Consider the following 144,179-nt stretch of genomic DNA (forward strand, 5'->3'; position numbering starts at 1 on the left):
ACACAGTGGTTCACATGTGCAATCCTAGCACTCTAGGAGGCCAAGGCAAGAGGATCACCTGAGCTCAGGAGTTCAAGACCAGTCTGAGAAAGAGCAAGACACTGTCTCTACTAAAAATAGAAAAACAAAAATTATCTGGGCCTGATACTCCTACAAGATTCTGAGTGCCCTCCAGGCAGGGACTAAGTCTTATTGTCCTGTGATGACCATGTAGTATAGTCTAGACCAGTGGTTCTCAAACTTCCTAATGCCACGGCTCTTTAATACAGTTCCTATGGGGCGCGACCCACAGGTTGAAAACCTCTGGTCTAGACACTCAACACAACTAGACATCAAGAATCGTGCTAACGGATTGGTCTTTTTTTCCTGATGAACAACAGGCAACTTTTACAGCAAACTGCCTCAGACAACTGTTGTAAATTAAAAATGGCAATTAGAGAAATTTTGTCTCCCACTTCCCACTAGATTCTGTTCTTCACAATGAGATTGTGGACTCTGTTTTCTTTCCTTGTCTCAGAAACCACTATAATGCACTGACTATTGTTCATATTCTGAAAACATTGTGTTTCACATATTTTGTCTTCACTTTTGAAAGATGGTTTTGCTGAATTCTGAGTCTCCAGTTTTTTCTCTCTTCTAATGTTTTAAATATGATATTCTGTTGTCTTTTGGTTTGCCTGATTTCTAACAAGAAATCCTTTCATTTTTAATGTGGTTCCTCCACATTAAATGTAGCAGTTATCTCTTTTTCAGATCTTTCAGGCTTCAAATTTCTTTCTTTATCTTCGATTTCAATAATTTCACTATAAAATTTATAAGTGTGCTTTTCTTACTATATATCCTTCTTGGAGCTCTCTGAGCTTCTTGGATCTATGATGTGTACTTTTCATTAATTTTGAAAAATGTTTCCACTATTATCTCTTCAAATATTTCTTATGCTCCTCCTCATCCCCCCTTTTTGTCTCTCTTTGTTTCAGTTTGAATAAATCTATCCATCCTTTTTCAAGTTTACTCTTGATTAATTATTTCCTCAACTGTGTCCAAGCTACTAACCCATCAATTCTTATCTGATATTGTGGGATGATATGGCATTTCCATTTGAATTTTTTTAAGTTGTTTTGTTGTTGCTGTTGGTGTTCCTCATCTGTTCATGCATATTGTTCACGTATTCCTCTAGATCAGTGGTTTTCAACCTTCCTAATGCCGCAGCCGTTTAATACAGTTACTGTGGGTTGTGACCCACAGGTTGAGAACTGCTGCTCTAGATCTTTCTTTTTTTTTTTTTTTTAATTTTTTTATTAAATCATAACTGTATACAATGATATGATTATGGGGCATCATACACTCACTTCGTAAACCATTTGACACATTTTTATCACAGTGGTTAACATAGCCTTTCCGGCGTTATCTCAGTTACTGTGCCAAAACATTTACATTCTACATTTACCAAGTTTCGCAAATACCCCTGTAATATGCACCACAGGTGTGATCCCACCGATTCCCCTCCCTCTACCCACCCCCCCCTTTCCCACTTCCCCCTATTGTTAAGTTGTAGCTGGGTTATAGCTTTCATGTGAGAGCCCCAAATTAGTTTCATAGTAGGGCTGTGTACATTGGGTATTTTTTCTTCCATTCTTGGGATACTTTACTAAGAAGAATATGTTCCAGCTCCATCCATGTAAACATGAAAGAGGTAAAGTCTCCATCTTTCTTTAAGGCTGCATAGTATTCCATGGTATACATATACCACAATTTATTAATCCATTCGTGGATCGATGGGCACTTGGGCTTTTTCCATGACTTAGCTATTATGAATTGGGCTGCAATAAACATTCTGGTACAAATATCTTTGTTATGTTGTGATTTTTGGTCTTCTGGGTATATGCCCAGCAGAGGAATTACAGGATTGAATGGCAGATCTATTTTTAGATCTCTGAGTGTTCTCCATATATCTTTCCAAAAGGAATGTATTAATTTGCATTCCCACCAGCAGTTCAGAAGTGTTCCCTTTTCTCCGCATCCACGCCAACATCTCTGGTCTTGAGATTTTGTGATATAGGCTAGTCTCATTGGAGTTAGATGATATCTCAAAGTAGTTTTGATTTGCATTTCTCTGATGATTAAAGATGATGAGCATTTTTTCATATGTCTGAAGGCTGTGCGCCTGTCTTCTTCAGAGAAGTTTCTCTTCAAATCCCTTGCCCAGCCTGCGATGGGATCCCTTGTTTTTTTCTTGCTGATGCGTTTGAGTTCTCTGTGGATTCTGGTTATTAAACCTTTGTCAGAGTTATACCCTGCAAATATCTTCTCCCATTCCGAGGGCTGTCTGCTTGCTCTGCTTACTGTGTTCTTAGCTGTGCAGAAGCTTTTTAGTTTGATCAAGTCCCAGTAGTGTATTTTTGAAGCTGCTTCAATTGCCCGGGGGGTTCTCCTCATGAAATGCTCACCCAGACCAATTTCTTCAAGGGTTTTCCCTGCATTCTCCTCTAGTATTTTAATAGATTCATGTCTTAAGTTTAAATCTTTGATCCAGTGAGAGTCTATCTTAGTTAATGGTGAAAGGTGTGGGTCCAATTTCAGTCTTCTGCAGGTTGCCAGCCAGTTCACCCAGCACCATTTGTTAAATAGGGAATCTTTTCCCCACTGAATGTTTTTAATTGGCTTGTCAAAAATCAAATAGCGGTAAGCAGCTGGATTCATCTCTTGGTTCTCTATTCTATTCCAGATATCTACTTCTCTGTTTTTGTGCCAATACCATGCTGTTTTGATCACTATCGAGTTGTAGTCAAGTCTGAGGTCTGGTAGTGTGATTCCTCCTGTTTTGTTTTTATTTCTGAGTAATGTCTTGGCTATTCGAGGTTTTTTCTGATTCCATATAAAACGAAGTAATGTTTTTTCAAGATCTTTAAAATATGACAGTGGAGCTTTAATAGGGAGTGCGTTGAAATTATATATTGCTTTGGGTAGTATGGACATTTTGATAATGTTGATTCTTCCTAGCCATGAGCATGGTATGTTTTTCCATTTGTTAACATTTTCAGCTATTTCTTTTCTTAGAGTTTCATAGTTCTCTTTATAGAGATCTTTCACGTCTTTTGTTAGGTAAATTCCCAAATATTTCATCTTCTTTGGCACTACTGTGAATGGGATAGAGTCCTTAACTGTTTTTTCAATTTGACTGTTGTTGGTGTATATAAAGGCTACCGATTTATGAATGTTCATTTTGTAACCTGAGACACTGCTGTATTCCTTGATCACTTCTAGGAGTTTTGTAGTAGAGTCCCTAGTGTTTTCCAGATACACAATCATATCATCTGCGAAGAGCGAGAGTTTGATTTCTTCTGACCCTATATGGATACCCTTGATCGCCTTTTCTTCCCTAATTGCGGTGGCTAAAACTTCCATTACAATGTTGAAAAGCAATGGAGACAATGGGCAGCCTTGTCTGGTTCCTGATCTGAGTGGAAATGATTCCAATTTAACTCCATTCAATATGATATTGGCTGTGGGTTTGCTGTAGATAGCCTCTATCAGTTTAAGAAAAGTCCCTTCTAGACCAATTTTCTTGAGTGTTCTGATCATGAAGGGATGCTGGATATTATCAAAAGCTTTTTCTGCATCAATTGAGAGAATCATATGGTCTTTGTTTTTTAATTTGTTTATGTGCTGAATTACATTTATAGATTTACGTATATTGAACCAGCCTTGAGACCCTGGGATAAAACCAACTTGGTCATGATGTATAATTTGTTTGATGTGTTGCTGGATTCTGTTTGTTAGGATCTTGTTGAATATTTTTGCATCTATATTCATTAGTGATATTGGTCTATAATTTTCTTTTCTTGTTGGGTCTTTTCCTGGTTTGGGGATCAGGGTGATATTTGCTTCATAGAACGTGTTGGGTAGTCTTCCTTCTTTTTCTACATTTTGGAACAGGTTGAGTAATATAGGTACTAATTCCTCTTTAAAGGTTTGGTAGAATTCTGACGTGAAACCATCTGGTCCCGGGCTTTTCTTTTTAGGGAGGTTTTGTATAGTTGATGCTATTTCTGAACTTGATATGGGTCTGTTCAACATTTCCACTTGATTCTGGTTAAGTCTTGGAAGGTGGCGTGCTTCCAAGTATCGGTCTATTTCCTTCAGATTTTTATATTTCTGAGAATAAAGTTTCTTGTAATATTCATTAAGGATTTTTTGGATTTCTGATGAGTCTGTGGTTATTTCGTCTTTGTTGTTTCTGATTGATGATATTAGAGATTTTAGTCTTTTTTTCCTGATTAGGTTGGCCAGAGGTTTATCTATTTTATTGACCTTTTCAAAAAACCAGCTTTTTGATTTATTGATCTGTTGTATTATTCTTTTGTTTTCAATTTCATTTAATTCTGCTCTAATTTTGGTTATTTCTTTTCTTCTACTGGGTTTGGGGTTGGAATGTTCTTCCTTTTCCAGTTGCGTGAGATGTCCCATTAAGTTGTTAACTTCCTCTCTTTCCGTTCTCTTGAGGAAGGCTTGCAGTGCTATAAATTTCCCTCTTAGAACTGCCTTTGCAGTGTCCCAGAGGTTCTGATAGTTTGTGTCTTCATTGTCATTTTGTTCCAAAAAATTGGTGATTTCTTTCTTAATCTCATCTCTGACCCAGCTATCATTCAGCATAAGGTTATTTAACTTCCATGTTTTTGTATGGGTATGCAGATTCCTGTTGTTACTCAATTCAAGTTTTATTCCATGATGGTCCGAGAAGATGCATGGAATAATTTCTATTCCTTTAAATTTACTGAGGTTAGACTTGTGACCTAAAATGTGATCAATTTTGGAGTAAGTTCCGTGGGCTGATGAGAAGTATGTGTATTCAGTTTTGTTGGGATGAAATGTTCTGTAGATGTCTGCTAAATCTAAATATTGGATGGTTAGGTTTAAATCTAAGATTTCTTTGCTCAGCTTCTTTCTGGAGGATCGATCCAACACTGCCAAGGGAGTGTTGAAATCTCCAACGATTATGGAGCTGGAGGAAATCAAGTTACTCATGTCTGTTAGAGTTTCTCTTATAAATTGAGGTGCATTCTGGTTGGGTGCATAGATATTAATAATTGAGATCTCGTCATATTGAGTATTACCCTTAACAAATATGAAGTGACCATTCTTGTCCTTCCTTACTTTTGATGGTTTAAAGCCTACTGTATCTGCAAATAAAATTGCAACACCTGCTTTTTTCTGATTACCATTTGCCTGAAATATGGATGACCATCCTTTCACCCTGAGTCTGTATTTGTCTTTTAAGTTGAGATGTGACTCTTGTATGCAACAAATATCTGGCTTAAGTTTTTGTATCCAGTCAGCTAACCTATGCCTCTTTAGAGGACAGTTTAAGCCATTCACATTGATGGAGAGTATTGATAAGTCTGGTGGAATTTTGTGTATCGAGTTTTTCAAAGGTCCAGTGGACATTTTTAATCCTTTCGCCAGTGTGGAAGTTGGAGTTTGATCCGAAGTTTCTGAGTGAGTTTACTTTTGTGGTATAGGATTGGGTTGGTCATTGTGGAGGATAGGTCTGAGAACATCCTGAAGAGCTGGTTTACTTATGGCAAATTTTTTCAACATATGAATGTCATTGAAGTATTTAATTTCTCCATCATAGATGAAACTCAGTTTAGCTGGATACAAGATCCTGGGTTGAAAGTTTTTTTGCTTTAGGAGATTAAAAGTTGATGACCAGCCTCTTCTTGCTTGAAAAGTTTCAGCAGAGAGATCTGCAGTTATTCTAATATTCTTGCCTTTGTACGTTATAGTTTTCTTTCGCCGGGCTGCTTTGAGAATCTTCTCTTTCATGTTAACTTTAGTGAAGCTAATTATGATATGTCTGGGAGATGGCTTATTGGGGTTGAATCGTGCTGGGGTTCTGAAGCTGTCTGCTATCTGAATTTCAGATTCTCTAGGCATGTCTGGAAAATTTTCTTTCATAATTTCATGTAGAAGGGCCTCTGTGCCCTTGGCAGCCACTTCATCAGTCTCCGAAATTCCTATAACCCTTATGTTGTTTTTTTTCGAATTATCTGAGAGCTCTCTGAGTGAGTGATCCGTTTTTGCTCTCCATTTCTCTTCCTCTTTGAGAGATTGGGAGCGTTCGAAGACTTTATCTTCAATGTCAGAAATCCTTTCTTCTGCTTGCTCCATTCTGTTACTGAGGGATTCTACTGTATTTTTCATATCTTTGAGGGCTGTAAGTTCTTGTTTCAGTGTGTCTAAGTCTTTGGTGGTTTTGTCTTTAAATTCATTAAATTCTTGAGACAGTTTTTGAATTTCTCCTCGAATTCCTAATTCCATTTTATTAATCTTGTCTGCAAACCAAATTCTGAATTCGACTTCTGACATCTCAGCCAGTTGTTTATGAATGGGATCTTCAATCACATCTGCCGTATCTTTTCTTGGGGGGGTTGATCTATTCTGGTTATTCATGTTACCAGAGTTTTTCCGCTGATTCCGCCCCATGGTTTACTCACTTTGGTTTTTCCCCTGGGGTTTTATCGAGGGTCCGTACAGTGTTGTGGCCTGAGAAACTGTTGCCCTGTCTGGTGTGGTGGAGCAAAGTGGTTCTGTCTTGTTTTCAGCTGGTTTCTGTTCGATCCTATTGCAACTTCTACTCTGGCTTGAAGTCTCAGCTGTGTGGAAAAATCAGCAATTAAGTCACCCCGCCTGCCCACCTCTGGCCCCAGTTGGAAAAGGAGAATCAAACCTTCCTACAATCACACACCCAGGGCACCGCCTGAAAAGTCCTCAGTCTATTAGCCCAGTTCAAAAGGTCCGAATCAACTGTCTCAATCGGCACTTGTCTCGGGTGGAAGGGTTCAAGAGGTCTCTGGGAACTGGATCACAGGGGCCTGGTGACCCCTCTGACACAGCTCACCCCAGTGCAGCGTGGAGTCAGGAGGAGCCACCCAGCAAACAGAGCAGTCTGGGAAGGTTGACGTCTCCTTCCCCACTTTGCCCCTCCGTCGGACCCAGTCACTGGTATCTCTGCAGATGGCTAACCCAGTTGCCTGCAGTGAACAGACACTCCAGGGGTTTGCACCTGCCTGAATCGCAAGGAAGTCTGCCAGGCCCCCGCAGACTGCCGCTATCTAGCAGGAGGAGATGGGGCCTGACATCTTTGAGTGTTTGATGCAGGTGATGGGAAGGAGGTGTTCACTCAGGCTTAGCCCCGTCCCTGATGGATGCAGCTAACAGAACAGAACAGAACAGACAACTTTGTGAGGTTCTGTCTCTGTTCCTGTCGTCGCCTACAGGAGACGGGCTGTTTTGAGTTCAAACGTCTTTGCTGTTGGAGAATTGCGTCTGAACACCTCTCTGGGTCGGCCCCGCCCTGGAGGCTTCCGGGTTTGTGAGCCGTGTCACCCGTGGCCTCCTCTGGTTGCCCAGGGAGACAGGGGGTGTGGCCTCAGAATATCCAGAAGTGAGCGTTCTGCCGTTAAAGAAAAAACGGCTGGTGATCTACCTCCAGGGAACTGCTGCTCTGGTGTGGGCACTCAGGCGACCCTTTTCTCCTCTGTCCCGCCCCCAGAGTCAGCACTGAGCGGCCGCAGTTTGTGCTGGGTCCACACCCCTTAAGAGATCCCCCAAGAATCAGAACTCTTGGGGGATGGGCCCCCAGACCCCGATTGGGAGTGGGGCGGGGGGAAGCTAGAGTTTCATTCAGTTTTACGCAATACTATGGTCCGGGGATGGCTTCTGCACTGCACCGCAGGGAAGTGCCGCCAAGGCTTGATTTCCCCTCAGCAGAGTGCCCTCTCCTCGCTCATGTGTCCCGGAGTCAGCGCTGACCTGACGCAGCTCAGGCACTGTGCACTCCCCTCGAGAAATCACCCAAGGATCCGAACTCCGGGGGGATAGGCCCTCAGACCCCGAGTGAGAGTAGGGGTTCTCAGCTCTCAGCGGGGAGGCCAGAGTCTTATTCAGTCTTGGGCTCCCTATGCCCGGGGAGGGTTGGTGCACTGCACTGCAGGGAAGTGCCGCCAAGGCTTGATTTCCCCTCAGCAGAGTGCCCTCTCCTCGCTCACGTATCCCAGAGTCGGCGCTGATCTGACGCAGCTCAGGCACTGTGCACTCCCCTCGAGAAATCACCCAAGGAGCCGAACTCCTGGGGGAAAGGCCCTCAGACCCCGAGTGAGATTAGGGGCTCTCAGCTCTCAGTGGGGAGGCCAGAGTCTTATTCAGTCTTGGGCCCCGTATGCCCGGGGAGGGTTGGTGCACTGCACCGCAGGGAAGTGCCGCGAGGCGTGACTCCCCCTCAGCCCGGTGCCCTCTCCTCACTCGGCGTGCCTCAGAGTCAATGCTGACCAGTCGCAACTCGGGGACTGTCCACTTCCCTTGAGAAATCACCCACGGATCCGAAGTCCTGGGGGACAGGCCTCCAGACCTCAGTGGGCGGGAGGGGAGCGCCGGGGATTCAGGGTTGCCGACAAAGGATTCCCAAAGTTTTATTCAGCCCTATGTCCGGCAGGAGAACGCCACGGCACCCCAGTAGGGGAGGTAGGTCCAGTTTTTAGAAGGTCTCTCCCGTGGAGTGTAGTGGGAGGGCCTTTAATTTCTGCCCACTTGTTCAATTTTGGGGCTCTAGAGCCGGTCTCATGGGGGAGGGGGACTCCCGTCCGCTTGGTGGTGGATTTTGTACCTTTTGTTTGCGTCCTTCTGATCACAACTTGCCTCAACACGTGCGTTCTTCAGCCTTCTCTCTTGGTGAGGCTCAAGTCCTCCAGGATACTTACTAAATTCCTATCCCTTAACTCTCCTTCTGGACGGGAGCCTTTGTTGAAAGCTGGCTTCAGTCCGCCATCTTGTCCTAAATCCCTAGATCTTTCAATATACTAATGATAGTTATTTTGAAGTCTCTATCTTATAGTTCTTACATTTGGGACATTTCTTTGTCTCATTCTGTTGACTGCTTTATCTCTTGACAGTATATCAGAGGGGGGCTTTGCTTTGTTTTGTAAGTGTATGTGTGCTTCATAATTTTTTATTCAATGCCAAACATATTATAAAAGAATAGTAGAGACTTAGGTAATAGTATTTATACCCCAAATTAAACATGTCTTTTCTATCAGGCTATTAGTAGGTAGAGAGAACAGAGTTAAGTCAATTTGGTCAATAATTGAGCTGGATTTGGGTTTTGTTTTATTAGATTTACATATGATGCCCCACACACTTCCAATTCTTACAATGATGAGTTTCTGCTACCTTGTGCTTAGTGTAAGGCCTGGAGGGCTGGAGGGATTGTTTCTTGTTTCTTTCCTTCACTCAGCCTTCAACACATTTATATCAAAATGGGTGGTTCTCTCTTCATGCTCTCCAGTGGTAGAGCATACAGTAGCAAGCCATTGCTTGCTTTTGGCTGTGAGGTATATGATGGATATACAATTTCTAGGATCCCCCTACTCCAACCTCAATCTTATGCTGGCCCTATGGGGCTCGAGCCACAAAGGTGGGGATTTCTCAGCATTCCTATTCCACATGCCACCCAAATGCTTGACTGTGAGGGAGTCTTGGTCTGGAGGGAGTTTCCTGCCCCCCAGGCTCCTAGATGTAGCAATACTCTTCTTTGGTCCTGCTTCGGTTTTAGCCCCAGAGAAAAGCATCTTTTGTATCCACCCCTTCCTCAGTATCAGTGTAACAGTACCTGGAACAGGGGTGATTTTCATACCTTTCTCTTGCCAGTAGACTGCCAGTGCTTGTTACTTATCACAAGGCTCATGGCAGGAGCAGATGGATTGTCCCCCTCTCCCAGGGAGAAATAATTTTTGCTAACCCTTTTCTGGTTGTTTTCTTGCTTAATCCCCTCATCTAGAAGTAGGAGGCCTTCGTCTGGGCCCTGAGATATGGCGGCTTCCTACCCCTTTTATTTTATATAAGAGAAATGCCTGGAAGAGGGTGGGCTTTTGGAACTATGGACCACCAATGTCTCTTTCCTGGTCCTTTGATGTCCCCAGTCTCATAAGCTCCAAATGGAGGTTGGGGAAAAGACCCCTAAAGTAGACTAAGGTGACCAACTCATCCCAATTTTCTCAGGACTTTCCAAGTTTGAGCAGAAATCCCTTAGTCCAGGGCCTCTAGAAAGTGGGTCAACCAAATAGCTGATGCTCCTAGGGTTTTTAAACTCTCACACAAGGCCCCATCAAGCTATGGACAAGTCTTTAAAATTTCCTGTTGTTTTCTTCTTTACTGTTCTTATGGCTATCATCTCTTCCACCCATACTCTACCAAAAGGGAAACACAGCTTGTGTGTTCCAGCCCACCCTTTGGCATTGCTTTCAAGCCCAACCCTTCTGGTTGCTTTCCTATGTCAGTTCATTAAAAACCTCAGAAACATTTATAATACTATAGACTATCTGTTTTTTTCTCATTTTTAGGGTGATAATCTCTTGCAGAGGTGGTGAACCCTATGGCCTTAAGGAAAATTGTGGTCTTTCTGGTCCTTAAGCATGTCCTTTTGACTGAATCCAAATTTTATGTCACAAATCCTTTTATTAAATAGGGTGCAGCAAAGAAAAATGAAGCTTTCTTTCCTCCTTTGGTACTTAAAAAAGAACAATCTTGAAATCAGAAGGCCACAGGTTCCCAGCCCTGCTTGGGTCTTTCTTTTTTTTTTTTTTTTTTTCACCATACACTGGTTTTATAGACCATTTGACATATTTTCATCACACTGGTTAACATAGCCTTCCTGGCATTTTCTTAGTTATTGTGTTAAAACATTTATATTCTACATTTACTAAGTTTCACACGTACCCTTGTAAGATGCACCACAGGTGTAATCCCACCAATCACCCTCCCTCCACCCATCTTCCCCCCTCCCTCCTCTCCCTCTCCCGATTCCCCATATTCTTAGGTTATAACTGGGTTATAGCTTTCATATGAAAGCCATAAATTAGTTTCATAGTAGGGCTGAGTACATTGGATACTTTTTCTAAGAAGTAAAATTTGTCTCTTGTCTACTGGCAAGAGAAAAGTATGAAAATCACCCCTGTTCCAGGTAATGTTACACTGATACTGAGGAAGGGGTGGATGCAAAAGATGCTTTTCTCTGGGGCTAAAACCGAAGCAGGACCAAAGAAGAGATACTTTACTAAGAAGAATATGTTCCAGCTCCATCCATGTAAACATGAAAGAGGTAAAGTCTCCATCTTTCTTTAAGGCTGCATAATATTCCATGGTGTACATATACCACAATTTATTAATCCATTCGTGGATCAATGGGCACTTGGGCTTTTTCCATGACTTAGCAATTATGAATTGGGCTGCAATAAACGTTCTGGTACAAATATCTTTGTTATGATGTGATTTTTGGTCTTCTGGGTATATACCTAGTAGAGGAATTATAGGATTGAATGGCAGATCTATTTTTAGATCTCTAAGTATTCTCCAAATATCTTTCCAAAAGGAATGTATTAATTTGCATTCCCACCAGCTGCTTGGGTCTTTCTATCTGCTAAGTGGAAACAAAACTCCTGGGCCCCTTTGCTTTTGAAGAATTGAGCTGTGGCATTAGATTATAGCCCTCACAAGATGACATTACAAGAAGCTGCACAAAAGTGACCACCGCATTTATTAAAAAGATGTTCTCATGAATGTATCTCCCCACATCATGTAGTGAAGAAATTTATCATGAATCTCAGTACCAGTACCAGTTGTGTTCCCCTAGTTCACTGGCAGCTTTTTGGTTTACTTTTAGGTCTCATGGATACTGCAAATTTAGCAACTGATCACATCTTTCTTTACTTTGGAGATTTGACACAATTTGGGTCTAGGTGTAGACATAACCACTGTATGTAATCTTTTGGCATGTGTCTTTGTGTTTTATCTGTGGCTTTATTTCATTTTTTACACCTGTTTTTACTTACCTCCACTTATTTGTTGATAGTTTGTCCTATTATAAACTACCATGAAGAACTATTTTAACAAAGTATTACCCTAAAGGTAACTTTTAACGAATGAAAACATTAATGAATTGACAAAATTTAATTGATTTTATGGTATTTCTTTCCAGTCAAAACTGAAAAATGCATTCCTATAAGGAAGGATCCTTTGTGGGTGGTCTCTGGAGTAAAGGAAAACAAAGGCCATGAAAAGGGAAAACACTGGTGATTGCTTGTTCCTCCAGGGGCTCCCATCTCCCCATTGGCCACCCCAAACTTGGATGCTGCCACACACTTCTCAGAACAATTACTTCACCTCTGTCTCACAAGTGTCACTGCTATGCAGAACTAAAATCATCTTTACGAGGTGAGCCAACAGAAATACAATTAAATCATTTATTGTGAAGTACAACCATATGGTATATGTTTAAGGAAACTCAGCTATCTTATGAAATGGAGTTCTCTGCCTGGAAGGACAGAGAAGGGGGTAGGTTTGTTCATGCTGGATGCAGGAAAGGGAAGAAGTTGGGGGAGCACCCCCCCCACTCTTTCTGTTCTCTTCTTCCTCCTAGCCAGCCTACCATGTGGGATGGGATATTGGGAAGAAAAGGGGCATAATAAAATAAAATAAGACCATTTTAGGATCACAACTCAGTGGACTGACAGAGAGAATGAACAAATCCCTTATGTGGAAATTCAGTCCCCTCAATGGGCTATTAAACCACCCCAGAACCCACAGTGCCAGCTGGCTCCATGCTTCTTTCTTTCATCATGCAAGATAATGTAGAAGCCATAAAACAGTCAGCAGCCTTTTCTAAAAGGAGTCAATTTACATTCACTGTTCCCCTGCTCCTTTTCCCTGCCTTTTAGAGAACCAAAAGGCCAGGCAGGATAGGAAATAACTCTGAATTAGTCCATTCACACATCAAGAGCTTGCTACCCTGCTTCTTTGTGACACCATCATGAGGTAGACACAAAATATCAAGATGGCAATTGTAAACCTATAGTGCTGTAAAACTGTAGATTCATTTATTTGTTCCCAAATGGGCTTAAGCCACCTAAATTGGTGTTTAATTACATATTTTTCATGAAAGCTCTTTTTATCTTTTAGAACATACAACGAAGCCAATGTCGCTTCTTACAAAGGTAAGTGTGGGGATGCTCCATCCTTATGTGCGGGAAAGTTCTCAGTTCACAAATTCCCATAACCCTAATCTAAAACTTCACTTTGTCTCTACCCTGCCAAAGTGGGAAAAACCCCCTCTGCCAAGTAGGTTTATAAAAAGACCAGCCTGATGGTTCCATAGAGTGAGGGAAACAGATTACACATCAGCATGTCCAGGACAGCAGGCGAACATCTGAATTATGGAACAGTACTTAAGCTCCAGCTATTTTTCTCCTGCATGAGTTCTATAGAAATCCAAATGGCAACCCTGCAGGCTGTACCTTAAGTAGAAAAAACAGATTTCTGACCCACAATGGCTGCTCTGACCACCTGCTGTACCGTGGGGAGGCCTTTCAACTACATGGGTCCAGTGTCTCCACCTATGATATGAAGGGGTGGGACTTGCTGATGTCTTAAGTCTGCTTTAGCTCTATGAATCTAAATTCTGAAAAAGAAACAAAACTCAGCATTTTCTACAAGATCATCTGGAAAATATTCTTTTCATGAAAGCTTCAGCAAAAACAGAACAGAGTTCTGTTTCTGTTAGTGTTACCTAAGACGCTATTATTTTAACCAAAAACTAATCCATGGAAACCTCAATCACAGTCTTTGTTACAGTCTATTTTTAGAAGAAATTGGAAAAGATGTGTCTGGGTATGAGCACACATTCAGATCTTGTTTTCATCCACTTACATGTCCTAGCCCTAAACAAAGAAAACAGAAGTTGAGCAGTTGCCCTAGAACACTGACAATACCTCTACTATCAAGGGACGATGTAAGATTTCATGGTGTTCACTTAATCCGATGTTTAAATTAAGATTATTTGCAATCATACGAACTTGAAAGGGAAATAAGGTTGTAAGTCCCCCCACCTCCCTCCCACACACACACAATTACCTATTAAATCAGGGTTGGGCTAACTAAAAATTTTAGGAAACGCCCTCTTGTGGCAAACACTTGCAATTACCAAATAGTAGTTTTGTCCCCAGATTTTGAGAACTGAGCAAATGCATGTACTAATTGTCATTTATCGAGCAGGTTTTAGATTTCAAAGACTGGCCTGGATGTTTGCCATGGTAATTAGATAAAGAACTTTTGAAAAATCAGTTTTCATTGTCATGCAGTCTTTGGAAGACTCCAAATTCATGAAGAATTGGAAGTCTTTTATTTCTCAGAGCTCAAACTATACCTGAAGATTGACTTCACTGAGTAAGTTCATTCCCTTGTGTATTCCTGAGCATGGAGGGATGGGGGGCATCCAACATTAGCACATTTTCCTCCACCTTCATTATGTTTCCTTGGAGTTCTGAGTTGTGAGTGAGAAGCTCTATTAGTCATACTACTTCAATTCCAGTTCATGGCTCCTAATTTCACATTGGCAAAACGAAGAGAAAGAAGAAAGAAACACTAAAAAAAAAACAAAACAGGAAATACGTGGGGTGGGAGTGGAGAAGGGGGGCACGGGTGGGGAACACAGCTGCTCAGTACCTTGCAAAAATCTCCAGAAATCCCAGGATCTTTTAATTCAAACAAAATTATTTAACATCCATAATTTGAGAGACATTTATTGAACAGCAAAAACATTTATTTATGTTTTTGCAACTTGTATTTTTTACACCATCCTCAGACCTTTCAAGTTCCCTATGTGTCTTACACAGTGGTTTTCTGTACTTAGCACCACATCTGATGGGTTTACTAAATATTGCCAATGCTTTCCAAACATAGGCCTGAGGAGACACACATTTTCACATATGCTGATTATGAGTGTTCAGCCCCTTCCTTAAAGAGTCCAATATTTTAGCACCCACACAAGGTGACCCCTTTGAAACAGGTTACAAACTCAAATGCGTACTGGCTCCTGCAGTCCCAGTCTTTATGCAGGAATGCAGACTCTGTGTGCACAGATCCTCCAACTGTTTAAATGAAACTAGAAGTCCAGATTTTATGTAAGCAACCTTCTAATTTTTAAATTTTTGAAACTTTGAGTTTAAAAAAACAAAATTAAACCAGGCATCTGAGCCAAACAAATTAGGTTTTCTGCCCAGATGTGTCCTTTGTCGTTTCAGCCTCTGCCCTCAAGACTTTTGAGGGCTGATATTTAGACTGCCCCTAGGAGACACCTTCTTAAACAGGTCCTGAGGACTGTGGTGAAGAAATTCCAGGAGAGGAAAGTTGCTCTGTCTTCTTATGTCCTTTACACCATTGTGGACATCTTATCAAGGCAAGGACATCTTATCAAGGCAAGGACATCTTATCTTAATCATTACTTTTCCTTACTTCACATTTCTCATTATTTGGATATTTCTAAGTTTCTAATATTTCTAAGTTTTCTCATTATTTGGATATTTCTAAGTTTCTAAGAACATAAGAGTTTGCAACATCTATTGTAAACTACTTCATGATTTCAGCAGCCATCCAGGGTCATGTCTTTTTCTTTGTGGTTATTAAAACCTGGCCCTCAAGAAAACCCATACCAGTTTTCGGGGTTAGGCTATAATATCTCCAATGGGGATTGTGAATCTTCTGGAAGACAGAGATACTCACTAAGACACACCACAGATTAGAAATGGGGTCAGTGCATCATCAGTACATTTTAGCAATATGGAAAGGGGTCATCTATTAAAGGTCTTCTTAGTAATTTCATATCTTTCCCAATTAATTAAGAAAAAGGAGGATGTTAATGATTTTCCTTTAGAAGTAGGTTTGCTCTGGGTCTGTGTGGCTTCAAAGTTTAAATTTCTGCTTCTCTAAAGAGGTAAAAAATGTGTACCTTTAATAAGTTCTAGAAGCACTGCCTTTACTTTCAAACAGTCTTGTTTACAGAGCTGTCCCACATTGATAGAGAGTAGGTACAAAGTCATCTTTACTTGGATTAACCAAGGGGAAGTTTTGTACCTTCTAAGAGGAATAGCTAAGAAGCAAATGTCTCCATTTGGAAAAGCTCAATAGCATCAGGAAAGGGATCTCTGGAAAGGTGGGAGTAAACTCTACACAGGCACTACTCAGAATTCCCAGGCGAGCTGGCAGAACACAAGGACACATAATATATTCATATATGGGATATTTCATGGACTGTTACACCATGGAAGTTACAGTTTCGGCAGCTTGATAGTTTTCATCAGCATCATGAGAACTTTGCTCCATTTCTATTTGATTTCTTCAAAAGATGAATGGAATAAGTGCTTTCCGAGATTTAGGGTAGTCCTCAAACATCTTGAGGTAGTACCTTAAAAAGATGAGGAAGGAATAATTGTAAATTTCATGGAGCAGTGATCAACAGTTGAGGTTCGCTATGCCCAAAATTCTTATTACAAGTCTTCCTACAGTTATTCAAGTCCTGACTATTCCAGATGGTCATTTGGCCATTCTCTTTCTCCTTCCTGCAGCCCACCTCTTGTAAGTGTTGAAACTTCTTGTTTGGGGAAATAAAAAGTCATAGGCAGAGGGTAATGGCGATGACTAAGTGCAACATTATGCGTGTGTCTAATGCCACTGAATTTTATACTAAAAAACAGTTAAAGTGGTCAATTATGTGTTATGTATATTTAGTCAAAATAAAAAGAAAATGCAATATCCAGAAAGACATACCCATCTGGATTCAGCTGGGAAACATAGGAAACCAAAGACCCCAAAGAGGGTCATGAGCAAAGTTAACTCCAGATAACTAGCAGTGGTCCCAGGGAAATATCTCTTCATAAGGCCTGGGAATGCCAACAAAACATGACTTTGTATTATGGGTTGAATTTTGTCCCTAAAAGATGAGTTAAAGTCCTAATCCCCAGTACCTGAGAATGTGACCTTTTTGGGACTAGGAACATTCCAGATACACTTACTGAGTATTGGTTATACTGGGGTGGGATGGGCCCTTCATCCACAGTGAGTATGTCTTAAAAGAAAGGGAAACGAGACAAAGAGAGACCCATGGGAGAGAAGGTTGTATGAAGACAGAGGCAGAGATTAGAGCAACACAGCTGTAAGCCATGAACACCAAGGATTGCTGGCCACTCTCAGAAGCTAGAAGAGGGAAGGGAGAATTATTTCCTGGAGCCATCACCGAGAGCACGGCCATGCCTGCACCTTGATTTCCAACTTCTAGCCTCCAGAACTATAATGGACTAAATTTATGTTGTTCTAAGCCTCCAAGGTTTGGGTAATTTGTTACAGCAGGCCAAGGAGACTAATGCCTCTTGTATGAAGCCTTTCTCCTTAAGTTACCAGGCTGTCCTCTTAACTAATTGATGCTGGCAGCCCTCAAGGAGTAATCCAGATGATACACCTGCTAAAGTTTCTTAGTTTGAACTGGGGACAAATATGTTACAAGAAGTGGCTGATTTTCAGTGCTGTGACTTGGGAAGCCTGGTGATCTGCCTCTGCCTGTGTTATCTATTCTGTGAATACCTGATTTTGCTTTACAGGCACCTGTACAAAGCCCATAGCCCCATAGAAAAGATGCCCTTAGCCCCTCCTCTGGGCAGTCTGATATGACAGGGTGAGGTTTCAAGTTAGGTTTTGTTGTTGCACCAGCTGGAGACCTTTGGCGGAATTGCTGCCCCTCCCCTGTGGGTGGAGGTGTATAGTTCATGCTTCCCCAGGACCTTCCCAGTGCTGGTGATGCGCCCTCCTCTCCCAATCCCTCTCTGCCTCTGGCGGGCAAGAGACCCAGCCTGAGGTGTTGAGAACTGTGATGACTGTCTTCTGAGCTAGGAGCCCTCTGATGCCCTTCCCTGGCCAGGGAAGAAGGTTGAGCAGCTGTTTCATTCATTTCTGAACTGGTCTTCTAAATTCTGCTTAGAAAAAAAGAACCCATTCTTAGTCTAACCTTCAGAACTATGCAGTGAGTCACTAGCTAGATAAAACACAAACAAAAGCTCCAGGGGTTCCCGAGGTCCTGGTTCCAAGACCAGGCCTTCTTTCAGTATCCTACTCTCCTTCTCTGTCTCCAGGGATCACAGGCTCTTTTCATAAAAGCCCTTTTAGGGAAAGGATCTGAAATTTACACTCAGGTTTAAAGCCTGACAATGAGAATGTTACCCTTTCTCTTCTAGCGATACTTTTAGCTAATTCTCAAGAGACCTTCAGAGGGAAGGTCTCTAAATGCCTGCATTTCTGGACATTTCCCAGCAGAGGGGGCAGTCCTAAAATTCCACCATGGGCAAATATTTACCCCGCCTTCCCAGGAGCCTGGAGATTGCCTTAACCGTGGTTTATAGTGTGTGAGAGTAAGGGAGGGAGGGGAATACCCAAATAAGCTCTGGCATTACCCAGATTCCAGGGAAAAGTGTCATTCTGGAGTTTCCAGGAATCTGTGATTACCTGAACCCCTAGCACCAAATCTTGCAGCCAAAATTAGCAGCCACACAGGCCCAAGGCTAGGGTTTTTCCCCAGTGTCTCTCTGTCCTGCTGTAACTCAGAAATATCTGTGACATTCTGGCCCTGGTCCCACCCATTGAACACTCTTTGAGAAATGTGGTGGAAGTGAATGGAATTGAAGCGTGGAATGAATTGAAGCGTGACTTCAAAATAAGTTACTTATTTTGCCTCTTGACTCTTTACCTGGAACTTACTGCCTAACACTACCCCTCACCAGGTTGGCCTGCTGGGAAAGCAACCAGGCCTGGTTAACCAGGTCCTGAGGGTCAAGGCATTTCTCCCTGGGAAGCTCCTTCTGCCATCTGAACATTCTAGCTTCCCAGCTGTCGCCCTGGGTGCCTCTGTCTACGTGGGCTTATTTTTGGTCTTAGAACAAAATGTGCTATTGCTAATCTCATCCAGCTAAGTTCTAACTTCAGTAAAGACCCACAAAGTCAGAATATACCAATCCAATGATTATATCAACCTTCCCTTTTAAAAAATCAGTATCTTAGATATCTAAATCTGACTCCATGTGCTAAAAATCTGTTTGGAGAGAAAAAGCTATATGAATGCTGCTACCTTTATTGAAAAGTTTACCTGTGGTGGTGAAAAGCTCGCAGCCCAAGGAAACAAAATGAGAAAAATGCAAATGCAAGCGCTGGGAGGGACCACGTGGCCAGGGCATAACCGATCCATTCAACGATCTCACCAAAGAAATTGGCTCCAGAAACATATGTAAACAAGCCACCTGCATGTGGAAGAATCAAAAAATCAAGAATTAGAATGGAGTCATTGTGATATTAAACTCCTCTGTTTTGTTCCAAATACATAAAGGCAGCCAGAACAAATGTGCGATCCTCTTGGGGAAAAGGGAAAACAAAGTCACAGCATCCTGTTGTCCACAGTACATTCAGAAATGTACTTATCCTTGTGGGGCCTCCCTTCCTAATTTTTGATAAAGCGAATATGGCTCTCGACACACTTAGGAGTATACACAAGTGGCAGGAAATACACAAGTACTAACCTTAGCTACTCACTAGATAAGTCCAGATTCAATTAAAGGCGACAAAATTTGATGGTTATGCATGATTCAGCTTCATTTGCTAACCATCATGACACTCTGTCCATGATAATCTTACCTGCTGCAACTAGGGTGTAGCCTATTCCCATCCTACCCAACCTCCCACTGTCTCCCACCTTCAGGATATTGTGATCTCACCCTTCTCTGAGGGCTCTTGTAGCTCTCCTGAGCTACTGGACTTATATCAGAAGTGCTGCAGGTGGGACAGGGTGTAGATGGAAAGTCAACAGTAAGCCAGAATGTAGTACAGCATGTGGGGCTCTGTTGCTCCCACCAATTACTCCCTTTTATTGCTCCCTTCAATTACTCCTAGCATGGTCCTTGGCATGGGCTCCAAGAAGAGTGGGAATCTGGGTGGCATTACCTTGTGGAATCTTATAGGTGACTTCTCCAGGCTTCCTGAGCTGGCGCAATATATAGTCACTATGAATGTTGATTCCCATTCCCAAAATAAATAAGAAAACACCTAGGCAAAGAAGAGAGAGGGGAAAAGTCAAAAACAAAAATGTTCAGATTTTGGTGTTTTTCTCACAAGCTGTTTTTCCCCTAAAAATGAAGGGAAGGAATTTGATTTCTAAATCTAAGAATGGTATTAAGATATGGCCAAAGAAAAATAGTGAGGAGGGCTGGTCCTGGATGGAGAAGGAGTTGTGCTTTTTCCTAGACCAAAAGGCTAGAAGTCAACAGTGACAATGACGGAGACAGGTGGGAGGACAGAGTAGGCAGTGCCACCGTCATCCAACATTTAGGTGCCATGAACAAATGAATGACAGCAAGCTCTGGGCTCATTCACAATCCATCCTACTACCAACTCCCACCCCTTCTCCTTGGTCATCCCCCACTGTAAAAGCTGGAAAGTTGGAAGGTATCACATGACCTAATTCTACCAATAATATGGAAAGGGTTGTCTTGGGGGACTTCCTTGGAAATCTTGCTCATTTGAAGCAGGTGAGACAGGCACCTCTAATTCCTCCTTCTTCCAGCCTTGCTTGCCAGATGTAATGTCTTGAGCTTCCACCACCATCTTGAAACCATGACGTGAGTAATGAGGGGACCACAGGTAAACATGCTGAGCATAATAGAGACAGAGTTCTCAATGGTGCTGGTAAGCAACCACAGGCATGCAGAAGCCACCTACCTCTGTGCACGTCTTGTTATAGAAGAAATATTAATTCTGAATTGTTTCAGTCACTGTTGGCTGGTTTTGTGTGACTCCTCACTGAGAGCATTCCTGACTGATAACCTTGCTCCCAGGAAAGTAACGAGAGCCTGCCTGGAGGTGTCGTCAACTAACAAATAAACTCCTAACACCTCCCCCATACACACACATACACACACACACATTCTGACATCAAAAGTGATGTACCACATACACCACTCACACCTTTATTTATTTCACCACATATCCTGTGGGGGCCTCCACATGTACCATCCATCAGGTACAGAAAGGGCCCTGGGCTGAGGTGTGGAGAGACAGGACCAGAAATGTGAGGTCCTACGTCACAGTGGCCATTATTATTACAGCCCAGAAACACTCCCACATAGAGACCCAATCCCACTTCTCAAGAAAGTACCTCCGTGCTGATCAAAATACATCAGGCAAAAAGCAAAAACAGTTTAAAATAATCAGATCTACTCTAACCTTCTTCGACAGGATATAAAACAATGATTTTCCACCTTGTCTCATCAAAACATCATTGGCCAGGGGAAAAGGGTATCTTGGGAGGGGTAGAGGGAGGGGCTGGAGGAAGTGGGAACATGCACAGCAGTGGAGAAAAGCAGGGACGTTGGTCACTTCACCTCTCTCAGCCTCAGTTTTCTCATCTAAAAAATGTAGATCCTTACAATGCATATCTCATAAGGATGGTACAAAGATCATTCACGTATTCATTCATTCATTCATTCATTCATTCATTCATTCAACTAATGTTCATGGAAGGCTCACTGTGGGCCAAGTGCTGTACTAAACACCAGAGACACAGTAGGGAGAGAAACAGCCAAGGTGTTGGTAGTCACGGAGCTTGCATTTTAGTGGAGGAACCCAGAAACAAGTTGAAAAGAATTAAAAATTAAAGCAAAAAATCACATAATGGTGAATATACTACAGAAAATCAAAGTATAGTAATTAAATAGAGAATAAAGTGAGTGTATGTGAGATGAGGTAGCAAGGGGAAGTTTTTCTGAAGATTTGGCATTTTTTTCAGGGATTTCAATAATGAGAATGCAAAAATCCGAGAGAGTACAATCTGGTAGAGGGATGAACTGCAATTACGAAGGCCCTGAGCACCTGAAGCTTAAGGATGGAAAGGGGTCAGGACAGTGAGTAAAAAGTCACATCAAGCATTCTAGGCCTTGGAAGTCAGTGGTAGGTTTTAATCAGGGGAGAAATAGGATTTGATTTCTGTTTATTACTGCAAAAGGAATACATATGTTACACAGAATGGTAAATGCTCATTAGAAGAAATTAAAAAACCAAAGTACCTATTTCTACCACCGAGTGATTATCATGAAATACATTAGCTCATATCCTTCCAGATTTTTATCTTATCTAATTATCCAGGCCATATTATAATTTCTTCAGATGGTCCCCAAATGCCTCTTACAAGGGGTTTGTGCAAACCAAGATCTGATATAGGGTCACAGCTGACATCTTGTCTTTATGTCTTTATGTCCTTTAAAGCTATTTTAATTTACTCCAGACCCCTTCCATTATTTTTTTTAGGACACTGACTGAGGAAATCAGACGGTTGTCCTTTAGAACGTCCCTTTTTCCAGATATGACTAGCTTACTTACTTCCCCATTGAGGTGTTTAACTCTTTTCTCTATCTGCTATGTTTCCTGTTAACTGGCATAAATTATTTTCCTGTGTGGTTATATTACCAGTTTAATATACAGTTAGGTGCCTTCGTGTGATTTTTTTCAATTTTGGGGAACTTTTCTTCAATTTAGGGTTTTTTAATTAAATAATGAAATTTCATGATTCAAAGGACAAAACTATCTTGAAAGAAATGATCTGCCCACCCACCGAACTCTCTTTACCCTGAGAAGGGAAACTTTTTAATTTCTTTTTTAAAACCCAAATATTGCCTTTTCCTGCTGCACACACACAATTTTCCTTCTATCCTATTTCTACATAGAAAATACTCATACTATATGTTAGTTATACAAGCAGAGCACACAATCTACTTCATTTTTCTTCAACCATATATCCTAGATGTATCTCCATACAAGCACACAGAGATCTTGCTTTTTCTTTTTGTTACTTTCTTTCTTTCTTTGTTTTTGTGGTCACAGACTATTGTGTGCATGTACAGTATTCATACAGCTGATCCTTCGATCATGTGTATTTTCAGATGTTCTCTATGACTGCTCTGTGTGGAGAATGGGTTATTGAAAAATGGAAATGGAGATACAAAGTTCAGGTTGGAGCTTATTGTAGAAGTCCTGGCAAGAGGTGACTGGACTACAATGAAGTTAATGAAGTCAGGGAAAAGAGAGCCCAGTTGGCACATGTTTTGGAGCTCCAGCCAGAACTACTAAGCTAATAGATAGGATGTGATGTGTGATTCTAAGCGGAAATCAGAGTAATCCCTACCATCCTATTGTTGTTGGGTTTTTTTTTTTAATTTGTGCCAAAATAGTGTACAAAAAAATTGAGCCTTCCTGGACTTTAGCTCCTCTTACAAAAAAAAAAAAAAAATGGAAAAAATTCAGAGATCAGCCTCTGTAACTGTTCTAGAGAGGATGGTCAGGAAAACTCTCTTTGAAGAGGTCCAATCTGACAGACCTAAATAAAGGACGGACTGAGCTCCATGAATATATGGGGGCACAGCCTTCTAGGCAGAGGGAGTAGTGCCACAACAGAGCTCTGGGCGAGGACAAACTTGACCATTTCTGGCACAGAAGAAAGGCCGCTGGGACAAGAGCACAGGAAATGAGGTGGAGGGAGGCAGGAGAGGAGATTAGGAAATCAGAAAGATCAAGACCATTTCAGTTTTATGGGCAGTGGTAAGAAATTTGCATCTTATCTTAAGAGTGATAGAAATCCATTGGTGAGTGTTGAGATGGTAAAGGACATGATATATTGTTAAACAATCACTCTGGATGCCATGTGCATAAAAGTCGGAAGTAGGAGTAAGAGATGGGGAGATGGGATCATTAGGGGATCATTAGGAGGTTGTTGTAGTAAGGTGGGTAGAGTTGATGGTGGGCATTAGCTGGGGAGTGAGTGAGAAGGAGTAGAAGGGGTCAGATCTACTTACCCAAGCTAAACCGTATGTCAGTGTACCATTCATCAGGGTATTCTGCACAGTAAATCATGTAGTAGGCTTGGAGGAATCCATTTCCCATACAGAAGACAAAGCCTTTGAAAAGGACTAAAACTGGGAAGGGCCTCCCTCTGGTGAGCCATGAGTAAACAAATGTCCTGGGAGGTGTGGGGGGGAAAGATTAGGATCTATTGTTAAAAAAGAGAAATGTCAAACAATGAGAGGAAAAGGTTTCAAACCAATAACCACATCAAACATATATTCTAACACCGTTTTCACTTACATTCGTGGAATGAAAGAACATTACTATCTGGTTCTAGGGCAACTATTTATGCTATAATTTGTCTTGTTTCTTTAAAATCCATACTACCCACCATTTAGTACCTTGAAAGGTAAAGATCATCCCCATCTAGTACTTAATAAATTAAGTTTTGTGAGCCCAGGATTAGAGATCAGTTTTCTATAAATCTATAAGTGAAATATACTCTATATTCAGGGAAAAGTCAAGCCTGGTTTACTCCAAAACAGTGGAATGGCATTTTGATAGAAGCCACTTGATTACACAGCTTTCCATTATGTCTCTCTGATCTGATTAGTTATTGATATTATAGTATTCTCTAGAAAGTAGACTAGAGTCCCTTGAGAAAAGAGAGAGAAGAGACCTCTCTGACCATTAGGAATTATGAATCTAGAGGAATCGAAAATAAAGAGCTTAAAAAATATAAATACCCTCAAAAAATATTTAATGCTAAGTACTAAACCAACAACTAATGCTAAGTACTAAACCACAAACTACATCCTCTTTGTAATTGTTCTTCTGTTAAGGTATAATATAACAGTCATACCTATGTATCGTTTCCTTTTCTGGATCCTTGGTTCTGCTCCATTGATCTATTTATTGCCAGTATCATAGTTTTAATAATTATAGTTTTAAAATATGTCCTAATCCAGGGTGGGACTATTCCTACATCATTATACTTTTTGAGAGATTTTCAAGTTACTTTTGATTACTTATTCATGTGAACTTTAAAATTAACTTGTGGGACATCCAAAGAACCCCCTCCCCCCAAATTTTAGAAATATTCTTGAATTTAAAAATTAATTAAAGAGGGTAAAAATGTCAGAAAGAGGACCTCCAGAGTTCACCTTCCACAAAAAGAAAACAAAATGGCAAAAAACAAAATCATCAGAATCAACTTTTTCAAAACAGCTAAATCTCAGTAAGGGCTGAGTACAATGCATACACAAGGACAAAAGCAAGCTCCGTGACATTTTAGTTCATCCTTGTCCCATGTCCCACTCCCTAGCTCTGTTCAGCCTTGAAAAATAATAGCCCACATTCCCAGGACTGGAGGGCAGACACAGATGGCTCCTTTAAAGCTTTATTACCTCAGTATACAGTATATCCATGTAACAAAACTCCACTTGTACCCCCTGAATCTCCCAGAACTTTTAAAATATTTTTTTGAATTTCAGAATATTAGAGGGTATACTTGCTTTGTTTACATACTTTGTTTATTGTGCAGACTGAGTCAAAGTTACAAGTGTGTCCTTCCCCCAGATAGTGTGCACCATACCCAATAGGTGCCCCCCCAACTTGATCTTCATTGAGATTTACTTCTACATATGTGCTTAAGTGTTGATTAATTACTTTGAGTTTGATATTGAGTACATGTGTTTGTTTCTCCATTCTTGTCATGTTTCACTTAGAAAAATGGTCTCCAGTTCCATCCAGGTTGTCACAAAAGATACTAGATTACCATTTTTTTATGGATGAATAGTATTCCTTAGTACACATATATCACATTTTATTAATCCATTCATGTATCGGTGGGCACTTGGGTTGTTTCCATATCTTTGTGATTGTGAATTGTGCACTAGAAACATCAAGGGCAGGTGTCCTCTTTATAATATGACATTTTTTTTCCTTTGACTATATACCCAGCTTGATCAAATGGTAGGGCAGCTTTAAATTCTTTGGGGTATCTCCATATAATTTTCCATAGAGGTTGTACTAGATTGCAGTCCTACCAGCAGTGTATAAGAGTTACTTTCTCTCCAAATTCATGACAGCATCTGTTGTTGGGGACTTTTTGATACAAGCCATTCTTGTTGAAGTTAGGTGATATCTCACTGTGGTTTTGATTAGCATTTCCCTAATGATTAGAGACATTGAGCATTTTTTCATGAGTTTGTTGGCCCTTAGTCTATCTTCCTTTGAAAAGTTTCCATTCATGTCTTTTGCCTACTAAAAATAGGGTTGTTTAGTTGTTTCTTGCTAATTTTCTTGAGTTCTTTGTAGATTCTGGTTATCAGTCTTCATGAAATGTTTACCATTCAAATATTTTCTCCCATTCAGTGGGTTGCCTATTTGCTCTACTGACTGTATCCTTGGTGGTGCAGAAGCTTTTTAATTTGGTCAGGTCTGATTTATTTATTTTTATTGTTGCTGTGATTGCTTTGGGGTCTTCTTCAGGAAATCTTTGTCTAGGGCAATACCTATAAGAGTTTTTCCAATATTTTCTTTTATAATTCTTATAGTTTCCTGCCTTAGGTTTAAGCCTTTTATCCTTTGTGAGTGGTGAGAGGTGTTTCAGTCTTTTACATGTGGCTATCTGGTTTTCTTAGCACCTTTACTGATTCTTTAAGGATTCTTTTCCTTGGTGTATGTTTTTATCTGCTTTGTCGAAAATCAGTTGGGAATATGAGGATGGTTTCATCTCTGAGTTCCCAGTTGATCCATAGGTCTATGTCTCTATTTTTGTGTCAGTACCATACTGTTTTGGTTACTATAGCCTTATAGTATAGCTTAAATTCTGATAAAGTGATGCCTCCTGCTTTGTTCTTATTATATAAGGTTGCATTGGCTATTTGGAATATTTTCTGGTTCCATGTAGAGCACATAACTATCTTTTAATTCTTGTTACCAAAAAGAATTCATTACTTTACTTGTGTGATGGTTCCTTGCAAGATCCCACTCAGAAGCCTTATTTTTATTTCATTTCACTCAAATTTGCACAATTCTGAAAGTTTATAGGTAGGGGGAAGTTTTTTTATTGTTTTAACAGCATGGTGCTCTAAAGTGACAGATAGATGATAGAAGGATGGATGGAGATAGATAGATAGATAGATAGATATAACAGTATGACAGGGCAAACAAGAGACTAACCAAAAAACATGAAAAAAAACCTTGAAGAATGAGATGACCATAGGAGCTTTGAAATGCTCAGATATGTTCCTGGGAATCTACATGTATAGAGCCCTGCACATGGTCAGAAAAGATCCGAAATATCTTGCGAAAGAGTCCTAAGCTCTTACTTTTGACTGACTTTTGGCTCTTCACAAGTAGCAAGTGAGGCTAAAGCAGAGGTGTAAACTACCCGGATGTTGGTTTAATGAATGCCTTGACATGCACACAGAGGCTCTTGGCAAAGCCTGGAAGACATATTGATTTTGATTATTTAAAGAGTGGCCCAATCACTGACCACTAAAATAACTAAATAGGGACCTCAGGGGCCATAACAACAAAGATACAAACTTTTACAGAATGAGTGCAGAAAAGTCACTAAGCAAAACAACTATTACAATAAGTAGCAACAACAATAAGCCTGGGAAGATGATCTGATTTTCAGAATTATAACATTATATTATTTGAAATGTTTAGTTTTAAACTAAAATTTCAGGGCATGCAATGAGGCAAGAAAGTATAACCCATACACAGGGGGGAGAGCAATCAGTAGACAATGTCCCTGCGAAGCTCAAGTATTAGACTTGCTAGACAAAAAACTTTAAATAAGCAATTTTAAATATGTCCAAAGAACTTAAAGAAACTATGTTTAAAGAACTAGAAGTGTGAGAATGATGTCTTTTCAAATACAGAACATTAATAAACAGATATAAATTACAAAAACGAACCTACTAGTAATCTGGAGTTGAAAAATACAATGAAATAAAAAATCCATGAGATGGACTTCGTAGTGGATTTGACCAGGTATGAGAAATAATCAGTGAAATTAAAGTTAGGTGATTAAGAGTATTCATTTTTAGGATCAGTGAGAAAAAAGAATTAAGAAGAATGAACAAGATAGCAGAAGTCTATGGGACATAGAAGAAGAGATAAAGGGGCAATAAAGAATATTTGAAGATATAATGACCAAATGCTTCCCACATTTGATGAAAAACATTAACACACAAATGTGAGAAGCTCAGTGATCTCCGTATAGGATAGACTCATAGAATCCAGAAGACATAATAACCAAACTGACAAAAGACAAAGACAGAGAATCTTGAAAGCAGCAAGAAAGAAGCAACTCATCATATACAAGCAGCCTCAAAAGATAAACAGTTTTTAAAAAAAAAAAAGATAATCAGTTGATTTCTCATCAGAAATCATTGAGGCAAAAAGACAATGGAATAGCATATTCAATATGCATACAGGGAAAAAAAATGTGAAACAATTTAAAACACCTAGCAAAAGAATATTCAAAAATGAAAGAAAGAAAAAATAGATACACTGAACTTCATCAACATTAAACACCATGCATCAAAGAACAATATCAAGAAAATGAATAAGCAATGTACAGAATGGAATAAAATATTTTCAAATTATATATATAAAGGGTTTATAACCAGAATATACAAAGAACTCCTACAACTCAATAACAAAAAGACAACCTGATTAAAATAGCAAAATACTTGAATAAACATTTCTCAAGAAAAGAGATACACAAATGCCCAATAAGCACGTGAAATGATAATCACCATCATTAGACATTATTAAAATGTTGATTAAAACCACAATGAGATACTACTGCACAACTACTAGAGGGGCTATAATTTTTTAAAATAATCAAAAATAACATTATTCATTATATATATTCTTGTCAATAGTTAGCACTGTGTTGGACTACAGTTGGTATTCAGTGATCACTACTATGATCGTTGGGCTCACTTAGAACTTCATTTAAACTTTTTACGTAGTCATAATTCATGTAATGTTTTTAAGTTTGAACACCAATGTCTACGTTTCAAGCTGGTGGACAAATCTGCATGGCATACAGCCAGTCTACTGTAAACCCTGAGAAAGATATTAGGGTTAAACAGTGATGTGTTTTCTTTTGAAACTGGACATTTTCCGTTATGTTTTCTTAAGAATAAAGTAATTGGCTGTTGTAAAAATAATAATAATAATAATAAGTGTTCATGAGGATATGGAGAAATTGGAACACTTTATTGTTGCTGGAATGTAAAACAGTGCAACTGATTTAAAAAGTTTGGCAGTTCCTCAAAATTTTAAATACAGAGGTTACCATATGTCCCAGCAATTCCACTTCTATGTAGATAACCCCCCAAATGAGAACATATAAAGGGACTTCAAAAAGTTTGTGTGACATTGTAATTAAAATATAAAAATAAAAAAATTAAACTTTATCTCTCAGTATAAGCTCCATCAAGGGCAAGATACTTTTGTAAGTGATGTTGCTAGCCATTTAGTCCATCCCTAAAGAAGTGAAAGCCTAGGAATTTTAACCATGTCAATGAAGTCTTTTTCATATTATTAACTGAAGAGAAATGGGTACCCTTTACAAATTTTTTTAAGATTAGGAAATGAAATGAAGTCAAAAGGACCCAAGTCAGGACTGCAACGTGGAGGCCTAATGATTTCCCAGCAAAATTCTTGCCAAATTGCCTTTGTTTGATGAAAGGAATGAGCAAGAGCATTGCCATGGTGAACAACTCTCTGGTGAAACTTTCCTAGGCATTTATCTGCTGAACCTTTGACTAACTATCTCAAAACACTCTCATCATAAGCAGATGTTATTATTCATTGGCCCTCTAGAAAGTCAACAAGCAAAATGCCTAGAGAATCCCCCAAAAAAACTGTTGCAATGACCTTTGTTCTTGACTGGTCCACTTTTGCTTTGACTGGGTCATTTCCACAGCTTGGTAGCCCTTGCTTTGACTGTGCTTTGTGTCTTCAGGCTCATGCTGGTAAAGCTATGTTTTATCTCCTGTTACAATTCTTCAAGGTAATGCATCAGAAACTTGATCTCACTTGTTTAAAATTTCCATTGAAAGCTCTGCTCTTGTCTATAGCTAATCTGGGCACAATGGTTTGGGCACCCATGATGTGGAAAGTTTGCTCAACTTTAATTTTCCATTCAGAATTGTGTAAACTGAACCTATTGAGATGTCTATGGTGTTGGCTACTGTTCCTGCTGTAAATCATCAGTCCTCTTCAATTAGGACATGAACAAGATTAATTTTTCCCTTACAAATTGGTGTGGCTGGTCTGCTCCTGAGGGCTTCATCTTCAACGTTATCTTGTCTCTTCTTAAGCTGAGTTATCCATTTGTAAACTTCTGATTTCTTTGAGCCATTGCTCCCATAAATCTCTCATAAATATCAATTATGTCACTATTTTTGCATCCAAACATCATCATGAATTTGATGTTTGTTCTTGCTTCATTTTTAGCACAATTCATGTTGCTCTTATGGGAGTTCTCTTTAAACTGATGTCTTAACCTTCTTAGTGCCTCAGATTAAATGCTATTCAGACATAACAAGTTAGTATGAGTTTATTTTAGTACAAAAAAATTGAAATTCATGTTTTTTCATAATACGCATTTCCATGATCTTTTTGAAGACCTCTCTTATGTTCATACAAATTCAAACATTGTACACAATGTTCATAGCACCATTATTAATAGAGACCAAAAAGTGGAAACAAGTGTCCATCAATTGGTAAACAAACTATGGTATATCCAAACAATGAAATATTATTGAGTCATAAAAAGGAATGAACTATCAATCTATGCCACAACATGCATGAACCCTGAAAACATCATCTTAGGTGAAAATATCAATCACAAAAATCATACATCATATGAGTCTGTTTCTATGAAATTTCCAGAAAAAAAAGCACATCGTTAAAGACAGATAGTAGATTGGTGGTTGCCAGGGCTGAGGAGTGACTGCTACAGGATACACAATTTCTTTTGGAGGTGGTGAAAATGTTATGGAATTAGATAGTAGTAGTGAGTGCACAACATCTGGAACATATTAAAACCCACTGAGTCATACACTTTAAAATGGTAAACTGTATGATTAGAATTTTATCTTAATTTTTAAAGTTAATTATGAGAAAATTCAGGCAATGTTGTCTAAAGGTTAAAATGTGGGCCCTTTCTATTTCCTTTGTGACCTTGTCACTTAATCTCACTGTGTCTATTTCTTTATCTGCCCACCTCTTAAGAGTTTTGAGGATTAAATGAGTCAATATATGCAATGTGCTTAGAACAGGGCAAATAAGAGACCTCGCTATGTGTGTGTGTTGTTGGTGGTGTTAACGTTACCTTAATTAGGTTATGGTTAGCATTACCTTTCTGTTCAGGTAGAGATTGTACCTTTCTACTTATTCAAGGCTTTTGTGTTCCTCAGTAGGTTTTAAGTTCCTACCTATAGATTTTGGACATCTTTTGCTATTTTGAATCCTAGGTTTTTTCATCTTTTTGTGTGTATGTTACTGTAAATGAGATTTTCCATGTACATATTTTAACTAATTGCTTTCAAAAGAATCTCTTGGGGCGGAGACAAGATGGCGGACTGAAGCCAGCTTTCCACAGAGGCTCCTGTCCTGAAGGAGAGTTAAGGGATGAAAATTTAGCAAGTAACCTGATGGATTCAAGCAGCACCAAGAGAGAAAGATGAAGAACGCATATCAACCCCGCTGAGGAGAGGTGCAACCACAAGGACACAAACAAAAGGTACAAAACCCATCACCAAGTGGACAGGAGTCCCCCCTCCCCCATCTGATCGGTTTAAGAGCCCCACAAACAAATAGGCAGAAATCAAAGGCCCTCCCACTACACTTCACGGGAGAGACATACTAAAATCTGGACCTACCTCCCTTACTAGGTTGCCTAGACGTTCTTCTGCCAGGCATAAAACTGTATAAAACTGTAAATATCCTTTGTCAGCAACTCTGAGCTCCCAGCACTTCCCTCCACTCTCTCTGAGGTCTGAAAGCCTGTCCCCCAGGAGTTCAGATTCTTGGGTGACTTCTAGAGGGGAGAGAACAGTGCCCAAGCTGTGGCTGGTCAGTGCTGATTCTGGGGCATGGGAGAGAGGTGAGGACAGTCAGCTGAGGGCGACCCTCACCAGGGCGGTGCTTCCCTGAGGCATGGTGCAGCAGCCCTCCTTGGACAGCAATACAATGAGGCATAAAACTGAGTGGAACTATGTGACCTCACTACCAGCGGCTCTGGGCTCCCTATGGCTCTGGACTCCCAGTGGCTCTGGAATTTCGGCACTCCCCCCACCCTCAGTCTGTGGTCTGGAGACCTGAGCACCTTCCGTGTGGCCAGGCAAGGAACTGGGTGGAACTGAGTGTGTTCACTGCTGGTGGCTCTGGGCTCCCACTGCTCCCCCCACCCTGCCCTCACTCTGAAGCCTGAAGGCTTGAGCTGCGGTCGTGTGGCCAGGCAGGAGATTAGGAGGAACTGAGTGTGCTCACTGCCGGCGGCTCTAGGCTCCTAGCGCCCACCCCACCCTCACTCTGGGATCTGGAGGCCTGTTGCCCAGGAGTCCAGATGCTTGAGGGATTTGTCGGGGTGTGGACAGTGCCCGAACTGCGGCTGGTCAGTCCTGACTCTGGGACACAGGAGTGAGGCTGGGGGAGAACCACATCAGAGCAGCAGTTCCCTGAGGTGGCTGAAGCCACACCCCCTGTCTCCCTGGGCAACCAGAGGAGGCCACCCCTGAGTATAGGATTTGCCTGAGGCAACTCACAGACCCGGGAAACTTGCAGAGCAGGGCTGACTCAGAGAACTGAGACTTCAACCCAGAGCAAGTGCTTCACTGGGGTCAAACAGAAGCCAGCTGAAAATAACTCAAAACCACTTAGCCCCACCACACCAGACAGGGCCCCAGTCTCTCAGGCCACAACACTGAACGGGCCCTCCACAAAACCCCAGGGGAAAAATCAAAGGGAGTAAAACAACCATGGGGCAGAATCAGCGGAAAAACTCTGGTAACATGAATAACCAGAATAGGTCAACCCCCACCCCCGACCAAGGAAAGATATGGCGGATGTAATTGAAGATCCCATTCATAAACAACTTGCAGACATGTCAGAAATCGAATTCAGAATTTGGATTGCAGACAAGATTAACAAAGTGGAATTAGGAATTTGAGGAGAAATTCAAAACTTGTCTCAAGAATTTAACGAATTTAGGGGGGGAGGAGACAAGATGGCTGACTGAAGCCAGCTTTCCACAGAGGCTCCCATCCAGAAGGAGAGTTAAAGGACAAAAATTCAGCAAGTAACCTGGTGGATTTGAGCTGCACTAAGAGAGAAGGTTGTAGAATGCACGTCAACCCGCTGAGGCGAGCTGCGACCATAAGGATACAAACAAAAGGTACAAATCCATCACCAAGCGGACGGGAGTCCCCTCCCCCATGAGAATGGCTCAGAGTGCCCCACAAACAACTGGTCAGACTTCAAAGGTCCTCCCATTACACTCCATGGGAGAGACCCCCTAAAAACTGGACCTACCTCCCCTACTAGGGTGCCACAGCGTCCTCCTGCCAGGCATAAAACTGTATAAACTGTATATAGTCTCTACCTGGAATTCTGAGCTCCCAGCGCTCCCCTTCGCTCACACTGGGGTCTGGAGGCCAGTCCTGGTCGGTCGGCGGAGAGGGGACTGCACCGGAGTGGCAGTTCCCTGAGGCACAGTGTCACAGCCGTCTTTTGGTGACAATACGGCCAGGCATAAAACTGTGTAAAGCTCTGTGTGTTCTCTGCCCGCAACCCCAGGCTCCGAGCGCTCCCCGCACTCCTCTCTGCTGTCGCTCCAAGGTCTGGAGGCCTCTCCCCCAAGGGTCCAGACTCTTGGGCAACTGCTCGAGGGGTGTAGACAGTGCTGGGCTGCAGCCTGTCGGTGCAGACTTTGCGGTACGGGAGCGGAGAGAGGATGGTTGGCCGGAGGGGAGCTACACTGGAGCAGCTGTTGCCTGAGCAATAAAGCAGCGGCCCTCTTTTGCTAGCAATACAGCTCACTACTGAATATTCTGAAGCCACACCCCCTGTCTCCCTGGGCAACCAGAGACTCTGAGTTTGCCTGAGGCAACTCCAACTGGCAAACCAAGGAAACTCCCAGGGTGGGGCTGACCCAGAGGTCCGCTTTACTAAACTTAAGACACACCTGGCCCTCAGGGGATCGTCAGCCTATAGACAATACAAGAGCAAAGACAAGCTCATTTGGAGCTCTAATCAGCTTCTCTTCTGCAGGGGAACCGCAGAGTTGTTCTGTTCTGTTCTGTTCTGTTAGTAACATTAATCAGGGGTGAGACTGGACCTGAGTGAAAACCCCTCAACCTTCATCAAGCACCCAAGGTTGTCAGGCCTCACCTCCTCCTGCTGGAGAGAGGCAGAGTGCAGAGGCCTGGCAGACTTCCTTGTGATTCAGGCAGGTACAAACTCTTGGAGTACCAATTCACTACAGGCAACTGGGTCAGCCAACTGCAGGGCTATCAGTGACTGGATGTGAAGTGGTGCAAGGTGGGGAAGGAGGCAGCAACCTTCCCAAACTGATTTATTGGCTGGGTGCCTTCTCCTGACTCCATGCAGCACTGGAGCAAGCCACACCAGAGTAGTCACCAGACCCCTGTGATCCAGTTCCCAGAGACCTCTTAAACTCGCTCACCTGAGACAGGTGCAGACTGAGACAATTGATTTGGACCTTTTTGAACTGAACCAATCGCCTGAGGACAAATCAGGTGGTGCCCTGGGTGCACAGTGGTAGGAAGGTTTGATTTTTCTTTTCCAATTGTTTGCCGGTGGGGGGCGGGGTGACTTAATTGCTGATATTTCTCCACAGCTGAAACTTCAATCCAAAGTATCTGTTTCACTAGGGTGGAACAGAAACCAGCTGAAAACGAGACAGAACCACTGAGCCCAACCACACCAGACAGGGCCCCAGTTTCTCAGGCCACAACACTGTATGGGCCCTCGACAAAGACCCAGGGGAAAAAATCAGAGGGAGTAAAACAACCATGGGGCGGAATCAGCGGAAAAACTCTGGTAACATAAATAACCAGAATAGATCAACCCCCCCAAGGAAAGATATGGCAGATGCAATTGAAGATCCCATTCATAAACAACTGGCTGAGATTTCAGAAATCGAATTCAGAATTTGGATTGCAGACAAGATTAACAAAGTGGAATTAGGAATTCGAAGAGAAATTCAAAAGTTGTCTCAAGAATTTAACGAATTTAAAGACAAAACCACCAAAGACTTAGACACACTGAGCAAGAATTTGCAGCCCTCAAAGATATGAAAAATACAGTAGAATCCCTCAGCAACAGAATGGAGCAAGTAGAAGAAAGGATTTCTGACATCGAAGATAAAGCCTTTGAACGCTCCCAAACTCTCAAAGAGGAAGAGAAATGGAGAGCAAAAATGGATCATTCCCTCTGAGAGCTCTCGGATAATTCGAAGAAGGTGAATATCCAAATCATAGGGGTTCCAGAAACAGATGAAGTGGCCTCACTGGGCACCGAGGCCCTTCCGCATGAAATTATAAAAGAGAATTTTCCAGACATGCCTAGAGATTCTGAAATTCAGACACCGGACAGCTTCAGAACCCCAGCATGACTCAACCCCAATAAGACATCCCCGAGGCATATCATAGTTAACTTCACTAAAGTTAATATGAAGGAGAAAATCCTCAAAGCTGCCAGGAGAAACAAAACCATTACCTTCAAAGGCAAGAATATTAGAATGACTGCAGAACTCTATGCTGAAACTTTTCAAGCCAGAAGAGGGTGGTCATCGACTTTTAATCTCCTAAAGCAAAATAACTTTCAACTCCAGATCTTGTATCCACCTAAACTGAGTTTCATTTATGATGGAGAAATTAAATACTTTAATGACATTCATATGTTGAAGAAATTTGCCATAACCGAACCAGCTCTTCAGGATATTCTCAGACCTATCCTCCATAATGACCAACCCAATCCTTTACCACAAAAGTAAACTCACTCAGAAACTTCACATCAAACTCCAATTTCCAAACTGGCAAAAGGATTAAAAATGCCCACTGGATTTTGAAAAACTCAATACCCAAAACTTCACCAGACTTATCAATATTCTCCATTAATGTGAACGGCTTAAACTGTCCTCTAAAGAGGCATAGGTTAGCTGATTGGATACAAAAACTCAGGCCAGATATTTGTTGCATATAAGAGTCGCATCTTAACTTAAAAGACAAATACAGACTCAGGGTGAAAGGATGGTCGTCCATATTTCAGGCAAATGGTAATCAGAAAAAAGCAGGTGTTGCAATTTTATTTGCAGATACAATAGGCTTTAAACCAACAAAAGTAAGGAAGGACAAGAATGCTCACTTCATATTTGTTAAGGGTAATACTCAATATGATGAGATCTCAATTATTAATATCTATGCACCCAACCAGAATGCACCTCAATTTATAAGAGAAACTCTAACAGACATGAGCAACTTCATTTCCTCCAGCTCCATAATTGTCGGAGATTTCAACACTCCTTTGGCAGTGTTGGATCAATCCTCCAACAAGAAGCTGAGCAAAGACATCTTAGATTTAAACCTAACCATCCAACATTTGGATTTAGCAGACATCTACAGAACATTTCATCCCAACAAAACTGAATACACATACTTCTCATCAGCCCATGGAACTTACTCCAAAATCGATCACATCTTAGGTCACAAGTCTAACCTCAGTACATTTAAAGTAATAGAAATTATTCCATACATCTTCTCGGACCATCATGGAATAAAACTTGAACTGAGTAACAACAGGAATCTGCATACTCATACAAAAACATGGAAGTTAAATAACCTTATGCTAAATGATAGCTGGGTCAGAGATGAGATTAAGAAAGAAATTGCCAATTTTTTGGAACAAAACAACAATTAAGACACGAACTATCAGAACCTCTGGGACACCGCAAAGGCAGTTCTAAGAGAGAAATTTATAGAACTACACAACTTCCTCAAGAGAATGAAAAGAGAGGAAGTTAACAACTTAATGGGACATCTCAAGCAACTGGAAAAGGAAGAACATTCCAACCCCAAACCCAGTAGAAGAAAAGAAATAACCAAAATTAGAGCAGAATTAAATGAAACTGAAAACAAAAGAATAATACAACAGATCAATAAATGAAAAAGCTGGTTTTTCGAAAAGGTCAATAAAATCGATAAACTTTGGCCAACCTAATCAGGAAAAAAAGAGTAAAATCTCTAATCTCATCAATCAGAAACAACAAAGATGAAATAACAACAGACTCCTCAGAAATCAAAAAAATCCTTAATGAATATTACAAGAATCTTTATTCTCAGAAATATGAAAATCTGAAGGAAATTGACCAATACTTGGAAGCACGTCACCTTCCAAGACTTAGCCAGAATCAAGTGGAAATGTTGAACAGGTCCATATCAAGTTCGGAAATAGCATCAACCATACAAAACCTCCCTAAAAAGAAAAGCCCAGGACCAGACGGTTTCACATCTGAATTATACCAAACCTATAAAGAGGAATTAGTACCTATATTACTCAACCTGTTCCAAAAGGTAGAAAAACAAGGAAGACTACCCAACACGTTCTATGAAGCAAACATCACCCTGATCCCCAAACCAGGAAAAGACCCAACAAGAAAAGAAAATTATAGACTGATATCACTAATGAATATAGATGCAAAAATATTCAACAAGATCCTAACAAACAGAATCCAGCAAAACATCACACAAATTATACATCATGATCAAGTCGGTTTTATCCCAGGATATCAAGGCTGGTTCAATATACGTAAATCTATAAATGTAATCCAGCACATAAACAAATGAAAAAACAAAGACCGTATGATTCTCTCAATCGATGCAGAAAAAGCTTTTGATATTATCCAGCATCACTTCATGATCAGAACACTGAAGAAAATCGGTATAGAAGGGACATTTCTTAAAATGATAGAGGCCATCTACAGCAAACCCACAGCCAATATCATATTCAATGGAGTTAAATTGGAATCATTTCCACTCAGATCAGGAACCAGACAAGGCTGCCCATTGTCTCCATTGCTTTTTAACATTGTAATGGAAGTTTTAGCCACTGCAATTAGGGAAGAAAAGGCGATCAAGGGTATCCATATAGGGTCAGAAGAGATCAAACTTTCGCTCTTCGCAGATGATATGATAGTGTATCTGGAAAACACTAGGGACTCTACTACAAAACTTTTAGAAGTGATCAAGGAATACACCAGCGTCTCAGGTTACAAAATCAACATTCATAAATCAGTAGCCTTTATATATACCAAAAACAGTCAAGTTGAAAAAACAGTTAAGGACTCTATCCCATTCACAGTAGTGCCAAAGAAGATGAAATATTTGGGAATTTATCTAACAAAGGACGTGAAAGATCTCTATAAAGAGAACTATGTAACTCTAAGAAAAGAAATAGCTGAAAATATTAACAAATGGAAAAACATACCATGCTCATGGCTGGGAAGAATCAACATTGTTAAAATGTCCATACTACCCAAAGCAATATATAATTTCAATGCAATCCCTATTAAAGCTCCACTGTCATACTTTAAAGATCTTGAAAAAACAATACTTCGTTTTATATGGAATCAGAAAAATCCTCGAATACCCAAGACATTACTCAGAAATAAAAACAAAGCAGGAGGAATTACGCTACCAAACCTCAGACTATACTACACATCAATAGTGATCGAAACAGCATGGTATTGGCACAAAAACAGAGAAGTAGATGTCTGGAACAGAATAGAGAACCAAGAGATGAATCCAGCTACTTACCATTATTAAATCTTTGATAAGCCAATTAAAAACATTCAGTGGGGAAAAGATTCCCTATTTAACCAATGGTGCTGGGTGAAGTGGCTGGCAACCTGTAGAAGACTGAAATTGGACCCACACCTTTCACCATTAACTAAGATAGACTCTCACTGGATCAAAGATTTAAACTTAAGACATGAATCTATTAAAATACTAGAGGAGAGTGCAGGGAAAACCCTTGAAGAAATCGGGCTGGGCGAGTATTTTATGAGGAGGACTCCTGGGGCAATTGAAGCAGCTTCAAAAATACACTACTGGGACTTGATCAAACTAAAAAGCTTCTGCACAGCCAAGAACACAGTAAGTAAAGCAAGCAAACAGCCCTCAGAATGGGAGAAGATATTTGCAGGTTATGTCTCTGACAAAGGATTAATAACCAGAATCCACAGAGAACTCAAACACATTAGCAAGAATAGAACAAGGGATCCCATCGCAGGCTGGGCAAGGGATTTGAAGAGAAACTTCTCTGAAGAAGACAGGCGCGCGGTCTTCAGACATATGAAAAAATGCTCATCATCTTTAATCATCAGAGAAATGCAAATCAAAACTACTTTGAGATACCATCTAATTCCAGTGAGACTAGCCCATATCACAAAATCCCAAGACGAGAGATGTTGGCGCGGATGTGGAGAAAAGGGAACACTTTTGCACTGCTGGTGGGAATGCAAATTAATACATTCCTTTTGGAAAGAGATATGGAGAACACTTAGAGATCTAAAAATAGATCTGCCATTCAATCCTGTAATCCCTTTACTGGGCATATACCCAGAAGACCAAAAATCACATCATAACAAAGATATTTGTACTAGAATGTTTATTGCAGCTCAATTCATAATTGCTAAGTCATGGAAGAAGCCCAAGTGCCCACTGATCCATGAATGGAATAATAAATTGTGGTACATGTACACCATGGAATATTATGCAGCCTTAAAGAAAGATGGAGACTTTACCTCTTTCATGTTTACATGGATGGAGCTGGAACATATTCTTCTTAGTAAAGTATCTCAAAAATGGAAGAAAAAGTACCCAATGTACTCAACCCTACTATAAAACTAATTTAGGGTTTTCACATGAAAGCTATAACCCAGTTACAACCTAAGAATAGGGGGAAGGGGGAAAGGGAGGGGAGAGAGGGGGGAGGTGGGTAGAGGGAAGTGGATTGGTGGGATTATACCAGCGATGCATCTTACAAGGGTATATGTGAAACTTGGTAAACTCTCTGTAAAGCTAGTGAATGATGCCCCATGATCATATCAATATACACAGCTATGATTTAATTAAAAACAAAGAATTTAACAAATTTAAAGACAAAACCACCAAAGACTTAGACACACTGAAGCAAGAATTTGCAGCCCTCAAAGATATGAAAAATACAGTAGAATCCCTCCGCAACAGAATTGACCAAGTAGAAGAAAGGATTTCTGACATTGAAGATAAAGCCTTTGAACGCTCCCAAACTCTCAAAGAGGAAGAGAAATGGAGAGTAAAAATGGATCATTCTCTTAGAAAGCTCTGGGATAATTCGAAGAAGGGTAATATACAAATCATAGGAGTTCCAGAAAACGATGAAGTGGCATCGATGGGCACAGAGGCCCTCCTGCATGAAATTATGAAAGAGAATTTTCCAGACATGCCTAGAGATTCTGAAATTCAGATAGCAGACAGTTTCAGAACTCCAGCACAATTCAACCCCAATAAGTCATCCCCCAGACATATCATAATTAGCTTCACTAAAGTTAACAAGAAGGAAAAAATTCTCAAGGTTACAGGCGAAAGAAAGCCATTACCTACAAAGGAAAGAACATTAGAATGACTGCAGAACCCTATGCTGAAACTTTTCAAGCCAGAAGAGGGTGGTCATCGACTTTTAATCTCCTAAAGCAAAATAACTTTCAACCCTGGATCTTGTATCCAGCTAAGCTGAGTTTCATTTATGATGGAGAAATTCAAAACTTTAACAACATTCATATGTTGAAGAAATTTGCCACAACCAAACCAGCTCTTCAGGATATTCTCAGACCTATCCTCCATAATGACCAACCCAATCCTCTACTACAAACGTAAACTCACTCACAAACTTCTGATCAAACTCCAACTTCCACAATGGTGAAAAGATTAAAAATGTCCACTGGACTTTTGAAAAACTTGATACTCAAAATTTCACCAAACTTATCACAGTCTCCATTAATGCGAATGGCTTAAACTGTCCTCTAAAGAGACATAGGTTAGCTGACTGGATAAAAAAACTCAGACCAGATATCTCTTGCTTACAAGAGTCACACCTTAACTTAAAAGACAAATACAGACTCAGGGTGAAAGGATGGTCATCCATATTTCAGGCAAATAGTAATCAGAAAAAAGCAGGCATTGCAATTATATTTGCAGACACAATAGGTTTTAAACCAACAAAAGTAAGGAAGGACAACAATGGTCACTTCATATTTGTTAAGGGTAATACTCAATATGATGAGATTCAATTGTTAATATCTATGCACGCAACCAGAATGCACCTCCATTTATAAGAGAAACTCTAACAGACATGAGCAACTTGATTTCCTCCAGCTCCATAATAGTCAGAGATTTTAACATTCCTTTGGCAGTCATGGATCTATCATCCAACAAAACGCTGTGTAAAGTAATATTAGATTTAAATCTAACCATCCAGCATTTAGATTTAGCAGACATCTACAGAACATTTCATCCTAAAAAAAACTGAATACACATACTTCTAATCAGCCCATGAAACTTACTCCAAAATGAATCACATCTTAGGTCACAAGTCTAACCTCAGTAAATTTAAAGGAATAGAAGTTATTCCATGCATTTTCTCAGACCATCATGGAATAAAACTTGAGCTGAGTAACAACAGGAATCTGCATACTCATACAAAAACATGGAAGTTAAATAACCTCATGCTGAATGATAGCTGGGTCAGAGATGAGATTAAGAAGGAAATTGCCAAATTTTTGGAACAAAAAGACAATGAAGACACCAACTATCAGAACCTCTGGGACACTGCAAAGGCAGTTCTAAGAGGGAAATTTATAGCACTGCAAGCCTTCCTCAGGAGAATGGAAAGAGAGGAAGTTAGCAATTTAAGGGGACATCTCAAGCAACTGGAAAAGGCAGAACACTCCAACCCTAAACCCAGTAGAAGAAAAGAAATAACCAAAATCAGAGCAGAACTAAATGAAATTGAAAACAAAAGAATAATACAACAGATCGATCAATCAAAAAGCTAGTTTTTTGAAAAGGTCAACAAAATAGATAAACCAATGGCCAACCTAATCAGGAAAAAAAGAGTAAAATCTCTAATCTTATCAATCAGAAATGAAAAAGACGAAATAACAGCAGACTCCTCAGAAATCCAAAAAATGCTTAATGAATAGTACAAAGAAACTTTATTCTCAGAAATATGAAAATCTGAAGGAAATGGACTGATACTTGGAAGCTCATCACCTTCCAAGACGTAAGCAGAATCAAGTGGAAATGTTGAACAGGCCCATATCAACTTCGGAAATAACATCAACCGTACAAAACCTCCCCAAAAAGAAAAGCCCGGGACCAGATGGTTTCACATCAGAATCCTACCAAACCTTTAAAGAGGAACTAGTACCTATATTACTCAACCTGTTCCAAAAGGTAGAAAAACAAGGAAGACTACCCAACACGTTCTATGAAGCAAACATCACCCTGATCCCCAAACCAGGAAAAGACCCAACAAGAAAAGAAAATTATAGACTGATATCACTAATGAATATAGATGCAAAAATATTCAACAAAATCCTAACAAACAGAATCCAGCAACCCATCAAACAAATTATACATCATGATCAAGTTGGCTTTATCCCAGGATCTCAAGGCTGGTTCAATAAACATAAATCTATAAATGTAATTCAGCACATAAACAAAGTAAAAAACAAAGACCATATGATTCTCTCAATCGATGTAGAAAAAGCTTTTGATAATATCCAACATCCCTTCATGATCAGAACACTTAAGAAAATCGGTATAGAAGGGACATTTCTTAAACTGATAAAGACCATCTACAGCAAACCCACAGCCAATATCATATTGAACGGAGTTAAATTGGAATCATTTCCACTTAGATCAGGAACCAGACAAGGCTGCCCATTGTCTCCATTGCCTTTTAACATTGTAATGGAAGTTTTAGCCAATGCAATTAGGGAAGAAAAGGCGATCAATGGTATCCATATAGGGTCAGAAGAGATCAAACTTTCGCTCTTCGCAGATGATATGATTGTATATTTGGAAAACACCAGGGACTCTACTACAAAACTCTTAGAAGTGATCAAGAAATACAGCAACATCTCAGGTTACAAAATCAACATTCATAAATCGGTAGCCTTTATATATACCAACAATAGTCAAGCTGAAAAAAACAGTTAAGGACTCTGTTTCCTTTCACCGTAATGCCAAAGTGATGAAATATTTGGGAGTTTATCTAACAAAGGACGTGAAAGATCTATATAAAGAGAACTATGAAACTCTAAGAAAAGAGATAGTTGAGAATGTTAATAAATAGAAAAACATACCATGCTCATGGCTGGGAAGAATCAACATTGTTAAAATGTCCATACTACCCAAAGCAATATATAACTTCAATGCAATCCCTATTAAAGTTCCACTGTCATACTTTAAAGAGCTTGAAAAAACAATAGTTCATTTTATATGGAATCAGAAAAAATCTCAAATAACCAAGACATTACTCAGAAATAAAAACAAAGCAGGAGGAATTATGCTACCAGACCTCAGACTATACTGCAAATCAATAGTGATCAAAACTGCATGGTATTGGCACAAAAACAGAGAAGTAGATGTCTGGAACAGAATAGAGAACCAAGAGATGAATCCAGCTACTTACCATTATTTAATCTTTGATAAGCCAATTAAAAACATTCAGTGGGGAAAAGATTCCCTATTTAACAAATGGTGCTGGGTGAAGTGGCTGGCAACCTGTAGAAGACTGAAATTGGACCCACACCTTTCACCATTAACCAAGATAGACTCTTACTGGATTAAAGATTTAAACTTAAGACATGAAACTATAAAAATACTAGAAGAGAATGCAGGGAAAACCCTTGAAGAAATTGGGTTGGGCGAGTTTTTTATGAGAAGGACTCCCCGAGCAATTGAAGCAGCTTCAAAAATACACTACTGGGACTTGATCAAACTAAAAAGCTTCTGCACAGCCAAGAACACAGTAAGTAAAGCAAGCAAACAGCCCATAGAATGGGAGAAGATATTTGCAGGCTATGTCTCTGACAAAGGTTTAATAACCAGAATCCACAGAGAACTCAAACGCATTAGCAAGAATAGAACAAGGGATCCCATCGCAGGCTGGGCAAGAGACTTGAAAAGAAACTTCTCTGAAGAAGACAGGCGCGCAGCCTTCAGACATATGAAAAAATGCTCATCATCTTTAATCATCAGAGAAATGCAAATCAAAACTACTTTGAGATATCATCTAACTCCAGTGAGACTAGCCTATATCACAAAATCTCAAGACCAGAGATGTTGGCGCGGATGTGGAGAAAAGGGAACACTTTTGCACTGCTGGTGGGAATGCAAATTAATACATTCCTTTTGGAAAGATATATGGAGAACACTTAGAGATCTAAAAATAGATCTGCCATTCAATCCTGTAATCCCTCTACTGGGCATATACCCAGAAGACCAAAAATCATATCATAACAAAGATATTTGTACCAGAATGTTTGTTGCAACCCAATTCATAATTGCTAAGTCATGGAAGAAGCCCAAGTGCCCACCGATCCATGAATGGATCAATAAATTGTGGTATATGTACACCATGGAATACTATGCAGCCTTGAGAAAGATGGAGACTTTACCTCTTTCATGTTTACATGGATGGAGCTGGAACATATTCTTCTCAGTAAAGTGTCTTGAGAATGGAAGAAAAAGCATCCAATGTACTCACCCCTACTATGAAACTAATTTAGGACCTTCACATGAAAGCTATAACCCAGTTACAACCTAAGAGTAGGGGGAAGGGGGAAAGGGTGGGGAGGGAATTTGGAGGTGGTTAGAGAGAGGGGGATTGAAAGGATCACACCTGTGGTGCATCTTACAAGGGTATATGTGAAGCTTAGTAAATGTGGAATGTAAATGTCTTAGCAAAGTAACTAAGAAAATGCCAGGAGGGCTATGTCAACTAATGTGATGAAAATGTGTCAAACGGCCTATGAACCAAGTGTATGGTGCCCCATGATCATATTAATGTACACAGCTATGATTAAATAAAAAAATTAAATTAAATTAAGAATCATAAAAAAAAAAATCACTTAAAAAGAATCTCAAACCTTTCATCTTTTGACCATGCTCTGGAAGGACATAAATATCATTAGAGTTACCCAGTCTTTAAAGATTTGATAAAAGCCTTTTGTGAAATCAATCCAGGACTGTATTATTGAAAGGAGGGCTTATTAGTATTTATGATGGTTCGTTTTTGTGTCAACTTGACTAGGCTGAAGGGCACTAAGAAAGCTGGTAAAACATTATTTCTAGGTGTGTCTGTGAAGGTGTTTACAGAAGAGATTAGCATGTGAATCAGTAGACTGAGTAAAGATCTCCCCTCACCAATCTTGGCAAGCATCTCCCAATCTGTTGAGGGATCAGAGAGAAAAAAATAGTAGAGGAAGGGTGAATTTGCCCTCTCTGCTTGAGCTTAGTCATCCACCTTCTCCTGCCCTGGCACATCAGAGCTTCTGACTCTGCAACCTTTGGGTTCTGACATCTACATCTACATACCTTCCCTTACACATGCCCCCCTGTCCCACCTCTCTGATTCTCAGGCCTTCAGGATCAAATAGAATTACACCACTAACTTTCCAGATTCTCCAGCTTGCAGGCAGAATATCTTCAGACTTCTTTGCTTACATAATGGAATAAGCCAATTCTCACAATAAATCTCTTATATATCTATATACAGTAGAACCTCTGTAAATTGACCACCCAAGGGACTATAACAAACTGGTCAACATATACAGGTGGTCAACATAAGGAGCTAGGCCTACTGTACTGATATGTACATGTGGTGCATGTCTGGTCTGTGAAAATTAGATCAACTTAAGGAGATGGTCAATGTAGTCATGTGGTCAGCTGTTGAGGTTCTACTGTATATGTTTATCTTTTTAAGAAACTGCCAAACTGTTTGCAAAATAGTTACCTTTTACACTCCCATAAATGCTATATGAGAGTTCCAGTTCTCCACATACTCACTAATACTTGCTTTATATTCAGTCTTTCTAACTTTCACCATTGAAGCAGATACCTAGTGGTACTCCATTGTGGTTTAATTTGTATTTCTCTAATGGCTAATAATGATCATCATTTCATGTTTTTATTTGCCATTTATGTGTTTAGTTTGGCAAGACATATGTTCATATAATTTTCCCATTTTTAAATTTGTGGTTCATAAGCAATTCACTGGAGAAAAAATACTATAGCTATCTATATGGGAAAAAAAGGAAAAACAAACTTTGATCAATTTTTCTAAGCCTGTAAAAAAAAAAAAAAAAGAACTCAAAATCAATCATAGACCTAACTGTAAAACCTAAAACTGCAGGTATAGAGGTTCTACTTTATGTACTTTGGGTTCTGTTTCTCCGGAGAACTCTGACTAACACAATATTATTGGACAATATCTCTATTTGTTTCAGGCCATTGGTTTTTTCGATTATCTATGTCTTCTGGTGCATCTTTGTGGAAAATTTATATTTCCACAGAAATAGAAAGTCATCCATATCTTTCAAGTTTTTAAATGTATTTGTATAAGACTGGAAAGACAATATTTTTTGAAACCTCTAACCTCTTAGTATATTTACATATAAAATAACTGGCATTCTTTTAACGGTAATTTTCATGGGAGAAAAATGGGATATGAAGGGTCAGTTTTAGATGAAAAGAGACTCAAAAGCTGTAGCTGTTATTTATGATCTTTCAATGAATCCTGGTTTGAAAAATTAGCTATCAATGATATTTGGAAGAAATGACAGTTGAGGAAATTTGAAGACCAACTGGATACCAGATGTTATTAGGGAATTGTTATTTCTTCTGGGTATGTTGTTTTGCCAGAGAATGTCCTTAATCTTAAGGAAGGCATGCTGATGTGGTTCCAAATGAATCATCAAAAATAAAACTATTTTTATAAAAATTAAATAAACATGGGAAATACGAAGCAAAAATTTCAAAATGCTAATAATTGTGTCTATGTTGTTACATAGATGTATTATTCCTTCAATTTATCTGAAATTCTTCATTAAAAAAAATGTTGAGAGAAGGGGAGAGCAGTGAGAGAAAGAAGGAGGGAGGGGTAGGGAAAGGAAGAGCAGAGAGAGGGAAGGAGGGAGGGGGAGTGGAGCCTTGTTGTGTGCCACACCTTTTGCAGGCAAGACACGATTGCAAGAGGGACTTTGCCTAACAAATGCAATCAGTGTAACCTGGTTTATTGTACCCTCAATGAATCCCCAACAATAAAAAAAAAAAGTAAAAAAAAATGTTGAGAAAAGAAAACTATTTAACCAGGAATCAAGCCAAACAAACAGAAATCAAAAGCGAAAAGCTTAGGAATAGAAAAATTCAAGTAGTGAGACTTAAAGTAATTACATTTACTATACTGAAATATAGATCTAAGATGAAATAATTATAGAAATTGTGGTTACTTCACTGAATACAAATGTGAAAACCTTAACATGTAAAATTGTCACCAATAAAATTTACAGGGTTAGGAGAGGAGGTGAAAAGACACACAAAGGAAATTTTTCTATTCCTTTCATCGTAGCAGCAAATCAATAGATGTGTGTGTAGTTGAAGGAGCAGAAAGAAGAGGACTTGAAAAAATGTAGTGACTTTAACCTCTTTATATTTTCTGGTTTTTCTTATCTTTTCAGTATCTCTTGTGGTAAAAAAAAAAAAAAAGTTTTAGATATTCAGAAATTTTCTTTCTCTCTAGCTAAATTCAAATAAAACTATATTGCGTACACTCTATTAAGATGCCATGTGTTGTGAATTCTTGTTCTTCTGAGAGCTTGTCAATAAATCTCAATTCCTACCTGCACCTGCATATGGTGGGATGCCAGAAGAGCTACTTGCTAAATACTGGCAGCTCTTATTTCTAGAATGGAACTTTAAGATGTTTTTTATTTCTCTCTGTACTTTTCTATATTGCCTAAATTTTCATAATAACCATAGGCTCTTTTTTTCAAAAAAAAAAAAAAAGTCATTGTCACACAACAAAAAAAGTGAAAAGCTTTGATTTACAAACTGTTAACAGCAATTATCTGTTAAGGATGCTTATGGGTACTTTCTAATTTTCTCCTCATTGCTAATCTATACTTTCTAATTTTCCAAAAATGAATATATATGATGCATTTAAACTTTCTGATTTTCCTAAGCATTGGTATTGAAACCACCCCATAGTGGTCTCGCTGGCTAGCATCTTATAAAGTTTACATTTCCTTTGTTTCTCTCTCTCTTTCACTCTCCCTCCCTCCCATCTCTTTCTCCCCCCTTCCCCATCCACCCACTACATTCAGGTTTCACAGACGGTTCAGTCCTCTCTCTTCCTCCAGTACCCAGGACTGGTCTGTAATCTGCTCCTCATATCTGCCATTAACTGTAGATGACATTGCAACACTGCCCATACCTAGTCATCTTCTTTCAACAGGACTGAATTGTGCTGCCCAATGTGTCTGCATTATCCTGATAAGCCCCTGTGTTTCTTATCTTCTTAATAAAGTCTCTTACCTTACATATACTGAGGCTCATGGGTTCAAACCCAGCCTGGGCCAGCTAGACAACAATGACAACTGCAACAAAAAAATAGCCAGACATTGTGGCAGGTGCCTATAGTCCCAGCTACTTGGGAAGCTAAGGCAAGAAAATTACTTAAGCCCAAGATTTTGAGGTTGCTATGAGCTGTAACGTGACAGCACTCTACCAAGGACAACATACTGAGAGTCTATATAAAAAAAAACAAAAACAAAAAAATCAATAAGCCACAAATTTTAGTTTGAACTAATAACCTCAGCTCTCTCTCTCTCTCTGGAGTCTCTCCATCCAAAAACACCATCATCTCCTTAGGTTTCCTATATAATAACAACAAAATTTTCTTCAACTTTTTTTTTTATTAAATTATAAACACATAGAGATCTCAGAGGCAAGATGGCTGACTGGAACCAGCTTTCCACAGAGGCTCGCATCCGGAAGGAGAGTTACAGGACAGAAGTTTAGCAAGTAAGCCAATGATTTGGAGCTGATCCAAGAGAGAAGGTTGAAGAATGCACATCAACCCTGCTGAGGTGAGCGGTGACCCCAAGGATACAAACAAAAGGTAAAAAGTCCATGGCCAAGCAGAAGGGAGTCCCCTCCACCATGAGAATGGCTCGCAGTATACTCCATGCAAATAAACTAGCAGAGTTCAAACATCCTCTAATTTTATCCCATGGGAGAGACCCTCTAAAAAATGGACCTCCTTCCACTATTAGAGTGCAATGGCAATCTCCTGCCAGGCATAAAACTGAATAAAACTGTATATATTCTCTACCTGCAATTCTGAACTTCCAGTACTCCCCTCCACTCTCACCCCAAGGTCTTGAAGCTTGTCCCCCATAGAGTCCAGATTCTTGGGCATTTTCTCAAAAGGTGTGGACAGGGCATGGACTGTTGCTGGCCTGTGCTGATTCTACAGCCTGGGAGTAAGGAGAAGACGGTCAACTGAGAGGGAACAATACAGGAGCAGCTGTGCCCTGAGGCACAGAGCAACAGCCTCAACAGTGGGAACAATAGGGCTCACACTCCTGGGGATATTCTGGAGAGACACTCCCTGTCTCTCTGGGCAACCAGAGGAAGCTGGGCATCTCTGATGGCAGCCACTGGCAGAACAGATCTGGAATGGAAATACAGGCCCCATGAATAAAGGGTATGCCTGAGGCAGTACTGGCCTGGGCAGAGCGTGGCATGGACTAGAATATGTGCACACAGAGATGACAGACTCCCAGGGCGGGGCTGACCCAAAGGACTGCTTTAGTGAGCCTAAGAAACATCCGGCCCTCAGGGGATCATAGCTGAGACCAAGGCAGGCAGGCAGAGGCTGGTACTGACAGCTGAGTGTGAGCTCTACCCACTCCCGCCCCAACACAGACTGCAGCCAAGACTGGATAGAAGCACAGACTGGGTCTGAGTCACAGTTTCTGTGAACTCAAACAGCATCTGATCCACAGGGTAATATAGCTGGGACAGAAACAGATTCTGCAAACTTGTTTTGTTCTGTCAGCAACATCAATCAGGGGTGGAGCTGGAACTGAGTGAACTGCCCCACCATCCATTAAGCACCCGAGGTTGTCAGGCCTCACCTACCTTTGCCAGATAGTGGCAGAGAGCAGCAGGCTGGCTGAGGAGAAATAGATCTCCGATGACTCAGGCAGGTGCAAACCCCTGGACCATCTGCTCATTGGAGGGAACTGGGTCACAGTCCTGTGGGTTACCAGTGACTGGGTGTGACAGAGATGCAAGGTGAGGAAGGATGCATCAACCATCCCAGACTAATTTATTTGCTAGGTTGGTCCTTCTGACCTCGCAGAGCACAGGAGCAAGTCTTACTTGAGCTGCCAGCAGAACCCTGCTATCTAGTTGCCAAAGAACTTTTGAACTCTCCCACTTTAGACTGGTGCAGACTGGGACAATTGATTTGGACGTATGAACTGGGCCAATCACCCAAGGACTATGCAAAGTGGTACCCTGGGTGTGTGGTTGTGGGAAGGTTTGATTTACCTTTTCCAAATGTTGCCTGTGGGGGGCAGGGTAACTTAATCCTGGTATTTTTCCAGAGCTGAGACTTCAACCCAGAGTAACTGATTCACTAGAGTAGGACAGAGATGAGCTGAAAACAAGACAAAGCCACTTAGCCCCACCACACCAAGCAGTATACAGGTCCTTGGCAAAGCTCTAGGGGGAAATGTACAGATACCAGGCCCAGCTTTTGGGCAAAGGGCTGGTTAATCACTACTCCTGGAGCCCCCAACCCAACTTCTCCTTATCTGCTCATCTAGCCAAATGCTGCAAAATAATCATGGGGCAGAATGAGTGGAAAATCTCTGGTAACATGAATAACCAGAGTAGATCACCCCTCCCACAAAGGAACAAGATGGCAGACACAACTGAAGATCCCATTCATAAATAGATGGCTGAGATGTCTGAAATTGACTTCAGAATTTGGATTGCAAACAAGATTAATAGAATAGAGGTAAAGTTGGAAGTAGATCAGATCGGGAACCAGACAAGGCTGCACATTGTCTCCATCACTTTTTAACATTGTAATGGAAGTTTTAGCCACCGCAATTAGGGAAGAAAAGGTGATCAATGGTATCCATATAGGGTCAGAAGAGATCAAACTTTCGCTCTTCTCAGATGATATGATAGTATATCTGGAAAACACTAGGGACTCTCCTACAAAACTCTTAGAAGTGATCAAGGAATACAGCAACATCTCAGGTTACAAAATCAACATTCATAAATCGGTAGCCTTTATATATACCAACAATAGTCAAGTTGAAAAAACAGTTAAGGACTCTGTTTCCATTCACAGTAGTGCCAAAGAAGATGAAATATTTGGGAATTTATCTAACAGAGGATGTGAAAGATCTCTATAAAGAGATCTATGAAACTCTAAGAAAAGAAATAGCTGAAAATATTAACAAATGGAAAAATATACCATGCTCATGGCTGGGAAGAATCAACATTGTTAAAATGTCCATACTACCCAAAGCAATATATAATTTTAATGCAATCCCTATTAAAGCCGCACTGTCATACTTTAAAGATCTTGAAAAAAACAATACTTCGTTTTATATGGAATCAGAAAAAAACTCAAATAGCCAAGACATTACTCAGAAATAAAAACAAAGCAGGAGGAATTATGCTACCAGACCTCAGACTATACTACAAATTGATAGTGATCAAAACAGCATGGTATTGGCACAAAAACAGAGAAGTAAATGTCTGGAACAGAATAGAGAACCAAGAGATGAATCCACCTACTTACCGTTATTTAATCTTTGATAAGCCAATTAAAAACATTCAGTGGGGAAAAGATTCCCTATTTAACAAATGGTGCTGGGTGAACTGGCTGGCAACCTGTAGAAGACTGAAAGTGGACCCACACCTTTCACCATTAACCAAGATAGACTCTCACTGGATCAAAGATTTAAACTTAAGACATGAAACTATAAAAATACTAGAGGAGAGTGCAAGGAAAACTCTTGAAGAAATCGGTCTGGGTGAGTATTTTATGAGGAGACCCCCCGGGCAATTGAAGTAGCTTCAAAAATACACTACTGGACTTGATCAAACTGAAAAGCTTCTGCACAACCAAGAACACAGTAAGTAAAGGAAGCAAACAGCCCTCAGAATGGGAGAAGATATTTGCAGGTTATGTCTCTGACAAAGGTTTAATAACCAGAATCAACAGAGAACTCAAACGCATTAGCAAGAATAGAACAAGGGATCCCATCGCAGGCTGGGCAATAGATTTGAAGAGAAACTTCTCTGAAGAAGACAGGTGTGTGGCCTTCAGGCACATAAAAAATGCTCATCATCTTTAATCATCAGGTAAATGCAAATCAAAACTACTTTGAGATACCATCTAACTCCAGTGAGACTAGCCTATATCACAAAATCCCAAGACCAGAGATGTTGGCGCGGATGTGGAGAAAAGGGAACACTTTTGCACTGCTGGTGGGAATGCAAATTAATACATTCCTTTTGGAAAGAGATATGGAGAACATTTAGAGATCTAAAAATAGATCTGCCATTCAATCCTGTAATCCCTCTACTGGGCATATACCCAGAAGACCAAAAATCACATCATAACAAAGATATTTGTACCAGAATGTTTATTGCAGCCCAATTCATAATTGCTAAGTCATGGAAGAAGCCCAAGTGCCCATCGATCCATGAATGGATTAATAAATCATGGTATATGTACACCATGGAACATTATGCAGCCTTAAGGAAAGATGGAGACTTTACCTCTTTCATGTTTACATGGATGGAGCTGGAACATATTCTTCTTAGTAAAGTATCTCAAGAATGGAAGAAAAAGTACCCAATGTACTCAGCCCTACTATGAAACTAATTTAGGGTTTTCACATGAAAGCTATAACCCAGTTATAACCTAAGAATAGGGGGAAGGAGGACAGGGATGGGAGGGGGGGGAGGTGGGTAGAGGGAAGGGGATTGGTGGGATTATACCAACGGTGCATCTTACAAGGGTATATGTTAAACTTGGTAAATGATCTGTGAAGCTAGTGAAAGATGCCCCATGATTATATCAATGTACACAGCTATGATTTAATAAAAAAAAAAAAGTTGGAAGTAGAAATTCAAGGAGCATTTCAAAAGTTGTCTCAAGAATTCAATGAAATCAAAGACAAAATCACCAAAGATTTTGACATGTTGAAAGAAGAATTTGCAGCTCTCAAAGAACTAAGAAATATAGAAGAATCCCTCAGTAACAGAATGGAGCAAGCAGAAGAAAGGATTTCTGACCTCGAGGACAAAGCTTTGGAACATTCCCAAGTGCTCAAAGTGGAAGAGAATTGGAGAGCAAAAATGGATCATTCTCTCAGAGAGCTCTGGGATAATTTGAAGAAAACTAATATTCACCTTATAGGAATCCTTGAAGGCAACGAAGTTGCTTTGCAAGGCACAGAGGTCCTTCTTCATGAGATTATGATGGAGAACTTTCCAGACGTGCAAACAGATTCTGAAATTCAGATAGCAGACAGTTTCAGAGCCACATCATGACTCAACCCAAATAAGACATCCCATAGGCACATCCTAATTACCTTAAGTAAAGTTAATATGAAGGAGAAAATTCTGAAAGCAACTAGATGTAAGAAAACTATAACGTACAAGGGGAAGAATATTAGAATGACTGCAGATCTCTCTGCTGAAACCTTTCAAGCTAGAAGAGGATGGTATCAACTGTCAATCTCCTAAAACAAAATAACTTTCAAACCAGGACCCTGTATCCAGAGAAATGGAGTTTCATTTATGATGGAGAAATTAAATACTTTAATGACATTCACCTGTTGAAGAAATTTGCCATAACTAAACCAGTTTTCCAGGATATTCTCAGACTCATCCTCCATAATGACCAGCACAATCCTCCACCACAAAAGTAAACTCACTCAGAAACGTTTGATCAAATTTCAACTTCCACAGTGGCAAAAGGATTAAGAATGTCCATTGGACTTTCGAAAAACTTGTTGCCCAAAATTCTAACAGGCTTATCAATATTCTCAATTAATGTGAATGGCTAAAATTGTCCTCTAAAGAGGCACAGGTTGGCTGGCTGGATACAAAAACTCAGGCCAGATATCTGCTGCTGCATACAAGAATCTCATCTTACCGGGCGGCGCCTGTAGCTCAAGGAGTAGGGCGCCGGTCCCATATGCCGGAGGTGGGGGGTTCAAACCCAGCCCCGGCCAAAAACCACAAGAAAAAAAAAAGAATCTCATCTTACCTTAAAAGATAAATATAGACTCAGGGTGGGGACATGGTCATCTATATTCCTGGCAAATGGAAAGCAGAAAAAAGCAGGTGTTGCAATTTTATTCACAGATACAATAGGCTTTAAACAAATAAAATTGAGGAAGAATAAAAATGGTAACTTCATATTTGTTAAGTGTAATACTCAATATGATGAGATTTCAATTATTAATATTTATGCACCCAACCAAAATACACATCGATTTATAAGATAGACTCTAACAGACATGAGCAACTTGATTTCCTCCAGAACCATAATAGTCAGAGATTTTAACACTCCTTTGGCAGTGTTGGAGAGATCCTGCAATAAGAAGCTGAACAAAGAAATTTTAGATTTAAACTTCACCATTCAACATTTGGATTTAACAGACATCTATAGAACATTTCATCCTAACAAAACTGAATACACATTCTTCTCATCATCCCATGAAACATACTCCAAAATCGATCACATCTTAGGTCACAAGTCCAACCTCAGCAAATTTAAAAGAATAGAAATTATTCCTTGCATCTTCTCGGACCATCATGGAATAAAAGTTGAACTCAGTAACAACAAGAATCTGCATAATCATACAAAAACATGGAAGTTAAATAACCTTATGCTGAATGATAGCTGGGTCAGAGATGAGATTAAGGAGGAAATTACCAAATTTTTGGAACAAAATGATAATGAAGACACAAATTATCAGAACCTCTGGGATACTGCAAAGGCAATCCTAAGAGGGAAATTTATAGCACTGCAAGCCTTCCTCAAGAGAATGGAAAGAGAAAAAGTTAACAACTTATGGGACATCTCAAACAACTGGAAAAGGAAGAACATTCCAATCCCAAACACAGCAGAAGAAAAGAAATAACCAAACATAGGGCAGAATTCAATTAAATTGAAAACACAAGGATTACACAACAGATAAATAAATAAAAAAGTCAATCAGTAAATAAAGGATTATACAACACATCCCTAAAACAAAGGTCAACAAAATAGATAAATTTGGCTAACCAGTAAAAATAGAAAAAAATCTCTAATTTCAACAGACTCCTCAGAAATTAAAAAAACCCTTAATGAATATTACAAGAAACTTTATTCTCAGAAATATGAAAATCTGAAGGAAAAAGACCAATACTTGGAAGCACACCACCTTCTAAGACTTAGCTAGAATCAAGTGGAAATGTTAAACAGGACTATATCAAGTTCTGAAATAGCATCAACTATACAAAATCTCCATAAAAAGAAAAGCCTGGGACCAGATAGCTTCACTTCAGAATTCTATCAAACCTTTAAAGAGGAACGGGTACCTGTATTACTCAACATTTTCCAAAATATAGAAAAAGAAGGAATACTACCCAACACATTCTATGAAGCAAACATCACCTTGATCCTCAAACCAGGAAAATACCCAACAAGAAAAGAAAATTATAGACCAATATCACTAATGAATATTGATGCAAAAATATTCAACAAGTTCCTAACAAACAGAATCCAGCAACACATCAAACAAATTATATACCATGACCAAGTGTGTTTTATCCCAGGGTCTCAAGGCTGGTTCAATATATGTAAATCTATAAATATAGTTCATCACATAAACAAAATAAAAAACAAAGGCCATATGATTCTCTCAAATGATGCAGAAAAAGCTTTTGATAATGTCCAGCATCTATTCATGATCAGAACACTTAAGATAATGGGTATAGAAGGGTCATTTCTTAAACTGATACAGGTCATCTACAGCAAACCCACAACCAATATCCTATTGAATGGAGTTAAATTGAAATAATTTCCACTTAGATCAGGAACCAGGCAAGGTTGTCTCCATTGCTCTTTAACATTGTAATGGAAGTTTTAGCCATTGCAATTAGGGAAGAAAAGGTGATCAAGTGTATCCACATAGGGTCAGAAGAGATCAAACTTTCACTCTTCACAGATGATATGATCGTATATCTGGAAAACACTAGGGATTCTACTACAAAACTCTTAGAAGTGATCAAGAAATACAGCAGTGTCTCAGATACAAAATCAACACTCATAAATCGGTAGCCTTTATATATGCCAACAATAGTCAAGCTGAAAAACAGTCAAGGACTCTATTCCATTCACAGTAGTGCCAAAGAAGATGAAATATTTGGGAGTTTACCTAACAAAGGACGTGAAATACCTCTATAAAGAGAACTATGAAACTCAAAGAAAAGAAATAGCTGACGATGTTAACAAATGGAATAACATACTATGCTCATGGCTGATAAGAATCAACATTGTTAAAATGTCCATACTACCCAAAGCAATATACAATTTTAATGCAATCCCTATTAAAGCTCCACTGTCATACTTTAAAGATCTTGAAAAAATAATACATTGTTTTATATGGAATCAGAAAAAACCTTGAATAGCCAAGTCATTACTCAGAAATAGCCAAGACATTACTACAAAGCAGGAGGAATCACACTACCAGACCTCGGACTATACTATAATCAATAGTGATCAAAACAGCATAGTACTGGCACAAAAACAGAGAGGTAGATGTATGGAACAAAATAGAGAACCAAGCGGTAAATCCAGCTACTTACGATTATTTGATCTTTGACAAGCCAATTAAAAACATTCAGTGGGAAAAAGATTCCCTATTTAATAAATGGTGCTGGGTGAACTGGCTGGTGACCTGTAGAAGACTGAAACTGGACCCATACCTTTCACCATTAATGAAGATAGACTCTCACTGGATTAAAGATTTAAACTTGGGACATGAAACTATAAAAATACTAGAAGAAAGTGCAGGGAAAACTCTTGAAGAAATTGGCCTGGGCAAATATCTTATGAGGAGGACTCCCTGGGCAATTAAAACAGCATCAAAAATACACTACTGGCACCTGATCAAACTAAAATCTTCTGCACAGCCAAGAACACAGTAAGTATAGCAAGCAGACAGCCCTTAGAATGGGAGAAGATATTTGCAGGTTATGTCTCCGGCAAAGGTTTAATAACCAGAATCCACAGAGAATTCAAATGTATTAGCAAGAAAAGAACAAGTGATCCTATCTCAAGGTGGGCAAGAGGCTTGAAGAGAAACTTCTCTGAAGAAGACAGGTGCATGGCCTACAAACATATGAAAAAATGTTCATTATCTTTAATCATCAGAGAAATGCAAATCAAAGCCACTTTGAGATATCATCTAAGTCCAGCAAGATTAACTCACATCACAAAATCCCAAAACCAAAGATGTTGGCTTGGATGTGGAGAAAAGAGAGCACTTCTACACTGATGTTGGGAATGCAAACTAATTCGATCCTTGTGGAAAGATGTTTGGAGAACACTTAGAGATCTAAAAATAGACCTGCCATGGGATCCTACAATTCCTCTACTAGGTATATATCCAGAAGACCAAAAATCACATAACAAAGATATTTGTACCAGAATAGTCCAATTCATAATTGTGAGGTCATGGAAGAAGCCCAAGTGCCCACTGACCCACAAATGAATCAATAAATTGTGATATATGTACACCATGGAATATTGTGCAGCCTTAAAGAAAGATGGAGACTTTACCTCTTTCATGTTTACATGGATGGATGAAGCTGGACATAGTCTTCTTAGCAAAGTATCTCAAGAATGGAAGAAAAAGTATGCAGTGTATTCAGCCTCTCTAGAAACCAAGTTATAGCTTATGAAAAGATATAAATTAGTTTCATATGAAAGCTATAAATTAGTTTCTAGAAGGGCTGAATACACTGGATAGCCAAAGAATATGGGAGAAAGGAAGGGGAGGAGGCAGGATAGGTGGAGGAAGTTAATTGGTGGAACTACACCTACAATGCATCTTACAAGGGTACATGTGTAATTTAGTAAATGTAAAATATAAATGTCTTAACACAATAACTAAGAAAATGCCATGAAGGCTATGTTAACCAGTTTGATGAAAATATTTCAAATTGTATATAAAACCAGCACATCGTACCCCATAACTGCATTAATGTACACAGCTATGATTTAATAAAAAAAATACATATATAATAAACACATAGATCATGTATACATTAATGCATTTATGGGGTACAATGTGCTGATTTCATATAGAATTAGGAATGCTTACATCAGACTGGTTAATATATACCTCATCTCATTTACTTAATTATTGTGTTAAGACATTTATACTCTGTACAGTAAACAAATGAACAGATAAAAAAAAAAGACATTTATACTCTATACTAATAGATCTGACATGTACTCTTGGATTATGCACCATAGGTGTGATCCCACCATTCACCCTCCCTCAATTTTACCTCCCCCCAACCCTCCCCTCTTTCATCTTGGGTCATAGTTGTGATCTATTCTTCATATTAAGTGTGAGTGATTATAAATTGGTTTCATAATAGTACTGAGTACCTTGGATATTTTTCTTCCATTCTTGAGATACTTTACTAAGTAGGATATGTTCCAGCTCCATCCATGTAAATGTAAAAGAAGTAAAGTCTCCATCTTATTTAAGGTTGCATAATATTCCATGGTATACATATACCAGAATTTATTAATTCACTCATGGGTCGATGAGCACTTGGGCTTCTTCCATGACTTGGCTGTTATGAATTGAGCTGCAATGAACAATCTTGTACAAATATCTTTGTCATAAAGTGATTTTTAATCTTTTGGATATACACCTAGTAGAGGAATTGCAGGATCAAATGGCAGGTCTACTTTTAGATCCCTGAGTATTCTCCATACTTCTTTCCAAAAGGGACGTATTTGCTTGCACTCCCACCACCAGTGCAGAAGTGTTCCCTTTCTCCACATCCATGCCAATATCTGTACTTTTGACTTCTACAAGTCACCAGCTAATTCTCCCAGCACCATTTGTTAAATAGGGACTTTTTCCCCCAATTTATACTTTTGATAAGTTTATCAAAGATCAAATGATGATAAGAGTCTGGGTTCATCTCTTGCTTCTCAATTCTGTCCCATACATCTACCTCTCTATTTTTGTGCCAATACCATGCTGTTTTGATCACTAGGGATTTATAGTATAGTTTGAAGTCTGGTAACGTGATTCTTCTCCTTCAACTTTTAAATGAAGTAGACTCATCATTTAGAGAAAACTTCATAATAAAATTGAATTTTATTCCAGAAATGTCCATTGGATGATTTATTTTAAAAGAGGTAATACGTACAACAGCACAAAGGGTCATACCAGTATAGTGAATGAATTCAGTAACTGAATTTTTTCCCTCATTTGTTTGTAATTTGGACATCACCCAAGATGACAAACTAGCATAAACTATTGTATCTCTTGATCTCAAGAGAACCCTACAGAAATGACAGTGATATAAAAACTGTGAGAAACCCCTGGAGAGAATAAGGCTATAACCTGGTAAGTTGGGAGGGAGCTGTAGCAGCAGGATGGTGCAAACAACAGCCTGCTACAGCATAGGAGAACTTTTTACCCACCCTTCCCCTCTGCCTTAAGAAGAGCATTACCTGCCAATTGCTGCCAGGCAAATTGTCTGAGACTATGGAGTCACATCCAAGAAGTGTGAGGAGTGCAGGAATCCTGCTGGGGTGGGAAATGATGAAAATAGGCCCAAACAAGCAGCTAGCTACCTGAAGACATTTATTCCCACCCCTCTTCTCTCCCCATGGCTAGGTTAGTGGTTTACAATCTACAATCTCCTCCCAGTACTACTTCTGAAACTTTAACAGCTACTTTCCTGGATCTGGGGGACAACAGTTTTGTGATGCTTGGAGCTCTCATCCTGAGTCTCATCCCTACCTCTTCTTTAAGCTCATCAGAAGGGACAAGGACTAAGATCTGGCCTTTAGTCCTAATGAAATACACATCATCAAACACATTCCCCAGAGGACACCTGAAAAGTACCATCACTAAGGAGTAATTAACAACATATCCTGTGTCATACATAGTACAGAAATAATATGCATCATAAACAATGAGCACATACCACATAAAGTGGAATTACCACAACAGAACAATTTAAATAAGTATAATAAATATTTCAAGAAAATGTTTCCTGCAAAGCAGAAAAAAAACTTCATTTAAAAAGGAATGAAATAAAAATAGTAGCTATGAAAAATACAGTAGTTGAAATAAAGAACACAACATAGAACAACTGGCATATGGTCTTAAACAGAGAGTTCAAGCAAGAGCTAGTAATGGAGATTTAAGATCTCATTTAGGAAAGAGATGACCATCACTCATTAGTTTTTAGATTTGAAAAGGTTTTTGTGGTTGGAAATTTTTTTAAGTCTCCGAAGTTCAGAGGCAGAAGAGACTTCAGTGATACTCCACACTTTTGTTTTGCAAAGATGAGCAAATGAGGCTTGGATTGTAAAGTTTTAGGCAGAGCTAAAGCTAAAATAAATGTATTTAAACTCTCTCTAGGATGTCACATTGATTTCAGAACTAAAACAGAATGATAGATTTGAGAGCTAAAAATTTATCAAATCTTTAATTTTACACAAGATAACTAAGGCCCAAAGAGTTTAAATAATTTGTCCAAACTTACAAAGCTAATTGCGGGAGGAGGAAGAACAAGGTCTAGGTCTTCTGTAAAGCCCAGTTCTCTATACTAACCCTTTCTAACTACTCTGAAGTGGCATTTTCAAAGAGAGATACTGTCACCACATGTGAATGAGTGATACGCTCAAAAAAGGATTCTATAGTTAGGTTTGGGGTCAAATTACAAACAAGGCCCAGCATTTACTAACTACAGGACTTCTTCAAGCTTCAACATGCTTAAGCTTACGGCGACTCCCCGAAAGGGATACTCCAGTGTGCCACAACCATCACAGAACTAGAGCTCAACTCCAGAAAACCCTTCCCAAAACATGACTGATAATCTTAGACAGACAGTTGGATGCTGAAGCTTTGAGGGTTGATATTTGATTTTGTAAATTTCACATCCCTACGAGTCATTTCATGTCTCTCTCTCTCTCTCTCTCTCTCTCACACACACACACACACACACACACACACACACACACACGTGCACTGCCGAGCACGCATGCATGCCAACCCTACACATCCCTAGAGCATTCATCTAACATTTTGCAGACAACAAAAAGCAGACAAGATCTGTCACAGATGATCACAGTTGCATTTTAGATATGGACTCCTAGCTTGAAAGTCTGGGAGGTTTGTTTTAGATCTCATCAAAAGCAGGCAGCCTGAGAAAAGCACGGGGCTTCAGGTTCAGGGACACAGGTCACCATTGCCTTACCTGGAAATGAGATTATACTTCCTTCCTGTTGCCTCCCAAGATTGCTGTGAGAATGAAATTAGATAACATATGTAGAAGGACATTTTTTTAACTATAGCATGACTGGCAAACATACATGTTATATTACATGTAAGCCAAATTCTATAAACAGCAGCAGAAGTTCCACATCTTTCCCTTCTTAGCTTGAACATTGACAACCCTCTTGGAATAGGGAGATAGCCCAGATGTTCTCAGGATGCTTCACCTTCTCACCTCTACCATCTACTCTCCTGGCCAGTTATTGGATCATGAGGATGTTTAATTTTCTGTATTAAAGAGCTAAAGAGGAAAGGCAGACCAGTTTCCTGTGTTGCCTCTCTAGAAACTGAACACTATGTAAGGGCAGAGGTGTCTCCTTCTGCCCTTACATCTGGACTCAGGCCCCTTATAGCTGCAGAATGCTTCCTACCCCACTCAATCACAACAGTGACTACAATTCATTTAAGTAAACAATGATCTTCTCTGTTTATCACCTGCAAATGCAAATACACACACAAGAGGACAGAGGAAACTGATCGTCTAATATCAGAGTGTACATAAGCAAGTTAGATTCATGAGTTTTTCCTCCTTCCCCAAAGAGAAACAGAAGAGAGTGAAAATGTACTAGAAAGAGTTAAGTCCTTTTTGATCAAAACGGCCTTGATTGCAGGATTTCACTATTTCATAATTCTGATGTCTTAGATAAATTTCTTCATCTGTAAACTGAGGTTAATCATTACACTTCATTGGATTCTTGGCAAAAACTAAATGAGATGATTTAAGAAAAAGTAACTGATACAGGATTGTTGCTAAATACTAGTTTCTCCTCATGTTGACACCCCACCAGAGTTTTGGGGGCCTAAAGGTGGCTCATTTGTTAGAGGGAAAGGATCATGGAAGGCTATAGAATGTCATTAAAAAATAGTTGTATTTTTGTAATAGTTGTAGGAATCTGTATTAACCAGGGCAGGTGCACTACTGTAACAAACAACCGCAAAGCATCATTGGATCAGTGGTTCAATGTAATAAAAGCTCATTTCTTGCTCATAAAACAGTGCAATGCTATTCAGGGGTGAGTCTGTGCTTTACAGCCATGCAGGACCATGGGTTTTCCAGGGGAGCCTCTGTATCTGATCAGAGGACAAAGGGAGTGAAAGCTCAGAGGTTTGTGCAGAAGATTTTCTTAAGGGCCAGGCATCAGGTTGCAAGTAGCATAAATTTCTCCCACCCTCATTCCTTTGGCCTCACCTAACTGCAGGACAGACTAGGAAATGTAGCTTACTGGGCTCCCCAGCAGGAAAAGGAAAAGAAGTTTAGTGAACAAATAACACAGACAGAAGGCTCTGGAGAGCCAGAAGTCCTGGAAAACAAAATTCTTCTCATACAAATGACTCCACTGTTGGAAAGCTGAAAGCAATTCACAGTAAGTATGTTTCAATGTAGAAAAAGACAAGGACAATGATGAGAGGGGAAGAATGCCCAGTAGCCCAGGAGACTGGCAAATCATGCTGTGGACTTGCAGGTGAGTTTCCTCTTTAGATTCCATGCCCCACCTACAGCCTAAGACTCAGTTTCCCTGACTTGGGACCACATCTCTTTAATTACTTCCTACACCTCTAATGTGAATTTTCAGTCTGTTATATTTGTTCTGGTACAGAGACTGATAAGTACTCTGTAAATGTAAGGTTTTCTGTCACTGCTAAGTAAATATTCATTTGGGTGGACTCTTACTGGAAAGGGTTCCAAATTAAACCGAAGGGAAAAAAACTTTAAAATTATACATCTTGCATAGACCAACTCATATTTAACTAAGTCTTCTTCAAATATACATGCTATTGCTAAGATTATCAAGCCAATTGAAGATTTTTTCACTATATGAAATTTTAGGCTTCATTGTCAATCAAAAGAAATTCAAATCCTACCTATAAATGCCAAGATTACCATGTATATATTTAGTTATTCTGTATAGTAACAACTGCTTTGTTGACCCCATACTCTTTTATCCATTGCCCCATTTTTCTGCTTCCCTTTACAGCAAGCCTCCTCCAAGGAGTTGTCTACACATGCCATCTTTATGTCTTCTCCTCTTCCCTCCTCTCCCACCCCACATAGAAACATCTTAGTGAGGCCACCAGAGACCATCACATTTCTAAACCCAAGACTTAATTTTCATCTCTCTTCCTATTTGACAAGTCAATCACTCCCTCCTTCTGGAAACACTTTCTTCACTCAGCTTCCAGCACACTACACTCTTGGTTCTTCTATTTGACTGATTCGTCCGCATTTTGCTTTGCTGGTTTCTCCTCAGCCTCCTGACCTTTAAATACATGGACCATTATGACAGTTTTTGAGACACAAGAAAATCAAGAAACATAAAATCTTCATGGACAGAAACAAATGGAGCCCTTCCAGCAACACCAGTAACTCGAGCAAGTTGAAACTTGCATGTATGAATCAGAAAGGACGCTATCGACCTTGTTTCTTGAAAGTGAAATAATGAACCATAATACAGCCTGTCTCAAAATTTTCATAGTGACCTACATATTACAGTGCTCCCAAGGCTCAGGACTCTTTCCTTCCTTGGTTATAGTCACTGTCTTCTATGTGATCACACCTAGTATCATATTGTTATATATGTCCCTCAAATTCATGTGCTAGAAACTTAACCCCCAGTGCAACAGTGCTAGAAGGTGGGGACTTTGGGATGTGTTTAGGTCTTCAGGGCACTGCGATTGTGAATGAACTGATGCCACTATAAATAGGAATTGCGAGAGCGCATTTGCTCTCTGTTGCTCTTTTTACCTCTGCCATGTGAGAACAGAGCAAGAAGATCTTCATCAGATGCCAGTGTCTTAATCCCAACCTCCAGAGCTGTGAGAAATAAATTTCTGGTCTTTATAAATTACCCAGTATCAGGCATTCTATTATAGTGGCACAAGCAGACTAAGACAAACATCTATAAAATAACAGCTCTCAAATCTGTATGTCCAGACAGGATGTCTGCAGTCCTTAAACTCAGACTCACAAAGCCACCCCCTAATAGACATCTAGTTTCATGGACATCTCAATCTTAACTCAGCCAAAACCAAACTTCTGATTCCCTACCCTTTCCCAAACCTGCACATCCCTGAGTCTTCCCTCTTTCAAAAAATGTCAAGTTTATTCTTCTAATTGCTCAGGCCAGGGATCCTGGATCATCTTTGACCTTTCTCTCTCTCTTTCTCTCTCTCCACCCATAAAATCTATTAGCAAATTCTGTCATCTTTATCTTCAAAATATTTCCATGTTGAATCTGGCAACATGTCACCAACCTCACTACTCTATGTGAGTTCAAGCCACCATCGTTAAACCTCTCCTGGATATTTGCAAAGGCTCCTCATTTTACCACCATCCTTCTTCCAGTACAGACTATCCTCCATATAGCAGACCAAGTAAAGCTGTCAATAAGATCTTATTACTTCTCAAAAAACCCCTCCCAATGACTAAAGAAAAACCCAATTTTTTATGATTGCCTTTAAGACTCTGCACAGTCTGGTTTCCCAACCACATCTCTGACCTCTTCTGTCATTTTTTCCCCTTGTTCACCTCACTCCAGCCACTCTGGCCTCCCTGTTGTTACCTACCAGGCCTAGCAAATGCTGCCTCAAACTTCTGTTGCTTTCCTAGAGAACATCTCCCCAGATACCCACAGGGCTTATGCTCATGTTTTTCTTTAAATCTGCTCAAATGTTAACTTCCTTGACCACCCTATGTAAATCAGCAAACCTCCAATGTCTTGAAATCTCATCATCCTCATAAACCTGCTCGGCTTTTTCCAACAGCACCTTTTACTACCTAAGATTTCCTATTTTAAAGTTAATTGTCTTTCTTTTCCCACAAGAATGTACACTCCACAAAAAGAGAAATGTTACCTATTATGTTGACCACTATCTATCTGCAGTGCTTTAAACAATGCCTGTCACACAAAAGGCCTAGAATGACTGCTGAATGAATGAGAATCTATCACATGCTATAAATGGTATAAAGAACAGGCATATAAATATTTAAATGTTTTTTCTTCTTTTTCTTTTAATTAATTTATTTTGCATTAAATCATAACTACGTACATTAATACATTTATGGGGTACAATGTGCTGATTTTATATACAATTTGGAATGCTTACATCAAACTGGTTGTTAACCTTCACTCACTTACTTATTTGTTGTGTTAAGACATTTATACTCTACTCTTAATAGTTTTCACATGTACCCTTGCATTGTGCACAGTAGATGAGGTCACACCAAATATCCCTCCCTCCTTCTAGCCTCCCTCCTCCCCTCCCCTTTCCTGCCACTTCTCTCCTTCTTTCTGGACTACAATTGTGTTTTATCATTCATATGAATGTGTAGGTGATTATATATTGATTTCATCAGAGTATTGAGTACATTGGATGCTTTTTTTCCCATTCTTGAAATACTTTACTAAGAAGAATATGTTCCAGCTCCATCCAGGTAAAAGAGGTAAAGTCTCCATCTTTTAATGGCTGCATACTATTCCATGGTATACATATACCACAATTTGTTAATCCATTCATGGGCCGATGGGCACTTGGGCTCCTTCCATGACTTGAAACTTATGAACTGGGGCTGCAATAAACATTCTAGTGCAAATGACTTTGTTGTAAAATGATTTTTTATCATCTGGGTATATACCTAGTAGAGGAATTGCAGGATCGAACAGCATGTCTACTTTCAGGTCCTTGAGTATTCTCCAAACTTCTTTCCAAAAAGGCTGCATTGGCTTACATTCTCACCAGCAGTGCAGAAGTGTTCCCTTCTCTCCACATCCATGCCAACATCTGTAGTTTTGGGATTTTGTGATGTGGGCTAATCTTACTGGAGTTAGATGATCTCCAAAGGGGTTTTGATTTGCATTTTTCTTTTTTTTTTTTTTTTTTTTTTTGCCGGGGCTAGGTTTGAACCCGCCACCTCCGGCATATGGGACCGGCGCCCTACTCCTTGAGCCACAGGCGCCACCCGATGATTTGCATTTTTCTGATGATTAAAGATGATGAGCATTTTTTCATGTGTCTGTAGACCATGTGCCTGTCTTCTTCAGAGGAGCTTCTCTTCAAGTCCCTTGCACACAAAGAAATGGGATCACTTGTTCTTATTGATTAGTTTGAGTTCTCTGTGGATTCTAGTTACTGGACCTTTGGCAGAACTATAACCAGCAAATATCTTCTGCCATTCTGAGGGCGGTCTGCTTGCTTTACTTACTGTGCTCTTGGCTGTGCAGAAGGTTTTCAGTTTGATCAGTTCCCAGTAATATATTTTTGGTATTGCTTCAATTGCCAGGGGGGTTCTCCTCATAAATATTCTCCCAGGCCAATTTCTTCAAGAATTTAACCTGCAGTTTCTTGTACTACTCTTATATTTTCATGTCTTTAAGTTTAAATCTTTTTTCAGTGAGAATCAATTTTTGTTAATGGTGAAAGGTAGGGGTCCAGTTTCAGTCTTCTACAGGTCACCAGCCAGTTCACCCAGCACCATTTGTTAAACAGGAAATATTTCCCCCAATTTATACTTTTGATACGCTTATCAAAGATCAGATGATAAGTGTCTGGGTTCATCTCTTGGTTCTCTATTCTGTTCCATACATCTACCTTTCTATTTTTGTGCCAGTACCATGCTGTTTTGAACACTAGGTTTATAGTATAGCCTGAAGTCTGGTAACATGATACCTCCTGATTTGTTTTTAATTTATGAGTAATGTCTTGGCTATTTGAAGTTTTTTCTGATTCCATATAAAACAAAGTACTATTTTTTCAAGATCTTCAAAGTATGACAACGGTGCTTTAATAGAAATTGTATTAAATTACAGAGATCTTTCACATCCTTTGTTAGGTAAATTCCCAGGCCAAATTCCCATTTCATCTTCTTTGGCACTACGGGAAAAGGAATAGAGTCCTTGACTATTTTTTCAGCTTGACTATTGTTAGTGTATATAAAAGCTACTGATTTGTAAGTATTGATTTTGTATCCTGAGACACTGCTGTATTCCTTGATCACTTCTAAGAGTTTTGAAGTTGAGTCCCTGGGGTTTTCCAGATATAGGATCATATCATCTGTGAAGAGTGAAAGTTTAATCTCCTCTGACCCCATTTGGATACCCTTGATCACCTTCCTTTGCTTGATTGCAATGGCTAAGACTTCCATTACTATGTTGAATAGCAAGGAAGACAATGGGCATCCTGTCTAGTTCCAGATCTCAGTGGAAATGTTTTCAAATTTACTCTATTCTATATGATATCAGCTGTGGGTTTGCTGTAGACGTCCTCTATCAGTATACAAAATGACCTGTCTAAGCTTATTAGTATTCTGTTCATGAAAGGATGCTGGATATTATCAAAAGCTTTTTCTGCATCAATTGAGAGAACCATATGGTCTTTGTTTTTTATTTTATTTATGTGATGTATTATATTTATGGATTTAAGTATGTTGAACCAATCTTATAACCCTGGGATAAAACCAACTTGACCACGGTGCATAATTTTTTTTATGTGTTGTTGAATTCTGTTTGCTAGGATCTCATTGAATAATTTTCCATCAACATTCATTAATGATATTGATCTATAGTTTTGTTTCTTTGTTGGGTCCTTTCCTGGTTTGGGAATCAGGGTGATATTAGCTTCATAGAATGTGTTAGGAAGTATTTCTTCTTTTTCTATGTGTTGGAAAAGGTTATGTGATATAGGTACTAGTTCCTCTTTAAAGGTTTAGAGACTTCTGATGTGAAGCCAACTGGTCCCAGATTTTTCTTTTTGGGGATATTTCCTATAGTTGATGCTATTTCAGTGATTGATATAGGTCTATTCAATGTTTCTAATTTGTTCTGGCTGAGTCCAGGAAGGTAGCATGTTTCCAGATATTGGCCCATTTACTCCAGATTTTCATATTTCTGAGAATAGAGTTCTTTGTAGTAGTCATTGAGGATTTTTTTTTTTTAATTTCTGAGGTGTCTGCTGTTATTTCTCCTTTGTTTTTTCTGAATGATGATATTAGGGATTTTACTTTTCTGTTTCTGGTCAGATTAGCCAAAGGCTTATCAATTTTGTTAATCTTTTCAAAAACCAACTGTTTGTTTCATTGATTTTCTGAATGATTCTTTTGCTTTCAATTTCATTTAATTCTGCTCTAATTTTGGTTATTTCTTTTCTTCTGCTGGATTGGGTGTTGGAATGTTCTTCCTTTTCCAGTTGCTTGAGATGAGCCATTAAGTTTTTTACTTCCTCACTTTCTGTTTTCTTGATGAAGACTTCCAATGCTATAAATTCCTTAGGACTGCCTTTGCAGTATCCCACAGGTTTTGATAATTTGTGTCTTCATTATCACTTTGTTCCAAAAATTTGGTGATTTCCTTCTTATTCTCATCTTTGACCCAGCTACCATTCAGTATAAGGTTATTAAGTTTCCATGACTTTGAGTATGAAGATTCTCATTGCTGTTGAGTTCAACTTTTATTCCACAATAGTCCAAGAAAATACAAGGAATAATTTCTATTCTTTTAAATTTGCTGAGGTTAGAATTGTGTATTAAGATATCATCAATTTTGGAGGATGATCCATGGGCTGATGAGAAGAATGTGTATTCAGTTTTACTAGGATGAAATATTCTGTAGATGTCTATTAAGTCCATTTGTTGTAGGGTCGAGTTTAAGTCCATTATTTCTTTGTTTAGTTTATTCTTGGAAGATCTATCCAACACTGCCAAAGGAAGATCTATCCAAAAGTGCTCAAAATCTCCTGCTATTATAGTGCAGGAAAATATCAAATTGTTCATATCTGTTAGGGTTTGCTTTACAAATTGAAGAGCATTCTGGTAGGGTGCATAAATGTTAATTATTGAAATCTCTTCATGTTGAGTGTTTCCCTTGAGAAATATGTAGTGTCCATCGTTATCTTTTCTTATCTTTGTTGGTTTAAAACCAATTGTATCTGCAAATAAAATTGCAATCCCTGCTTTTTTCTGATTTCTATTTGCCTGTATTATAGTTGTCCATCCGTTCGCCCTGAGTCTACTTTTATCCTTTAAGGTAAGATTAGACTCTTGTATTCAACAGATATCTGCCCTGAGTTTTTATATATAGTCAGCCAATCTGTGCCCCTTTAGAGGACAATTTAACCCACTCACATTAATTGAGAGAATTGATAAGCATAGTAGTATTTTGGGTGTCATGTTTTTCAAATGTCCAGTGGATAGTTTTAATCCTTTCACTATTGTGGAAGTTTGGTTTTGTTCAATAATTTCTGGGTGAGTTTACTTTGGTGGTAGACCATTGTGCTGATCATTTTGGAGAATTGTTTTAGTTATGGCAAATTAATTCAACATGTGTATGTCATTAAAGTATTTGATTTCTTCACTACAAATGAAATTCAGTTTAGCTGGATACAGGATCCTGGGCTGAAAGTTGTTTTGTTTTAGGAGATTGAAGGTCGATGACCATGCTCTTCTGGCTTGAAAAGTTTCAGCTGAGATATCTGCAGTCATTATAATATTCTTCCCCTTGTAGGTTACACTTTTCTTATATCTGGATGCTTGAAGAATTTTCTCCTTCATATTAACTTTGGCAAAATTAATTACAATGTGTCTAGAAGATGCTTTATTTGGATTGAGTCTTGCTGGGGTTGTGAAACTGTCTACTATCTCAATTTCTGTATCTCTTACAGTGTTTGGGAAATTCTGCTCCCATAATATCTTGAAGAATAGTGTCGTGCTTTTAGAACCATCCTCTTTTCCTTCAGGAATTACTGTAGGATGAATGTTTGATCTTTTGGAATGGTCCCACAAATCTCTCAGGGAATGATCATTTTTTGTGTTTTCCATCTCTCTGCCTCTTAGAGCATTTGGAAGTGTTCAAAAGCTTTGTCTTCAATTTCAGAGATCCTTTCTTCTGCCTTCTCAACTCTATTACTGAAAGATCCTACTATATTTTGGTGCTCCTCAAATACCTTTTTCATTTCCTTGAGCTCTTCTAGCTCTTTTCTCATTGTGTCCATACCCTTGGTGATTTTGTCTTTGAATTTACTGATTTCTTGATACAACTTTTGCACTACTCTTTGGATTTCTATTTCCATCTTTTCCTCCATTACATTTATTTTATTTTCCAGCCATATTCTGAATTCTATTTCAACATTTAAGCCATTTGTTTATGAATGGCATCATCTGGCATATCATCATCTGGTGTGATCTACTCTGATTATTCATGATGCCAGAATTCTTCCACTGGTTCTGCCTCATGATTATTTTCCACCGTTTGGCTAATAAAGTTGGTATGGTGAGATTGGATTGAGGGTTCCAGGAATCATAGTTAACCAGTCCTTTACCAAAAAGCTGGGACTGGTGACTGTGGCTTTTCACTTATGGTTTTACAAAGGTCTCTTTCAATCCTGCCACCAGAGACTCTGAGGACCTGATTAGTGTGATAGGGCTGGCTGGCTCTGTCTTGTATTTAGCAAGCATCTATCCAATACTAATGAGTTGGTGGATTTAGGCTGAAATCTCAGCTGGGGTGAGATACAAGCAACTGAGACACCCCACCACCCACCAGCAACAACTAGAAGAGTAGAATCAGTCCCTCCCACTACAACATGACCACGGCTCAACCTTGGAGGTTCCCCAGGTGGCCAGCCAAGGTCAATAGTTCCAAACCTATTTTCCAAGGCAGCACAATCACTGTGCAACTGAGAGAGTTCTAAAGGTCTCCAGCATCTTGACAGCAGGGATCCACAGGCAGCTGTAGCCATAAAACCTGAGAGGCTGGAGTGTGACTCCCTCCAGTGCTCAATGGAGTCAGGATGGCCCATCCAGCCAAAGAAGTCAGTCCAGTGGGGTCGGCGCCTCCTTCCTCACCTTACACCACAACCACGGCCCACCACAGGTAACCCCGTGGGGCTGTGGCCCAGTTCCCTCCAATAAGCAAAGGCACCAGGGATATGGACCTGCCAGAGTCAAAGGGGAATCAATGCCACCTTGGCCACTGCACTCTGTCATCACCAGGCAACCTGGAGGGACTGAAGCCCATCTTCCTTTGATGCTCAGCACTAACTGAAGAGTGTTCCACCATAGTTAGTCCCAAGACAGCAGTTACCATTGCAATGCATATTTCTCTCCCACAGAGTCCATGCATTGCCCCAGCCTCATTCCACCTCCAGCATCCCGGCAGATCAAGGTCCAGCTCCCTCTGGTGGTCCACAGACTCATGGAAGTGTCTCTCCATAATCTGACCTGGGTGAGAGTACCTCCGCTGTGACCATCTCATTCTGTCAAGGTGCTACACCTCTCCCCCTCCCCTGTGACCCCCAACTACCACTCGAGTCACAGTTTCACTGCAGTTTCACTGTGGCCCATGCAATGCCCAGCCCTCAAAAAGAATTACCAGGCATTCTGGGCTCTGCAGGAGGCAGGCTTCCAGACTTCCAGGCAAGAGGAAAAAGGTGGATTGGGAGTTCATAATTTCAGGGAAAATATTTGTTCAACTTTATGCCAGTCGAGAGAATGCCTAGGTTCACAGGTTGGACATCTCTGTGGAAGGAGTCCCAGTGTTGGGCAGTTTTCTCCTATGAGGTAAAATAAGAGGTATTCTGTTCACTGCTTACTTGTGGAGAGCACACAGTGGACCACTCTCTTGGGGAAGGGGTCTCTTGTCTTCTTGGCGATTGGTTTTGTACCTGAAATTTGTTTCCTTGGAGTTACAGTTTGCTTCAGCAGGGATAATGTGCAACTTGTCAATCTCCTTTCCTAGCTCAGCTCCTGACCTTCAGCATCACTGAGTTCATTCTAACCATTATCTCTCCTTCTGGATGGAAGCCTCTGTCAAAAACTGGTTCCAGTTGGCCATGTTACCTCCCCTACAGATCTTTAAATTATATTTCATTAAAAATGCATCATAACTTCCATTTCTAGGAAGGTGAAATAGGAATACTCTTCCTGTATTCCTTCTACTGCTTATAACTAATTCCCTGAACATTATACATGGGTCATTATGAAAGTTTTAAGATACACAAAAATCAAGAAATGTACAATCCCACCAGGCATGGTGGCTCATACCTATAATCCTAGCACTCTGGGAGGCCAAGATGAGTAGATTGCTACAAGTCAAGAGTTTGAAACAACCCTGAGCAAAAGCAAGACCCCTATCCCTGCTAAAAACAGAAAAACTAGCTGGGCATGGTGCCAGGCACCTGTCGTCCCAGCTACTGGGGAGGCTGAGGCAAGAAGATTGCTAAAGTCCAAGAGTTTGAGATTGCTGTGAGATATGACACCCTGGCACTCTACACAGGTGATGGAGTGAACTCTGTCAAAAAAAAAAAAAAAGAAAGAAATGTAAAATCCACATGGGTGGAAACAAAGCCCTCTCAGCAATACTGTTTCAACTTTAAAAGGCAAACCAGAAAGGATGCTGTGAGCTGTGTTTCCTGGAAGTGAAACAATGGACCATAACACAGTCTGTCTCAAAATTTTCCTACCCTATAAAACAAAAGGTGAAGAAAACAAGGCCTACTGGTTAGAGACATTGTTACTGGAAGAAAAACAAAGTAGTAAGTTTCCTGGGTTTTCTTTTTGCTTCACATATCCTCAACTTGGAGCTGATGTACTTGGCAACCACTTGTAACAGTCACAGACAAAAAAAAAAAAAAAATCCCAGTAAAAGCATATTATCTCTAGCCATGGAACCAGGAAAAGGGGCAACCTAGGAAAACAAAAACTTTTAGAAAATAGCTGCTCTACTATAGCCAAACACCACAAAAAAATCAGTTGCCCCATTCCCACTCTACCAGCAAAGACTGATTAGTAAAACTGAACTTTCCTCTTACCAAGCTAAAATAAGCACTCTAACACCCTGCCATACTAGGTCAGAGGAGACTGAGGAGAGAGTCAATTATTACAACTTGGAAATAGCAAGCTCATCTTACCTCCCCACAACGTTGGTAGAGACCATATGCAGAGTACCAAAGAAACCACTTCCCAACAATAATGAAACAACTTCCCCATCCCCACTCTATAGTATAAGTGGAAGCCATTTGGGAGAAAAAAAGAAACATTATTTACTCTCCCAGCCAGGTAGATATCAATACAGAATTAGCAAGAAGCTAGAACTCCCACCTCCACAAAAAAGTAACAAGGAGCTTCCACACCTGGGTTTCAAAATGTCCAGGTTTCAATTGAAAAGAATTCATCACGCCATGAACCAGGAAGAACTAAATGGAAAAAAAAAAAGCAACATACGCAAATATACTGAATTGTGTAAAATGTATGGAGGGAAAATATTTAAGAAAATTGTATTTATAAATGGGGAATTAAAAAGACATTATAGGAGGTAAGGTTCCTACACTCACACTGACAAATTGACAGCACTTTTGTAAACTGTTAAAATTTGTGTATATATAATTTAATATCTAGACCAATCACTAAAAATGCTATATAAGAGATATCCTCAAACAAACAATACATACATCAAAATGAAATTCTAAAAAATATTCAAATAGTCAAGTAATCCCCAGAAAGGAAAAAAAAGACATATAAAAACAGAACAAACAGAAAACCAAAAATAAAATTTCAGACTTAAGCACTAATGTATCAATATTCACAATAAATATAAATGATAAAAATACACCAATTAAAAGACAAGAGTTTACTAAAACGTTACCAAACTATACATTGATTATAAAAAACTCATTCCAAATATAAGCTAGTTAAAAGTAATAAAGTGTAAAAACACATATCATGCAAATATCAATTAAAGTAAGCTATAAAGGCCCACCAGACCTCTGTAAAAGTGCTGCAACCATGATCGGCACCTGCCCGGACCTCAGTAAGACCTGTGCCGCGACCCACAACCCACACCCGCCGGACCTCTGCACACCCTGACCAGGAACTGCGGGAGTCACGGAACCCAACATCCTCCCTCCCTGCCTCCACACTGGCACTCTGGTGGCCGCATGCCCTCCAGAGACCTCCCTGCATTTGTGCAGAGCCCTTCTCCTGGCCATAGACTGCCAAAGCCTTTGGTTCTCTGTGCCAAAGTCACTGAGCACCAGGCAATCCCAGAACTGTGTGCACCACCCTCCACCCTGTTGCTGGATCCAGGTGTGTCACACTCCAGAGCTGCTCCCACAACCAGAACTCCCTGGCTGGGGCATCCCAAGAGGAGCTACACAGGGTCACTCCCGATAACAATAGAGAGATCCTGCTGGGGCCTAATCTTGGAGAGACACCTCCCCAACTCTGAGGATGGCCAGAGGCAATGGTGAAAAACAATCATGAAGTGAAATCAACAGAAAAACTCTGGCAATATGAATAATCAGAGTAGATTAACTCCCCCAAGGATCAATGGGGCAGACATAGCACAAGATACCATGCACAAACAAATAGCTGAGATGTCAGAAATCGAATTCAGAATCTAGATAGCAAATAAAATTGAATTAGAATTCCAAACAGTAACCCAAAAGATATCTCAAGAATTCAATGAATTCAAAGTCCAAATGACCAAAGATTTTGACACATTGAGACAAGAAGTTGCAGCCTTCAAAGATCTCAGAAACACAGTAGAATCCATCAGTAACAGAATGGAGCAAGCAGAAGAAAGGATTTCTGACAATGAAGACAAAGCTTTTGAACGCTCCCAAACTCTCAAAGAGGAAGAAAAATGGAGGGCAAAAACAGATCACTCTCTCAGAAAGCTCTGGGATAATTCAAAGAAAATCAATATTCGTCTTATAGGGATCCCTGAAAGAGACAAAGTGGCTTCACAAGGCACAGAGTCTCTTCTCCATGAGATTATAAAGGAGAATTTTCCAGACACGCCAAGAGATTCTGAATTTCAGATAGCAGACAGTTTCAGAACTTCAGCATGACTCAACCCAAATATGACATCCCCCAGACACACCATCATCAATTTCACTAAAGTCAATATGAAGGAGAAAATTCTGAAAGTGGCCATATGAAAGAAAACCATCACCTACAAGGGGAAGAATATTAGAATAACTGCAGATCTCTCTGCTGAAATCTTTCAAGCTACAAGAGGATGGTCATTGACTTTTAATCTCCTAAAACAAAATAACTTTCAACCCAGGATTCTGTACCCAGCTAAACTGAGTTTCATTTATGACAGAGAAATTAAATACTTTAATGACATTCACATGTTGAAGAAATTTGCCATAACTAAACAAGCTCTCCAGGATATTCTCAGACCTATCCTTCATAAAGACTAGCGTAATCCTCTACCACAAAAGTAAACCCACCCACAAAATTTTGATCAAATTCCAACTACCACAGTCGCAAAAGGATTAGAAATGTCCACCGGACTCTCAAAAGGCTTATCAATATTCTCAATTAATGTGAATGGTTTAAATTATCTTCTAAAGAGGCACAGGTAAGCTGACTGGATACAAAAACTCAAGCCAGATATCTGCTGCATACAAGAATCGCATTTTACATTAAAAGACAAATCTAGACACAAGGTGAAAGGATGGTCATCTATACTCCAGGCAAATGGAAAGCAGAAAAAACCAGGCATTGTGATCCTATTTTTAGATGCAATAGGCTTTAAGCCAACCAAAATAAGGAAAGATAATGATGGACACTTCATATTTGTTAAAGGTAGTACTAAATATGATAAGATTTCAATTATTAATATTTATCCACCCAATCAGAATGCACCTCAATTTATAAGAGAAACTCTAACCGATATGAGCAACTTGATTTCCTCCAGTTCCTTACTAGTTGGAGATTTTAACACTCCTTTAGCAATGCTGGATAAATAATCCAAAAATAAGCAAAGCAAAGAAATCTTAGATTTAAACTTATGCATTCAACATCTCGACTTAAAAGACATCTACAGAACATTTCATCCCAACAAAACTGAATACACATTCTTCTCATCAGCCCACGGAACATACTTGAAAATTGACCACATCCTAGGCCACAAATCTAAACTCAGCAAATTTAAAAAATAGAAATTGACAAGATGGCTGACTGAAGCCAGCTTTCCACAGAGGCTCCTGTCCAGAAGGGAAGTTAAAGGACAAAAATTTAGCAAGTAACCTGGTGGATTTGAGCTGCACCAAGACAGAAGGTTGAAGAACGCACATCAACCCCACTGAGGTGAGCTGCGACCACAAGGATATAAACAAAAGGTACCAAATCCAACACCAAGTGGACAGGAGTCCCCTCCCCCATGAGAATAGCTCGGAGAGCCCCACAAACAAACAGGCAGAGTTCAAAGGTCCTCCCACTACACTCCATGGGAGAGACCCTCTAAAAACTGGACCTACCTCACCTACTAGGGTGCCATGGTGTTCTCCTGCTAGGCATAAAACTGTATATATTCCCTACCTGTGGCTCTGAGTTCCCAGCACTCCCTGCCACTCTCACTGTGGGGTCTGGAGGCCTGTCCCCTGGGATTTCAGATTCTTGGGTGATTTCTCGAGGGGTGTGGACAGTGCCTGAGCTGCGGCCAGTCAGTGCTGACTCCGGGGCACGGGAGCAAGGAGAGGACGGTCGGCTGAGGGGGAGCCACACCAGAGCAGCACTTCCCTGAGGCATGGAGCAGCAGCCGTCTTTTGGCAGCAACACGGCCAAGTATAAAACTGTGTGAAGCTGTATATATTCTCTACCTGTGGCTCTGAGCTCCCAGCACTCCCCTCCACTCTCACTCTGAGGTCTGGAGGCCTGTCCCCCAGGAGTTCAGATTCTTGGGTGGTTTCTCGAGGGGTGTGGACAGTGCCTAGGCTGCGGCTGGTCAGCGCTGACTCTAAGGCACAGGAACGAGGAGAGGACAGTCAGCTGGGGGGGAGCCACACCGGAGAAGTGCTTCCCTCGGGCATGGAGCAGTAGCTGTCTTTTGGCAGTACTGCGGCCATGCATAAAACTGTGTGGAACTGTGTGTATTCTCTGCCTGCAACTCTGAGCTCCCAGCACTCCCCTCCATTTTCACTCTGAGGTCTGGAGGCCTGTTCCCCAGGAGTCCAGATTCTTAGGTGATTTGTCAAGGGGTGTGGACAGTGCCTAGACTGTAGCTGGTCAGTGCTGACTCTGGGGCATGGGAGCGAGGAGAGGATGGTCAGCTGGGAGGGAACCACACCAGAGCAACAGTTGCCTGAGGCTCAAAGCAGCAGCCATCTCCTCCCAGATATTCTGAAGCCATGCCCCCTGTCTCCCTGGGCAACCAGAGGAGGCCGGCAACCACCTGTGAGGAAAGGATTTGCCTGAGGTGTTACTGACTCACAGTCCTGGGAAATTCCCAGGGTGGGGCTAACCCACAGGACCACTTTACTGAGCCTAAGACGCACCTGGCCCTCAGGGGATCATCAGCCTATAGACAAAGGAAGGCAGCAGGATTGAAAGGAGAGGTAATGGAATACACAACTGCAGGAGCAAAGACAGGGCTTTGAAACTCAAAACAGCTTCTCTTCTGCAGGGGAACTTAACAGGAACAACAAAATCCCCCAAAGTTGTTCTGTTCTGTACTGTTCTGTCAGTAACATCAATCATGGGTGGGGCTGGACATGAGTGAACACCCCCCAACCTTCATCAAGAACCAAAGGCTGTCAGGCCTCACCTCCTCCTGATAGATAGAGGCAGAGTGCAGAGGCCTGGCATATCTCCTTGTGATTCAGGCAAGTGCAAACCCCTACAGTATCTGTTCACTACAGGCAACTTGGTCAGCCAACTCCAAGGTTATCAGTGACTGGGTGTGACAGAGGTGCAAAGTGGAGAAGGAGGCACCAACCTTCCCAGACTGATCTATTCCCTGGGTGGCTCCTCCTGACTCCATGCAGCACTGGAACAAGCCATATCAGAGTAGTCACCAGACCCCTGTGATCCAGTTCCCAGAGACCTCTTAAACTCTCCCACCTGAAACAGGTGCTGACTGAGACAATTGATTTGGACCTTTTGAACTGAGCCAATCACCTGAGGACTATTCAGGTGGTGCCCTGGGTGTGTGCTTGTAGGAAGATTTGATTTTCCTTTTCGAATTGTTGCCTGTGGTGGTCAGGGTGACTTAATTGCTGGTATTTCTCCACAGCTGAGACTTCAATCCAGAGTAACTGTTTCACTAGGGTCAAACATAAACCAGCTGAAAACAAGACAGAACCACATAGTCCCACCAAACAGGGCCCCAGTTTCTCAGGCCGCAGCACTGTATAGGTCCTCGAAAAACCTCCAGGGGAAAAATCAAAGGGAATAAAATAATCATGGGGTGGAATCAGTGGAAAAACTCTGGTAAGATGAATAACCAGAATAGATAAACCCCACCCCCCAAGGAAAGATATGGCAGATAATTGAAGATCCCATTCATAAACAACTGGCTGAGATGTCAGAAATCGAATTCAGAATTTGGATTGCAAACAAGATTAATAAAGTGGAGGAAAATTTGGAATTAGAACTTCGAGCAGCAATTCAAAGGTTGGAATTAGGAATTCAAGGAGAAATTCAAAAGTTGGCTCAAGAATTTAACGAATTTAAAAACAAAACCACCAAAGACTTAGACCCACTGAAGCAACAATTTGCAGCCCTCAAAGATCTGAAAAATACAGTAGAATGCCTCAGTAACAGAGTGGAGAAAGCAGAAGAAAGGATTCCTGAAGACAAAGCCTTTGAACGCTCCAAAACTCTCAAAGAGGAAGAGAAATGGAGAGCAAAAACAGATCATTCTCTCAGAGAGCTCTGGGACAATTCAAAGAAGGTTAATATCTAACTCATTAGAATCCCTGCAACAGATGAAGTGGCCTCGCTAGGCACAAAGGCCCTTCTCCATGAAATTATGAAAGAGAATTTTCCAGACATGCCTAGAGATTCTGAAATTCAGATAGCAGACAGCTTCAGAACCCCAGCATGACTCAACCCTAATAAGACATCCCCCAGGCATGTCATAATTAACTTCACCAAAGTTAATATGAAGGAGAAAATTCTCAAAGCAGCCAGATGAAAGAAAGCCATTACCTACAAAGGGAAGAACATTAGAATGACTGCAGATCTCTCTGCTGAAACTTTTCAAGCCAGAAGAGGGTGGTCATCGACTTTTAATCTCCTAAAGCAAAATAACATTCAACCCCAGATCCTGTATCCAGCTAAACTGAGTTTCATTTATGACGGAGAAATTAAATACTTGAATGACATTCATATGTTGAAGAAATTTGCCATAACCAAACCAGCTCTTCAGGATATTCTCAGACCTATCCTCCATAATGACCAACCAAACCCTCTACCACAAAAGTAAACTCACTCAGAAACTCTTGATCAAACTCCAACTTCCGCACTGGTGAAAGAATTAAAAATGTCCACTGGACTTTTGAAAAACTCGACACCCAAAATCTTACCTGACTGATCAATATTCTCCATTAATGTGAACGGCTTAAACTGTCCTCTAAAGAGACATAGGTTAGCTGACTGGATACAAAAACTCAGGCCAGATATTTGTTGCATACAAGAGTCACATCTTACCTTAAAAGACAAATATAGATTCAGGGTTAAAGAATGGTCATCCATATTTAAGGCAAACGGTAATCAGAAAAGAGCAGGTGTTGCAATTTTATTTGCAAATACAATAGGATTTAAACCAAAAAAGTAAGGAAGGATAAGAATGGTCACTTCATATTTGTTGAAGATAATACTCAATATGATGCTATTTCAATTATTAATATCTATGCACCCAACCAGAATGCACCCCAATTTATAAGAGAAACTCTAACAGACATGAGCAACTTGATTTCCTCCAGCTCCATAATAGTTGGAGATTTCAACAGTCCTTTGGCAGTGTTGGATAGATCCTCCAATAAGAAGCTGAGCAAAGAAATCTTAGATTTAAACCTAACCATCCAACATTTGGATATAGCAGACATCTACAGAACATTTCATCCCAACAAAACTGAATACACACACTTCTCATCAGGCCACGAATTTACTCCAAAACCGATCACATCTTAGGTCACAAGTCTAACCTCAGTAAATTTAAAGGAATAGAAATTATTACTTGCATCCTCTTGGACCACCATGCAATGAAAGTTGAACTCAGTAACAACAGGAACCTGCATACTGCATACTCATACAAAAACATGGAACTTAAATAACCTTATGATGAATGATAGCTGGGTCAGAGATGAGATCAAGAAGGAAATTGCCAAATTTTTGGAACAAAACAACAACGAAGACATGAATTATCCGAACTTCTGGGATACCGCAAAGGCAGTCCTAAGAGGGAAATTTATAGCACCGCAAGCCTTCCTCAAGAGAATGGAAAGAGAAGAAGTTAACAACTTAATGGGACATCTCAAGCAACTGGAAAGGGAAGAACATTCCAACCCCCAAACCAGTAGAAGAAAAGAAATAACCAAAATTAGAGCAGAATTCAATGAAATTGAAAACAAAAGAATTATACAACAGATCAATAAATCAAAAAGTCGGTTTTTTGAAAAGGTCAATAAAACAGATAAACCTTTGGCTATCCAAACCAGGAAAAAAAGAGTAAAATCTCTAATCTCTTCAATGAGAAATGACAAAGACGAAATAACAACTGACTCCTCAGAAATTCAAAAAATCCTTAATGAATATTAGAAGAAACTTTATTCTCAGAAATATGAAAATGTGAAAGAAATTGACCAATACTTGGAAGCACGTCACCTTCCAAGACTTAGCCAGAATCAAGTGGAAATGTTGAACAGGCCCATATCAAGTACTAAAATAGCATCAACCATACGAAATCTCCCTAAAAAGACAAGCCCAGGACCAGATGGCTTCACTTCAGAATTCTACCAAACCTTTAAAGAGGAAGTAGTACCTATATTACTCAACCTGTTCCAAAATGTAGAAAAAGAAGGAAGACTACCCAACACGTTCTATGAAGCAAACATCACACTGATCTCCAAACCAGGAAAAGACACAACAAGAAAAGAAAATCATAGACCAATATCACTAATGAATATTGAATGTTGAATATTGAATATGAACATTGAATATTGAATGTTGAATACGTTGAATGTTGAATGTTGAATATAAAAATATTCAACAAGATCCTAACAAACAGAATCCAGCAACACATCAAACAAATTGTACATCATGACCAAGTCGGTTTTATCACAGGGTCTCAAGGCTGGTTCAATATACATAAATCTATAAGTATAGTTCAGCACATACACAAATTAAAAAACAAAGACCACATTATTCTCTCGAATGATGCAGAAAAAGCTTTTGGTAACATCCAGGATCCCTTCATGATCAGAACACTTAAGAAAATTGGTATAGAAGGGACATTTCTTAAACGGATAGAGGCCATCTACAGCAAACCCACAGCCATTATCATATTGAATGGAGTTAAATTGAATTCATTTCCACTCAGATCAGGAACCAGACAAGGCTGCCCATTGTCTCCACTGCTCTTTAACATTGTAATGGAAGTTTTAGCCATTGCAATTTATGGAAGAAAAGGTGATCAAGGGTATCCATATAGGGTCAGAAGAGATCAAACTTTCTCTCTTCACAGATGATATGATTGTATATCTGGAAAACACCAGGGATTCTACTACAAAACTCTTAGAAGTGATCAAGGAAGAATCAACATTGTTAAAATGTCTGTACTACCCAAAGCAATATACAATTTTAATGCAATCCCTATTAAAGCTCCACTATCATACTTTAAAGATATTGAAAAAATAAGACTTCCTTTTATATGGAATCAGAAAAAAACTTGAATACCCAAGACATTACTCAGAAATAAAAACAAAGCAGGAGGAATCATGCTACAAGACCTCAGACCATACTATAAATCGATAGTGATCAAAACAGCATGGTACTGCCACAAAACAGAGAAGTAGATGTCTGGAACAGAATAGAGAACCAAGAGATGAACCCAGCTACTTACTGTTATTTGATCTTTGACAAGCCAATTAAAAACATTCAGTGGGGAAAAGATTCCCTATTTAACAAATGGTGCTGGGTGAACTGGCAGGAGATCTGTAAAAGACTGAAACTGGACCCACACCTTTCACCATTAACTAACATAGACTCTCACTGGATAAAAGATTTAAACTTCAGACATGAAACTATAAAAATGCTTGAAGAAAGTGCAGGGAAAATTCTTGAAGGAATCGGCCAGGATGAATATTTTATGAGCAGGACTCCCCAGGCAGTTGAAGCAGTATCAAAAATACATTACTGGGACATGATCAAACTAAAAAGCTTCTGTACAGCCAAGAGCACAGTAAGTAAAGCAAGCAAACAGCCCTCGGAATAAGAGAAGATATTTGCAGTTATGTCTCTGATAAAGGTTTAATAACCAGAATCCACAGAGAACTCAAACATATAAGCAAGAAAAGAAAAAGAGATCCCATCCCAGGCTGGGCAAGGGACGTGAAGAGAAATTTCTGTGAAGAAGACAGGCACACGGCCTACAGGCATATGAAAAAATGCTCATCATCTTTAATCATCAGAGAAATGCAAATCAAAACTACCTTGAGTTACCATCTAACTCCAGTAAGATTGGCCCATATCACAAAATCTCAAGACCAGAGATGTTGGCGTGGATGTGGAGAAAAGGGAACACTTCTACACTGCTGGTGGGAATGCAAATTAATACATTCCTTTTGGAAAGATGTTTTGAGAACACTTAGAGTTCTAAAAATAGATCTGCCATTCAATCCTTCTATTCCTCTACTAGGTATATACCCAGAAGACCAAAAATTACATTATAACAAAGATATTTGTACCAGAATGTTTTTTGCAGCCCAATTCACAATTGCTAAGTCATGGAAAAAGCCCAGGTGGCCATCAATCCACAAATGGATCAATAAATTGTGGTATATGTACACCACGGAATATTACGCAGTTTTAAAGAAAGATGAAGACTTTACCTTTTTCATGTTTACATGGATGGAGCTGGAACATATTCTTCTTAGAAAAGTATCTCAAGAATGGAAGAAAATGTATCCAATGTACTCAGCCCTACTATGAAACTAATTTATGGCTTTCATAGGAAAACTATAACCCAGTTATAACCTAAGAATATGGGGAAGGGGGAGAGGGAGTGGTGGGAGGGGGGAAGTTAGGCAGAGGTTGGGGGATTGGTGGGATTACACCTGCAGTGCATCTTACAAGGATACATGTGAAACTTAGTGAATGCAGAATGTGATTGTCTTAACACAATACCTAAGAAAATGCCAGGAATGCTATGTTAACCAGTGTGATGAAAATGTGTCAAACTGTTTATAAAACTAGTGCATGGTGCTCCATGATCACATTAATCTACACAGCTATGATTTAATACTAATAAAAAAACAAAGAAATTAAGCTGATATACAAGTTACTGTGTTATGACTTTAGAATGTAATCCCAATGATAACAAAGGAAATAGCTATAGAATATACACAAAAGGGGATGAGAAGAGCAAGATGGCAGCCGAGTAACAGCTTCCTTGCATCTGGGCACTGTGAGTCCGGGGAGATAGGACTCCAGGCATCTCTGGCTGGTGGGATCTGCTATCATCACCCCTGCAAGGATACAGAGAGTCAGCGAGAGACTTCTGGACCCCAAGAGGAGGACTAAAACAGGGAAAAACCGGCAAGTGATCACGTGTGTTCAATCAGTCTAAACCTGCCTGCAACTGTAAGTTCAGTAGCAGCGAGACTGCAAACCAGAAAGGCCTTACCTGTGAACTGTTTTGGTGTCTTTGGCTTGGCACTCAGTTGAGCTGCCTTGGGGAGAGCCTGAGCGGGAATGCAGAGAACTTTGGTTGTTGTCTAGGGCCCCAGTCTGAGCCGCTTAGCCAGATGGAGCTAATGGTGTTTGGCTGTGGGCCACAGGGAGCCATTGTGAGCGATCTGCCCCGGCAAGCTCCGCCCTCAGGGTCACAGAGCTAGAATCCAGGTGGGTGCTGGTAACCCAGCACCAAGTAGCCAAAGGGTGGGGTATGAGCCGCCTTACAGCCCTAACCCTCAGGAGCAGAGTGAGACCGTTTTGGCACACTTGGTAAGTGGATAGCCACTTCAGCAATGATTCCAGCGACAAGCACTTTCCTGGGAAGGCTTCTGCTCAGCAAGTTTACAAGTTCAAAGTGCCTTTTAAGTGGGCTGAGAGATTGAGGGTGTCTACCTGCTGGGGTTTGAGAAATCAGCAGCCTCCAGTCATATAAGAACTGTGATTAACATCTCATACCCCAGAAGACCACATGTTGCCCACACAATATTCAACAACATATACATACTGCTTTGTTTTTGGTTGTGTTTTGGATTTTGGGGAGTTTTTTGTTTTGTTTTGTTTTGTTTTTTGTTTGGTTGTTTTTTTGTTTATTTTGATGTTGTTGATGTTGTTTCATTTTTTAATTTCAACCTTTTCCATACAGATCTTTTTTCTTTCTCAATTTTTCTAGTTTAATTATAATTTCCCATTGCTGCCTTTTTTAATAACTAGAACTTCATTTTTGCTACTGTTTCTACCACTATTATTTTTTTTTTCAACCAATTTTATCTCATAAAGTTTTCTGTTTGCTTGTTTTGGTTTGATTTATAGCATTTTTGTCTTTCCTTTCTACTTGGTGGAGGTGGGGTACTGTGTCTGATCAGGTAAGCAAAGAGCTGCTGACCTCAAGGGAACCACCCAAGTGGGCACCCCCAGATGGTGGTTTGTTTTTAAGGTTGTGTCAAAGTACCCTACTGTACACCTATATTGCTCTGTATCCCTCTTTCTCTGCCTCTCTTCTTTTTGTCAATATTCCTTTTACCCATCCCCTCTCCTTTCTCTATTTTTTTTTCTTATCACTTGGTCCTCCTTTCTTTCATCCCTTTCTTGGTCTTCAAACTTCTCACTCTTCTGGGCCTGTACCAAAAGGACTCATCTAACCCTTAGTCCACAGGCATGAGAACTTAAAGAGCAAGAGGAAGTGAAAGAAAAATTAGGGCAAGGAAACAGATGAAAGAAATCACTTATGAGGAAGAATCAGCAGAAAACTCCAGGCAACATGAAGAACCAGTCCAGAACAACCCCACCAAGGGACCATGAGGTAGCTACTGCAGAGGATTCCACCTGTAAAGAAATGTTAGGAATGACAGAAAGGGAATTTAGAATACACATGATGAAAACAATGAAAGAAATGATGGAAATAATGCAGGAAACTGCTAATAAAGTGGAAAAAAAAACAAAAGGAAATCAAAAAACAGAATCAAATAAGAGATGAATGATATGAAGAATATAAAAAGGATATAGCAGAGCTGAAGAAACTGAAACAGTCAATTAGGGAACTTAAAGATGCAATGGAAAGTATCAGCAACAGGTTAGACCATGCAGAAGAAAGAATTTCAGAGGTAGAAGACAAAGTTCTTGAGATAACTCAGATAGTAAAAGAGGCAGAAAAGAAGAGAGAGAAAGCAGAATGTTCACTGTCAGAATTATGGGACTTTATGAAGTGATCCAACATACGAGTTATAGGAATCCCAGAAGGGGAAGAAGAATGCCCCAGAGGAATGGAAGCCATACTAGAGAATATTATAAAAGAAAATTTCCCAAATATCACCAAAGATTCTGACACACTGCTTTCAGAGGGACATCGGACCCCAGGTTGCCTCAACTCTAACTGAGCTTCTCCAAGACACATTGTGATGAACCTGTCCAAAGTCAAGACAAAAGAAAAGATTCTGCAAGCTGCCAGGAGTAAGCATCAGTTGACCTACAGGGGCAAATCCATCAGAGTGACTGCAGACTTCTCTAATGAAACTTTCCAACCAAGAAGACAATGGTCATCTACCCTTAATCTACTTAAACAGAACAATTTCCAGCCCAGAATTCTATACCCTGCTAAGCTAAGCTTAAAAATTGATGGAGAAATCAAATCATTTACGGATATACAAACATTGAGGAAATTTGCCACAACACAACCAGCTCTACAGGAAATACTTCAACCTGTTCTGCACACTGACCACCACAATGGATCAGCAGCAAAGTAAGAACTCAGAAATTAAAGGACAGAACCTAACCTCCACACTGATGCAAAAGATAAAACTAAGCAATGGACTCTCACCAAATAAGACGAATAGAATACTACCACACTTATCAATTATCTCAATAAATGTTAATGGCTTGAATTCCTCACTTAAGAGACATAGATTGGCTGACTGGATTAAAAAACACAAGCCATCCATTTGCTGTCTGCAAGAAACACACCTGGCTTCAAAAGACAAATTAAAGCTCCAAGTCAAGGGTTGGAAGACAATTTTTCAGGAAAATGGCATTCAGAAGAAAAGAGGAGTTGCAATCTTATTTTCAGATACAGGTGGATTTCAAGCAACTAAAGTCAAAAAAGACAAAGATGATCACTTTATATTGGTCAAGGGAAAAATACAACAAGAAGACATTTCAAATCTAAATATTTATGCACCCAATTTAAATGCTCCCAGATTCTTGAAACAGACCTTACTCAGTCTGAGCAATATGACATCTGATAATACCGTAATAACAGGGGACTTTAACACACCTCTTACAGAGCTGGACAGATCCTCTAAACAGAAATTAAACAAACATATGAGAGATTTAAATGAGACCCTGGAACAACTGTGCTTGATAGACGCATATAGAACACTCCACCCCAAAGATAAAGAATATACATTCTTCTCATCACCCCATGGAACATTCTCCAAAATTGATCATATCCTGGGACACAAAATAAATATCAACAGAATCAAAAGAATTGAAATTTTACCTTGTATCTTCTCAGACCATAAGGCACTAAAGGTGGAACTCAACTCTAACAAAAATGCTCGACCCCACCCAAAGGCATGGAAATTAAACAAACTTCTGTTGAATAACAGATGGGTGCAGGAAGAAATAAAACAGAAAATTATTAACTTCCTTGAGCATAATAACAATGAAGACACAAGCTACTAAAACCTGTGGGATACTGCAAAACCAGTTTTGAGAGGAAAATTCATTGCTTTAGATGCCTACATTTGAGAAACAGAAAGAGAGCACATGAACAATCTCACAAACCATCTTATGGAATTGGAAAAAGGAGAACAATCTAAGCCTAAACTCAGTAGAAGAAAAGAAATATCCAAAATCAAATCAGAGATCAATGAAATTGAAAACAAAAGAATCATTCAGAAAATTAATGAAACAAGGAGTTGGTTTTTTGAAAAAATAAATAAAATAGATAAACCATTGGCCAGACTAACGAGAAATAGAAAAGTAAAATCTCTAGTAACCTCAATCAGAAATGATTAAGGAGAAATAACAACTGATCCCACAGAGATACAATAGATCATCTCTCAATACTACCAGAAACTCTATGCCCAGAAATTTGACAATGTGAAGGAAATGGATCAATGTTTGGAATCACACCCTCTCCCTAGACTCAGCCAGGAAGAAATAGAGCTCCTGAACAGACCAATTTCAAGCACTGAGATCAAAGAAACAATAAAAAATCTTTCAACCAAAAAATGCCCGCATCCAGATGGCTTCACACCAGAATTCTATCAAACCTTCAAGGAAGAGCTTATTCTTGTACTGCAGAAATTATTCCCAAAAATTGAGGAAGAAGGAATCTTCCCCAACACATTCTATGGAGCAAACATCACCCTGATACCAAAACCAGGAAAAGACCCAAACAAAAAGGAGAATTTCAGACTAATCTCACTCATGAATATAGATGCAAAAATTCTCAACAAAATCCTAGCGAATAGATTACAGCTTATCATCAAAAAAGTCATTCATCATGATCAAGTAGGCTTCATCCCAGGGATGCAACGCTGGTTCAACATACGCAAGTCCATAAACGTTATCTACCATATTAACAGAGGCAAAAATAAAGATCACATGATCCTCTCAATAGATGCAGAAAAAGCATTTGATAAAATCCAGCATCCTTTTCTAATTAGAACACTGAAGAGTATAGGCATAGGTGGCACATTTCTAAAATTGATTGAAGCTATCTATGACAAACCCACAGCTAATATTTTACTGAATGGAGTAAAACTGAAAGCTTTTCCTCTTAGAACTGGAACCAGACAAGGTTGTCCTCTGTCACCTTTACTATTCAACGTAGTGCTGGAAGTTCTAGCCAATACAATTTGGCAAGACAAGAAAGTAAAGGGAATCCAAATGGGAGCAGAGGAGGTCAAAATCTCCCTCTTTGCTGACAACATGATCTTATACTTAGAGAACCCCAAAGACTCAACCACAAGACTCCTAGAAGTCATCAAAAAATACAGTAATTTTTAAGGATATAAAATCAATGTCCACAAGTCAGTAGCCTTTGTGTACACCAATAACAGTCAAGATGAGAAGCTAATTAAGGACACAACTCCCTTCACCATAGTTTCAAAGAAAATGAAATACCTAGGAATATACCAAACGAAGGAGGTGAAGGACCTCTATAAAGAAAATTATGAAATCCTCAGAAAGGAAATAGCAGAGGATATTAACAAATGGAAGAACATACCATGCTCATGGATGGGAAGAACCAACATTGTTAAAATGTCTATACTTCCCAAAGCAATCTACCTATTCAATGCCATTCCTATCACAATACCAACATCGTACTTTCAGGATTTGGAGAAAATGATTCTGCGTTTTGTATGGAACTGGAAAAAACCCCGTATAGCTAAGGCAGTTCTCTGTAACAAAAATAAAGCTGGGGGCATCAGCATACCAGATTTTAGTCAAAGCCATAGTGGTCAAGACAGCATGGTACTGGCACAAAAACAGAGACATAGACACTTGGAATCGAATTGAAAACCAAGAAATGAAACTAACATCTTACAACCACCTAATCTTCGATAAACCAAACAAGAACATACCTTGGGGGAAAGACTCCCTATTCAATAAATGGTGTTGGGAGAACTGGATGTCTACATGTAAAAGACTGAAACTGGACCCACACCTTTCCCCACTCACAAAAATTGATTTAAAATGGATAAAGGACTTAAATTTAAGGCATGAAACAATAAAAATCCTCAAAGAAAGCATAGGAAAAGCACTGGAAGATATTGTCCTGGGGAAAGACTTCATGAAGAAGACTGCCATGGCAATTGCAACAACAACAAAAATAAACAAATGGGACTTCATTAAACTGAAAAGCTTCTGTACAGCTAAGGAGACAATAACCAAAGCAAAGAGACAACCTATACAATGGGAAAGGATATTTGCATATTTTCAATCAGAAAAAAGCTTGATAACTAGGATCTATAGAGAACTCAAATTAATCCACATGAAAAAAGCTAACAATCCCATATATCAATGGGCAAGAGACATGAATGGAACCTTCTCTAAAGACGACAGATGAATGGCTAACAAACACATGAAAAAATGTTCATCATCTCTATATATTAGAGAAATGCAAATCAAAACAACCCTGAGATATCATCTAACCCCCGTGAGAATGGCCCACATCACAAAATCTCAAAACTGCAGATGCTGGCGTGGATGTGGAGAGAAGGGACACTTTTACACTGCTGGTGGGACTGCAAACTAGTACAACCTTTCTGGAAGGAAGTATGGAGAAACCTCAAAGCACTCAAGCTAGACCTCCCATTTGATCCTGTGATTGCATTACTGGGCACCTAACTGGAAGGAAAAAAATCCTTTTATCATAAGGACACTTGTACTAGACTGTTTATTGCAGCTCAATTTACAATCGCCAAAACGTGGAAACAGCCTAAATGCCCACCAACCCAGGAATGGATTACCAAACTGTGGTATATGTATACCATGGAATACTATTCAGCTATTAAAAAAAACAGAGACTTTACATCCTTCGTATTAACCTGGATGGAAGTGGAAGACATTATTCTTAGTAAAGCATCACAAGAATGGAGAAGCATGAATCCTATGTACTCAATTTTGATATGAGAACAATTAATGACAATTAAGTTTATGCGGGGGGGAGGAAAAGCAGAAAGAGGGATGGAGGAAGGGGGGCGGGGCCTTGGTGTGTGTCACACTTTATGGGGGCAAGACATGATTGCAAGAGGGACTTTGCCTAACAATTGCAATCAATGTAATCTGGCTTATTGTACCCTCAATGAATACCCAACAATAAAAAAAAAAAAGAATATACACAAAAGGAAATGAGGGTGTGAGATAAGGCATATCAAAAACAAATACCAATATCACACAAGTAAATTCCCTCTTTGCAGTAATTACTTTAAATGCAAATGGCTTACACTCTCCAATCAAAAGACAGAGATTAACTAAATAGATGTTTTAAATGATTCAAACATATGCATCTACAAGAGGCTCACTTTAGTTCCAAAAACACCAACAAATTAAAATGAAAAGATGGAAGAAGATATTTCAAGCAAATAGAAACCCAAAATGATCATGGTGGCTATACTTATAACAGTCAAAATAGAATTTAAAACAAAAATGTTATAAAAGACAAAAAAGGACATTAAAGTTAAAAGTTCAATACAACCATAAGATATAATTACATTTGAAAAATCATTAAAATATGGAAATCAAGGCCAGGCACAGTGGCTCACACCTGTAAACCTAGTACTCTGGGAAGTCAAGGCAGGAGGATTGCTTGAGCTCAGGAGTTTGAGACTAGCCTGAGCAAGAGTGAAAAAATAGATTGTCTCTACTAAAAATAGAAAAACTAGCCATGGATTGTAGTGGGCACCTGTACTACTAGCTAACTCAGGAGGATGAGGCAAGAGGATTACTTGAACTCAGGAGTTTGAGGTTGCTGTGAGCTAAGTTGATGCCACAGCACTCCAGCCTAGGGCAACAGAGTATGATACTGTCTCAAAAAGAAGAATGAAAGAAAGGAAAAGAGAGAAAAAACAGAAGTGAAGGAGAAATAGAAAATTCTGTAATAATATTTGAAGTATTCAGTACCCTATTGGAAAAAATGAATGGATAGGACAACTAAAGAGAAGTTAAGTAACAAAATAGAGGACTTGACATAATAAACCAACTAGCTCTGAAAGACATATATACAACACTCTACCAAACAACAGCATACACATTATTCTTGAGTACATCTGGAACACTTCCCAGTATAGACTGTATGTTAGGCCACAAATTAAGTCTCAATTAATTTAGGAAGATATATTACACAAATAAATTTCTCTGACCACAAAAGAATAAAATTAGAAACAACAGAAGTTAAATTAAAAAATTAATAAATGTATGGAAATTAGGCAACATGTTCTTTTAAAAATCAATACATCAAAGAAAAGGGCACAAGAAAAATTAGAAAAATACTTGTATAACAATAAAAATAAAAACATAATATGCCAAAACTTATGAGATGCAGAAAAGTAGTACTAAGTAGTTTCAGTTTTAAAGATGAAGAGTCAATGAAATGGATGGTTGTTATGGCTGCAAAAAAAAAAAATATTAATGTATCTAATATCACTGAACTATACATTTAAATAAGACTAAGATAGTAAATTGTATGAATATTTTACCACAGTTAAGTATAATAAGTGTTAAAAAGAGAAAGAAAGCAGGGGCTCCTATATTAATTCAAATAAAGTAGACTCAGAGCAAATAAAATTACCAGAATCAGAAAGAGAGATTACATGGTGATAAAAGAATAAATTTACCGAGAAGCTGTAACAATTATAAATGTGTATGCACTAAACAACAGAGCTGCAAATTATGTGATGCAAAACTGACAGGAAAAATAGACAAATTCACTATTACAGTTAAAGATTTTTATATCCTACCCTCAACAATAGAAAAACTAGAGAACTACAAAAGCTAGAAAAATAAGCAAAAAAATAGAAGAAATTAACAACACTACAAACCACATACACAGAATCAACATTTATATTACATTCTACCCAACAACAGAAGAATATACATTCTTTTCTGGTTATGGCGCAGCCTTATACACAAGGCTGGCAGGTTCGAACCCAGCCCAGGTCTGCCAAACAACAATGACAACTACAACCAAAAAATAGCTGGGTATTGTGGCAGGCACCTGTACTCCCACTACTGGAGAAGCTGAGGCAAGAGAATCACTTAAGCCCAAGACTTTGAGGTTGCTGTGAGCTGTGACGCCACAGCACTCTACCCACGGCGACAGCTTGAGACTGTCTCAAAAAAATAAAATAAAATAAACACAGATATAGTCCCGGGCGGCGCCTGTGGCTCAGTCGATAGGGCGCCGGCCCCATATGCCGAGGGTGGCGGGTTCAAACCCAGCCCCAGCTGAACTGCAACCAAAAAAAAAAAATAGCCGGGTGTTGTGGCGTGCGCCTGTAGTCCCAGCTACTCGGGAGGCTGAGGCAAGAGAATCGCTTAAGCCCAGGAGTTGGAGGTTGCTGTGAGCTGTATGATGCCATGGCACTCTACCGAGGGCCATAAAGTGAAACTCTGTCTCTACAAAAAAAAAAAAATAATAAAAAAAATAAACACAGATATAGTCCCTGTGAATATTTTTGAAGTGTATATGACATTTAATCATATCAATTACAGTTAATACTCAATTGCAGATACTTAAGAAACTCCTAGTGTTTCACTACAGTGTTAACACTATAACATTGTGTAGACTGATTTCTTTCTTTTGAATTATTTCCCTTAAGTATTACACTTAAGTAAAATTGATGTCCCCTCAAAAATAAAAGTGAACAGTTTTTCAACTCTTGTTAAACATTGCCAAATTAGCTTCACAGAAAGTTTAAACAAGTCTCAGTGACTTCGGGTAACACATACATATTTTTCTCACAGGCCTACCTACTTTTTCTAAAAATTTTTACTGAGGTATAATGAATTATACCTCAAAAAATTGTGCAATTTGATAAGTTTCAGTATACATGCCCATGAAACCATATCACTTCAAAATAATAAACATATCACCACCAAAAGACTCTTCATCCTCTTTGTATTTCCACCTTCCTGCACCTCCCATATCCTCAAGAAACCACTGATGTTCTTTATGTCACCTTAAATTCGTTTGCATGTTATAGAATTTTATGTAAATGGAGTCATAAAGCATGCACTCTTTTTGATTGATTTTACCCTGGGTAAAAGAGTGCATGCTTTATAATTCCATTTATATAGCTGATGCTTTAGGCTTTCCATCCTGTTGTAGCATGCATCAACAGTTTGTTTTTGTACTGCTGGCTAGTATTCCATTATGTGGTTATGCCACAGTATGTTACCTATTCACCGCTGATCAGCCTGGTCAGTGCTGGAGTTGTTTCCAGTTTAGGGCCAATACAAATAATGTTGCAACAAACATTTATATGCAAGTCCAGGTATGAACATGTGCTTTTATCTTTCTTAGAAAAATTCTAAGAAATGGAATAACTAAATCATATAATAAATACAATAGAACCTCTGTAAATGGACCACCTAAGGGACTATAACAAACTGGTCAACATCCAGAGGCGGTCAACATAAGGAACCAGGCCTACTGTAGTGATATGTACATGTGGTGGGGTTGGGTCTATGAAAATTAAGTTAACCTAAGGAAGTGGTCAATGTAGGTGGGTGGTCAACTGTAGTCAACAATTCTACTGTATATATTTATCTTTTTAAGAATCTGTCTAACTGTTTTCCAAAGTAGTTGCCTTTTACATTCCCACCCATGATATATGAGAGTTCCAGTTCCTCCACATACTCACTAGCACTTGGTATAGTCAGTCTTTCTAATTTTCATCTTTCTAGCAAATACATAGTGGTACTCCATTGTGGTTTAATTTGTATTTCTCTAGTGACTAATAACGATCAACTTTTCATGTTCTTATTTGCCATTCATATGTTTAGTTGGGCAAGGTATATGTTCATATAATTTCCCATGTTTAAATTTAAGGTACATAGACAATTCATTGGAGAAAAAATACTATGGCTACTCATATGCAAAAAAGAACTTTGATTCATTCTTTTAACCCTATAAAAAATGAACTCAAAAAAAATCATAGACCTAAATGTAAAATCCAAAACCACAAATATTCTGTTATAAAATATAAGAGAAAACCTTTGTGACCTTAGGTTGGGCAAGGATTTCTTAGACATAACACTAAAAGCTTAAGAAAATTGAAAAATTAGACTTCCTCCAAATTAAAAGTCTCTAGAAGATAGTTAAGAGAATAAAAAAAAAAAATAAAGCTCAAACTGGGAGAAAATATTTCCTAAGTGTGTATCTGGTAAAATTGACTTGTATCCAAATACTTGCATTCAATAAAAAAAAAAAAAAAAAGCCTAATGCCCTGGTATTGAGATTTGTTCATCAGGTAAGTAACACTGAGAGACTGAGGCACAGAAAAGGTACATTTTGAGGGATAAAAGATCATGTTCTGTTGATACTAGAAGACAAACAGAGAGAGGCAAAAGAGAGAAACAAAGTCAGTACACAGTAAAGGATCTTGAGATGATTCATAGATAGGGAAAATGTTCAAAGCAAATTAGCCTATTTTCTTCCCAGAAACTTCTAGAATCAGCCTGACAACATGGAACAAGTATAATAGGACAATTTTGGCAATGGCCCAGAGCCTGATTTAAGACTTGGATAGTAGAATTGAATTGAAGGGCATAAATACAGAAGACGTTTGGATTAAAAAGTAGAGAGAATTTCAAGACTAAATATATGGAGTACAAGGTGATTTTAAGTCATAAATCACCAAATGGGCCCCTTCTTCTGACAGGCATCACATCCCCACCCACAAATCTGGTTCTGCCATCCTCCGAGGAGCAGGTCAGGTATTTGTCTTTCCACCCTCACTCCCAATTCACCCCACCAACGCTCTGCCCTGCAATCACTTGTGAAAAAGCACTAATAATAGTGATTGCCTCAGGAACAAAATGAGATAGCCAGTGTAAAGCACATAACATAATGCCTGGAACACCCAGAGCTCAATAAATAGTGATTTCCCCTTCCCTCCTCTCCCTTCTATAACCAAATGGAGGGCAAATTGCATTATTGGCCCCAGTTCAGAGGTTTTTAAAATTTAGAGCTCCTATGTTGAGCTGAGCCTCATTAAAGGCTCCTGGGTTGAACACAGAAACTTTTTAAACAACTTGAGTCCAGACTTTGATATCCCCATTACCGTACACAGCAGAGAATTAACAGCAGAGTGGGAAGTACCCCAAGTTTCAGAAACAAGTTGCCAGGCTCTAGCAAAAATCAATAGACAATTTTTGTATTGTATCTAGTAACAACAAAAAAAAATGTTCATGCTCCCCTCCAACTTGCCAAGGGCCCTCCATTAGAGCATCCCTCTGGGACTTCCCACTCTCCCTCACCTGTTTCTCCTCCAGGAAGGAAAGATGAATTATCTGATTGGTTAATCTGAAGCAGGACCTCTCAAAGGATGTACACAGCTCAGCCCTTCTACTGTCTTTTCAGAACAGGTACTACTGGAAGAAGCTTGTGGCTGTCCAGCTATGGTTGTTGCTGAATGTTTTTGAGGAACAGCATTAGGAGGTCCACATGACCTAAAATCTAAGCCACATTCCCCCAAACAAGCTTTACCAGTAATAGCAGCAACATTTTGTCTCTAGTAGTCTAATTTCTAAGTTTATCTCTCAGTCAGTTTTGAACTTGGGTGGAGAAGAGGGGTGCCATTTCGGGGACCCCTTCAAAACTTACCCAGTCATCGGCCCTAAGTCTCATGTACAAACACAGACAAGCCTCTAGGCCTTCAGCACAAATGTCCAGTGGCAGGCCTGCGGTCCTCCTCAGGCCCCTCCTCCCTTCAGTGTACATTTTCCCACCTGCCTGGTCCACAGACTGACATTGCTGCTGCCAGATTTCACCCCAGGAAGGGTGATAAGCACACAGTGATGGTTCTTTCCTAAAGGACAAGTACCAGGTACTGTACTTCTTTGCATCTCCCATCCAACCTAGAATAGGAATGAGCATGTAGGACTCTGATAACAATCCAGAGTACTGGGTTCCAGCTCCACTCTGCCTCTTCCTCTAGCATGTACCTTGGTAAACACTACTTTGCCCATCTGAATCCCTGAATTCTTATCTGAATTCTTTATTTTGTTTGTTCTTTTTAAGTGACATTAAGTTAGATTAAAAATCAGCAAGAAGTTCTGGTTTCTTCAATGTGGTAAAAGTGAAAAGGTTATCATCTCCAAAGCTTGTTTATGTTTTTGGCAAACACAGCCTATTTAGAATGCAAACTCCATGATTCCTACTATTTCCTACAGGGGTTCAAATAAAGAACTTAAAACCTAAGAATTTGCAGAAAGCGATGCTTGCTGTCAAGTCCCCACTTCCATGTAGCAGAAATTTTCTAAAATATGCTGCTTCTTTGCTATAGAATTTAACCAAGTTTTAGTATAGAATTACCAGGGCAGTGAATATAAAGCTACGCCACTCCGTTTTCTTAAGGAGAGTTTGGTAAACTATGGCCCACTGGCCAAATCCAGCCCACTGCCAGATTTGGTGAATAAAGTTTTATTGAATACAACATCCATTTGCTCACATGTCTGTAGTTGCTTTCCTGCTCCAACAGTGGAGGTGAATTTTTACAATAGATACCATGATATGGCTCTTCACAGAAAAAGGTTTCTGATTCTATTGTAAAAATATCCTTCAGTTAATCTTTATTGATTCAAATTATGCCTCACAAACATCCTGATTATGTGATTAAGTGAACACAAGAGTGTTGCCTATCTTGCCTAAGTATTTCTTCTTAATCTGTAGGAGGAGCAATTTGTCTATTGTTTCCAATGTAAACATTAATTATCATGATGATTCTTAGCCAATGAATAGTTTCCTTAGTGAGGTCTTATTACTTCTGAAGATTTGGGACATCTGCACCTCTTATAAGATCAAAGAAGCATTGGCAGAGACCCACAAGGAGACTCATGTTCCAAGTCTCTACTTTGCCCCTAACTGACTCAACCTTTTGCTCTTTGCTTCTGTAAAGTGAGGAGGCTGAACACATGAGGCTAGTTTCCTTAGAACATATCATCATGATCCAGGGTGTGAAGTGCCTCACAAAAAGCCAGGCTGCCTGCTACAAAAGCCCAAGGAACAGTATCACAGCTGTATTTACAGAGGAAGGATGAGGAAGAATTTACATTCCTGTAGAATGAACTGATCAATAAAACAAAAAGGATTCTTATCAAAGCCATCATTTTATTTGGCTGATTAGAAAAATATTTCCACATCTGAATCCTAGGAAATATCACTCTGATTTCAAGCAGGCTCTTGTGTATAATACACTCTGCTTCCAGATGTGTATCATCAGAGGTCACAATATCCAGCACCTTTTACAAAATAGTCACCTTTCTTGGCAAAAAGATAGTTCTTTTTCATCTAATTTTTGAAAAAGACATCCATTACCCATGCAAAAGTGGTGTGTTGCCCACTGTATATTTTCTTGAGAAAATGAAGATCAAAGTTGAACAGAGTCCTTGCGCACCTTCAGTTGAGGTCAACAAAAGGTGAGATACTCTGACTTCAAATGACCTTGACAATGGGATTAGACAATATGCTCAAGCAGCAATCATTTTCATGTGGATGAGCAATCTGGACAGCCACAACAATAGATTCTGAAGGGAGGAAAGTTATCCGAAGTGACCTAGCCATGCAATCTCAGCAATAATGATTCCCAAGCAATTGCCAGCTCTCCCAAAATTCCATCTGTACTGTTGTTAGAAGTAGAGTTCATTCACGCATTCAAAAAATTTTAGCAAGTACCAAGTGTGTATCTGTGCTTTCTATACACTGGGGATACAACCATAAAGACACAAGACAAAAACCACCACCCTTAAATCTATGTAGCCTACGTTCCAGTGTGTCTCTTTGTTTTGAGAAAAGTGCAGAGGGTTTTAACTTCTATCCAATGAGACATATTGCTGTGCTGAACAGGCTCCAAGGGACACTTTCCAAAAGGGTCTGAGCCAAATCTGAGCCATCCTTCCTCCTAAGACCTTGTTCCTCCATCATATTCTCCATGTCATAGAATACACAGGACAGGAAGATGGCGGCCGAGTGACAGCTTCCTTGCATCTGGGCACCGTGAGTCTGGGGAGATAAGACTCCAGGCATCTCTGGCTGGTGGGATCTGCTTATAATCATCCCTTTGAGGATACAGGGAGTCAGCAAGAGACTTCTGGACCCCAAGAGGAGGACAAAAACAGTGGAAAACTGGCAAGTAAACACGTGTGTTCGATCAGTCTAATCCCACTAACAGCTGTAAGTGCAGTAGCAGTGAGAGTGCAAACCAGAAAGGCCTTACCTGTGAACTGTTTTGGTGTTTTTGGACTTAGCACTCAGTTGAACTGCCTTGGGGAGAGCTTGAGCAGAAGTGCGGAGAACTTTGGGCATTGTCTGGGACCCCAGACTGAGCCACTGACCCAGATGGACGGAGCTAATAGTGTTTGGGTGTGGGCCACAGGGAGCCATTGTGAGAGAACTGCCCCAACAAGGTCTGCCCTAGGGGTTGCAGAGCAAGTATTGGGCAGGACCTAGTAACCTAGTGACTGAGTAGCCTAACAACGGGGTCTGAGCTGCCTTACAGCCCTAACCCTCAGGGACAGACTGAGACCGGTTTTGCCACACTGGGTAAGTGGATAGACACTTCAGCAGTGTTTCCAGCGACAAGCACTTTCCTGGGAAAGCTTCTGCTTAGCAAGTTTAGAAGCTTGAAGTGCCTTTTAAGGGGGCTGAAGAGAAACTTAGGGTGTCTACCCGTGGGGTTTCAGAAATCAGTGGAGACTTCCAGTCATATCAGCATTCTAATTAACATCTCAAACCCCAGAAGACCTCCTGTTGCCCAGACAATATTCAACAAGATATATATACTGCTTTGTTTTTGGTTGGTTTTTTTTTTGTTTGTTTGTTTTTGTTTATTTTGATGTTGTTGCTGTTTTGTTAATTTCAACCTTTTCTGTACAGATTTTTCCTTTTCTTTATCCAGTTTTCTAGTATAAATACAATTTCCCATTGCTGCCTTTTTCAATAAGTAGAACTTCATTTTTGCTAGTGTTTCTACCCCTATTATTTGGTTTTTCACCCAATTTTATCCCGTAAAGTTTTCTGTTTGCTTGTTTTGGTTTGATTTATAGCATTTTTGTGTTTCCTCTCTACTTGGTGGAGGTGGAGTACTGCATCTGATCAGGTTAGCAAAGAGTTGCTGACCTCAAGGGAACCACCCAACCAGGCACCCCCAGAGGCTGGGGGTTTTTTAACGCTGCGTCAAAGTACCCTACTGTACACCTATATTGCTCTGTCTCCCTCTTTCTGTGCCTCTCTTCTCTTTGTCAATATTCCTTCTACCAACCCCCTCTCCTTTCTCTATTTTCTTTTCATTCTTTCCTTCCTTCTTTCATCCCTTCTTGCTTTTCAACCTTCTCATCCTTCTGGTCCTATACCAAAAGGACTCATAGAAACCTTAGTCCACAGGCACAGGAACTTAAAGAGAAAGAGGGAGTGAAAGAAAAATTAGGGCAAGGAAACAGATAAAATAAATCACTCATGAGGAAGAATCAGCAGAAAACTCCAGGCAACATGAAGAACCAGTCCAGAACAACCCCTCCAAGGGACCATGCGGTAGCTACTGCAGAGGATTCCACCAATAAAGAAATCTAAGGTATGACAGAAAGGGAATTTAGAATACATATGATGAAAACAATGAAGGAAATGATGGAAACAATGAAGGAAACTGCTAATAAAGTGAAAAATAACCAAAAGGAAATCCAAAAACAGAATCAAATAAGAGATGAACCATATGAAGAATATAAAAAGGATATAGCAGAGCTGAAGGAACTAAAACAGTCAATTAGGGAACTTAAAGATGCAATGGAAAGTATCAGCAACAGGTTAGACCATGCAGAAGAAAGAATTTCAGAGGTAGAAGACAAAGTTCTTGAGATAACTCAAATAGTAAAAGAGGCAGAAAAGAAGAGAGAGAAAGCAGAATGTTCACTGTCAGAATTATGGGACTTTATGAAGTGAACCAACATACGAGTTATAGGAATCCCAGAAGGGGAAGAAGAATACCCCACAGGAATGGAAGACATACTAGAGAATATTATAAAAGAAAATTTCCCAAATATCACCGAAGATTCTGACACACTGCTTTCAGCGGAATATTGGACTCCAGGTTGCCCCAACTCTAACCGAGCTTCTCCAAGACACATTGTGATGAACCTGTCCAAAGTCAAGACAAAAGATTCTGCAAGCTGCCAGAAGAAAGGGCCAGTTGACCTCCAGGGGCAAATCCATCAGAGTGACCGCAGATTTCTCTAATGAAACTTTCCAAGCATGAAGACAATGGTCATCTAACTTTAATCTATTTAAACAGAACACTTTCCAGCCCAGAATGTTGTACCCTGCTAAGCTTTAAAATTGGTGAAGAAATCAAATCATTTACAGATATACAAACATTGAGGAAATGTTTGTATATCTGTCACAACAAGACCGGCTCTACAGGAAATATTTCAACCTCTTCTACACACTGACCATCACAATGGATCAGCAGCAAAGTAAAAATTCAGAAATTAAAGGACAGAACCTAACCTCCACACTGATGCAAAAGATAAAACTAAGCAATGGACTCTCACAAAATAAGGTGAATAGAATACTACCACACTTATCAATTATTTCAATAAATGTTAATGACTTGAATTCCCCACTGAAGAGACATAGATTGGCTGACTGGATTAAAAAAAAAAACAAGCCATCCATTTGCTGTCTGCAAGAAACACACCTGGCTTCAAAAGACAAATTAAAGTTCCAAATCAAGGGTTGGAAATCAAATTTTCAGGCAAATGGAATTCAGAAGAAAAGAGGAGTTGCAATCTTATTTTCAGATACAGGTGGATTTAAAGCAACTAAAGTCAAAAAAGACAAAGATGGTCACTTTATATTGGTCAAGGGAAAAATACAATAAGAAGACATTTCAATTCTAAATAGTTATGCACCCAATTTAAATGCTCCCAGATTCTTGAAACAGACCTTACTCAGTCTGAGCAATATGATATCCGATAACACCATAATAACAGGGGACTTTAACACTCCTCTTACAGAGCTGGACAGATCCTCTAAACAGAAATTAAACAAACATATGAGAGATTTAAATGAGACCCTGGAACAACTGTGCTTGATAGACGCATATAGAACACTCCACCCCAAAGATAAAGAATATACATTCTTCTCATCACCCCATGGAACATTCTCCAAAATTGATCATATCCTGGGACACAAAATAAATATCAACAGAATCAAAAGAATTGAAATTTTACCTTGTATCTTCTCAGATCATAAGGCAATAAGGGTGGAACTCAACTCTAACAAAAACATTTGACCCCACACAAAGACATGGAAATTAAACAAACTTCTGTTGAATAACAGATAGGGGCACGAAGAAATAAAACAGAAAATTATTAACTTCCTGGAGCATAACAACAATGAAGACACAAGCTACCAAAACCTGTGGGATACTGCAAAAGCAGTTTTGAGAGGAAAATTCATTGCTTTAGATGCCTACATTCAAAAAACAGAAAGAGAGCGCATCAACAAACTTACAAGCCATCTTATGGAGTTGGAAAAAGAAGAACAATCTAAGCCTAATGTCAGTAGAAGAAAAGAAATCTCCAAAATCAAATCAGAGATCAATGAAACTGAAAACAAAAGAATCATTCAGAAAATTAATGAAACAAGAAGTTAGTTTTTGAACAAAATAATAAAATAGATAAACCATTGGCCACACTAATGAGAAATAGAAAAGTAAAATCTCTAGTAACCTCAATCAGAAATGATAAAGGGGAAATAACAACTGATCCCACAGAGATACAATAGATCATCTCTGAATACTACCAGAAACTGTATGCCCAGAAATTTGACAATGTGAAGGAAATGGATCAATATTTGGAATCACACCCTCTCCCTAGACTCAGCCAGGAAGAAATAGAGCTCCTGAACAGACCAATTTAAAGCACTGAGATTAAAGAAACAATAAAAAATCTTCCAACCAAAAAATGCCCTGGTCCAGATGGCCTCACACCAGAATTCTATCAAACCTTCGAGGAAGAGCTTATTCTTGTACTGCAGAAATTATTCCAAAAAATTGAGGAAGAAGGAATCTTCCCCAACACATTCTATGAAGCAAACATCACCCTGATACCAAAACCAGGAAAAGACCCAAACAAAAAGGAGAATTTCAGACCGATCTCACTCATGAATACAGATGGAAAAATTCTCAACAAAATCCTAGCCAATAGATTACAGCTTATCATCAAAAAAGTCATTCATCATGATCAAGTAGGCTTCATCCCAGGGATGCAAGGCTGGTTTAACATGGGCAATTCCATAAACGTTATCCACCATATTAACAGAGGCAAAAATAAAGATCACATGATCCTCTCAATAGATGCAGAAAAAGCATTTGATAAAATCCAGCATCCTTTTCTAATTAGAACACTGAAGATTATAGGCATAGGTGGCACATTTCTAAAACTGATTGAAGCTATTTTGACAAACCCACAGCTAATATTTTACTGAATGGAGTAAAACTGAAAGCTTTTCCTCTTAAAAGTGGAACCAGACAAAGTAGTTGTCTGTCACCTTTACTATTCAACAAAGTGCTGGAAGTTCTAGCCAATACAATTAGGCAAGACAAGTAAATAAAGAGAATCCAAATGGGAGCAGAGGAGGTCAAACTCTCCCTCTTTGCTGCCGACATGATCTTATACTTAGAGAACCCCAAAGACTCAACCACAAGACTCCTAGAAGTTATCAAATAATACAGTAATGTTTCAGGATATAAAATCAATGTCCACAAGTCAGTAGCCTTTGTATACGCCAATAACAGTCAAGATGAGAAGCTAATTAAAGACACAACTCCCTTCACCATAGTTTCAAAGAAAATGAAATACCTAGGAATATACCTAACGAAGGAGGTGAAGGACCTCTATAAAGAAAATTATGAAATCCTCAGAAAGGAAATAGCAGAGGATTTTAACAAATGGAAGAACACACCGTGCTCATGGAAGGGCAGAATCAACATTCTTAAAATGTCTATACTTCCCAAAGCAATCTACCTATTCAATGCCATTCCTATCAAAATACCAACATCGTACTTTCAAGATTTGGAAAAAATGATTCTGCATTTCTTATGGAACCAGAAAAAACCCCGTATAGCTAAGGCGGTTCTTAGTAATACAAATAAAGCTCACGGCATCAACATACCAGATTTTAATATGTACTACAAAGCCATTGTGGTCAAGACAGCATGGTACTGGCACAAAAATAGAGACATAGAGACTTAGAATTGAATAGAAAACCAAGAAATGAAACTAACATCTTACAACCACCTAATCTTCAATAAACCAAACAAGAACATACCTTGGGGGAAAGACTCCCTATTCAATAAATGGTGTTGGGAGAACTGTATATCCACATGTAAAAGACTGAAACTGGACCTACACCTTTCCCCACTCACAAAAATTGATTCAAGATGGATAAAGGACTTAAACTTAAGGCATGAAACAATAAAAATCCTCAAAGAAAGCATAGGAAAAACACTGGAAGATATTGGCCTGGGGAAAGACTTCATGAAGAAGACTGCCATGGCAATTGCAACAACAACAAAAATAAACAAATGGGACTTCATTAAACTGAAAAGCTTCTGTACAGCCAAGGAGACAACAACCAAAGCAAAGAGACAACCTACACTATGGGAAAGGATATTTGCATATTTTCAATCAGACAAAAGCTTGATAACTAGGATCTATAGAGAACTCAAATTAATCCACATGAAAAAAGCCAACAATCCCATATATCAATGGGCAAGAGACATGAATAGAACCTTCTCTAAAGAAGACAGACAAATGGCTAACAAACACATGAAAAAATGTTCATCATCCCTGTATATTAGAGAAATGCAAATCAAAACCACCCTGAGATACCATCTAACCCCGGTGAGAATGGCCCACATCACAAAAATCTCAAAACTTCAGATAATGGCGTAGATGTGGAGAGAAGGGAACATTTTTACACTGCTGGTGGGACTGCAAACTAGTACAACCTTTCTGGAAGGAAGTATGGAGAAACCTCAAAGCACTCAAGCTAGACCTCCCATTTGATCCTGCAATCCCATTACTGGGCATCTAACCAGAAGGAAAAAAATCCTTTTATAATAAGGACACTTTTACTAGACTGTTCATTGCAGCTCAATTTACAATCACCAAAATGTGGAAACAGCCTAAATGCCCACCAACCCAGGAATGGATTAATAAACTGTGGTATATGCATACCATGGAATACTATTCAGCTATTAAAAAAAATTGGAGACTTTACATCCTTCGTATTAACCTGGATGGAATTCGAAGACATTATTCTTAGTGAAGCATCACAAGAATGGAGAAGCATGAATCCTGTGTACTCAATTTTGATATGAGGACAATTAATGACAATTAAGGTCATGGGGGAGGGGAAGGAAAAGCAGAAAGAGGGAAGGAGGGAGAGGGGCCGGGCCTTTGATGTGTGCCACACCTTCTTGGGGCAAGACATGATTGAAAGAGGGACTTTACCTAACAAATGCAATCACTGTAACCTGGCTTATTGTACCCTCAATGAATCCCCAACAATAAAAAAGAAGAAAGAAAAAAGAAAGAATACACAGGACAGGATAAAGCCATGACAGGTTGATGCTCCTAATGCACCATCATTATCAAGCCAAATAACTCCAAAAGCCTCAAGGCAGATACATCGCAAGACCCCAAAGAATGCTTGTAACCTTTGAACAAGTTTTGGGAATCCTTTTTTTTAACAGATTTTTTAAATTTATATTATATCCTCAATTAAAAAAATAATTCTAGCTTCTAAGAAGAATTTAAATGTAGAAAAAAATGTATAACAGAGCATTATTTAACCCAGCCACAAAAAAGTAAATGTCTAACTATAAATGAATCAATAGATAAATTATTATTTTTATATGAGATGAAATAACAGCCATTGAGAAAATATTTATATTCTATGATAATATGGGGAAATACTTACAATAAAATGTTAGGTAGTCAAGTAGAACAAAAACTATATGTCCAATATAACAAGCATGGTAAAAATCTAAGGAGAAAAATAAAGGACTTAAAGGAAATATGCCAAAATATTGATAGCTAATACACTTAGATAATAAAATTATGAATTTTTCTATTTTTTGTATTTTTCACTAATAAAACTACATTCTTTTTATAATTTAAAAAATAATACTTTAAAATCTAAATATAGTTTTTTAAAAGCAAAGAGGATGAGGTAGTAAGAACAAGTATAAAACAGTTTATCATCATAGCTAAGAGCCAGAAATCTAGATTGATTCAAACTGCCTGGATTTGAACTCTGACTCCTCAAGTTTCTGTGTAACCTCAAGGAATCAGAGTTTTACCTCAGTTTCCCATCTCCAGAATGGGAGTGATAACAGTGCCTACCTAAATGGGCTGGTAAAAGGATTAGTAAATACTTAAAGCAGTGTTTGGCAGAGTGTTAACATCTAGGAAGTACTCAAAATGGTAACAGAGCCAACAGTCCACTAACCTCAGACAAAGGATTCAGACAAGGGGAAAGACAGAAAAAATACTATGCTCTGATGCCTCAGGGACAAATAACTCAGAATTGTGCTTTCCGTGGATAATTTCTCCTCAGGCAGAATCAATTCCCAAATTCTTTCTAATATTTTAAAATTTCCTCTGAAGAAGATGGACTGGATGCAGATATTCACTTTATGGGTAATTACTTCCTTAGTATTTTTTTAAATGTAATGGTCATAATTTAGTGTGCAAAGTGTTTTTTTGATTTTAAAAAGAAGCCTAAAAATTACGTTAGTAGGATTGTCAGAAAATACTAATCATTACTCTAAGAAGAAATGACCTCATAAAAAATATTTATGAGGTGTTTACAGTGCTAACAGACAGTAGTTAACCTGAAGATAAAAGGAATGTATTAGAAACTTTTTAGAATCATATTTTTCTGTCAAATGTCTGTTCCAAACTCAGTTAAATCAAAAGTTGGTCTCTTATTTCTATACCCAACATCCTTCTTTCTGTGCAAATTAAAACATTTAAGTCTGGGTAAAATAAAGTGGTTGATAACTACCCTGGAACCTTGTCCATAATGGGCTTTTAGTAAATATTTGTTAAAAGGATACAAATTTAACTCTTATTGCTTGTCAATACTTAATCTTTTGAAAAGAGTGAGAATTCAGTTAAGATTGCATAAACATAAAATCTTGACCCATGAAGAAGATGCAGAGGTTAAGAGGGGATTAGAAGAGAGAGGTTGAAATTCGTGTTTCTGACACTTCCTTCTACCAAAATGAGGCATCACTTTTTCCTTATGAGAGAGGGGATTATGCCTTGCAGCTTCCAGAGGCATTCTTTACCCTAACTTCTCATCTCCCTTCAAGCACATAACTTACTCAGCCTCCATCTGTTTGTAAAGTAGACATAGTAAATACATATCTCACAAGATTACGGTAGGGCTAAATGAGATCATAGTCAATGATCCAGCACGGAGGCAATTTAATAATCTGTTCTTCCTTTTTCCTGTGAGACTTTATTGGGGCTTAATAGTCTTTCTCTGAATCCTTATATTCCTTGGTCTCTTTCCTGTTTTTCCTTCCCAGACCAGCAGGCCTGGTTCTAAACTTGTAAAAAATTTTTTTTTAATTTTATTTTATATTTTTATTTTTTTGAGACTGAGTCTCACTTTATCACCCTGGGTAGAATGACTGTGACGTCATAGCTCACAGCAACCTCAACCTCTTGGGCCCAAGCAATCCTCTTGCCTCACCCTCCGGAGTAGCTAGGACTACAGGCACTTGCCATGACGCCCGGCTATTGAAGTCGTAATTTTTAATCTAGAAAAACATTTGAGCTTTAAGTTAACTTTGACCCACTCACAATTCAAGTCCCAGGGAAACTGGGAAGAAATATGAGTTGGTGGCGAGCTTGGTCCCTTTGGGGTGGGGCCTAAGAAGTGGGGCTCTAGCTTAAGCCAAGGAGATCCCAACATACCCTCTATCTCAACTTTAAGGTCCAGAGCTCAGACTCTGTCCACTCCCTCCTCAGACCAGCAAAGACAAAGTTGATCAAAACCTCTGAGCTGAGTTTCCTTCGGAAGGTACTAACACTTAAGACTCTTCCCAGATCCCAGAACCAACCTGCCCCCGCCATGCGAAGGAAAGGTGAAGAAAGAAACAGAAGCTGGGCAGGTGGTGAGGTGTCCTAGGCAAGCGCACAGATGGAGAGTCCTGACCAATACCTCTGCCCAACCCGAGCTTTCCAGGGCCCCTGCCTCCCGGGTTCCTCTCAAGCAGCCCAAGGATCTGCAGCGGACGAGAGGGGCGTGGGGGCCGGAGTAGTGACGGTTGACCTCCTCCAGCGGCCAGTTGCCAACTCCCCAGCACCTAGCCCCAACCCCGGCCCTGGTCCTCGCCAGGTGCGCCTCACAGGACCCTCTCGGCTCTCGCCGCAGCGGTGCGCGCTGCCTCCTCGGCTCTCCTCTGTGCGCTGCGCTCTCGGACCCCGGCAGTACGCGGCACTTAGCGCTGGCGAGGGGAAGACACTACCTGTGGAAGTAATGCGTGCAGAAGAGACCGAGAAGCACAGTCTCGGGCGGTCCGAAGAGGGAGCGGGATTGCTGGGCGAGGATCCCCGCGGGCACCAGGAACGAGGGCAGTTCCTGCAGGAACCAGGCGGCGCGGGCAGGCAGGCCGGTACGCACCGACATCTTACTCTCGACGTGCTTCCCATAGCTGGCGGGCTCTGCTAAGAGCAGCATCACTGCCCCCAGGACTGCTAAAGTAGCGCTGCCTGCCAGCACCGAGCTCTGGTGGCACCGAACTGACATCGCGCCGCGTTCCCCGCCTGTGGCTGCTGCCCGCAGAGGAGAGCGCACACACACAGCTCCTTTATAGGGCTCGAAACGCCACCCTGTGTCCGCCCCTTCGGCTTTGGCTCCCGCCCCTCCATCCTGCCTCCCACCTCAGCGCTGGCCGGCCCCGGCGCAGCTCAGCAGGGATGCCTTTTTCCCAGGGCTGGAGCTCGGGATACACCCGGGACAGAGCGGGTGGACGAAGGCTTCCATGGTGACAAAAGGTGTCCCGGGCCCCAACCTCCTCTCGCTTGCGGGTCCTGTCCACTGCTTTCCACTCTTCTCCCCTTAGGTTACCCCTTCATAACTAGTTGCTTCCCCATCAACCTCTGGTGCTGCACCTTCAGAAGACAACCCCACTGGGATGGGACGATTTAGCTGGGATCGCCCTCCGGCCCCAACACACACCTTCGGGCCGTTTCCGCGCAGCCCCCTCTCAAACCTGCAAGCCAGGATCCCCCCAACTCTTCCTTATGTTCCTTCACGCGCTCTCGGACCCCGGGAGTCCGGCAGTACGCCCTCCTCCTCCGCCAGCTCTCGCCCAACCCCGCGGCCTTCCTTCCTGCTTGGGTTAGACCTCCTGATCCTTCAAGCGTCCGCTTCCCCAGGTGCTCGGAGCCGCCATGCTCCTTAGCCACTGCACTTCAGTGCCAGCTCTGACCCACCACTAACCCTCCTTACCCCTTGCCTGGGCCCTAATTCCTCCGCGGTTTCTGTGCTCTCGCGCGTACGCCCCTGGGCCCTTTGCCTTGGCCTGCTGAGCTCTGGACTAGTGGTACTGTCCCGATATCTCAGACTAGGACTGGCCCAGACTCAGGCAAAACTCTGGGGCTTCTCCAGCCGGATGCCCTTTACCAGCTCCTGGGGCCGCTAAGCCGGGTCCCTTAAGGTGGTGGCGGTGGCGACACCGCTGCTCTCTGAACTCCTGTCTAACCATTGCACGCCCAGACGCGGGTCTTGCTCTCTTCCATTTCCCGCCTTTATCTCATCTTCCACCCCTTCGTTTTCCAACTCTCCCCTTCTCTAATTCAGCATCCAGACTTCCTTGGATGTCTGTTTCCTCTGTTTCCTACCCCTTCTTTTTCTCTCTTCCTTCTTTCTTCTACCCATTTTCTCCTTCTGGGTTGTTAACATCTTCTGCTATTTCTTTTCTCAGAGTTTCATAGTTCACTCTGTACAGGTCTATACATACTTTGTTAATTATATCCAAAGGTATTTAATTTTTTTTTTTTTTTGTGCCCAGAATCTCAAGCTGGGTAGAGTGCAGTGGCATCACAGCTCACAGCAACCTCAAACTCTTGGGCTCAAGCGATTCTCTTGCCTCAGCCTCCCAAGTAGCTGGGACTACAGGTGCCCACCACAACGCCCGGCTATTTTTTGGTTGTAGTCGTCATTGTTGTTTGGCAGGCCCAGGCTGGATTCGAACCTACCAGCTCCATAGCCGCTGAGCTACAGGCGCCAGGTTCCATGGTATTTAATTTTCTCTGAAACTACTGAGAAGGGTATTGTGCCTTTGATTTGGTGCTCGGCTTGACTGTTGTTGGTATACATGAAAGCTACAGATTTGTGAACATAGATTTTATACCCTGAGACATAACTGTATTTCTTGATCACTTCCAGGAGTTTCATGGTAAAATTCCTGGGATTTTCTAAGCATAAGATCATATCATTAGCAAAAAGGGAAATTTTGACCTCCTCTATCCCCATTTGGGTACCCTTCTCTCATCTTATTGCATTGGCTAGAACATCCAGCACTATGTTCAATAGTAGTGGTGATAGTGGACATCCTTGTCTGGTTCCAGTTCTAAGTGCAAATGCTTTCCGTTTTACTCCATTCAGTATGGAGTTTTACTCCTCAGTATGGCTGAGGGTTTGTTATAGATGGCTTCTATCAGTTTAAGAAATATCCCATCTATGCCTATTTGCTTAAGTGTTTTTATCAACAAATGATGCTGAATTTTGTCAAATGCTTTTTCTGCATCTATTGAGAAGGTCATATGGTTTTTGTTTTTAAGAAATCCACTTTAGGCCAGTTGAGGTGGCTCATGTCTATAACCCTATCTCTCTGGGAGGTCAAGGCAGGTGGCTCTCATGAGCTCACACAGCCCAAGCAAAAGTGAGGCACTGTCTCTACAAAAAAATAGAAATATATTGATCGCCCTATATTGACATCAGATAAAGTAGACTTCATAACAAGCAACATTTTCAGGAATATAGAGAGATATTTCATAATAATAAGAAGTTCAATGTATAAAGATTTAACAATCTAATATGTATATACACCTAATAACTGAGTTTCAAATTTTAATACATGAAGCAAACTTGATATAACCAAAAGGAAAAAAAAATAGACAAATCCAGAATTATACTTGAATAATTCAGCATACCTCTCCTAATCATCAATAAGAATTACTTAATAGAAAGTCAGAATTATATAGAAGATTTGAATACTTTCAGTTAACTAAACCTAATATTTATAAAACACTCCTCCAACAGGAATATAATGCTCATTCTTTTCAAGTGCACCTGGAACATTCAACAAGATAGATCATATTCTGGGCCTTAAAGAAAATCATTGAAATCATACAAAGTAGTATGTTTTCTAACCAAATTGTGATGAAACTAAAATCGATATAACACAAATATATTGATAAGTATCTAAATTAAATAATTCAGTTCTAAAAGCCCATAGGTCAAAAAGGAAATCATAAAATAAAATAGAAAGTACTTTAATTAAATGTAAATTAAAATACACATATCAAAATTTGTGGTATGTGTTAAGTAGTATTTATAGGGAAATTTGTACTATTAAAATGGTTATCTTAGAAAATAAAACATATTCTTTTTTTTTCTTTTTTTTGCAGTTTCTGGCCAGGGCTGCATTTGAACCCACCACCTCCAGCATATGGGGCCAGTGCACTACTCCTTTGAGCCACAGGTGCCATCCAAAAAAATACAATATATTCTAATGATCTAAACTCCCATCCTTAAGAAACTAGAGAATAAAGAGCAATTTAAACCTCAAAATACAGAGGAGAAAAATTATAAAGATAAGAGCTGAAAATAAGCAAATTGAAAACATAAAAACAATAGAAAAAATTGGTGGAACCAAAATCTGGTTCTTTGAAAAGATTTTAAATTTTATAAACCTCTAGCCAGAATTTTCAAGGAAAAAAGAGAAAAGATACAAATTAACAATATCAGGAATGAAAGAAAGCGTATCACTATATATTATTTTTAATTTCAGATCAATATGAAGGTATGAATGCATATCACTATATATTCTACAGACACTAAAGGGATTATAAGGGAATATTATGAATTAGTATATGGCTATAAAATCAACAATTTAGATAAAATGTACAAGATCTGTGAAAGAAACAATTATCAAAACTCAATCAACAGAAAAATAGTTAACTGAATAGTCCTTTATCTATTAAACAAATAGAATTTGTGAGGGAAATCATTGCCAAAAAGAAAACTCCAAGCCCTGATGTCTTCATAGGCCAAATATTCAAGAAAGAAACAAGGTCAATCCTATACAAACCCCTAGAAAATGGGAGAGAACAAGTCCAAATTAATTTTATTAAATTAGCATTTCTCTGATACCAAGAAGAGCCAAAGATATAAAAAGAAAGGAAAACCACTGAGAAATATCTTTTGTCAACATAGATAGAAAAATCCTCACTAATATCACAGTACATCAAATAACAAATAAGTTTTTTAAAAGTAATATATCAACAAGTGTTTGTTTATGACATATTAGGAAGATTGGTTCTACATATGAATGTCAATTAATGTAATTCACAGATTAAGCTAACAGAGTAAAGGGGGAAACTACATATTCTTTTTTTTTTTTATTGTTGGGGATTCATTGAGGGTACAATAAGCCAGGTTACACTGATTGCAATTGTTAGGTAAAGTCCCTCTTGCAATCATGTCTTGCCCCCATAAAGTGTGACACACACCAAGGCCCCACCCCCCTCCCTCCATCCCTCTTTCTGCTTTCCCCCCCTCATAACCTTAATTGTCATTAATTGTCCTCATATCAAAATTGAGTACATAGGGTTCATGCTTCTCCATTCTTGTGATGCTTTACTAAGAATAATATCTTCCACTTCCATCCAGGTTAATATGAAGGATGTAAAGTCTCCATTTTTTTTAATGGCTGAATAGTATTCCATGGTATACATATACCACAGCTTGTTAATCCATTCCTGGGTTGGTGGGCATTTAGGCTGTTTCCACATTTTGGTGATTGTAAATTGAGCTGCAATAAACAGTCCAGTACAAGTGTCCTTATGATAAAAGGATTTCTTTCCTTCTGGGTAGATGCCCAGTAATGGGATTGCAGGATCAAATGGGAGGTCTAGCTTGAGTGCTTTGAGGTTTCTCCATACTTCCTTCCAGAAAGGTTGTACTAGTTTGCAGTCCCACCAGCAGTGTAAAAGTGCTCCCTTCTCTCCACATCCACGCCAGCATCTGCAGTTTTGAGATTTTGTGATGTGGGCCATTCTCACTGGGGTTAGATGATATCTCAGGGTTGTTTTGATTTGCATTTCTCTAATATATAGAGATGATGAACATTTTTTCATGTGTTTCTTAGCCATTCATCTGTCATCTTTAGAGAAGGTTCTATTCATGTCTCTTGCCCATTGATATATGGGATTGTTGGCTTTTTTCATGTGGATTAATTTGAGTTCTCTATAGATCCTACTTATCAAGCTTTTGTCTGATTGAAAATATGCAAATATCCTTTCCCATTGTGTAGGTTGTCTCTTTGCTTTGGTTATTGTCTCCTTAGCTGTACAGAAGCTTTTCAGTTTAATGAAGTCCCATTTGTTTATTTTTCTTGTTATTGCAATTGCCACGGCAGTCTTCTTCATGAAGTCTTCCCCGGGCCAATATCTTCCAGTGTTTTTCCTATGCTTTCTTTGAGGATTTTTATTGTTTCATGCCTGAAATTTAAGTCCTTTATCCATCTTGAATCAATTTTTGTGAGTGGGGAAAGGTGTGGGTCCAGTTTCAGTCTTTTACATGTAGACATCCAGTTCTCCCAACAGCATTTATTGAATAGGGAGTCTTTCCCCCAAGGTATGTTCTTGTTTCGTTTATCGAAGATCAGGTGGTTGTAAGATGTTAGTTTCATTTCTTGGTTTTCAATTCGATTCCAAGTGTCTATGTCTCTGTTTTTGTGCCAGTACCATGCTGTCTTGACACTATGGCTTTGTAGTACAGACTAAAATCTGGTATGCTGATGCCCCTAGCTTTATTTTTGTTACAAAGAACTGCCTTAGCTATACGGGGTTTTTTTCCAGTTCCATACAAAATGCAGAATCATTTTCTCCAAATCTTGAAAGTACGATGTTGGTATTGTGATAGGAATGGCATTGAATAGGTAGATTGCTTTGGGAAGTATAGACATTTTAACAATGTTGATTCTTCCCGTCCATGAGCATGGTATGTTCTTCCATTTGTTAATATCCTCTGCTATTTCCTTTCTAAGGATTTCGTAATTTTCTTTATAGAGGTCCTTCACCTCCTTTGTTAGGTATATTCCTAGGTATTTCATTTTCTTTGAAACTATGGTGAAGGGAGTTGTGTCCTTAATTAGCTTCTCATCTTGACTGTTATTGGTGTACACAAAGGCTACTGACTTGTGGACATTGATTTTACATCTTGAAACATTACTGTATTTTTTGATGACTTCTAGGAGTCTTGTGGTTGAGTCTTTGGGGTTCTCTAAGTATAAGATCATGTCGTCAGCAAAGAGGGAGAGTTTGACCTCCTCTGTTCCCATTTGGATTCCCTTTATTTCCTTGTCTTGCCTTATTGTATTGGCTAGAACTTCCAGCACTATGTTGAATAGTAAAGGTGACAGAGGACAACCTTGTCTGGTTCCAGTTCTAAGAGGAAAAGCTTTCAGTTTTACTCCATTCAGTAAAATATTAGCTGTGGGTTTTTCAAAATAGCTTCAATCAGTTTTAGAAATGTGCCACCTATGCCTATACTTTTCAGTGTTCTAGTTAGAAAAGGATGCTGGATTTTATCAAATGCTTTTTCTGCATCTATTGAGAGGATCATGTGATGTTTATTTTTGCCTCTGTTAATATGGTGGATAACGTTTATGGACTTGCGTATGTTAAACCAGCCTTGCATCCCTGGGATGAAGCCTACTTGATCATGATGAATGACATTTTTGATGATAAGCTGTAATGTATTGTCTAGGATTTTGTTGAGAATTTTTGCATCTATATTCATGAATGAGATCGGTCTGAAATTCCCCTTTTTGTTTGGGTCTTTTCCTGGTTTTGGTATCAGGGTGATGTTTGCTTCATAGAATGGGTTGGGGAAGATTCCTTCTTCCTCAATTTTTTTGGAATAATTTCTGCAGTACAAGAATAAGCTCTTCCTTGAAGGTTTGATAGAATTCTGGATTGAAGCCATCTGGACCTGGGCATTTTTGGTTGGAAGATTTTTTATTGTTTCTTTGATCTCAGTGCTTGAAATTGGTCTGTTCAGGAGCTCAATTTCTTCCTGGCTGAGTCTAGGGAGAGGGTGTGATTCCAAATATTGATCCATTTCTTTCACATTGTCAAATTTCTGGGCATAGAGTTTCTGGTAGTATTCAGAGATGATCTCTTGTATCTCTGTGGGATCAGTTGTTATTTCCCTTTATCATTTCTGATTGAGGTTACTAGAGATTTTACTTTTCTATTCCTCGTAGGTCTGGCCAATGGTTTATCTATTTTATTTATTTTTTCAAAAAACCAACTCCTTGTTTCATTAATTTTCTGAATGATTCTTTTGTTTTCAATTTCATTGATCTCTGATTTGATTTTGGATATTTCTTTTCTTCTACTGAGTTTAGGCTTAGATTGTTCTTCTTTTTCCAATTCCATAAGATCTCTGTGAGATTGTTGATGTGCTCTCTTTCTGTTTTTCGAATGTAGGCATCTAAAGCGATGAATTTTCCTCTCAAAACTGCTTTTGCAGTATCCCAAAGGTTTTGGTAGCTTGTGTCTTCATTGTTGTTATGCTCAAGGAAGTTAATGATTTCCTGTTTTATGTCTTCTTGCAGCCATCTGTTATTCAACAGAAGATTGTTTAATTTCAATGCCTTTGGGTGGGCTCGAGTATTTTTGTTAGAGTTGAGTTTCACCTTTAGTGCCTTATGGTCTGAGAAGATACAAGGTAAAATTTCAATTCTTTTGATTCTGTTGATATTTGTTTTGTATCCCAGGATATGATCAATTTTGGAGTATGTTCCATGGGGTGATGAGAAGAATGTATATTCTTTATCTTTGGGATGGAGTGTTTATATGCATCTATCAAGCACAGTTGTTCTAGGGTCGCATTTAAATCTCTCATATCTTTGTTTAATTTCTGTTTAGAGGATCTGTCCAGCTCTGTAAGAGGAGTGTTAAAGTCCCCTGTCATTATGGTATTATCAGATATCATATTGCTCAGACTGAGTAAGGTCTGTTTCAAGAATCGGGGAGCATTTAAATTGGGTATTTAGAATTGAAATGTCTTCTTGTTGTATTTTTCCCTTGACCAATCTTTGTCTTTTTTAACTTTAGTTGCTTTAAATCCACATGTATCTGAAAATAAGATGGCAACTCCTCTTTTCTTCTGAATGCCATTTGCCTGAAAAATTGTCTTCCAACCCTTGACTCGGAGCTTTAATTTGTTTGAAGCCAGGTGTGTTTCTTGCAGACAGCAAATGGATGGCTTGTGTTTTTTAATCCAGTCAGCCAATTTATGTCTCTTCAGTGGGGAATTCAAGCCATTAACATTTATGGAGATAATTGATAAGTGTGGTAGTATTCTATTCGTCTTATTTGGTGAGAGTCCATTGCTTAGTTTTATCTTTTGCATCAGTGTGGAGGTTAGGTTCTGTCCTTTAATTTCTGAGTTCTTACTTTGCTGCTGATCCATTGTGGTGGTCAGTGTGCAGAACAGGTTGAAGTATTTCCTGTAGAGCTGGTTGTGTTGTGGCGAATTTCCTCAATGTTTGTATATCCGTAAATGATTTGATTTCTCCGTCAATTTTGAAGATTAGCTTAGCAGGGTACAGAATTCTGGGCTGAAAATTGTTCTGTTTAAGTAGATTAAAGGTAGATGACCATTGTCTTCTTGCTTGGAAAGTTTCATTGGAGAAGTCTGCTGTCACTCTGATGGATTTGTCCCTGTAGGTCAACTGGTGCTTACTCCTGGCAGCTTGCAGAATCTTTTCTTTCATCTTGACTTTGGACAGGTTCATCACAATGTGTCTTGGAGAAGCTCGGTTAGAGTTGAGGCGACCTGGGGTCCGATGTCCCTCTGAAAGCAGTGTGTCAGAATCTTTGGTGATATTTGGGAAATTTTCTTTTGTAATATTCTCTAGTATGGCTTCCATTCCTCTGGGGCATTCTTCTTCCCCTTCTGGGATTCCTATACCTCTTATGTTGGAATGCTTCATAAAGTCCCATAATTCTGACAGTGAACGTTCTGCTTTCTCTCTCTTCTTTTCTGCCTCTTTTACTATCTGATTTATCTCAAGAACTTTGTCTTCTAGCTCTGAAATTCTTTCTTCTGCATGGTCTAACCTGTTGCTGATACTTTCCATTGCATATTTAAGTCCCCTAATTGACTGTTTCAGTTCCTTCAGCTCTGCTATATCCTTTTTACATTCTTCATATCGTTCATCTCTGATTTGATTCTGTTTTTGGATTTCCTTTTGGTTATTTTGCACTTGATTAGCAGTTTCCTTCATTATTTCCATCATTTCTTTCATTGTTTTCAACATGTGTATTTAAATTCCCTTTCTGTCATTCCTAACATTTCTTTATAGGTGGAATCATCTGCAGTAGCTACCTCATGGTCCCTTGGCGAGGTTGTTCTATACTGGTTCTTCTTGTTGCCTGGAGTTTTCTGCTGATTCTTCCTCATGAGTGATTTCTTTTATCTGTTTCCTTGCCCTAATTTTCCTTTTACTTCCTCTTGCTCTTTAAGTTCTTGTGCCTGTGGAAGTTGCAGGCGGGTTTAGACGGATTGAACACACGTGACCACTTGCCAGTTTTCCACTGTTTTAGTCCTCCTCTTGGGGTCCAGAAGTCTCTCGCTGACTCCCTTTGTCCTTGCAGGGGTGATGATAGGCAGATCCCACCAGCCAGAGATGCCTGGAGTCCTATCTCCCCAGACTCACGGTGCCCAGATGCAAGGAAGTGTTACTCGGCTGCCATCTTGAAACTACATATTCTTGTCAATGAACATAGAAAAAGCTTGGACAAAATTCAGGATCTGGATCTAGGAAAAAGACTTTTTATAAGACTCAATATTGTTAAAATGTTAATTTGCTTCCAATTAATCTGTAGATTCTATGCAATCTCAAATAAAATCTTAAGATTTTCACCAGAAATGTTAAATTCATAAGTTTATATAGAAAAGCAATGGAACTAGAATATCCAATATCCAATATAATTTTGGAAAGACTAAAGTTGGAAGACTCACACATGCTGATTCCAAGACTTACTAAAATGAGGTGATAATCAGGTGGTGCCTGTGGCTCAGAGGAGTAAGGCACCAGCCCCTAATACCAGACGTGGTGGGTTCAAACCTGACCCCAGCCAAAAACTGCAAAAAAAGAAAAAAAAAAGAAAAAAAGATGTGATAATCAAGATAATATTGCCAGGTATGGTAGTTCATGCCTATAATCCCAGAACTTTGTGGGGCTCAGGTGGGGGGGAGTGGTTGCTTGAGTCTGGAAATTTGAGACCAGCCTAGGCAAAACTGCAAAACTCCCATCTCTATAATTTGTTTTTTTTTTAATTTGCTTTTTTAAAATAGGTGAGTGTGGTGGCACATAATTTTAGTCCCAGCTATTCAGAAGGCTGAGACAGAAGGGTGGCTTGAGCACAGTAATTCAAGGCTGTTGTGAGCTATGATTGTACCCCTGCACTCCAGCCCGGGTAATAGAGCAAAACTCTGTTGACAAGGGGAAAAATAGTAAGAATGTGATATTGGTGAAAATATTGCAACAAAATACAGCCCGGAAATAGAGCCATAAATGTGTCAACTGAGTTAGACAAAGGTTTAAAGGCTAGTCAGTGCAGAGAGGAAAGATTGTTCACTAAATAATGCTGAAAAAATTTGACATCTATATACCAAAAACATGTACTTTTGATCTATAACTCATAGCATCTATAAAATGTATTCAATATGGGTGATATAGCTAAATGTAAAGCCTAAAACTATAAAACTTCTAGAAAAAAAAGGATAATTTTTGGACCCTTCTAATTAAGTACTTTTTGACCAATGACATGTATACTGCAAACCAATATTATAAAGACAAAACCAGCCATGGTAGCTCATGCCTATTATCCCAGCACTTTGGGAGGATAAGACAAGATAAGAGGATCACTTAAGAACATGAGTTTCAGACCAGCCTGAGAAAGAGAGAAACCCTGTCTCTACAAAAATTAGAAAAGTTCGCTGGATCTGTTGGTACATGCCTGCAGTCCCTGCTACTTGGGAGACTGAGGCAGAAAGATTACTTGAGGCCAGGTGTTTGAGATTGCAGTTGAGCTATGATGACACCACAGAACTCTAGCCAGGGCAATGGAGTAAGACTCTGTTATAAAAAAAAAAAAAAAAGACAAAACCACATTAAAATATGGGCAAAATACTTGAACAAGCACTTCACAAAAGGAGATACACAAATAGCTCATAATCACAAAAGTTCTCATATAATTCAAATTAAAACCACTAAGATATCATTTTACATCTTTTAGAATGTCTGAAAATAAAAAGACTGACACCACAAATGTTGTCCAAAATGTAGACAGTTTCAGATTTGGGAGCAAGATGTCAGACTAGAGACATCTCTTTAGTAGCCACTTGTTGTGAAACCAGGGACAGAGGACTCCAGCCACCTCTGGCTGGGGTTCCCTGCCAAGAAACATCACTTGGGGGGTCACATAGAAACAGCAGGGGACTCCAGGAGCCAACAAGGAGTTCAAGAATAGTGGAAGTCCAGCACAGAAAGTGAGGGCTTGTGCACTGGCAGAGGCCAGGGTTCATTCCAGCAGTGGACTAGAGCCAGAACAGTACTGCAGTTGTGTTGTTTTTGTTTGTTTGTTTCTGGGTTTGTTTGTTTGTTTGTACTTGGGTACTCTCTGGAGATAACTTGGGAGAGCTTTAATCTTGAACAGTACCCAGTGACCAGGATTCAATAACCAGGCAGGGTAGAGCTCTCTTCCTTTGGCTGCTAGCAGGGTGCCACAATAGTGGGAGGACTGTCCGGGAGGTCCTAGCATGAAGTCGGTTCTGGTGCTCCTGCTGAGCTGGCCAGTTACCCATGGAGGGTCTTGGGCGGATCTCACTCTCCCAGGAAAGCCACTTTGTGGCCAATGGGCACTGTTTGGAAAGGTTGAAGTGTGTCTTGAAGTAGGCTGATGAGAGCTTCAGGTTTCTAACCCTGCAGGAATTGAAGGCAAATAAATTAGGAAGATGGGACTGGGTCTCCTCAGCAACTAGATAGTAGATTCCAGGCCCCATCTTACACAGCAGAATCCATGGAATGATTGGTGTCTTCTAACTACAGAATGCCGCCTGTTTTACAAATGAAACAATGTATTGCAATACATGCCTTTTTTACTTTTTCCAATTTTGTTATCTAGATTTTTTGTTGGATTCTTTGTTGTTGTATTCTTATCGTTCCATTTTTACTTTCGTCAATAGTAAGAACTCCATTTTTGCTGTGATTTTTCTGCTTCTTTTACTTTTCTGTTTTAAATTGTTTCACATAGGTTTTTTGTTTTGTTGTATTTTATTTTTCCTTTTTACTTGCTTAAGTAGTAAGGGCTCCATATTTGTTATGGTTTTCTACAGCTGTTCCAAAGGAATAATGAGGTACCTACCGCAGAGAATTCCACCTATAAAGAATTTATGGAATTAATGGAAAGGGAATTTAAAATATTGATGGCAAAAACAATGAAGGCAATTGAAGGGAAAGTGCAGAATAACCAAAAAGGAATTAAAAAACTGACCCAAATAATAAATAAAAGACATGAAGAAAGTAGAAAGGATATATTGCAGCTAAAGGAAATGAAGAAATCATTCAAGAATAAGAGATGCAGTAGAAATAATCAATAACATGTTAGAAAATGGAGAGGAAAGAAAAGAAAAGAGAGAAAGCTAAGCATTCTCTCAGAGAATTAAGGAAATTCACAAAGCATTCAAACATATGAATTATTGGTATCCCTGAAGGGAAAGAAGAATGTCCCAAAGGAATGGAAGCACTACTGGAGACTATCATAAATGAAAATTTCCCAAGTATCACCAAAGATTCTGACACACTGCTTTCAGAAAGATAATGAACACTGGGTCATCTTAACACAAACAAAGCACCTCCAAGACACATTATAATGAACCTGTCCAAAATTAAGACAAAAGAGAAAATTCTTCAAGAAGCCAAGAGTAAGTGCCAACCAACATACAGAGGCAGATCTATCAGGGTGACAGCAGACTTTTCAGTTGAAACTTTCCAAGTTCAAAGAGAATGGTCATCCACCTTTAACGTTATTAAACAAAACAATTTTAAGGCCAGAATTATGTATCCTGCTAAATAAGATTCAGAATCAATGGAGAAATCAAATCTTTTTTGATATGTAAACACTGAGGAAATTTACAAGGCATGCTCTACAAGAAATATTCAGACCTGTTCTCCATACTGACCATAACTGTGGACCACCAGTAAAGTAAACATGGAGACACTAAAGGACAAAACCTAGGTTCCATATGGTGCAAAGGATAAAATTAGGCACAGACTTTCACATAATAAGATGACTAGAACTTCACCACACTCATCAATTCTATCAATAAATGTTAATGGCTTGAATTTCCTGCTGAAGAGGCATAGGCTGACCAAGTGGATAAAAAAGCACAAGCCACCAGTATGCTGTCTTCAGGAAACAAATCTAGACTCAAAGTAAAGGGATGGAAAACAGTATTTCAGGAAAATGGAAATCAGAAGAAAGGAGGGGTTGCAATCTTATTTTCAGATACAAGTGGATTTAAAGTAACTAAATTTAAGAATGACAAAGATGGTCACTTTGTTCTTGTCAGAGGAACAATACAATGAAAGGACATTTCAATCCAAATATTTGTGCACCTAACTTAAATGCTCCCAGATTTATGAAATGGACCTTAATTGGTCTAAACAATATGATATCCTAAAAGACCATAATATCTGGGAACTTCAACACTCCTTTAACAGAACTAAACAGATCCTCTAAACAGAAATTAAACAAATAACAAGGGACTTAACTGTGACCCTAGAAATTGGGCTTAATAGAAATATACAGAACATATCATCAGAAAGCTAAGGAATATTCTTTTCAACAGCCATGGAATATATTCCAAAATAGATCATATCCTAGGATACAAATCAAACTTTAACAAAATTAAAAGAATTGAAAATATATCTTGCATTTTCTCAGACCACAAGGCAATAAAGGTGGAACTCAACTCCAACATAAATTTTTATCCCCACACAAAGGCATGGAAACAACCTTATGCTCAATGACAGTTGTGTCAAGGGGGAAGTAAAGGAGAAAAATATTAAATGCCTTAAACATAACAATAATGAAGGCACAAGCTACCAAAACCTGATATATTGCAAAAGAAGTTCTAAGAGGGAAATTTATTGCATTAAATGCCTACATCCAAAAAAAAAAAGAGTACATCAACAATGAATCATCTTAAGGAAATGGAAAAGGAAGAGCATTACCAATCCCAAACCCAGCAGAAGGAAAGAAATACCCAAAATTAAATTTGAAAGAAATAAAATCGAAAACAAAAAAAATTCAGAAAATTAATAAAACCAAAAGGTGGTTCTTTGAAAAGATAAACAAAATTACTAAACCTTTGGCCAGATTAACTAGAAACAGAAAAGTAAGATCTTGAATAACCTCAATCAGAAATGAGAAAAGGTAAATAATAATAGATTCAAGAGATTATCTATGACTACTACAAAAAACTCTATTCCCAGAAATTTGACAATGTTGTAGAAATGGACCAATATCTGGAATCACACCATTTACCTAGACTTAACCAGAAAGAAATGGATCTCTTGAACAGACCAATATCAAGCTCTGAAATTGAAGAAACAATAAAAAAGCATCCAAGGAAAAAAAATAAAATAAAAGCCCTGGATCAGATGGCTTTACACCAGAATTCTATCAAACATTCAAAGAAGAGCTTGTACCTCTACTGTAGAACCTATTCTAAAACAAGGAACCTTCCTCAACATGTTCTAGGAAGCAAACATCATCCTGATATCAAAACCAGGAGAGGGAGGAGACAAGATGGCTGACTGAAGCCAGCTTTCCACAGAGGCTCCCATCCAGAAGGAGAGTTAAAGGACAAAAATTCAGCAAGTAATCTGGTGGATTTGAGCTGCACTAAGAGAGAAGGTTGTAGAACGCACGTCAACCCCACTGAGGCAAGCTGTGACCACAAGGATACAAACAAAAGGTACAAAATCCATCACCAAGCGGACGGGAGTCTCCCACCCCCATGAGAATGGCTCAGAGTGCCCCACAAACAACCGGTCAGACTTCAAAGGTCCTCCCATTACACTCCACGGGAGAGACCCTCTAAAAACTGGACCTACCTCTCCTACTAGGGTGCCACAGCGTCCTCCCGCCAGGCATAAAACCGTATAAACTGTATATAGTCTCTACCTCGAATTCTGAGCTCCCAGCGCTCCCCTTCACTCACACTGGGGTCTGGAGGCCAGTCCCTGTTGGTGGGCAGAGAGGGGACTGCACCGCAGTGGCAGTTCCCTGAGGCACAGTGTGACAGCCGTCTTTTGGTGACAATATGGCCAGGCATAAAACTGTGTAAAGCTCTGTGTGTTCTCTGCCCCCAACCTCAGGCTCCCAGTGCTCCCTTCACTCCCCTCTGCTGTTGCTCCAAGGTCTGAAGGACTGTCGACCAGGGGTCCAGACTCTTGGGCGATTGCTTGAGGGGTGTAGACGGTGCTGGGCTGCAGTCTGTCGGTGCAGACTCTGGGGTATGGGAACGGAGGAGGGGACCTACACCAGAGCAGCCGTTGCCTGAGCCATAGTGCAGCAGCCCTCTTTTGCTAGCAATACGGCTCACTACCGAATATTCTGAAGCCACACCCCCTGTCTCCCTGGGCAACCAGAGACTCTGAGGAAACCAGTTCCTCAACCAGTTTGCCTGAGGAAACTCCAACTTGCAAACCAGGGAAACTCCCAGGGTGGGGCTGACCCAGAGGTCCGCCTTACTAAACCTAAGACACACCTGGCCCTCAGGGGATCGTCAGCCTATAGACAATACAAGAGCAAAGACAAGCTGATTTGGAGCTCAATTCAGCTTCTCTTCTGCAGGGGAACCGCAGAGTTGTTCTGTTCTGTTCTGTCAGTAGCATTAATCAGGGGTGAGACTGGACCTGAGTGAAAACCCCTCACCCTTCATCAAGCACCCGAGGTTGTCAGGCCTCACCTCCTCCTGCTGGAGACAGGCAGAGCGCAGCAGCCTGGCAGACTTCCTTGTGATTCAGGCAGGTACAAACACTTAGAGTACCGATTCACTACAGGCAACTGGGTCAGCCAACTGCAGGGCTATCAGTGAGTGGATGTGAAGTGGTGCAAGGTGGGGAAGGAGGCAGCAACCTTCCCAGACTGATTTATTGGCTCAGTGGCTTCTCCTGACTCCATGCAGCCCTGGAGCAAGCCACACCAGAGTAGTCACCAGACCCTTGTGATCCAGTTCCCAGAGACCTCTTAAACTCTCTCACCCGAGACAGGTGCAGACTGAGACAATTGATTTGGACCTTTCTGAACTGAAACAATCGCCTGAGGACAAATCAGGTGGTGCCCTGCATGCACACGGGTAGGAATGTTTGATTTTTCTTTTCCAGTTGTTTGCCAGTGGGGAGTGGGATGACTTGATTGCTGATATTTCTCCACAGCTGAGACTTCAATCCAAAGTATCTGTTTCACTAGGGTGGAACAGAAACCAGCTTAAAACAAGACAGAACCACTTAGCCCCACCATACCAGACAGGGCCCCAGTTTCTCAGGCCACAACACTGTACAGGCCCTCGACAAAGCCCCAGGGGAAAAAATCAGAGGCAGTAAAACACCCATGGGGCGGAATCAGTGGAAAAATTCTGGTAACATGAATAACCATAATAGATCAACGCCCCCAAGGAAAGATATGGCAGATGCAATTGACGATCCCATTCAAAAACAACTGCCTGAGATGTCAGAAATCGAATTCAGAATTTGGATTGCAGACAAGATTAACAAAGTGGAATTAGGAATTCGAGGAGAAATTCAAAAGTTGTCTCAAGCATTTAATGAATTTAAAGACAAAACCACCAAAGACTTAGACACACTGAAGCAAGAAATTGTAGCCCTCAAAGATATGAAAAATACAGCAGAATCCCTCAGCAACAGATGGAGCAAGCAGAAGAAAGGATTTCTGACATCAAAAATAAAGCCTTTGAACGCTCCCAAACTCTCAAAGAGGAAGAGAAATGGAGAGCAAAAACAGATCATTCTCTCCGAGAGCTCTGTGATAATTCGAAGAAGGCGAATATCCGAATCATAGGGGTTCCAAAAACAGATGAAGTGGCCTCACTGGGCACAGAGGCCCTTCTGCATGAAATTATGAAAGAATTTTCCAGACATGCCTAGAGATTCTAAAATTCAGATAGCGGACAGCTTCAGAACCCCAGCACTACTCAACCCCAATAAGACATCCCCAAGGCATATCATACTTAACTTCACTAAAGTTAATATGAAGGAGAAAATCCTCAAAGCTGCCAGGAGAAAGAAAACCATTACCTTCAAAGGCAAGAATATTAGAATGACTGCAGATCTCTCTGCTGAAACTTTTCAAGCCAGAAGAGGGTGGTCACCGAGTTTTAATCTCCAAAAGCAAATTAAATTTCAACCCCAGATCTTGTATCCATCTAAACTGAGTTTCATTTATGATGGAGAAATTAAATACTTCAATGACATTCATATGTTGAAGAAATTTGCCGTAACAAAACCAGCTCTTCGGGATATTCTCAGACCTACCCTCCATAATGACCAACCCAATCCTATACCACAAAAGTAAACTCACTCAGAAACTTTGGATGAAACGCCAATTTCAACACTGGCAAAAGGATTAAAAATGCCCACTGGACCTTTGCAAAACTCGATACACAAAACGTCACCAGACTTATCAATATTCTCCATTAATGTGAACGGCTTAAACTGTCCTCTAAACAGGCATAGGTTAGCTGATTGGATACAAAAACTCAGGCCAGATATTTGTTGCATACAAGAGTCACATCTTAACTTAAAAGACAAATACAGACTCAGGGTGAAAGGATGGTCATCCATATTTCAAGCAAATGGTAATCAGAAAAAAGCAGGTGTTGCAACTTTATTTGCAGATAACAATAGGCTTTAAACCAACAAAAGTAAGGAAGGACAAGAATGGTCACTTCATATTTGTTAAGGGTAATACTCAATATGATGAGATCTCAATTATTAATATCTATGCACCCAACCAGAATGCACCTCAATTTATAAAAGAAACTCTAACAGACACAAGCAACTTGATTTCCTCCAGCTCCATAATCATCGGAGATTTCAACACTCCTTTGGCAGTGTCTTAGCAAAGACGCTTTGCTATCTTTGCTTCTGAGATAGCAAAGCAATCTCAGAAGCTTTGCTCAGATTGCTCTTCTGAGCAATCAAGAAGCTTTGCTCAGCTTCTTGTTGGATCGATCTTCCAACAAGAAGCTGAGCAAAGAAATCTTAGATTTAACCTAACCATCCAACATTTGGATTTAGCAGACATCTACAGAACATTTCATTCCAACAAAACTGAATACACATACTTCTCATCGGCCCGTGCAACATACTCCAAAATCGATCACATCTTAGGTCACAAGTCTAACCTCAGTAAATTTAAAGGAATAGAAATTATTCCATGCATTGTCTTGGACCACCATGGAATAAAACTTGAACTAAGTAACAACAGGAATCCGCATACTCATACAAAAACATGGAAGTTAAATAACCATATGCTGAATGATATCTGGGTCAGAGATGAGATTAAGAAAGAAATCGCCAATTTTTTGGAACAAAACAACAATGAAGACACAAACTATCAGAACCTCTGGGACACCACAAAGGCAGTTCTAAGAGGGAAATTTATAGCACTGCAAGCCTTCCTCAAGAGAACGGAAAGAGAGGAAGTTAACAACTTAATGGGACATCTCAAGCAACTGGAAAAGGAAAAACATCCAACCCCAAACCCAGTAGAAGAAAAGAAATAACCAAAATTAGAGCAGAATTAAATGAAATTAAAACAAAAGAATAATACAACAGATCAAGAAATCAAAAAGCTAGTTTTTCGAAAAGGTCAATAAAATAGATAAACCTCTGGCCAACCTAATCAGGAAAAAAGAGTAAAATATCTAATCTCATCAATCAGAAACAACAAAGACGAAATAACAACAGACTCCTCAGAAATCAAAAAAATCCTTAATGAATATTACAAAAAACTTTATTCTCAGATATATGAAAATCTGAAGGAAATTGACCAATACTTGGAAGCACGTCACCTTCCAAGACTTAGCCAGACTCAAGTGGAAATGTTGAACAGGCCCATATCAATTTCGGAAATAGCATCAACCATACAAAACCTCCCTAAAAAGAAAAGCCCAGGACCAGATGGTTTCACGTCTGAATTCTACCAAACTTTTAAAGAGGAATTAGTACCTATATTACCCAACCTGTTCCAAAAGATAGAAAAACAAGGAAGACTACCCAACACGTTCTATGAAGCAAACATCACCCTGATCCCCAAACCAGGAAAAGACCCAACAAGAAAAGAAAATTATAGACCGATATCACTAATGAATATAGATGCAAAAATATTCAACAAGATCCTAACAAACAGAATCCAGCAACACATCAAACAAATTATACATCATGACCAAGTCGGTTTTATCCCAGGATCTCAAGGCTGGTTCAATGTATGTAAATATATAAATGTAATCCAGCACATAAACAAATTAAAAAACAAAGACCATATGATTCTCTCAATCGATGCAGAAAAAGCTTTTGATAATATCCAGCATCACTTCATGATCAGAGCACTGAAGAATCGGTATAGAAAGGACATTTCTTAAACTGATAGAGACCATCTACAGCAAACCCACAGCCAATATCATATTGAATGGAGTTAAATTGGAATCATTTCCACTTAGATCAGGAACCAGACAAGGCTGCCCATTGTCTCCATTGCTTTTTAACATTGTAATGGAAGTTTTAGCCACTGCAATTAGGGAAGAAAAGGCGATCAAGGGTATCCATATAGGGTCAGAAGAGATCAAACTTGCTCTTCGCAGATGATATGCTAGTATATCTGGAAAACACTAGGGACTCTACTACAAAACTTTTAGAAGTGATCAAGGTGATCACTTCAAAGTGATCAGCGTCTCAGGTTACAAAATCAACGTTCATAATCGGTAGCCTTTATATATACCAACAACAGTCAAGTTGAAAAAACAGTTAAGGACTCTAGCCATACACAGTAGTGCCAAAGAAGATGAAATATTTGGGAATTTATCTAACAAAGGACGTGAAAGATCTCTATAAAGAGAACTATGAAACTCTAAGAAAAGAAATAGCTGAAAATATTAACAAATGGAAAAACATACCATGCTCATGGCTGGGAATAATCAATATTGTTAAAATGTCTATACTACCCAAAGCAATATATAATTTCAATGCAATCCCTACTAAAGCTCCCCTGTCATACTTTAAAGATCTTGAAAAAACAATACTTCGTTTTGTATGGAATCAGAAAAAACCTCGAATAGCCAAGACATTACTCAGAAATAAAAACAAAGCAGGAGGAATTACACTACCAGACCTCAGACTATATTACAAATCAATAGTGATCAAAACAGCATGGTATTGGCACAAATACAGAGAAGTAGATGTCTGGAACAGAATAGAGAACCAAGAGATGAATCCAGCTACTTACCATTATCTAATCTTTGACAAGCCAATTAAAAACATTCAGTGGGGAAAAGATTCCCTATTTAACAAATGGTGCTGGGTGAACTGGCTGGCAACCTGTAGAAGACTAAAAGTGGACCCACACCTTTCACCATTAACTAAGATAGACTCTCACTGGATCAAAGATTTAAACTTAAGACATGAAACTATAAAAATATTAGAGGAGAGTGCAGGGAAAACCTTTGATGAAATTGTTCTGGGCGAGTATTTTATGAGGAGGACCCCCCGGGCAATTGAAGCAGCTTCAAAAATACACTACTGGGACTTGGTCAAACTAAAAAGCTTCTGCACAGCCAAGAACACAGTAAGTAAAGCAAGCAAACAGCCCTCAGAATGGGAGAAGATATTTGCAGGTTATGTCTCCGACAAAGGTTTAATAACCAGAATCCACAGAGAACTCAAATGCATTAGCAAGAATAGAACAAGGGATCCCATCGCAGGCTGGGCAAGGGATTTGAAGAAAAACTTCTCTGAAGAAGACAGGTGCACGGTCTTCAGACATATGAAAAAATGCTCATCATCTTTAATCATCAGAGAAATGCAAATCAGAACTACTTTGAGATACCATCTAACTCCACTGAGACTAGCCTATATCACAAAATCCCAAGACCAGAGATGTTGGCGCAGATGTGGAGAAAAGGGAACACTTTTGCACTGCTGGTGGGAATGCAAATAAGTACATTCCTTTTGGAAAGAGATATGGAGAACACTTAGAGATCTAAAAATAGATCTGCCATTCAATCCTGTAATCCCTCTACTGGGCATATACCCAGAAGACCAAAAAGCACATCATAACAAAAATATTTGTACCAGAATGTTTATTGCAGCTCAATTCATAATTGCTAAGTCATGGAAGAAGCCCAAGTGCCCATTGATCCACGAATGGATTAATAAATTGTGGTACATGTACACCATGGAATATTATGCAGCCTTAAAGAAAGATGGAGACTTTACCTCTTTCGTGTTTACATGGATGGAGCTGGAACATCTTCTTCTTAGTAAAGTATCTCAAGAATGGAAGAAAAAGTACCCAATATACTCAGCCCTACTATGAAACTAATTTAGGGTTTTCACATGAAAGCTATAACCCAGTTACAACCTAAGAATAGGGGGAAAGGGAGGGGAGGGAGGGGGGAGGTGGGTAGAGGGAAGGGGATTGGTGGGATTACACCAGGGGTGCATCTTACAAGGGTATATGTGAAACTTGGTAAATGGTCTGTAAAGCTAGTGAATGATGCCCCATGATCATATCAATGTACACAGCTATGATTTAATAAAAAAATAAATAAATAAAAATAAAAACAGGAAAAGACCCAACTAAAAAAGAGAACTACAAACCAATTTCACTAATGAATATTGATGCAAAAATACATAATAAAGTCTTAGCCAATATATTACAAATACACACACTAAAAAATTATACAACATGATCAAGTAGACTTTATCCCAGGGATACAAGTCTGGTTTGATATACACAAAGTCATAAATATAATTCACCATATCAATAGAAGCAAAAACAAAGACTATATGATCCTCTCAATAGATGCAGAAAAAGCATTTGATAAAATTCAGCATCCTGGGGGATGAGGTGCAAGATGGCCAACTGTAGCCAGCTTTCAACAGAAGCTCCCATCCTGAGGGAAAGATAATGAAAGTACCCAATAAAACTGAAGACTGGGAGTCATACTGAGAGAATAGAATGATAACTGCATGTCACCTCTGCTGAAGCAAGCTGCAACTCCAAGAAAACAAATTTCAGGTATAAAACTCATCCCAAAAGAAAGTGTCCATTCCCTCCCCCAAGAGAGTTGTTTTGTTGTTTTTTTTTCACTCTGTAGGTTTTCTACAGGCAAGTGGTGACCTGAGGACCTCTAATCTTACCCCACAGGAGAGAGTTTCAGGAAGTGGGGACTACTTCTCCAAAGACACCCTGCTGCGACCCTGCGCATTCTCTTGCCAGGCATGAAAGTTGAACTAACATTTTCCCTTTTTGAACTTCCCTTCCCCCCTCACCTGATGGTCCAGAGCCTAACCCCTGCTGAGATCAGAATGTCTGTGGTTCATTACCAGGTCCAGACACTGCAAGGGCAATGGTAGAAAAGCTGCACTGTAACAGTGAGCCCAGAAGTAGTGAAGACAAAAGAGGGGGGAAGCTGATGGGCTTGTATCTAGGAAAGTGTAAACCAACTGCAGGAGGAGGCTTGCAAGCCATGCGCCCCACCCTAGAAGAACCGAGAGCCCTGCAACCCACCATGCTGGAGCCATGCACCCCATGCCCGACCCTGCCAGAGTCGCTCATCATGTGCCCCATGCTGCTGGAGTCACCTGCTGCATAACCCACCCTGCCAGAGCCACATGCACCAAGCCCTGCCCTGCCAGAGCCGCCATGCTGCACCACGCCCTGCAAGAGCTGTGTGCCTAGCACCCACCATGTGCCCAACACCCACCATGTGGCCTGCCCTGCCAGAGATGCCAGGTGTCCCACTCTGCCAGAATCATATGCTGCATATCCTGCCCTGCTCCTGGAGCCCAGCACCTCCGTACTCCCAGAGCCGCTGCTACAGCCACCTCCCTGGCCATGGGAGCCACCTGAGAGCTACACAGAGACACCTCCCATGAAGATTCAGCAACAGTAGAATGATCCTGCTGGGGTCTAATCTTGGAGAGACATCTCCCTAGCTCTAAAGACTGCCAGAGGAAGCCAGACCTCACACTATAGGGATACCAGTGTGGCAGAGCAGCTGGGGAAAAGGCCCAGTGGCTGAGGGAGAAAGCCATTTACTGACTTGGCATCCTCAGGTTTGGACTAAGCTCAGGTGGAACACTCCCCAGTTGCCATTGAGTACCCGAGGCAGACAGGCATCAGCTTCCCCAGCTGGCTGGTGGCCAGACTGAGGGGCATCGACTTTCAGACCCCCGGCAGGTGCAAAGTCCTGGTACATCTGCTAACTGGAGGGAGCAGGACCATACCCCCATGGGATTACCAGTGACTGGGCGTGAAAGAGGTCCAAGGTGGGAAAAGTGACACCAGCCCCCTGGTCCAACTCTGCTTCTGGGTGGGCCTTTCTGACTCCACAGAGGACCAGAGTGAGCCACATTTGAGCAGCCAGTAGACCTCTGCTATTCTAGTTGCTAGAGACTATTCAAACTTTCCCACTTGAGAGTTGATACTGACTGGGTCAATTGGTTTGGAACTACTAACCTGGGCTGATGAGAAGAATGTGTATTCAGTTTTGTTGGGATGAAATGTTCTGTAGATGTCTGTTAAGTCCAGATGTTGAATGGTTGTGTTTAAATCTAAAATTTCTTTGTTTAGCTTCTTTTTGGAAGATCTATCCAGCACTGATAAAGGGGTGTTAAAATTTCCAACTACTATGGAAGTGGAGGAAATAGAGTTGCTCATGTCTGTTAGAGTTTCTCTTATAAATTGAGGTGCATTCTGGTTGGGTGCATAAATATTAATAATTGAGATCTCATCATATTGAGTATTACCTTTAACAAATATTAAGTTTCCATCCTTATCCTTAATTATTTTGGTTGGTTTAAAGCCAATTGTGTCTGCGAACAGGATTGCAACACCTGCTTTTTTCTGCTTTCCATTTGCCTGGAATTTAGATGACCATCCCTTCACCTCGAGACTATATTTGTCTTTAAATGTAAGATGCGATTCTTGTATGCAGCAGATATCTGGCTTGAGTTTTTGTATCCAGTCAGCCAACCTATGCCTCTTTAGAGGACAGTTTAAACCATTCACATTAATTGAGAATATTGATAAGCCTTTCGAGAGTCCAGTGGACATTTTTAATCCTTTTGGATTATTCCAATGACTGTGGAAATTGGAATTTGATCAAAATTTTCTGAGTGGGTTTACCTTTGTGGTAGAGGATTACGTTGGTCTTTATGAAGGATAGCCTGGAGAGCTGGTTTAGTTTTGGCAAATTTCTTCAACATGTGAATATCATTGAAGTATTTAATTTCTCCATCATATATGAAACTCAGTTTAGCTGGGTGTAGGATCCTGGGTTGAAAGTTAATTTGTTTTAGGAGATTAAAAGCTGATGACCATCCTCTTCTAGCTTGAAAGGTTTCAGCAGAGAAATCTGCAGTTATTGTGATAGTCTTCCCCTTGTAGGTAACGGTTTTCTTTCATCTGGCAGCTTTCACAATTTTCTCCTTCATATTAACTTTAGTGAAATTGATTATGATGTGTCTGGGGGATGTCTTATTTGGGTTGAGTCCTGCTGGAGTTCTGAAACTGTCCGCTATCTGAATTTCAGAATCTCTTGCCTGTCTGCAAAGTTCTCCTTCATAATCTCATGGAGAAGAGACTCTGTGCCTTGTGAAGCCACTTCGTCACTTTCGGGGATCCCAATTAGACGAATATTGATCTTCTTCAAATTATCCCATTGCTCTCTGAGAGAGTGATCTGTTTTTGCTCTCCATTTCTCTTCCTTTTTGAGAGTTTGGGAGCATTCAAAAGCTTTGTCTTCAATGTTAGAAATCCTTTCTTCTCCTTGCTTCATTCTGTTACTGAGGGATTCTACTCTGTTTCTCAGATCTTTGATGGATGCAACTTCTTGTCTCAATGTGTCAAAATCTTTGGTCATTTGGTCTTTGAATTTGTTGAATTTTTGAGATATCTGTTGGGTTACTGCTTGGAGTTCTAATTTGATCTTATGCTACCCAGATTCTGAATTCGATTTCTGACATCTCAGCTATTTGTTTGTGCATGGGATCTTGTGCTGTGTCTACCCCATTGATCCTTGGGGGAGTTGAACTACTCTGATTATTCATATTGCCAGAGTTTTTCTGTTGATTTCACCTCATGATTGTTTTTCACCGTTGCCTCTGGCCATCCTCAGAGTTGGGGAGGTATCTCTCCAAAATTAGACCCCAGCAGGATCACTCCATTTTTGCTGGATCTTTGTAGGGAGTGATCCTGTGTAGTTCCTCTGGGGCTTCCCTAGCTAGGGAGTTCTGGTTGTGGAAGCTGCTCCAGCGTGTGACACACCCGGATCCAGCAACAGGCTGGAGGTGTTGCGCACGGTTCTGGGAGTGCCTGGCCCCCAGTGGCTTTGGCACAGAGATCCCAAGGCTTCGGCAGTCTCTGACCATTATAAGGGCTCTGTGCAGAGGCAGGGAGGGCTCCAGAGGGCATGTGGCTACTAGTATCCCTGGCCAGATGAGTGGGCCAGTGTGGAGGCCTAGAGGACACAGGAGGGAGGATGCAGGGTTGCGTGGCTCCCGCATTTCCTGGTCAGGGCATGAGGCCTGGTGGCTGCAGGTCACGTGTCAGGGTTCATGGCACAGCTCTTACAGAGGTCCAGGTGGTGCCAGTCCCAGGAGTTTGAGGTTGCTATGAGCTGTGACAACGTGGCACTCTACCCATGGCAACAGCCCGAGTCTCCAGTGTGCCCAAACTATTTCACTCTGCCCCTAAGGGTTAAGGCTGTAAGGCGGCTCAGTCCCCGACTTTACACTGCTCAGTCACTAGGTTACTAGGTCCCGCCCAATCCTTGCTCTGGAACCCTGAGGGCGGAGCTTGCCAGGGCAGTGCTCTACAATGGCTCCCTGCAGCCCAGCTCAGTGCCTCATTCTTGGGCCCTAGACAATACCCAAAGTTCTGCACACTCCTGCTCAAGCTCACCCCAAGGCAGTTCAACTGAGTGCTAAGTCCAAAAACACCAAAACAGTTCACAGGTAAGGCCTTTCCAGTTTGCAGTCACACTGCTGCTTGTACTTACGGTTGCTGCCGGGATTAGGTCATCGAACACACGCAACCAATTGCCAGTTTTCCACTGTTTTTGTCCTCCTCTTGACCTCCTCAGAAGTCCCTTGCTGACTCCCTGTATCCTCAAAGGGATGATTACAGGCAGATCCCACAAGCCAGAGATGCCTGAAGTCTTACCTCCCCAGACTCACTGTGCCCAGTGCAGGGAAGCTGTTACTCGGCCACCATCTTTAATCAGGGAATACAGCAGCATCTCAGATTACAAAATCAACATTCATAAATCGGTAGCCTTTATATATACCAACAATAGTCAAGTTGAAAAAACAGTTAAGGACTCTATCCCATTCACAGTACTGCCAAAGAAGATGAAATATTTGGGAATTTATCTAACAAAGACGTGAAAGATCCCTACAAAGAGAACTATGAAAGTTTAAGAAAAGAAATAGCTGAAGATGTTAACAAATGGAAAAACATACCATGCTCATGGCTGGGAAGAATCAACATTGTTAATATGTCTATAATACCCAAAGCAATATATAATTTTAATGCAATTCCTATTAAAGCTCCATTGTAATATTTTAAAGATCTTGAAAAAATAATACTTCATTTTATATGGAATCAGAAAAAACCTCGAATAGCCAAAACATTACTCAGCAATAAAAACACAGCACGAGGAATCATGCTATAGACCTGAGACTGTACTATAAATCGATAATGATCAAAACAGCATGGTATTGGCACAAAAACAGAAAAGCAAATGTATGAAACAGAATAGAGAACCAAGAGATCAATCCAGCTACATAACGTTATTTGATCTTTGACAAGCCAATTAAAAACATTCAGTGGGGTGATGAGGAGGAAGATGGTGGCCGAGTAATAGCTTCCTTGCATCTAGGCACCATGAGTCTGGGGAGATAAGACTCCAGGCAACTCTGGCTGGTTGTATCTGCCTATAATCATCCCTTTGAGGATACAGAGAGTCAGCAAGAGACTTCTGGACCCCAAGAGGAGGACAAAAACAGTGGAAAATTGGAAAGTAACTGCGCGTGTTCGATCGGTCTAATCCCACGGATAAGAGGATAGCCACTTCAGCAATGATTCCAGCAACAACACTTTCCTGGGAAAGCTTCTGCTTAGCAACTTTAGAAGCTTAAAGTGCCTTTGAATATGGCTAAGTAGAGACTTAGGGTGTCTACTCTGTGAGGTTTGAGAAATCAGCGGAGGCCTCCAGTCGTATCAGCATTGTAATTAACATCTCACACCCCAGAAGACCACCTGTTGCCAACAATATTCAACAAGATACATATACTGCTTTGTTTTGCATTGCTTTTTGTTTGTTTGTTTGTTTTGTTTGTTTGTTTTTTGTTTATTTTGGTGTTCTTGTTGTTTTCTTTTTTAATTTCAACATTTTCCATACAGATTTTTCTTTGCTTTCTCCAATTTTCTAGTATAAATACGATTTCCCATTACTGCCTTTTTCAATAGCTAGAACTTCATTTTTGCTAGTGTTTCTACCCCTATTATGTGGTTTTTCACCCAATTTTATCCCATAAAGTTTTCTGTTTGCTTGTTTTTGTTTGATTTATAGCATTTTTGTCTTTCCTCTCTACTTGGTGGAGGTGGGGTACTGTGTCTGATCAGGTTAGCAAAGAGTTGCTGACATTAAGAGAACCACCCACCTGGGCACCCCAGAGATTGGGATTTTTTAAGGTTGTGTCAAACTGCCCTACTGTACACTTATACTGCTCTCTCTCCCTCTTTATGTGCCTCCCTTCTCTTTGTCAATATTCCTTTGACCAACCCCCTCTCCTTTCTCTATTTTCTTTTCACTACTTCCTTCTTTCTTTCATCCCTTCCTGCTTTTCAACTTTCTCATCCTCCTGGTGCTATACCAAAAGGACTCCTCAAAACCTTAGTCCACAGGCACGGGAACGCAAAGAGCAGGAGGAAGTGAAAAGAAAATTAGGGCAAGGAAACAGGTAAAAGAAATAACTCATGAGGAAGAATCAGTTGAAATATCCAAGCAACATGAAGAACCAGTCCAGAACAACCCCTCCAAGGGACCATGAGGTAGCTACTGCAGAGGATTCCACCAATAAAGAAATCTTAGGAATGACAGAAGGGAATTTAGAATACACATGATGAAAACAATGAAGGAAATGATGGAAACAATGAAGGAAACTGCTAATCAAGTGGAAAATAATCAAAAGGAAATCGAAAAACAGAATCAAATAAGAGATGAATGATATGAAGAATATACAAAGGATATAGCAGAGCTGAAGGAACTGAAGCAGTCAATTAGGGAACTTAAAGATGCAATGGAAAGTATCAGCAACAGGTTAGACCATGAAGAAGAAAGAATTTAAGAGGTAGAAGACAAAGTCCTTGAGATAACTCAGATAGTAAAACAGGCAGAAAAGAAGAGAGAGAAAGCAAAATGCTCCCTGTCAGAATTATGTGACCTTCTGAAGCGTTCCAACATACGAGTTATAGGAATCCCAGAAGGGGAAGAAGAATGCCCCAGAGGAATGGAAGCCATACTAGAGAATATTATAAAAGAAAATTTCCCAAATATCACCAAAGATTCCAACACACTGCTTCCAGAGGGATATCCGGCCCCAGGTTGCCTCAACTCTAACCAAACTTCTCCAAGACACATTGTGATGAACCTGTCCAAAGTCAAGATGAAAAAAAAGATTCCGCAAGCTGCCAGAAGTGAGCACCAGTTGACCTACAGGGTTCCAAGAAAGAAGACAATGGTCATCAACCTTTAATCTACTTAAACAGAACAATTTCAAGCCCAGAATTTTGTGCCCTGCTAAACCAAGCTTTAAACTTGACGGAGAAATCAAATCATTTCTGGATATACAAACATTGAGGAAACTCGCCACAACAAGACCAGCTCTACAGGAAATACTTCAACCTGTTCTGCAACCTCCACACTGATGCAAAAGATAAAACTAAGCAATGGACTGTCACAAAATAAGATTAATAGAACACTACCACACTTATCAATTATCTCAATAAATGTTAATGCCTTTAATTCCCCACTGAAGAGACATAGATTGGCTGACTGGATTAAAAAAAAAAAAAACGAGCTGGCGGAGCAACATGGCAGCCGAGTAACAGCTTCCTTGCATCTGGGCACCGTGAGTCTGGGGAGATAGGACTCCAGGCATCTGGCTGGTGGGATCTGCCTATCATCACCCCTGAGAGGATACAGGGAGTCAGCGAGAGACTTCTGGACCCCAAGAGGAGGACTAAAACAGTGGAAAACCAGCAAGTGGTCGCATGTGTTCAATACGTCTAAACCCGCCCAAAACTATAAGTTCAGTAGCAGCGAGACTGCAAACCAGAAAGGCCTTACCTGTGAACTGGTTTGGTGTCTTTGGTCTTGGCACTCAGCTGAACTGCCTTGGGGAGAGCCTGAGCGGGAGTGTGGAGAACTTTGGCCATTGTCTAGGTCCCCAGTCTGAGCCGCTGAGCCAGATGGAGCTAATAGTGTTTGGCTCTGGGTCACAGGCAGCCATTGTGAGTGATCGGCCCCAGCAAGCTCCGCCCTCAGGGTCGCAGAGCTAGAATTGCATGAAAGCTGGTAACCCAGCGACCAAGTAGCCTAAGGGCAGGGTCTGAGCCGCCTTGCAGCCCTAACCCTCTGGGGCAGAGGGAGACCAGTTTTGGCATACAGGGTAAGTGGATAGCCACTTCAGCAGTGATTCCAGCGACAAGCACTTTCCTGGGAAAGCTTCTGCTCAGCAAGTGAACAAGTTCAAAGAGCCTTTTAAGTGGGCTGAAGAGAGATTTAGGGTGTCTACCTGCTGGGTTTTGAGAAACTAGCAGCCTCCAGTCGTATCAGAACTGTGATTAACATCTCATACCCCAGAAGATCACGTGTTGCCCAGACAATATTCAATAACATATACATACTGCTTTGTTTTTGGTTGCGCTTTTTTTTTTTGGTTTGGTTGGTTTTTTTTGTTTATTTTGATGTTGTAGATTGTTGTTTTGTTTCTTAAATTCAACCTTTTCCATACAGATCCTTTTTCTTTCTCAATTTTTCTAGTTTAATTATAATTTCCCATTGCTGCCTATTTCAATAATTAGAACTTCATTTTTGTTAGTGTTTCTACCACTATTATTTGGTTTTCCACCCAATTTTATCCTTTAAAGTTTTCTGTTTGCTTGTTTTGGTTTGATGTATAGCATTTTTGTCTTTCCTCTCTACTTGGTGGAGGTGGGGTACTGTGTCTGATCAGGTTAGCAAAGAGCCGCTGACCTCAAGGGAACCACCCAACTGGGCACCACCAGAAGGTGTTTTATTTTTAAGGTTGTATCAAAGTACCCTACTGTACACCTATATTGCTCTGTCTCCCTCTTTCTATGCCTCTCTTCTTTTTGTCAATATTCCTTTACCCACCCCCTCTTCTTTCTCTATTTTTCTTATCACTTGGCCCTCCTTTCTTTCATCCCTTTTTTGCTCTTCAACCTTCTCACACTTCTGGTCCTGTAACCTTTAGTCCACAGGCACGAGAACTTAAAGAGCAAGAGGAAGTGAAAGGAAAATTAGGGCAAGTAAATAGATAAAAGAAATCACTCATGAGGAAGAATCAGCAGAAAACTCCAGGCAACATGAAGAACCAGTCCAGAACAAACCCGCCAAGGGACCATGAGGTAGCTACTGCAGAGGATTCCACATATACAGAAATGTTAGGAATGACAGAAAGGGAATTTAGAATACACATGTTGAAAACAATGAAAGAAATGAAGGAAACTGCTAATAAAGTGGAAAATAACCAAAAGGAAATTCAAAAACAGAATCAAATAAGAGATGAACGATATGAAGAATATAAAAAGGATATAGCAGAGCTGAAGGAACTGAAACAGTCAATTAGGGAACTTAAACATGCAATGGAAAGTATCAGCAAGAGGTTAGACCATGCAGAAGAAAGAATTTCAGAGGTAGAAGACAAAGTTTTTGAGATAACTCAGATAGTAAAATAGGCAGAAACGAAGAGACAGAAAGCAGAACGTTCACTGTCAGAATTATGGGACTTTATGAAGCGTTCCAACATACAAGTTATAGGAATTCCAAGGGGAACAAGAATGCCCCAAAGGAATGGAAGCCATACTAGAGAATATTATAAAAGAAAATTTCCCAAATTTCACCAAACATTCTGACACACTGCTTTCAGAGGGCTATCGGACCCCAGGTCGCCTCAACTCTAACCGAGCTGCTCCAAGACACATTGTGATGAACCTTTCCAAAGTCAAGACAAAAGAAAAGATTCTGCAAGCTGCCAGGAGTAAGCGCCAGTTGACCTATAGGGGCAAATCCATCAGAGTGACCACAGACTTCTCTAATGAAACTTTCCAAGCAAGAAGACAATGGTCATCTACCTTTAATCTACTTAAACAGAACAATTTCCAGCCCAGAATTCTGTACCCTGCTAAGCTAAGCTTCAAAATTGATGGAGAAATCAAATCATTTACGGATATACAAACATTGAGGAAATTCGCCGCAACAAGATCAGCTCTACAGGAAATACTTCAACCTGTTCTGCACACTGACCACCACAATGGATCAGCAGCAAAGTAAGAACTCAGAAATTAAAGGACAGAACCTAACCTCCACACTGTTGCAAAGATAAAACTAAGCAATGGACTCTCACAAAATAAGACAAATTGAATACTACTACACTTATCAATTATCTCAATAAATGTTAATGGCTTGAATTCCCCAGTGAAGAGACATAGATTGGTTGACTGGATTGAAAAACACAAGCCATCCGTTTGCTGTCTGCAAGAAACACACCTGGCTTCAAAAGACAAATTAAACCTCCGAGTCAAGGGTTGGAAGACAATTTTTCAGGCAAATGGCATTCAGAAGAAAAGAGGAGTTGCAATCTTATTTTCAGATACATGTGGATTCAAAGCAAATAAAGTCAAAAAAGACAAAGATGGTCACTTTATATTGGTCAAAGGAAAAATACAACAAGAAGACATTTCAATTCTAAATATCTATGCACCCAATTTAAATGCTCCCAGATTCTTGAAACAGACCTTACTCAGTCTGAGCAATATGATATCTGATAATACTATAATAACAGGGGACCTTGACACTCCTCCTACAGAGCTGGACAGATCCTCTAAACAGAAAATAAACAAGGATATAAGAGATTTAAATGAGACCCTAGAACAGCTGTGCTTGCTAGATGCATATAGAACACTCCATCCCAAAGATAAAGAATATACATTCTTCTCATCACCCCATGGAACATTCTCCAAAATTGATCATATCCTGGGACACAAAACAAATATCAACAGAATCAAAAGAATTGAAATTTTACCTTGTATCTTCTCAGACCATAAGGCACTTAAGGTGGAACTCAACTCTAACAAAAATGCTCGACCCCACCCAAAGGCACGGAAATTAAACAATCTTCTGTTGAATAACAGATCGGTCCAGGAAGAAATAAAACAGGAAATCATTAACTTCCTTGAGCATAACAACAATGAAGAAACAAGCTACCAAACCTGTGGGATACTGCAAAAGCAGTTTTGAGAGGAAAATTCATCGCTTTAGATGCGTACATTCGAAAAACAGAAAGAGAGCACATTAACAATCTCACAAGAGATCTTATGGAATCGGAAAAAGAAGAACAATCTAAGCCTAAACTCAGTAGAGGAAAAGAAATATCCAAAATCAAATCAGAGATCAATGAAATTGAAAACAAAAGAATCATTCAGAAAATTAATGAAATAAGGAGTTGGTTTTTTTGGGCGGCACCTGTGGTTCAGTTAGTAGGGCGCCGGCCCCATATGCCGAGGGTGGCGGGTTCAAACCCAGCTCCGGCCAAACTGCAACCAAAAAATAGCCGGGCGTTCTGGCGGGCACCTGTAGTCCCAGCTGCTCGGGAGGCTGAGGCAAGAGAATCTCGTAAACCCAAGAGTTAGAGGTTGCTGTGAGCCGTGTGACGCCACGGCACTCTACCCGAGGGTGGTACAGGGAGACTCCGTCTCTAAAAAAAGAAAGAATAAATAAATAAAATAGATAAACCATTGCCCAGACTAATGAGGAATAGAAAAGTAAAATCTCTAGTAACCTCAATCAGAAATGATAAAGGGGAAATAAATAAAAACTGATCCCACAGAGATACAAGAGATCATCTTTGAATACTACCAGAAACTCTATGCCCAGAAATTTGACAATGTGAAGGAAATGGATCAATATTTGGAATCACACCCTCTCCCTAGACTCAGCAGGAAGAAATAGAGCTCCTGAACAGACCAATTTCAAGCACTGAGATCAAAGAAACAATAAAAAATCTTCCAACCAAAAAATGCCCTGGTCCAGATGGCTTCACACCAGAATTCTATCAAAACTTCAAGGAAGAGCTTATTCCTGTACTGCAGAAATTATTCCTAAAAATTGAGGAAGAAGGAATCTTCCCCAACACATTCTATGAAGCAAACATCACCCTGATACCAAAACCAGGAAAAGACCCAAACAAAAAGGAGAATTTCAGATCAATCTCACTCATGAATATAGATGCAAAAATTCTCAACAAAATCCTAGCCAATAGATTACAGCTTATCATCAAAAAAGTCATTCATCATGATCAAGTAGGCTTCATCCCAGGGATGCAAGGCTGGTTTAACATGGGCAATTCCATAAACGTTATCCACCATATTAACAGAGGCAAAAATAAAGATCACATGATCCTCTCAATAAATGCAGAAAAAGCATTTGATAAGATCCAGCATCCTTTTCTAATTAGAACACTGAAGAGTATAGGCATAGGTGGCACATTTCTTAAACTGATTGAAGCTATCTATGACAAACCGACAGCCAATATTTTACTGAATGGACTAAAACTAACAGCTTTTCCTCTTAGAACTGGAACCAGACAAGGTTGTCCTCTGTCACCTTTACTATTCAACGTAGTGCTGGAAGTTCTAGCCAATACAATTAGGCAAGACAAGGAAATAAAGAGAATCCAAATGGGAACAGAGGAGGGCAAACTCTCCCTCTTTGCTGATGACATGATCTTATACTTAGAGGACTCCTAAGACTCAACCACAAGACTCCTAGAAGTCATCAAAAAATACAGTAATGTTTCAGTATTCAATCATCTAACCCCAGTGAGAATGGCCAACATCACAAAATCTCAAAACTGCAGATGCTGGCGTGGATGTGGAGAGAAGGGAACACTTTTACACTGTTGGTGGGACTGCAAACTAGTACAACCTTTCTGGAAGGAAGTATGGAGAAACCTCAAAGCACTCAAGCTAGACCTCCCATTTGATCCTGCAATCCCATTACTGGGCATCTACCCAGAAGGAAAGAAATCCTTTTATCATAAGGACACTTGTACTAGACTGTTTATTGCAGCTCAATTTACAATCGCCAAAATGTGGAAACAGCCTAAATGCCCACCAACCCAGGAATGCATTAACAAACTGTGGTATATGTATACAATGGAACACTATTCAGCCATTAAAAAAAAAAATGGAGACTTGTGGCGGGCGCCTGTAGTCCCAGCTACTTGGGAGGTTAAGGCAGTAGAATCAATTAAGCGCAAGAGTTGTGAGCTGTGACACCTCGGCACTGTACCCAGGGTGACATAGTGAGACTGGGCGGCACCTGTGGCTCAGTGAGCAGGGCGCTGGCCCCGTATACTGAGGGTGGTGGATTCAAACCCAGCCCCGGCCAAACTGCAACAAAAAAATAGCCGGGCGTTGTGGCGGGCGCCTGTAGTCCCAGCTACTCGGGAGGCTGAGGCAGGAGAATCGCCTAAGCCGAGGAGTTGGAGGTTGCTGTGAGCTGTGTGACGCCACGGCACTCTACCAAGGGCAATAAAGTGAAACTCTGTCTCTACAAAAAAAAAAAGATAAATGGTGGCTCATCAAGAGATCAGATGGGGAGTGATTAAAATTCATAAATAACATTCTCTCCTTTCTAGAATATTATCTGGGCACCCAGGTAGAGACAACATTTCCCAGCCTCCTTTGCAATTCTGTGTGACTGTGTAACTAAGCTCTGGCCAATGGGGTGTTAGCACAAATAAAATTAACTACTTCCCGGTCAAAAAAAAAAATGGAGACTTTACATCCTTTGTATTAACCTGGATGGACGTGGAAAACATTATTCTTAGTAAAGCATCACAAGAATGGAGAAGCATGAATCCTATGTACTCAGTTTTGATATGAGGACAATTAATGACAATTATGGTTATGGGGGGGAAACAGAAAGACTTCATGAAGAAGACTGCCATGGCAATTGCAACAACAACAAAAATAAACAAATGGGACTTCATTAAATTGAAAAGCTTCTGTACAGCCAAGGAGACAACAACCAAAGCAAAGAGACAACCTACACAATGGGAAAGTATATTTGCATATTTTCAATCAGAAAAAAGCTTGATAACTAGGATCTATAGAGAACTCAAATTAATCCACATGAAAAAAGCCAACAATCCCATGTATCAATAGGCAAGAGACATGAATAGAACCTTCTCTAAAGAAGACAGACGAATAGCTAACAAACATGAAAAAATGTTCATCATCCCTATATATTAGAGAAATGCAAATCAAAACAACCCTGAGATACCATCTAACTCCAGTGAGAATGGGCCACATCACAAAATCTCAAAACTGCAGATAATGGCATGGATGTGGAGAGAAGGGAACACTTTTACACTGCTGGTGGGACTGCAAACTAGTACAACCTTTCTGGAAGGAAGTATGGAGAAACCTCAAAGCACTCAAGCTAGACCTCCCATTTGATCCTGCGATCCCATTACTGGGCATCTACCCAGAAGGAAAGAAATCTTTTTATCATAAGGACACTTGTACTAGACTGTTTATTGCAGCTCAATTTACACATCGCCAAAATGTGGAAACAGCCTAAATGCCCACCAACCCAGGAATGCATTAACAAGCTGTGGTATATGTATACCATGGAATACTATTCAGCTATTTAAAAAAATGGAGACTTTACATCCTTCGTATTAACCTGGATGGAAGTGGAAGACCTTA

General features: G+C 39.8%; 1 protein-coding gene and 1 long non-coding RNA gene across 2 annotated transcripts; both read right to left on the minus strand.

Moving 5' to 3' along the window:
- Nucleotides 1–14,614: 14,614 nt before the first annotated feature.
- On the minus strand, nucleotides 14,615–108,323 carry SRD5A2 (steroid 5 alpha-reductase 2). The gene is made up of 5 exons (XM_053587823.1): nucleotides 107,999–108,323; nucleotides 23,763–23,926; nucleotides 19,864–19,965; nucleotides 19,016–19,166; nucleotides 14,615–16,291 (listed from the first exon to the last, which is right to left on the minus strand). Exons 1-5 carry the CDS (start codon nucleotides 108,277–108,279, stop codon nucleotides 16,225–16,227), a joined length of 765 nt encoding a protein of 254 aa, XP_053443798.1. The 5' UTR covers nucleotides 108,280–108,323; the 3' UTR covers nucleotides 14,615–16,224.
- LOC128583570 (uncharacterized) lies at nucleotides 53,373–55,028 on the minus strand. The gene is made up of 3 exons (XR_008379493.1): nucleotides 54,857–55,028; nucleotides 54,235–54,283; nucleotides 53,373–53,472 (listed from the first exon to the last, which is right to left on the minus strand). It is a non-coding gene; the product is annotated as an uncharacterized LOC128583570 (long non-coding RNA).
- Nucleotides 108,324–144,179: the final 35,856 nt, after the last annotated feature.

This window comes from Nycticebus coucang, chromosome 4, assembly GCF_027406575.1.
Source record: "Nycticebus coucang isolate mNycCou1 chromosome 4, mNycCou1.pri, whole genome shotgun sequence".
Taxonomy (NCBI): Eukaryota; Metazoa; Chordata; class Mammalia; order Primates; family Lorisidae; genus Nycticebus; species Nycticebus coucang.

What these genes read in the sequence shown, in the direction of transcription:
- SRD5A2 (XM_053587823.1), bottom strand. Translation starts at nt 108,279, where the DNA reads ATGTCAGTTCGGTGCCACCAGAGCTCGGTGCTGGCAGGCAGCGCTACT. An exon ending in TGCACGCATTACTTCCACAG is followed by an intron (nt 23,927 to 107,998) that starts GTAGTGTCTTCC and finishes CACACCTCCCAG; the next exon opens with GACATTTGTTTACTCATGGC. An exon ending in CGAGCTTTTCACCACCACAG is followed by an intron (nt 16,292 to 19,015) that starts GTAAACTTTTCA and finishes CATCTTTTTAAG; the next exon opens with GTACTACCTCAAGATGTTTG.